The sequence below is a fragment of the Halichoerus grypus genome, chromosome 11 (assembly GCF_964656455.1).
Source record: "Halichoerus grypus chromosome 11, mHalGry1.hap1.1, whole genome shotgun sequence".
Taxonomy (NCBI): domain Eukaryota; kingdom Metazoa; phylum Chordata; class Mammalia; order Carnivora; family Phocidae; genus Halichoerus; species Halichoerus grypus.
The window spans coordinates 31054159-31198337 of record NC_135722.1 but is presented as its reverse complement, the minus strand read 5'-3'; the positions used below and the strand labels follow the sequence as shown (position 1 = coordinate 31198337).

At 41.6% G+C, this 144179-nt stretch overlaps 1 protein-coding gene across 7 annotated transcripts; it reads right to left on the bottom strand.

Moving 5' to 3' along the window:
• Positions 1-35775: 35775 nt before the first annotated feature.
• BDNF (brain derived neurotrophic factor) lies at positions 35776-94650 on the bottom strand. Of its 7 annotated transcripts, none has more exons than XM_036109493.2 (2): positions 94419-94650; positions 35776-36942 (listed from the first exon to the last, which is right to left on the bottom strand). In XM_036109493.2, exons 1-2 carry the CDS (start codon positions 94419-94421, stop codon positions 36178-36180), a joined length of 768 nt encoding a protein of 255 aa, XP_035965386.1. In that variant the 5' UTR covers positions 94422-94650; the 3' UTR covers positions 35776-36177. The 7 variants fall into 7 exon arrangements, with proteins under 7 accessions (XP_035965386.1, XP_035965390.1, XP_035965391.1 ...); XM_036109497.2 differs by lacking the exon at positions 94419-94650 and adding an exon at positions 93358-93744; XM_036109498.2 differs by lacking the exon at positions 94419-94650 and adding an exon at positions 93441-93744.
• Between the last annotated feature and the right edge of the window lie 49529 nt (positions 94651-144179).

Genomic DNA, 144179 nt, shown 5'->3' with positions numbered 1-144179 from the left:
GTTTCTGTTCATCCTAATTTGTAGAAGGTGGGAAGAAATCAAATAAAAGGTTTAAGGGTTCAGTTGTTTCAACACTCTCATTGTTCAAATTTTATATCGAGTACGCTGTAAATATTATTTGACCTTCAAATCAGTAATGAAGGAATATGATAATTTCGGTTATTTCTTATTACTTCTCTTATTGATTCATTTCTATCATGTACAGATACGGCCTAAGTTCTATTTTGTATTTACATCTAATATGTATCTCCTCACCTTGGCCCCTGCAGCACACAGTATATTAAAAATGATGATAGTAACTCTTATTACCAAGTGTTACCTTGTGCCAGGCATTGTACTAAGGACTGTGGAGGCAGCATTCCATTCAAACTGCAAAACACAGGGCGCCTGGGTGGCTCAGTCGTAAGCGTCTGCCTTCAGCTCGGGTCATGATCCCAGGGTTCTGGGATCGAGCCCCGCATCGGGCTCCCTGCTCTGCGGGGAGACTGCTTCTCCCTCTCCCCCTCCCCCTGCTTGTGTTCCCTCTCTCGCCGTCTCTCTCTGTCAAATAAATAAAATCTTAAAAAAAAAACAACAACTGCAAAACAGAAATGAGGTACCAGAGAGTGTTGGAGAGGCAAGGGGCAGAGGCAGGATCTGAGCATGCACTTTAGCATTAAATATTTTGTCTTTACCATCAGAGGATATGTTTTGTAAAAACACGTATGTGGGGGCGCCTGGGTGGCTCAGTCGTTGGGCGTCTGCCTTCGGCTCAGGTCATGATCCCAGGGTCCTGGGATCGAGCCCCGCATCGGGCTCCCTGCTCCGCGGGAAGCCTGCTTCTCCCTCTCCCACTCCCCCTGCTTGTGTTCCCTCCCTCGCTGTGTCTCTGTCAAATAAATAAAATCTTAAAAAAAAACAAAACAAAACACGTATGTGAAACTGCTAGTAAGATGATGACGTAAATCTTCATTCTCTGACATGGAAACATGTCTGTTACATATTGTCATGTGCAACACTCAGGTTATAATACAGTGCATGCAATAGGATCCCATTTTTGTGAAGATAAATTTGTGTATGTGCAAAATGACTGGAAATGTTAATAGCAGTGATTTTTAAAAATTCTTCTTTAAATTTTTGAATTTCACTTATTAGTCATGGTTCTTTGTTGCAACCAACAATTCTGGAAAAAAAATAAGCAGCAGTACATGGCTCTAAGTGGGATCTTTGGTTTTTATGCCGCGTGCTACTGTATCATTTATAGATTCTAATCTATCCTTTTGATTATAAAGCCAATTCTCATCAGATAGCTGAGATAAAATTAATCCCTCCTGGTGATAATTTCTCATCAGTTTTCTATTTCTAAAAATGAACTCATTTTTGTTTCCCTTATCATTTAGCCTCATTGTGGTGGTGTCGAGTTACAGAAATCCCTGCACAAACTGGCGCATACAAAAAAAGGGGGGGGTGATTATTGGCTCCTATAACTGGACTGTGGAGGTTCTCAGTGTCATCAGGTACTGACCCACTTCTCTGGGATTCATTTACCTCTGCTCTCCCGCCTGTGATGGGCTAATTCTCATCCTGGTTCCCTATCTTTGTATAAAGAGGCTCCATATCCTTTCCTTACTCTATTCAGGGAGAGGAAGACCATCACCTCTGATAGCTCTTAGAGAACTATGAAGAAGCTTCTTTCCCAGAGCAGCCCCAGCAAATATCTCCTTGTCTCTTATTGGCCCAAATAGGGTCACCTGTGTGACCTGAGCCAATTACTCAAATCAGGAGCTGGCCATTTCCTGAAGCTGAGGTGGAGGCAGTTCTCCAGAGGAAAATTTAGATGCTGTTGAAGAGAGAAGAGGGAAATGGGGGCTGGAAAACCCACCAAGAGCTCATCCTCCCATTCTCATTGGCTTTCAGATTTTGGCTCTTCATAGCCACATCCCCTCAACCACCCCCTCCCCCAACACACACACTCTTAAGCCTTCCTAACTTCATTGCTCCAACGGCTTTATTCCACTTCCTAAATAATTTTTCTCACTTAAGTTTTTATCCTCACATCAAGACTCTAACATAACTTGCTTGTGGCCACATCTAATTCAAACTCTAATATCCATCTAAATTTTTCTCTCCCCAACCATTCACTACCACTTGATCGATCATCCTAAAAAAAGTTCTCGTTTCATTCCTTCCCTAATGAAAATCTTCAATAGTTCTCTGCTGCATAACAGATAAAGTTCATTCACCTTATCCTGCCATTTAAAAATTTCAACAATCTGGCCTCATCTACAATTTAATTTTTTCTTTTGCCCTTCCCCTTAATTATTTCCAGAAAACACTGTACTCTTTCATACCTCCACAAATTTGAAAACACTGTTTCCTTCCATCTGGAAATCCTTTTCATAGGTCTGGGTAACTAAGTAACATTCCAAACGATGTGCTTCTGCATAATTATGCCTTTTGCTATGTATTATAACTGTTCATTAAAGTACAAACAATAGCAGTATTTATATAAATGCACATTTCATTGATTAGTTTATTTACTGATCATGGTGTATAAGGTCCTGCATGAGCCTTATAAGACCCAGCCTGGAGTTACACCGCCCTATTTCTTGCTTGCTGCACGCACCCTGCCACACAACAGATGCTCAATGCTGTTTCCAGTTTTAACGCACATATTCTCCTCCCAAAACATTCTTTCCCTACCTCTTGAACTCGATAAATCCTACTCATCCTTCAGGAAGACCATCACCTCTGATAGCTCTTAGAGAACTATGAAGAAGCTTCTTTCCCAGAGCAGCCCCAGCAAATATCTCCTTGTCTCTTATTGGCCCAAATAGGGTCACCTGTGTGACCTGAGCCAATTACTCAAATCAGGAGCTGGCCATTTCCTGAAGCTGAGGTGAATATCATGTTTTTAGGAAAATCTTCTCTGACTCCCAAAAGTAGATTTGGTCCTCCCGTTATGTGCTTTTATAGGACCCTTTACTCTTCCTTTATGATACCTATTTCAGTTATAATTAATTATTAACTTGGTTATCTCTTTAGTGCTGTTTCTCCTAAAATACTCTAAGCACCTAGACAGTGACTGGTACTAGTGGATGCTCCATGCCTTGTTGAATGAATACTTTTCCCCAACAGTGATGCGTTTTTTCACTAGTCTTCATTGGCTAGCAGACACTGCTTGATCTAATACTGGTTTTAGCTCTGTTTTCTTTTTAATTTTTTAAAAAGATTTTATTTATTTATTTGAAAGAGTGAGAGAGAGCGAGCACGAGACAGGGGGGTCAGAGGGAGAAGCACACTCCCTGCTGAGTGGGGAGCCTGATGCAGGTCTCAATCCTGGGACTCCGGGATCATGACCTGAGGCAAAAGCAGACACTTACCCGGCTGAGCCACCCAGATGCCCACAGTTTTAAGCTTTGGATCAAGCAGTGCATCCAAATCATTTCATTAGATTTAGAAGCCTTCCAGGAAATAGACATATACTACCAACTCTAGAGCTCTGAAAGTAACTTTATTTTCAGATCTTCTGGGTCCCTTTCCTTGTCCTTGGTCATCTTACTAACAAATAAGTCATTCTGTCACATCACATATAAGAAGAAACTCTCATTTGCTATTGGTGTCCTGTTCTATGTCTTTTTGTTCTCAAGGACAACACATAAGATAAAAGATTGTATTACGTAAGCCCATCTCCCTTATGTCAGGGTTTTTCCAATCAGTAGCAGATAGAGATACATATAGATATAGATATAGATATAGATATAGATAGATATAGCACCTGCTCCAGGTGGTCCTCATGTAGCCTGGCATCCATTTCAAGCAGTGCAATCTGGCCTGAGGCCAGCAGCAAGGCCAGGCCAGCTGGGGACCACCAGCTGCCTCTTCCACGTGGCTGAGGTCTGCCAGGGCTGTGTTGTCCACAAACTCAGCTGAGCAAGCACACACCAAGTCCCGCATGGGTATAGGGATAGGCATATAGATAGACTGGGCCATTCCCTTAGGATCAAATGAGATCTGACAAAATGCTGGGTTTTTTTTTTAATGAAATATCAAAAACCCAAGTAACTATTCTAGTAGACTCCAAAATTTTTCAGTTTGGTCATTCTTTTTGAATATTTCAGGACCTATTTAGTCAAAATCTTATACTATTTCAACTGAGTCTACAGAGTTTTAGAATGAATTTTGGAGAAACTAATTGCCAAGTATTTTTCTCACTGATCCTATGGTATCCTTCTATGAGGGCTACAGAGATAAATGCTGCTCTTTTTTTTTTTTTTTTTTAAAGATTTTATTTATTTATTTGACAGAGAGAGACACAGCGAGAGAGGGAACACAAGCAGGGGGAGTAGGAGAGGGAGAAGCAGGCTTCCCGCCGAGCAGCGAGCCCGATGCGGGGCTCGATCCCAGGATCCTGGAATCATGACCTGAGCCGAAGGCAGACGCTTAACGACTGAGCCACCCAGGCGCCCCAAATGCTGCTCTTCTAACTTGAAAAAATGGAAATGGGTATCATGTCAATGCCCCCCCCCCCCACTCTATTTGCAACAATAGAAATGTTCTAAATCTTGGCTGTTCAGTATGGTAGCACTAGACTTGGGTGGCTGTTGAGTACTTGAAATGTGGCTGGTACGACCAAGAAACTGAATTTTTAATTTTAATTAATTTAAATTTAAATAGTCACATGTGGCTAAGGGCTATAGTATTTCACAGCACGGGTGCACTTGCTCAACGTGATGGATGGGCAGAATTCTGGATTTGTAAAAACAGAGTGAAGAAGTGACTGTTAATTCTGGTCCTCTCTCCCTTTATTTCTCATTTAGGTGAGGGAACTATTCAAAAGCAGAAACTTGTTTCTGATAGGATGCCCAGGCTACGCGGCACGTGCCATACTACAAAAATTACGCATCACCTCATCTGAAACACTGAAGGACGGACTTCCACAAAAATAATTTGTTGAGCATGTTCAAACAGATACACTCAGGTTTTTTTTTTCTCTCATAAAGCTCAGATGCAGGAATGTTTAAAGAGTTCCGATTCATTCCGATCGTATGAACACCTATTGCAGCTGAGCGTTTGTGGAAATATTGCACATCCACCCAACTCATCACCTGTTAAGTCACATCTTTGTTTAATTTTCAAGAATGAAATGATTCATAGTCATTTCATTCATGGGAATTGGTGCCAGTTCATTTCTGGGAGTTCAGTCGCCAGCTTCTGGAATTGAGAAACAAATATCTTATTATAACCAGGCTATATGCTGAGCTTTCTGTCTTGTTTCCCTCTCGGAAAAGTATCAGTAATTTCATATTTGGTCTAAGAAATCAGTTTCCGGAAAAAAAAATTTTGATGTCATTTTTGTTATTCCCTGCAGACTTGATATGGGAAAATGGTCTAGGTCCTATTCAAAATGGGAGATTAGCCTGAGCAGTGTCCTTCTGCCTGCTGAAGCCCCTACTCCTCCAGAGTCACAATTAAGAGGTGTTTTTGCCATACCACACGAGAAACAACACGGTGGAAGACAGATCGGGAGGCGCACTGAGAAGAGAAGCTGGAAACTGATTTCCTTAAACAATGATTTCATCACGTCCACTTCCCAGTTGTGTCTGCTGTTTGCTATTTCAGAGAAGAGGTCGGAGTCCCAGCCCTGCATCCAAAGCTTTTTGTAATCAAGCAAGCAGGACTCCCAAGGTGAACACACACAGCAGAGGCCCACATTTAAAATTTTATCTGTGTGAATTTTGATTCAAATTAACATGAAGGTCAGCCCTGAAGGGAAAGACCCAAGGAGGACATTTCATTTCTGGAAGAGAAGAAAGAGAAGAGAGGTTTCTGGTTTGGAGCACATACTGCTGTGGTTGTATATTTAAGAATATTCTAGGGGGGGCGGGTGGGGGGATGGGTTAGCTTGGTGATGGGTATTAAAGAGGGCACGTATTGAATGGAGCACTGGGTGTTATATGCAAACAATGAGTCATGGAACACTACAGCAAAAACTAACGATGTACTGTATGGTGATTAACATAACATAATAATGATAAAAAAAAGAGTAGAAAGGCATTTTCCATTCATACTGTAGTTGTTTTCCATGCTCCAATTCCAATAACTTTCCATGTACTTCTTGAGCACCCACTATCGGCAAAAAGTTGGACCCACTGGTACAGGAGGATCCATTTTCAGCCTGACTGATGATTTAAGCCACACATTTTTTTTTTTAAGATTTAATTTTTTTACTTTATGTAATCTCTACACCCAACGTGGAGCTTGAACTCACAACCCTGATATCAAGAGTCGCCCCCTCTACCGACTGAGCCAGCCAGGTGTGCCTAAGCCATGCCATTTTTTTAAATGAATTTTTATATTAAAAAATTTCAAACACACAGAAAAATTGAGACTAATATAACGATCCCCTATGTATCAATCAACCAGCTACAAAAATTAGCAAATGTTAGCCATGCTCACATCATTTATCTTTTTCTGTTGCAGTTACTGTTGCTAAATATTTTTAAGCAAAACCCAGATCTCATATCATTTCCAAATTCACTTATACACATCTCAAAAAAATTAGGGTTTTCTTCCATAACCTCAGTGTGATGATCACACCCAAGAAAATTAAGAATATTTGCTTGGTATCCTACAGGGCACCTGGGTGGCTCAGTCCGTTGAGTGTCTGACTCTTGATCTCTGCTTAGGTTGTGATCTCAGGGTCTTGAGGTCAGCCCTGGTTGAGCCCAGGTGGAGCCCCACTTGGATCCCTGCTTTGAGCCAGAAATGGTGAGGAGACCCACGCTTAAGTCTGCTTCTCTCCCCCTCCCTCTGTCCCTCCCCTCGCTTGCACTCTCTCTCTCTCTATTTAAATAAATAAATAAATAAATAAATAAATCTTAAAAAAAAAAAGAATATTTGCTTGGTATCCTCCAATAACCAGTCCACATTCAAATATCCCCACTTATTCAAAAATGTCTTTTTTAAAATTGGTTTGCTCAAATCAGGAATCGAACAAGGCTTAAACATTAAATTAACTCAATCCAAACCAAGTTCTATTATCTCTCTCTCTCTCTATCTGCAGGGCAGTTGACCAACAGTCGTTACACTCTCAGATTCTAAATTTTTCTGTTTACTTCCTTATGGTGTCATTCATCTTGATTCTTTATCCTTCTGTTTTCAATAAACTGAAAGTTAGATCTAAAAAGCTAACTGGATTACATTCAACTTTTTTTTGGCAAACATACTTCATAAGTGGTGCCATGTGCTACATCAGGAGGCGCACAGTGTTGGTCATTTCATTCTCTGAGCATTGAAAAGTTAAGGGTGACCTTGCGTAAATCATTTAACCCTGCAGAGCTTTACTTTTCCAGTATAGAAGATGGGGATAATCATACCACATACTTTTAAAGTTTGTTGTAAGGATTAAATTATGTAATTTTTGCAAGAACTATAACATGGTTCATGGTAACTTGAAACACTTAGATGATGACTATTATTGTGGACAAGCATGTGATGTGTTTAGTACAGTATAGTGGTCCAGGAGGTACTTAATAATGTTAGCTAGTATTGTGGTCATTACAAATTATTTCAGCTGAACAGATTGGGGAGATTTCACTGGATAGCATTTGAAGGATGAAATGAAAGGGGCATAGACACCAATACAGTGAGGCTCTGAGAAATCTAAGCATCTTTTTAGGACTAGATTTTAAGATTCAAGATGGCAGGAATTTATTAATTCCTATGTCTACGGCATATAGCTCAGTGCATGACCCTCAATAATGAGTGAGTAAAAGACCCTGCACAAAACTCAACTTCAGATCCTTATTCTGGTCCCTTATTTCATAATACCCTGCTTCTACCTTTGTAACACCCATATAACAACAAAACGTCCCCCACTCATTGCCAGCTCTGGACATTTGCCCCTGCCACCCCCACTGTATAGGTAGCTCGGGCCCCTCACCTTAACAGTGTCAATTGGACCAGCCCCTCCTTGTCTATCTTATGCCCCTCTCCTCTGGAAGGACCTTTCTGAGACCATACCACCCTATGTCATTTCTTTCCTTTTCTCATTACCTGTGTCACTTACTGTTTGCCACACAACTCGATGCTCTCACTTTACGAATTTGTAGATTGCCTTGATTTTTAACAATTCCTAATATTGCCATCTTATTTCCCACAATTAAATTGTGAACTCTTTGATGGCTAAGGTGACGTTTTCTTCCTTCCCAACTTCTACCCATTCCCAAACCAAACACTTCGCACAGGAGTAGGAACATAGTAGAACTTTACATGAATACTCTATACTAATTTAGCACCTCCTCATTATACTTTTTCAATGCACTATATTTGGAAACCCAAGGATGTTATCATCAATACACTTCCAGGATGAGGCTGGCTATGGCTCTGTGCTCAAAAGCACCCTATGTCTACTCCTCTACCACTTACCACATAATAATTGTCTGGTTATGTGCTTGTGTCCCCATCAGAAGGACAGGGTGCCAGAAAGAGGGATTATGAATCTTAACCCTTGTTGCCCCAGCAGCTACTGTAGGGCTCGGCATAGAACAGACGCTCAACCAATCAATGATGAATTTAAGGAACAGCGGGTCACCGAATTTGATGAATTCACTTTTGTCCAGAAAAGAATTTCCAGCTGATTTAGTCAACAAATTAAGATGTTTGAATCAATTACATATGAAAGTCTAGTCTTCATGAAAATACAAAACATATTTTTAGGATGCAGAAAGAATTAGACCTGAAACTGAAATGGGAGGAAAAAAAAAGAAATTAAAGAAAGACATTGACTGCTAATAGCTTTGTTGTTCTATGCAGGAACATTATAGAGCTTCCAAGGTTTTAAACCTAAAGAAAAACTAGCAGTAGAATTCCAGGCAGGGGGGAGAGCTATTTTGAACTGTGAGGACTCTTGATACTGCTTAATTCATACTAAAGAGATAGCTCTCTCCTCCCTTCTAGAAGCTCCAGAAATGCTCCTACTTCCCACCTAGCAACCAAAACAAGGCAGCTTCAGGTGGTGGGAAGCACAGAAGAAGAATCCTCTCTGCTTATGTTGTAGATGTGTTTCTTCCACAATTGGAGGTGGCGCTTAACACCCAGGTTGAGGCATGTCCAGTTTCCATGTTCCACATACCTTCCTCTGAATCCTGAGCCCAGATATAAATCAGACACCCCCACATTAGCATTCAAGAGAAGAGTTGGCATTTCTGTGTTTTAAACACTGATATCTTCTGGTTCAGTGGTCCAGCTAAAAATAAGGGAAAAGTTTGTTATCCAATTATCTTTATCCTTCAAGCCAAAAAAGATGTCCTTCCTTGCATTTTACTGACCACTGCCTGGTTTGGGGGGAAAAAAAAAAAAAAAAAAAATATATATATATATATATATATATATAAACCTCTCTTCAAGAACCTGGCAAACTGGCATCTTAATGTTACATAATTTAGTTAAAAGTTAATTCTCCCCTGCTGTGAGCCACAGCTGATTTGTTTAGAGAATTATTACCACTCATTGTTCATTGAGTGTTATCTTTCTGAATTTCCATTGATGTAGCATGATATGTTACTAAGAAAAATATTATGATTTTAATTGCATTTTGGCATCTTAAAAGACTATTTCACACTGCTTAACATCTGCAGTCAACAGATGTTTAAACACAACTCCCTCAATGACTAAAATTTGGCAAAATGTGTAATAGTTGGAACAGCTTAAAATTCTAAATATACTTCTAGGAACATGATACAGGCAGAAGAAGTACTACTTGTATGTGTTTTATATTAAATATTAAAATATAATATTATATATATACCATCCCTCTAAGTATGTGTTTTATATTAAATATTAAAATATAATATTATATATATACCATCCCTCTAAGATATGACAGGTTTCAGGGAAAGGATAAGAACAGCCAGGAGACATTTAAATCTTATTCTATTCTAGATATTCTATAAATGGGGTTGTGTGTATGATCACTGTCAACTGCAGTTGACCCTTTTTGAAATGCTACTATTACTTGTGGTTAACTCTGGAAGGTAGCAGAAACAAGGCTATGAGGAAGAACAATTTGTCCCTCTGCTTCCCCTTTTGGTATCCTTTTCTCTGACTCAGTTCCCAGTAGTCTCCATAAAGATTGATTCTCAGACTTATCTTGTAATTAACTGGTCAACCTTCAGTTAATTCAGGCAAAAATTCAGTCAGAGGAGACAGAGAGAGAGAGAGAGAGAGTGTGTGTTTGTGTGTGTGTATTGAGAGGTGAAAGACGGGGAAGGGAGAATGACCCAATTAATGTTTGACCTACTGTTGACCAGTTCACCAGTTATCTCCGTCATGGCTAGCACAGCTTAAAGCAATCCAAAGATAACTATGAATTTCAATTGATAACTGAATGTCAATTCAATCACAACATTCAACAATCTACCCCCACTGACCCTTTATGACAGTTGCTAACTCCGGGTTTAGCTGACAGTTGTTTCCTTTCTTCATGTAGAGCTAAACTCCAGAGGAAACCCCATTTCCACAGCAAGCATCCAGAATTCTGTAGCAGAAAGAATGAGAACTCACATTTTCTATCCCTGAATGGTTGAGTTCACAGTCACAGGAAATGTATTTGAGATTCTGACATTCAGAATTAAGACTCTGAGATTCGGTATTTCCAATTCTGGTTACTATATGGGGCTTTCAGTAGACACATCTCTTCCTGAACCCATGATGTCGTTCTGTTCCCTGCTCTCCAATAGCTTAAAATCCTACAGAGGAGAGACAATTCAAATACATAAAATAATGGTAAAGGGTCAATTTGACCAGGCTATTGTGCCCAGTTGTTCGATCAAATAACAGTCTAGATTTTGCTGGGAAGATATGTTTTTAGATATGGATTTGGGACTAAAGACTGCAACCTCAAGTCGTATCTGAATTTACAACATGCAGGCTTGCCCTACAATATACATACACATATAAACTTATATATATGGTTGTGTTCCTCTGGAGGACCCTGACTAATAAAGGTGTGTTTATGAAACATCTGGGTTCAGAGAAGGTGACTATTGCCAGGAGGAAGTAGAGGGAGCTTCATAGTGGGATAGACAGGATTCAGCTGGTAGAAGTCTGATGGAGGTGGTTTGTCATGAAGGGCAACCAGTTTATACAAAGATGTGGAGATTGTCACTGTGCCCTTCTGGGGATCAGTGTAGAGTCCTGGCCTGAAAGTCGAGTGATTATATGTTGGAGAGCAGTGGGTTCTACGACTGGAGGGATTGATGGGACCCGAGGACTGATGAGTAGAAAACAGCCTCTCCTTTTTTCTTCCATGCAGGGGGCTTAGATGGCATTATTGCATTTTTCAAGGGGCAATTATCTTTTCAGTAGCACTCTGACAGCAGAGTCCCCTTCAGACTGGGCACAGATGTCTCCAGCCATCATCTTCTCTCCTACCTACTCACCCCTAGAGGCATTTTCTCTTCCTAAGAGGGAAGCCCTCCAAAGAAATTTTAAAACAATCTCATCAAGGAAATCTGGAGAATAAATGAGTGTGAAAGTAAGTTCACAATCTGACAAACATTTTGGGGAAAACTTGAGTCAGGAGATGGATGAAGAGGTGGTAGAATGAGGATTCATTTCTGAGAGAGCAGAGGAATTCAAAGTCTAAGGGAAGCCGAAATTCAGGACCCAGGAGAGTGAGCATTCCAATTTGTGCAAGTATCACAGACCATTTGAGCAGGTGGATATTTCAAGTGATATTTTTAAAAAAATATATTTATTTATTTCTTTTAGGGAGAAGGGGAGGGGCAGAAAGAGGGAGGAGAGGCAGAGAGGGGGGCAGGGAGAGAGAATCCTCAAGCAAAATCCCCACTGATCGTGGAGCCCGACAAGGGGCTCAATCCCAGGACCCTGAGACCATGACCTGAGCCAAAATCAAGAGTCTGATGCTTAACTGGTAAGCTATCCAGGCGCCCCTCAAGTGATGTTTAAATGAATAAAGAGGACCCATGTCTTAGGGTCAGAAATGATGGTTATGCAGTTGACTGTCCTTCTGGAGAGGTTACCACCTCACTGAGAGGGGGTGGGATAACTTAATAAACATTAGAAACAGGTGTATTAGAAAAACATGGAGGGTGGGGAGGGGCAGCAGAAAAAGAAAAATAAAAGCTATCCATAATCCTCCCACTTGAAAATTTCATAAGTGAAGTCCTCCCCTCTAACTCTTCTGTCTAATTACGTGTAGTGAACATGAATTTTATTTTATAAATTCAGGTGTGCAAGAAATAGCACTTTATTTATTTTACATAATTTAAATCCAATTCTGAGTCCACAGCCACTCTTCTCATCCTATCAGGTTATTAGAAATTCAATCTCAGTCATTATTGCCATCCTCAGTGTTGGGCAAAGGTCCCAGGGTTTTATGTAGCACCAAGTCCTCGGGACTCTTCAGCCATTGGATGTAGTCTATATTTACTGCTGAGACGTTCATGGTCTCAGACCACATGATCTCTTCCTGTTCTGGCTCCCCTTCTGCCTTTTTGTAAGCCAGGAATATCTTTGGTGAGACTTTAGAATTCCCAGCTTCCTAAGCCAGTTCATCTGAGGTCTTCCTCTTCCTGGGAGTACTCCAGGATCACAGACTTCTATCCATTTCCATTTCAAAGGTCTTCCCTTCTCTCTCTCCTGCTCCTCCAAGATACCAAATAGAATCTCCTCAATGGATTTAGGTTTTATAAAATTCCAGACTGGGATCAGAAGTGTCTTAAAGACAACTTTGGCTTCTGGCCCTGTGACAAAAATTTCCTTTGTGGCAAGAGGCCACAAAAAGCCCTGGCCATCTGTTTACAATGGAGGAAAGGAAGAAACACAGGGAGGATAAATGTGAGTTAATATGCCAAAAATTGAGCCACCACACACTGTTCCTGCTTGGAGAGTATCTTTTGAGAATTTTCTTTTGCTTACAAAGTCAAATATCTAGGTACCTATAAGCTGTGTTTTAAACCGAAGGGGGATTAGACTTTACATATGCAGTTGCAACTTACTTTTTGCACTTAGTATAGCTCGAATATCTTTCTAGATTAACTTTATTTTATTTGATGACATTGGGTATTGTGCCACTGATGGATACTCAAACTCTATTGTTTTGTTATTACAAGTAATGCTGTACTGTTTACATATATGCATGCATTTGTGTTATTTTTTATCATTGCTTCCTAGAAGTGAAGTGACTGGGTTGACCAAGTGATTAGTGGATATCAGACACTCAGGTTTATTTGCAAAGGGCAGCATAATTCTCTGCTTCCTGCGGCCTGGGCCCTGGCCAGCTCTGGTGAGTTGGTTTCCACAAGCTGGTTTAAAGAGAGGGACCCAAGAGCTATATTAAAGCCACATTGACCAGAGGTCTGAGGGTCAAGATGGAGAAGCCAAATAAGATGTCAGAACATCAGCAGATATCAGGATGTCAGATGTCAGAAACACAATGAGCAAACAGGGGACAAAGTTCAGGAAAGGAGTGAGAATAGCAAGAAAGGGGGAGGAATCCAGTGTGGAGGTGCAGACCCAGCTATGTGTTAGGTGGCAGCTCTGTGGTATGTGAGTGGCTTGACCTGGGACAGACACCCCAAAACCAAGATCCAGGGCAGAGGGGGCACCGACAGGAGACGGCTTGGCCCCGGGTGTCAGATCGTGAAACTGTTTGGGGTGATAGAAAAAAACATCGGCAATGAACCAAGGGCCTGGGGAGGGTTTAGTCGGGTGTTAAATGTTGCCCCTTCCAATTTTGGTTCAAGAGAAAAAAAAATAACTCTGGTTAGAAAAATTTAGGAAATTGACTTGGTAATGTCACTAAACCAGAAAAAGAACTTTGTAGAAAAAAAAAAAAAAGCAAAAAGCAAACCTATATTGGAATTTGGGTCTTTGACTTATTACCTGGAAGAATTTGGGCAAGCAATGTGGCCTAGTAACCTCTGTGCACTTCAGTTCTCATCAGGAAGTGTAGATAATATCCCTGGGCTGAGGGTGAGGAAGCAGGAAGACAATAAGATAAGGATAGTGACGATTTATTGAATACGTAATATGTACCAGGGGCTTTCATATACTTTGCTTTATTTTCTATAATAATCCTACAAGCCATGCACATTATCATTCTTATATTACAGATGCAAAATGAGTGTCCGTGTGGTTAAATACCTTGCTCCACGTCCCATAGCTAGAGAATATATATAACCATCATGCATGAAACACAGTGGGTGTTTAACACATGTGGATTCTCTCCTTTCATTCTGCCTGCAGTGCCCGCCATAGAGGAGTTTAAAATTATCTGATGATTGAAGATAAAGTCCTTGGAAGTGTTCCCTCTATGCTGGGCTGGGATTGGTTTAACTATCATGTTCTCCTGAATTTGATAGCTTCTTAATCCACCGAGGCCACGACCTTATTGTAATGTGTTGACTTCCTCTGACGCCAGTGTCTCCCAAGAGACCTCCATCTGCATTTGCTTGTGGCTGTCTCTCTCAGTGACATTTCTTCCTCTACCTGATTCCCAAGACGATTTGTTTCTCATTTGAGCTTGGGCAGCCTAAGAGATAATGTCAAAATCAATCAATCCCCCGACAAGCTTTATAAATACATCCCTCAGCTTTGCATAAAGGATGATCTCTACGGCCCGATTTTCTCAGGAGCGCTGAGGCCACCCAGAAGAGAACCAGGACAGGAGAACATTTCTTAGAATGTGGAATGTCATCATACGGGGACTGCGGTCTCATAGCACCTGAGTCCAAATATAGGAAGATGGGAGCTGAGAAAGAGTCATTCCCTGGGACTCCTGGGGGCTACAGGTGGGACACGGGAGCTCTAGATGCAATGTGGATAACCAAGAACCCCTCTAGAGAGCCACAGGAACAGCCCCTGAGTCTTATCTTCCCTTCTCACTCAGCATGGCCTGCTGTTTGGGGGAAACCAAAGATGCCTTGGGTGGTTTGAACTGGTTTCTGAAGAGAGGTTAAGGGTGGAATCTCATCATTACCTCTTCTCTCAGGATGGGCCAGCAGCCATGGGCTGAATGCAGCCTGTTGTGGATTTGCTTTATGTGGTTGTTTAAAAAAACTGAATTATTTGAGACATTTAAAATGAGAGACTACACATAAAAACTCTTCATTTTTGACTTCTCTTAAAAAATCATGTCTGATAATCCTGGGCTGGCATTTCCACAACAAGAGTAGGCCGGATCTAAAGAAGCCTCTTGGGATGGGGGAGGCCCTCTACTATATGTCCTGGTCCCTCACTCACCTAGGTTATCTGCCCAGTCCCCTGGGCATTAGACCTTTCTTTCTTTTCTTTTCTTTTTTTTTTTTTTTAAGATTTTATTTATTTATTTGAGAGAGACAGAGATAGTGACAGAGAGCACAAGCGGGAAGGAGAGGAAGAAGCAGGCTCCCCTCTGAGCAGGGAGCCCAACGATGTGGGGCTCGATCCCAGGACCCTGGGATCATGACCTGAGCCAAAGGCAGACACTTAACCAGCTGAGCTACCCAGGCGCCCCTGCATTAGAGTTTTCAAAGAGGAAGTCGGAAGGAAAATAACAATGGGTTAAAAGAGAGTCTTAGGGGGCGCCTGGGTGGCTCAGTCATTAAGCGTCTGCCTTCGGCTCAGGTCATGATCCCAGGGTCCTGGAATCGAGGCCCCCATCGGGGTCCCTGCTCGGCGGGAAGCCTGCTTCTCCCTCTCCCACTCCCCCTGCTTGTGTTCCCTCTCTCGCTGTGTCTCTCTCTGTCAAATAAATAAAATCTTAAAAAAAAAAAAAAAAGAGAGAGTCTTAGTTTATAACAGGAAAAATAAAAAGCATTTTATAACTATTGGCTTTATATATCGTTCTCCCAGTTTTGCAGAAAGAGAAACTGGAGACCAGAGAAGTGAATTAACATGTTCTACGTCACATGTTTGGTAAGTGGTAGAACCATAATTTAAGGTTGGGGCTCTCTGGCTCCAAGTTGTGTGACCACAAAATCCCACTCTGCCTTTCCCTCATGGTGGCCTCATCCGGAATCTGCTTTCCCCGTATGAGTAGGATGTCCGTGAATTCTTGAAACCCCAGGGCACCTGAGGATTAATATTGCCAGAGCCCTCAGAGTTAATATTAGTCCAGTCAGCATGCTGGATACCAGGAAAACCCAAGTAGAGTCTTGCTTTCCTCCTACCCTAGCTGGCATCCTCTTTGCTCTCTGAAGCCCTAATGAGAATGTATGCAGTGATATTCAAATAGGCGAGGAGCAACTGCTCTGTAGATCACTGAGGTTACCATTTGCATGAAGGTGAAGAGGTTGGATGATTCTCGGTCCCACAACTCAGCAGCCATCTGCATTTCACATCACTGGCCTGAATTTTCAGCCTCATTAAACTCTTTCAGGGCATCTGGTCCCCATCTTTGCAGTCGCCTGAGTGCATATTTATGTCCCAGGAGTTATTGCCATTTCTAACCTGTGCTTTACTGCTCCCAGCTCCCCACTGCCCTTAGTTCTCTTGCAGTACTTCCAGCGTTATTTTAGAAGACTTCCCTCTCTCAGTGATTCCTGAGAGCCCGCAGGGGCTGCATGAGGATCAGACATTTGTCTTCTGGGTTTCTGCATGGCGTCTGCCTTGTTCCGTCAAAGCTCCCTGTGAGCCACGTTTGCTGGGCACCACGATCTCTACCTTGACACCAGATGTCAAGGTCTTACAGGCTCCCGTACAGCAGCGGGTAGAATAAATGCTTCTCTCTCATGTTTTGTGTTTGGCATGGCTACCAAACTGCTGTTTGAGAGAGTCTTAGCCTGGTTTTTATCCCAGCACTGCCCTTACTCTGCCCCATAGGATCCAGAGGAGATGCCGCAGGGAACTGAGCTAGCGGCACAACACTGAGCTAAGGTTTGCCCTGATCCCTCTCCGACTAAGGCTTTGCTTTTGCACCCAGGATGTCTGCCTATTGCCTTCTTCCTCGAGACTGAGTTTTCTGTGAAAACCCCTACTATCTTGCCCACACTAGGCATGACTGGATCTCAGGGATGCAGGTGGCTCCGAGTCCAGTTGGGACTCCTGAAATCTTGGGTGTCAGGATTTTATATTATCTTGTGTTCTTAAGGCCTAAATCATTTGAAATAGGCTTGTCACACAGCCTCAATCCAGACACAGTTTGGCTTCAGTGTTCCTCTGAGTGCCTGGGTATGCAGCTTCCATGTCCTCTTTCCTAAAGAAGCAAGCCTCATGATCTAAGGAGATTTGGGGGTTTGGACTCTTGCACGGTGTGGGCTGAGTAACAGAGCTACAGGGCCCCAGTGGCTACTGCAGTATGTGGGACTCCTTGAGCCTGCTTGATGGAAGTGGAACCCGAGGACAGGCTCAGAGGGTCTTAGGGAGGAACTATGGCAGTAAACTCTTTCTTACGACTGCCGTCCTCTGCAGACTGGCTTCGTCCTGTCTCTCTCTGCAGACTGTACATCTTTGCCTCCCCAGTTCATAGGGCCACCCCATCCCTCTCAGGTTTCTATGCGATAGTCCCAGAAATAATGCACAACTTACCATGTCTTTCCCCAATCCGAGTTTCAAATTCCCGGAGGGAGAACCTGGTTGTTTCCACCTAGAGTGGTGTTGACTTCTGACCCAATCAGTTCTGCCCCTCAGCAGACCTATAGATCAAAGGTAGTCCACAGAGAAGGTCAATAGAGAGCTGGACAGCTATAATCATGTCCCTTCTAGCTGATCGTATTTTTTCCCCCATCTTCTTACATCCACTTGTATCTTTCTGGAAAGGCACTGAGGAGGTAAGGGATGGCACTCAAGAGACACAGCGAGGTCTGGCAAATAATCTCATAGCAAATAGTTCCTGAACACGTCCTCGGTGCCAGATACGTATTGAGTGTGTCACGAGAATCATCTCACCTAATACATACAAGGAGATCTTATCAGTGGTTATTATTAGGCTCATTTCACAATGAGAACACCAGGCTTAGGGAGCTGGCTGGCTCCAGATCTCTGTGGAGAGCAGAGCTCAAACCAAAACTCATGTTTCTCGTCATTATATTCAGAGTCAGGCACACCTGGTTTCAGATCTTGAGGTTGCCACCAGCTATGTGATTTTGGACTAATCCTTCTGAGTTTGAGTTTTCTCACCTATAAATGGAGATAAGAATCCCTTTCCAATTCAAAATGTTTAAGCCGGGCAACTAAAGACCGTCTTTCTTTTCTTCCCCGTACCTGGGCTTTTCTGCCTCATCCAAGCACTCACATCTGTTCTTACTCTCCCTGACTGTAACCAAAGCCTCCAGAATTCTCCAGCCACCCCCTGATCTCCATGAAACCTCAGATAAACAGTTTGGAAAGTGACAAGAAAGCAGGATTTGGAGTCAGAAGATTTGACTCTTGTGTCAGCATTGTACTAATTTCTTGACCTAGGGCAAATCTTTTTGTAGTTCTGAACTACAGTTTCCCCATCTGTAAACTCAGACTAATAGAGTACTGCAGACAGGGGGAGGTGGTGGTGGTGGTGGTGTGTGTGTCCGTCCCAAGGATTAAATTAAGAAATGCATGTGAAAGATTCTGGAAACGCTAAGGCACCACACACTTGGAAAGGATTATTATTATTAAGGCAGAAAAATCCTAGAATGAACTTCTGGCCTATTGCCTGGTTCCCAGGATGTTTTAGGCAGGCTATTCTTTGCACAGGACTTTTTCGCTCTTAATGTGTAGCTGCATGCATATACGTTTGTGTATCTTCCCTTTCAGGGGGCACAAGTCCTGAGTCTAGGGTGTGTCTTTTATGTTTCTTTACAGAACTTAGAAATGATGGATGCTTAATACTTGTTAGATATACAGATAGGATTCAGGCTTTCTATGCATCTGTCTTTCATATTTTTGTTGCAATGCTTTTTAATAGTTAGGAGACCTCTTAACAATGAGGGTGAAAGCCTTTGAAAATCTCAAAAAGCCCTGTGTAAATGCAAAGGCATTAAATTTAAAGAAGGTGCTGTTACTACTAACACCATGCAAATAACTCTATGAGAAAAAATGCGTTTATTTCTGTTTTATTTTTTGCATTTGGCAAATATATCCTATATAGGTCAAATTTCTACATTTCTGCATCCTGGCTGCCTTAAGGCACATATTGAGATATCAGAAGAAGAAAGGAATGTATAACAACATGGAGTCATGAAATGTTAGAGCTTAAAGGTCACTATGTTCAGCCCTGTCACTTTACTACATCTAAGAGACAAGAAATGACTTGCCTAAGGTCACACAGTGAAATAGTAATTCTTTTATGTCATTATTCTTCCTTGGAAACATTTTGATGTCTTCAGTATTACTGACATTTCCTTGGAAAGAGAGTGCCGTATATCCTAGGCTTCCTGATGGAGATGGTAGAAATGAAGCAGTGGAGGGAAACCAGAAAAGGAGTGTGGGCTCACCACGTGTGCGTGTGCATCAGCTCACTACAGATGTGCCGTTCAAGTAGCTAATCCCCAAAATGCACCTAATCAGGTCAGTTTTTTCAAATTAAATATTGAGCCACTGTCTTCAAATAATTATTTCTTGAGCATCTACTTCATGCCAACAGTATGCTAGGCTCTGTAAAGAAATAAAGTTTTTTTTTAAAAAAGATGTGTTTATTTATTTTACAGAGAGAGAGAGAGAGAAAAGGACAGGGGGAGGACAGAGGGGAGAGGAAGAGAGTCTTCAGCAGGCTCCACATGGAGCACAGAGTCCGACACGGGGCTCAATCTCACAACCCTGAGATCATGATCTGAGCTGAAACCAAGAGTTGGATACTTAATCAACTATACCACTCAGGCACCCCAGAGTTGGATGCTTAACCAAGTGCACCACCCAGGCACCCCAAGAAATAAATTTTATTCACAAAAAGAGGTAACATTTACAGAACAGAGGCCATTAAGTACAGTGGCCAAGTGCATGGATCATGGAGCCAGACTAGCTACTTAACTTGACTTTGAGCAAGAGATCTTAGGTTCTTTGTATAAAGTGGGGCTTAATAATAGTTGCTGTAAGGTTCCTGAGTTTAAAAAATATCAGGTGCTTACCATATCTGGCATACAGTAAGTGCATATTAAGTTTGATTTCACATATACTTCCTGAGTATCCCAGCAACCTTATGAAGTAGGTACCATCCACCTTTTACAAAGGAGCAAACTGAAGCTGAGGGGTCAAGTAGCCCCTCCAATGTCACCCAGAAACCAGTGGCAGAGCCAGGATTCAAACCCAGGTCTATCTAACAGCTGGACTTCATACCCCTGTGCCGTGTGCTACCCTCAGAAGCAAGTCTTGCTCTCGGGAAAGCACGATTATGTTCTAGGGGCACTATTGTAGGACTGGAAACACTAAGTGCCTTGAGGGAGGTCGAACCAAAGTGGGATGGAGACTGTTTCTAGCCTAGGAAATAGGAGAAGCTTCAAGGAGGAAGTGGCATTGGAGTTGAGTCTTAAAAGATTTATTTATGCAGACGCAGGAGTGGGAAAGGACAAGCAAAGGGTCAGGGGTGGGAAGGGCAAGGTAGAGATGGGAAACAGGCAGTGGGTGTTTCAGTAAAAGTAGATCCTGGGATATGTGCAAGAGAGCAGGGAGGGACGTGGCCTGAAGCCCTCAGTGAAGCCAGATCACCAGGGACCTCAAGGAAGAAGCTAAAGTGTATACGTCTAAAGTTGAAGGCCTAAAATGGCTCTTAAAAAGACCAAATGGAAAAAGAACAAAAAGTTAAAATAAGACCTAAGCCTTTGAGACATGGTGATTATTTATTAGTAAGAATTGGCAAAACATGGGCTTATTTATCTAGTTAGTTCTTTTCTGAAGAAGTTACATTAGTTAACCAGAATAGAAAGCTTTTTTCTTTTAACCACAAAGGGAGCTGATTTTGCAAACAACATATTTGTTCATTTGAAGAGCTTTCTTTCTGAAATGTGATATAATTTCCCTAAGTTAAAACGCAACTATAGGTATTTCCCCCCGATGGAATAAAATATATCTAGGCTTTAAATTTTATTTGTGAATTCTTTGGCTCCGTCCTCTCCCTTCCTTCCTTCTGCTTGCATTTGAGCTTGGTTCACAACTTGGTTCCTGGACAACTGGTGTCTTCTTGATCTTTAATTCTGATCTCGCCTTCATATTATGGATGTTGTCCTATAATCAAATATTACATTCATTGTGACATAAACTCTCAGCCACTAGGGCGCCCGATGTTCCTAAAGTGGCCAAGCTGAAAGGGATGGTAGAGAGAATGTACTCGAACATCAAATTACAGCTAAGAAGAATAGGACCCAGAGAGGGAGTACAACTTTCTCTAGAACATGGAGCCAGTTCAAGGTGGAACTGTGTCCCATCCAGTGCTCATTTGGGTGCACTGTCTGAGCACATGTGTAGGCAGGACTTGGGGGAAGAATTTTGTTTCTTAAGAGTGGTTCACAGAGTCTCAACAGACCTCTCGTGTACCGCGTCAAGACTTAGAATCCATGGAGCATTTAGAGCTGGAAGGAATCTTAAGATCATCGAATTCAGTGTCCTCCTTTTGTAGAGGACATGACCAAGGCTGAAAGAAGTAAGGGGGGAACCCAGATCACACAGCAGGAAGGGCAGAGCAAGGTCAGGGATTCCAATCTGCTGACTCCCAGACCCACGTTTTCTCTCTATTCATGTTCACCCTTACTTTTCCAAGTGTCCATTTCAAGAATCCATCTCTTTACAGTCACATACACTGAAAGGAATTCTGCTTCACAATGCCTGGAAGAGCTTCAAGTGGAATGTCGCCAAACCAGAAGGAAGCCATTTCCTTGGTTTTTCTCTGGTTAGTTCGGGTCGGTGTGTGGTGGAGATGGAGCTGTGGAAAGCTGGCCAATTCTGCTTTAGCGAAGTTTTTATCCATTTGAACCCAAAATGTATCACCGTTATTGACTTCTTGGTGCAACCAGAACCCAAAAAAGTTGCGAACCAGGAAGCAATGCCCAACCCAACCAAAACCAAGACTGCATGTCTGCATAGCATAGCACTTCTGTAGTCACCTTGTTCCTCATACTCACAGAGTGAACACCTAGCAAAGGCTCAATGGCCAGATTGTGCTGTGGGTGTGGCATGTGTCCATGCATGTGTGAAGCTCTGTGTAAACTATAAAACACGTACAAGGAAAAAAAATAAAAAGAAAGCCATAACTCTCCCTCATATTATCCTATGGTCTCTTCTGTGTCATGCATTAGACCCAGAGATGTGTATCAGTCCAATTCTCTAGCAACCACCCATAATTTTCAACCTTGCTGCCCAATAAAATCACCTGGGAGCTTTGAAAACAATATGGATGCCTGAATCCCGAAGATTCTAATTCACTTGACCTGGGATGGTGTCTAGACATGATGATTTTTAAAAGAAACTCCCCAGGTGTCTAACATGCAAATGGGAAAAAGAATCACTCAATTAGAAGGTCCAGTAGCTTTACCTGGCTGCTGGGATTGGTTCCTTATGCTCCTGCTAACTCTTTTGTAGCTACATAGCACTAAATGCATTTAAAATGTGGTGTCACACTGTGTCATTCAATTTAATTGATGCTTATTGAGTACTTTCCGGAATATAGCTAGGCACACTGTGGTGGGTGTATACGTGAACGAAATATCCATGGCCCTACTAAAGCATGGGGTATAGGCTTAGTCACTATACAAGTAACTACCATCTGGGAAAGGAGCAATTCCTTTTTCCTGGGAAACCCTGAAGGCCACGTAGAATTTGAAGATTCTATAAACATGTGAACGATTTTTATCTTCTTAATAGATGATTCCTTTGTATGGAGGGGCATGCTTAATTGAAAAGTTGCTTAGGTAAGTCAACCATCGTGTGCAAAAGAGCCTTGGACCACTGCTTAGGTTTGGAAAATGGAAGGTTCTCTGCATAATAAAGAATGGGAGCAGAGCTGAATGCTACATAAGAAAGAGATCAAAAGAATACTTGGTGACTTTTTGACCAAGAACAGAGGTTCTTGAGGCCATTTTTGGTAAGAATTTTTTTAGACAAAATGTGAGGTATTATGGAATGTAAACCCCATCTTCCATGTTTACTGAGAAACCCTCAGTAAAATACACATTGTTTACCAATGATTTGGTAAGAGTGAATTCTGTATGGAAAATACAAAGGAGCACTGAACCCCACTTTGAGATGGGCAGAGGAAAACCAAAGGATACATATATGGCAACATCTTATGAGTAGGGTTGCCAGATTTGTCAAATAAAATGATGAGATGCAGAGTTAAATTTGAATTGAAATAAACACAAATAATTTCTTAATTTAAGTATGTCTCATGCAGTATCTGAACATACCTATATTAAACAATTACTCATTATTTACCTGAAATTCAAATTTAACTGGGCATCCTGTACTCTATCTGGCAATCCTACTATGAGTTACAATTAGGTGGGCTTTCTACAATCAGAGAGGAAAACAGGAAGGGCACAAAGGCACAGAGGATCAAGAGTACAAGGTGTATTTGAAGAATAGGGAGAGATGGGTGGGAATGCAGTGTAGGGAGTGTTGGGAGTTGTCTGGACACTAAAATAAGAAAATAATGTAAAACTACATCCTAAAGGCCATGAGGGCCACTCTGACTGATTTACACTCTGTCAGCAATGGAGAGCCCTTCAACATGTTAAAGGGAGGGAAACATGCTCCATCCATTCATCCACCTGCCCATCCATGCATCCATCCATCAATGTATCTGTATCAGAATGGTGCACTGGAAAGCATGTGTCCTCTGAATATGGGTTTTGGGTCTGCTACGCACTTACGGAGTGATGTTTGGCAAGTCAGCTAGCCACTCTCGTCCTCAGTTCTTTGAGAAGTGGGCATGATTAGGTCTCCACCCTACACTTCTCATCAGGATTATCATAATGACATACAATTGCAGAGCACACAAGGGCACCTTGAATGCCTCTGGAGGACTTGTTTGAAGGTTCCAATACCATGTGCACAAATTCGTCGCCTTGTTACCCTAAAACATTCCTCTCAGTCTGTCTATTTCATCCTTTTGCAAAAGCCCTGCACTTTATCCCTGTGTCTTCACCACTGAGGAAGGACTGCATCCCTGTCTCCTGCCCAGTCAGCAAATTTGTATGTAGGTGGGTGTTGCTATTTGTATCATGTGTTGCAAAGCATTTTCACATTCATCATTCCCATTGAACCTTGCTATCATGGGAGGGTAGATTGCGGTGGGGGGCACAGTTGGAGGTAGGGAGCCCCCCAGAGGGTGCTGTGAGGATCCAGCCGAGATCTAATGAAGACCTGAACCGAGTGGTGGGAAGGTGAGCCGAAAATGAAAGGAACAGATGAAAAGAAATGACACAGAAATAAAAACACAGGAAAGTTGTGACACCCGCATTTTGGTCTCCTTGACATTGCTTCCATTTCCTCTAGGTACATGTCCCGGATAAGGGTGAAACCGGATGCTGCCTGGAAGTTTCAGATGACACCAGCCCTAACTTTCCATTGGATAAAGGAATGCCCAAAATAGCCTCTGGTCCCACAGCCTGGTGATTACTGGGACTCTGATCCCTGTTCTGAAAACATGGGGAAAAAGCCAGGCACTTGCCCACTCACCCTCTAACCAGCTGACCCGGGGTGTTAGCACCCTGGTGCCTGCTGACACAGAGCATTTGCCAGATTCGATGAGCCCCGTGGCCTGGCTAAGCCGGGCATGTCCTGCTCTGTTGCTAAAAGAAGCCCTCGAGGAAGGGGCCATGAGACGTAGAGATGCTTCTTCCTTATACTAAGTCTCAATCAGAACTGACTGCTTAGCAGCTTGAGGTGGGGACAGGGGAGAGGTAAAAAAAATATTAGAAGGAGCAGAAGACAAAGCCACATGTTAAGCTAATGGTCACTTCTGGAAACAGAGAAAACATGTTTTTCTTCTCTTTGCTTGCACCTTATAAAGTTCTTTGGAGTCTAGCCGAACAAGCCAAGCTTTGGTGAAATGGCTTGTGGGAGCTTGTCAATGGCTCAGAGCAGGCTACCTGGAGGGGGACAGGTAATGACCTGCCTGCCTTCTGGCCTGTGGAGCTCTGTCCACTACGCCACTGGGCCACTTGACCCTCATCTGTGGGCTTCACCCTCCTGCAGCGGTTAGCGCGTCCCCTGTTTTGGCAGGGGTTCTGTGGTTCTGCTCTGGTTAGTCAACAGAACTACTAGGAAGCTTTAAGAAATACCTATGCCTGGGCCCCACTCCCCGAGACTCTGATTTAACTTACCAGGGGTGGGGCCGGGGCATAGGTATTTTTAAATTCCCTAAGTGATTCAAATATGTATAGCTCAAGATCTAGAACCATTGGTCTGGTGGTTAAGATTGGGGCCTTGGCATTTGTGCCATGACCTTGAGGGTATCATGCTAAGTGAAATAAGTCAGATAGAGAAACACATATACTGTACACTCTCACTTATATGTGGAATCTAAAAAAATCTGAACTCCTAGAACTAGAGACTAGAATGGTGGCTACAAGGGGCCTGGGGGGTGAGGGGGAGAGAAGAAATGTTGGTTAAAGGGCACGAACTTCCAGCTGTAAGATGAATAAGTTCTGGGAAATCCAACATACAGCATGGCGACTGCCGTTAACAACCCTGTATTGTATACCTCAAAGTTGCTAAGAGAAGAGACCTTTAATGTTCTTACCACGAAGACGAGACAGTTAATTATGAAAGGGGATGCAAGTGTTTGCAATCACTATGGTGGAAATCATTTTGCAATATATGGGTATCAAATCATCGCATTGTACATCTTAAACTTTCACAATGTTATAGGTCAATCATATCTCAGTAAAGCTGGGGGGGGGAGAAAAATACCAGAAAATACAGGGTTACACTGAGAATGCCAACAGATTATTAATATAGAGGCAGCAGTAAATTTACTAAGATTTTTAGGTAGCATATGGACAATGAAAGAAAATAAAACAATGCTGATTTTTTAAAAACTGGGGACCTTGGAATCATATAGATGTGGCTTCAAATCTGAATTTAACATTTATTACTGTGTGACCTTGGGGCAAGTTATTTAGGCTTGTGTGTTGTTAGTTTCCTTATCTCTTTAATCACTCTTATGTCATGGTTAACATGCATTTTAGATAGCATGCGAAGCATCTACCATGGCATCTTGTACAAAATACTTCAGGGTTATAATATTATTGCCTATTGCCAAACTTTTTTCCTAGTGTTCAACCACTTCCTCATGTCATCACCCCTTTCCTGGGCTTCTCACATCTGGATCATCTGTCCAAAGCCCACGGGTACCACTCTCTACATACTTGTCTGGAGAACATTCTTGACCCTTTCACACCCCAATTCTGCTCCAGCCTGCTGGGCACATCAAGGCCTCAGCACTTGACTTTGTTGCCTGATCTATCCCACAACCTATGGGATCTGTTCTTGAGAAACTGGGGAAACCAGGACAGCAAACTGAGTTCATCTTTTGAGTCAGTTACATTCAGTTGGCCGTGACCACACAAAGCCCCATTTTGAGTATTCTGAGGCTGAAACGAAGCTCAGCAAGGACTTATTAGTGGCGTCTGCCATAGTTGGAAGGGGCGGGGTGAAGGGGAGGGGGCGTCTGTGTTACCCCTACAGCGCGTTGTCCAAGACCATTGCAGACTCAGCAGGGTCTGGGTCCCTGCCCTTTCTCTCCTCCACCCATCTCAAACACAGAATAATTTCATAAATGTTTCACCCAGGGAGGACTGGGCAATCCTGAGTTTAGCAAGCGGATCCAGAACACTCTGTCTACCCACTCCAGGCAACTCACAGGAAACCCTTCCGATGTGCTATGAGGTTGAAGGGGGCGACAGCTGCCCCATTTCTAGGCATTGGAAATAGCTGGCACAAAGCTCTAGAAACCCTGCCCTCAGATTGTTTAGCACAGAGCAGTGTCCTATCTACTCTTGGAAGGGCCTCCGTGCAACATGAGCCTCTGTGCACGTTAACCCTTCAAAGAGCCAGCCAGTGATCTCTTGAAAGCTAGAAACTAAAAGCGCCACTAGGGCTCTTCCCTTTCCATGGAAGCCCAGATCTTCTTAGACACAGAGCTACTTTCCATTGCTTTTGTTTCTATTTTCCCCCAATGTTCTTTACACTCTTTCAACGTTGCAGCAGTTAGGGGAGTGGCTCCAGACCCAGACTGCCTGGATTCCGGGCCCTGCTCCGCTGCGCACCAGCGCTGCGACTTTCGGCAGCTCCCTCGAACTCCCTGCGCCTTCCCTTCCTCACCTCTAAAATGTGAGTACGAATACTGCCACCTAGATCTGCCTACGGTGCCTGGGACAGCGCTTGCTTAGGGAGAGCACGAGTCCTTACCACTGTGTCATGGTCTGGATGACCAGCGGCTGATAGATCCTCCTGACGGGCCATGGCTATTTTTAGAACTGTGGCTCGTTTCTCTTTCCGGCTCGGTGAGTTCATCCACTTTGCCCTGGCTTCAGTCCGTCCCATTCAGCTGGAATGGACACTTAAGGATAATGGGCTTCGTTGGGATTGTATAGTCTAGAAAAATGCCTTTTATTGTAGCATATCTCCTCCATTTGCCTAAGTGTGTGTATTGGCCACAGCTTAACGGCCAAGGAGTACTGTTAGTGGATACACAAGAGCTGCCTCTCTGAGTCTTCCAGAGAAGACAAAGTGCCCTGGCGGCTAATGAAACACAGATGAAATGGGATCCCCTCTAAGAGTCGGGGAATATTAGAGAAGAATCTCTGATATCTGGGCTAGGTGAGCCCAGTTCATCACCAATCAATAGAATAAGAGTTTGTAAAAATTTCTTGAGACTTGTGCACGGGTCCATCATTTTTCTAAGTGCTTTATGTGCATTAACTTATTTGATGTTCACGAAAGTCCTGTGAGGTAGGTCGTATTTTTTACCTGTCCTTTAGAAGGAAATTGGGGCACAGAGAAGTTAAGTAACTTGCCCATAGACACACAGCCCTAGTAACAGAGCTGGGATTCAGACCCCAGCAGTCAGGCTCCAGAAGCTGTACTCTCAACTACCATACTATGCTCTGAGAGGTAAGAAGTTGGATTCCAGAAGAAATGACTCCTCGGGTCACCAGGAAGGGAGGAGGGGCATACACTGGGAGCAGAGGCAGATTGAACTATAAAGAAAATATAGGTTTCTCAGAGATTCAGGTCTAAAGGACTCTGGGCCAGGAATAAGCCAAAGTTAGGTGGTTGGCATGAGGACTTCCAGACTCTGTTGTGCCAGGGAGGTTTGTCTTCTAGACTCCACTTGGAACGACCTTCCCTAAAGGTCGGCTCTGAAGAAGTGTGCTATTGGGTGTAGTGTTGCCCTGATTTATCATGTGACACCCTTGTCTTCAAGTCTATTGTCTCGAGAAAGAGGATATATCCAGAGTGTCCGGGGCAGCCGTGAGGCAGGTTGATAACTGCAAGTTGGTAACTGCATGTCGTTGGTGAAGTTACAAGCCCAAAGGAACTGAGATGCAAGCCCTGTTTGTTTCAGAGTTCCATAAACAGCTCTTCTACAGGATGCCGATCCTGCAGCTGGCCCCAGAGTTCCTGCCGCCATCTCTCTTGGCATAAAACGGGCAACTATCACTGTCTGGCTTGGAAATGAAGTTTAGGAAAAGTTTGTCCCTTGAATAATATTTGGGCACCTTCCCCAAGGCATTTTCTGCCTGATTGTCTGACTGTTGGTAACATTTTCATAGTCACATAAGCGGTGAAAACCTTCCTCGGGGCATGTCACTGCTTCCTCAACTCCCGTGCAGACCCAAGCGCCTCTTGATTTCCATTTTGTGGCAAGTGGCCAGCAGTGAGGGCATCAGGGACAGACACAGGAGATGGGCGGTGAATTCTCAGATTGTTCCCCAGCCTTTAAGTGCTTCTGATACCTCTTTAATCTCTTTTTACCACAAGTAATGAAGTAGGAAGAACAGGATGACAGACTCTTGGAGCTGGAATTTACCTCCAAGACAGCCGAGTCTCTTCCTAGGACAGACGAGGGAGGACTTGAAGGTTCGGAGCCCAGGCATGGCTTGGCTGACTTGGTTAACTGAGCTACTGGGACTCCTGGCTCCTAAGGCAGACTTGTCAGGATTCAGGTTTCCACATTGCCCAGTAAATGGGTAACATATTTGGACACCTCCAGCCCAGCCCACAAACAGAAAACCTTCGAATGCTGTTTGCGGTGTCTAAAAATGTGCAGGAATGTGCACACACACAGACATACACATACACACAGAGATGTGGTGGGGGTGGGAATAGATTATTCTCCAGTCCTCGTTTCCAGAAAAACAGTTCCTTACAATCAGGAAAAGGCTGGCCACAAAGACTGGAGAAGCCCTTTGTGTTTACAATCTGGTCATTCTGGAGGGGTGAACCTCGGACTCCTCAGCTGGATGTTAATAGCTGATTAATTCAGGAAGCTTATTTAATTTGTGACCAATATAGCTCTGTTTCACAGAGAGAGGGCCGTGTTGGCAGGTGCAGGGCCCAGCTCCCCAGATGGAATAATCTTTTCCTTATTAATTTGCTGCGTGTTGCTTCTCATTTCTTGCAGTCGTTCCAAATGTGTTACAAATGACTACATGCTCTGGGTCCTGAATCCACGACTGCTGTAGCTTTGAAAGGAAAGAAAAAAAAATGTTGACTGTAAACTGTGGTGAGCTTTCCTCGCACACATTTATGTGCTTGCTTCTCAATCATTAGTGCCTTCTTCCAGCGCTGAGAAGTGCTCCGCCTGGGAGCATCCACTGTTCTTGTGGCTTTTAGGAAATGAAAAGCTCGATGGTTTGAATGATGTTTTGGGGGCCCTGATAAGAGGTAGTGGCATGCCTGGGATTCGAACTCACAGCTCCAATGTCTCGGGCTGTGCTATCTTCCTATGATTTAGAATACAGGGGTGGGGCTGATTGCTTATGTCCCTTAGTCCAGTGATTCCTAAATGTGTGTGGGCCTCAGAAGCACCCGGAGGGCCTGTTAAAAACACAGATTTGCTGTCTCCACCCCCAGGGCTTTTGATTCCAGCAAGTCTAGGGTAGGGCCTGAGATATGCATTTCTAGTAAGTTCCCGAAGAGGCTGCCGCTTGCTGATTGCAGAGCCTACCCTGAGAACCGTAGTCCAATTAGACCCAAGCATGGGGACCACTACCTCCAAGTAAACGCTGTGCGGTACCTGTTTGAGGTCTCCCGCTTAGAGAGTTTCGACTTTGTTTTGTGTCTTTTCCTCTTTCCCCACTTGATATGCGCCAAATTCCAGTTAGAAAAAAATTTTTTTAATGTTAGGGCTCAGTGGAGAATGTAGCTCGACTAAATTAATTTGAGTATGTACTGCAATACTTGATACGGATTTTTCCAAAATGTGAGCACTTAAGCTAGACAAAAATATTTCCCCTGGGTTCAGCCATTCTATGCAGACCAGCTCCTGGTTTCTAAGGAACCATCTGAACAGAATACAATCCCAAACTGCCGTGCTGCAGAAGCATCCTTATGATGATTTCTAAATGTAGAACATGCACTTCAAGCACAGTCTTCCCATCAACATTTTTTGGTTATTTACAGGCCTAAGACATGTCCCGTCATTAAACTGCAGTGTTTTGTGTGGGATATTTTAGCACAGAAGGAAGGGCTTATCTCTCCAAAGGGAAAATACGTTTGTTTTGCCAGGTAGAAGAAATTAGCGGCTCACACAAATATATAATGAATGCAAAGGTCCTGTGTGTGTGTGTGTGTGTGTGTGTGTGCATGTAGTGAGAATTAATTAGGAGACCGACATTTACAATTCCATGATACCGAGAATACTGAGGGTACACTATCCTTAATCAGACAAGCAAATGCCAGGTTGGGGGGCCCCTGATCCAGTGTTTGTGCCGAGCAAATAATTAGAGGGGTTGAGGTGAGGGCCTATGGAAAGCCTATAGACAGAGCTCTTTCTTAATGAGGAATATAATGATGTGTAAGATCACAATGTTTTTTCTGTTAATATTTAAACATTCTTCAGGCAATTTACTGCATTTAATCACTTATCAAAAGATGAGGAGGGGGTCTTTTTGCTTTTCTATACAGAATTAAAATGGTGGCTGGAATTGGGGAGTGGATGAAGACACTCAAGCCTGGGGACAGAGGTGCAGGGGGAGGGGGACACTTAGCTGCAACATACGTAAATGCTGGCTGGTTTGGAGTGGTTGCACCTACTCTAGTCACTCAGTTTGGCTCTTAGGTGAGGATTCACAGAACCAATCGCCAGTTAGCTTAATGTAACCAATGAGAGTCAGATTCCCAACCCTCGTTCCCCCCGCCAAATCACCAACCAACTAACCTTTAAAACAAGAGTTAAAACAACCCACAGCTAAAAAAACAAAAACAAAAACCAAAAAACCAAAAACTGAAAACCAAAAAATTTTTAAAAGGGCCCAATTCCATCACTAATTTTGCTCTCCAACATTTTGAGGATGGGTCAAATCCATGGATGAATTTTCTCCAGGCTAAATACTTTATCTACCTACATGTATGTACATATATCATTTCTTACTTAAGAGTAGCTTATCAAAATATGCAGCCGTTTCAACTTTGACTGACTTCTAGAACAGGCTTGATGAGAGAATGCAGAGAAGGTATGTATGTTTTGCATCAGGCTTATGCCCTAACGCTGCCTCAGTGCTGGCTGAACTGAGCCAGGCTGGAAACCCTTGGTTGCAATTAATAAGGTGTTTGACATCTTATCCAGAGTCTAGTAATCACTTAAATGAATAAGAGAAGATTTAGCATGGATCCACTCTAGTACTTCGTTCAGAATCTCACAACTGAGGGAGTATTCATGGAATTAGTACCGCTAACAATACCATAGACACCACCAATAATCAGAGAGGCCTCTTAATACTGTGAAAAACAATTGGTCCAAAAAAGCAATGATCTGGGTTATGTCTAGGCATCCCAATGACTGAACAGGTTTAATGGCTTGTACCCAATGAGCAGAGTACAAATTGACTACTCCTGTGAACTCCAAGTTGGTTAATTTGGTAGAGCCTCCATTTTTGTTTGTTTCTCTGACCTCATCTTCCGATGAAAACTCCCAGGACTGTTTACCACACCCTTTTAAGTAATTTGAATGCCATACTTAATTCTCTTTTTACACAATCCTTTCAAAAATATCTTAGTCTTCCTGGACTATGAAAATTGGTTAAGCCTGACGTTTACCAAAGATCTAATTCCACGGCTGGGCTCATGCCGGGACTGCCAGGCAGGGTCTTCTCTTAGAGTTTGGAGTACTTTGCAAGCTCCCTGGACAGATTAGGATTGAGTAATTCATCTCATTGGTTCTGTTCTTCCATATACACAACACAAGTCAATGTTTGTTATGACTTTCTTGATCCTTATTTATAAGACAATACAAGAGGAAACCATGTGTGTATGTTTGAAATAGAAATGATACATTGCACAGATATGGTTCACCACGTTCTGGGATGGGTTGTCAGTGTTCAAATGGGGAGTCTGAAGAGTAGGAACAGATGCTTTTTTTCCTTAATGGCTCTTTCCCTAATTTAAAATCCTTCCATTTATTTCCCTAAGATTTAGTGATAACTTTAAACACTTTAACTAAATTACCCAGCGGCTTGGCAGCCATCACAGTGGCAAATCTTTTTAGAAATCCTAGCAATCTGTTAGATCATGGGTACTATGATATAAAATCTGCATGCTTCACATACAAAAATTAAATCAGTGCAATGGATACAAATACATAATGCAAATGGCACCATTTCCAAACGGAGGGTACATGACCTGCTTCTAAATATTGAATTTCTATGTTTTCTTTCAGTCATTGACTTTCTAAATTTGGGCCAATTTATTCTCATTATTCCTAAGTAAACCTACTTTGATTTTTTTTTTGAACAGTTATTTTATAATCAAATAGAGCCAGCCAGCCCTGATTCATGGATCCTGATGTTGCTAGGATACATGGTTTGGTACTTGATGAAAGTCTATCACTTCAAAGGAGAAAACTTTCAAGTGTCCTAGAATCTGACACTCTCGTCTTCCACTGCAGAAGGCGGGCCCAATCTTAGAGCTTCTCAGAAGCTCACAGACTGCAGGATTGGCCTCCCCTGCTTTGAAATAAGCCTCCTCTCTGTTGGGGCTGTGCAATTGCTAACACTAGTCAGGTTGGTCTTAAAGCAAGGAACACACGTATTTATAATAAAACGCGTTTTCATGTTTGGTTTTACAGTGAAGAGAAAAAACCCAGAACCCCCAGATTTTATGTACTTTGAAAATATATTTAAAAACATTAAAAATTCTATATTTAAAACATATATTATATGTTAATTAGTACACTTAAATAGAACTTGTATTTACAATAGGCTTCTGATGCGGTTAAGTTTTAATGCCAATTTTTTTTCAATAACATAATTATATAAATATACTAAAATACAATAAATATTTTTTTTGTCTGTTTTACATGGTGAATAATATCTTTACCATAGAGAAAACAAGGCCACAGACATTTACTTACATTTTCAATGGGAATCACCATAAAAAAGCAACAGGCCTGCCGGCATGCATGAAACACTTCTGCCACAGAGACCACAGCAAGACTTTAAAAAGAAACAAAACGGAACTGAACAGAACAAAAATGAACAGCAACAGAGAAAGATTTTAACAAAATAAATCTTAGGTCAACATAAGCCACCAAGCGTGTGACTGTGATGTAACCTATGGGGTAAGAGAGAGCCAGTGACCACACAATTGCTCAGGGTCTCCTATTCAACCACGTAACGGATCTGGCCTTTGCAGGACTTTTGAGATTGTGACGGGACTTCCTGTTTTATAATTTTGTCCCTCAGAAGCAAGCTGCAAAAAGTTAACATACAGCAGATATTCGTTACATGTCAAAAATAATTACAAAGACAATATTTTCAAACAGCACAAAACAAACCTCTACTAAAATCTTCCCTCTTTTAAAGATAGGTGTTCAGATGGTATCGTAAAGGATAGGCTTGGCTCGTTCTAAATGAAAGACTGAACAAATAGAAATTATTTGCTGATGGTATCTTCATTCCCTGGGTCATGGTGGACGTCCTCTTTTGCTGACCCCTCACCCAACCTCCTAAGATGCAGCAACTTCTGGAGGCTTTCTGCTGTTCAAGGACCCTGGTCTAGGACATTCTCAGATCTGGATAGGGGGCTGAATGGGGGAGTGGGTTTAGCACTATTTCTCCCAGGACCACTCTTCCAGACTCCCAATTTTACTTCTCCAAACCCAAGATGGCAGAGGTGAGGCAGGGACCCTCTCCATGAACAGACAGGATGGGCAGGAGGTTGCTGAGGCCTTCACTGGGAGCAACACTTTGTCAGCTCTGTCCCGGCCTCTTCCATTGAGCAAGGCACCTTTTCAAGCCTTTGGTGTCCTGGATGTGCAGACACCTTCTCGAAGTCTTGTCTCTGGACAAGATTTTCTGTCAGTAGCCTTGGTCATCCAACCTGAGTTTTGGGGCCTTTTCCTGTCCCTTCCCCCTTACCAAAAGTTCTCAGAAGACAAAACCCTGGTTTCCTCAAGTCTAATTTCAAAGCAGTAAGTGTTCATGTTGCAAGCATCTTCTCTCTCATTGTATCAGTCTCAAGATCACAATGCCATATTTGGTTCTGAACCTGCTCCAGGCTTATCCAGCTTTAGGACAAATTACCCAGGGGTGGAGAGCATAAGTCAGCTTGAGTGGGTCCTCCAGCGAGAACCTCTTAGCACAGTTAGATAATGTAGGCACTTAAAGCGCGAGGTCCAAGCAACTTGACATAGTCATTCCAGAGCCACCTCTGAAAGGTCCTTCAGAGGCCTCCCTTCTGGAATGTCTCAAGTACCATTCCCCACCCCCACCTAGACCTCAGGATGGCCGCTCAGGAATTTCTCCTGCACCACCCGGAAATGACACGTCAGCTCCACACAGCCTCCATATGGCTGCTCTGCAGTCTCATTTCACTGGCGTGTGGACTCCTACTCTGATCTAGGCATTTCTGGGTCCGTACAGAACTCCACCTTTTGCTTGCAAGACAATTTTTAAGCCTTACCACGATTCTGTGAAGCCTTACAATGATTTACCCAACGTTTACCCCTCGTAAAAAAGAATCTTCATTTTTGTGTTTTGTTGTCTTTTTCTCTTCTTAAAAAAAAAAAAGAAAGAAAAAGAAAAAGAAAAGAAAGAAATCCCTGTTCTCCATGCTTATATGAGTGCCACAATGACAAAATTTGTTCACTCGTTCACAGCAGTGGTAAATTATTTCAGAGCGCGCAACTGATTTTTCTTCCTTTGAGAGAAAACAAAACAAAGAGGGGACCAAAGGGGAAGGGAGGGAAAGAATGTGCTCTAAGAAAATGTAGGTCTTTCAGACAAAAGGAGACTCCCCTGACCAAGGCCCAAAGGGCAAGTGGGAGCCTAGGAGGTGCATCATGGGAAGTGGAGTGAGCACTTTGTTCAGTTGCCTTAATTTTTATTCATTGTCCAGTCATCTGATTGATATTGCAAACATCTTTACAACATACAAATAAATCTCTTATCAACCAGAATATATATTGAAGGAATTCTTTCCCCATCCCTACTCCCTATGGGAACTAAAAAAAAAAAAAAAACAAAAAAAAAAAACAAAACAACAAAACAAACAAAAAAAACACAAAACAAACAAAAATATACCCCTCCCAGCCCCCATTCCCTAAGCCAGTAAAGCGATGACAACAGCACCTTGACATTGTTTTAATTCCAACGCTATCAGAAGTTAAAAGCAGTAAAACAGATAATAGTACTAACAAGAACGAAGATACTTACTGTCTAAAATGTAAACGGAATGTTTTGGTTCAAATTTTTGTTGTTTTTTTTTTTTTGTCTGTTTTCTGAAAGAGGACAGTTTATTATCAATTCACAATTAAAGCAGCATGCAATTTATTATTATTTTTTTTAAACTTTTTACGTTTTCAATTCTTGGCAACGGCAACAAACCACAACATTATCGAGGAATGTAATGCAGACTTTTTAAAGTTGTGCGCAAAATGACTGTTTCCCTTCTGGTCATGGATAGGTCCAATAAATAGATTGTAGAACCACTGTACTGTATAAACTTCATTTATACATGCAGTTCATAAAATTATTTTTCTTAACTGAATAATTTACCCTGTTATGTATATATACAAATAGATAATTTTTGTCTCAATATAATCTATACAACATAAATCCACTATCTTCCCCTTTTAATGGTCAATGTACATACACAGGAAGTGTCTATCCTTATGAACCGCCAGCCAATTCTCTTTTTGCTATCCATGGTCAGGGCCCGCACGTACGACTGGGTAGTTCGGCACTGGGAGTTCCAATGCCTTTTGTCTATGCCCCTGCAGCCCTCCTTTGTGTAACCCATGGGATTGCACTTGGTCTCATAGAAGTACTGTTTCAGTTGGCCTTTCGATACGGGGACTTTTTCAAGGACCGTGACCGTCCCGCCCGACATGTCCACTGCAGTCTTTTTATCCGCCGCTGTCACCCACTCGCTAATACTGTCACACACGCTCAGCTCCCCACGGCGGGCGGGGTCAGAGTGGCGCCGGACCCTCATAGACATGTTTGCAGCATCCAGGTAATTTTTGTATTCCTCAAGCAGAAAGAGAAGAGGAGGCTCCAAAGGCACTTGACTACTGAGCATCACCCTGGAAGTATACAAGTCCGCGTCCTTATTGTTCTCTTCATTGGGCCGAACTTTCTGGTCCTCATCCAACAGCTCTTCTATCACGTGTTCAAAAGTGTCAGCCAAGGAATTCAGGCCTCTCGAGCCTGCCTTGGGCCCATTCACGCTCTCCAGAGTCCCATGGGTCCGCACACCTGGGTAGGCCAAGCTGCCTTGTCCTCGGACGTTTGCTTCCTTCATGGGGGCAGCCTTCATGCAACCGAAGTATGAAATAACCATAGTAAGGAAAAGGATGGTCATCACTCTTCTCACCTGGTGGAACTGTAGGGAGAAAGCAGAAAGAGGACACAGAACTCGTTAGGGCTTTCTTCTGCAGAGATGCAGTGCGGCCATGTGATTGTTAATTCCAGGCCATTCTGCAGGGTCAAGGATTTTATGTACTGGTGATAAACTCCAGCTGCAACACAAGCTAATGTCAGGAGTGTGCTCTATGTGGTTTAATATAAACCAGAGACTGTGCTGTGTTTGCCCCAAGACTTGGCATTGAAACCCAAGGTTAGATGGCTTCTAAGCAAGTGAAAAAAACGGTGGCTTCAAGTTCTCCTCCTTCCTCCCACTTTGGCAGCTTTGTAAGTTTAATTTTTAATGATCTCTTCTCAGGCTGTCACAGAAACACAAAATCAGAAATGTTACTAAGCAACAACTGCAAGTGTAATAGTAATTTTTTTTTTTCAAGTTAGCAACATGGTCCTATTGCGGGAACATGTGACAGGAACAGTAGTGGCCTGAGGGGTCTGTGGGGGCCTTTCTAGCTGTGTGATATCTAGGCATGAAAAAGAAGTCAGGGAGGAGTAAAGAGCCTTTACATTGACTTTTTTTTTTTCCTCCCGTAGAGATAATCTATTACAACAAAGCAGAAAGATAATCCCATCAAGCCATCCTGCTTTACAGATAAGGAAACCAAAGGCCACTGAAGGAATTGCTTCCTGTCCCGAAGAAAGTTTATATTAGAACTTGGGGCTCCCAACTTCAGCTCCAGTGTTTCCCTATTACACCTGGGTGGTCATAACTGAAAATGTTTTGCTTATTTCCAAACACAAATCATTTTCTACGCGTTGATTTTAATGGCGTGTCTATGCCTGGGGCTGATACCATGAAAACAATGTGTCTACTTAAGAGAGAACTGGAAAAGTCAGCATTAAAAAGGCACTGAAGTCAATTTCAAATGCCTCCCAGATGCGGATCCACAGTTATCTCCACCAACTCTCCGAGCCCCTCACCCCTTGGCTTTCCTGGCTCACAGGCGGCCCCATCTAAGAAAGCTCAGTTTCTCCTTTTATTGGAGGTGTGGTCCGGTGTGTATGTGTATGAGAGAGCTCGGAGTTTATCACACCTTTAAAAAGCTGCGTGGCATTTTGCACATTTTGGAATAGGCTTCTTTCTGTGCTTTTGAAGTTTTCTGGGAAGTCCCTGAACAGCACACCACAAAATTAATCTTTTCCTGTTTGCCAGAGGGTTGCTATTCTCTAAATTTGGCTCTACGTCTACAAGCAGACTCTGGGAAGCCAATTAGAATAGGTGAACAAACAACATGAAAACATACCTACAGACCGACCCAAGGTTACCGTCTGATGGTGAAGGACTTCAGAATCACTTACCTGAAGCACTGGGTCCCTTAGCAAGAGAGAGAAGCATCCCTCAGCTCCGACACTCTAACTATTCCTACTTCTCAGTCCTGGAGCAAGGACTTACAAAGAGACACACACGTGGCCTAGTTGTTATGCTGTGCTAACCAGTAGGAAGAAGGACTGTTTTTCTGTCCATGAAGTGTCACTGAACAGGAAGGCAACAACCTACCTCCAGTCAATAGGTCATTCTGCAGAAATGGCTGAAAATGCTGGTACGGAGAAACAAATGTTTCTGTTCTCCGCTTTTATAAGAGATCACGGAGAGACTATTACTGTCCCCAAACACCCACAAATTTCCTTGTGGATTCACTCTCACTTTGTACAACTAGCAAGCATGCTCAGGACTGTCTGGAGTACACAAGGGTCTGAGGGTAGGAAGGGCACACTGGTTTGAATGAACCACAGATATCCATTCTGCTTACACCTGAACTTTTTGTGAATGTTCTGGATTCTGCACCACCAAAGAAATGTATCCTCCGAGGAGCTTTCTGTACCTGGCTGTACCACTGAATGAAAATCCTTTCTCCTAATGTTCCCAGTTCAAATTAAAACAACCCAAGGGGCACCTCCGATGGAGGCTGAGGAAAGAATGCAAATTTAGAATATTTCACTCCAGCCATCTATATCATCTGTATATTACTACATCCATCTATAGCACTAGAGATTTGCTGTGATCAGTTATCTTTTAATACTATTATTTCATTAAATCTAAGATACCTGCATTATAAAACACACCATTTTATGTACCACTAAGAAATTAAAAATGCAGCCAATTAAACTATTGCTTTCTTTATCACTCGGAACTGTTACTGTACACTTGCTGAAGAGCTCTCTTAGGCTTATTTGGACACATTTTATCATATATAATTTTTCCGCATACATAACCAAAGAAAACTAAGCAAAATAAATTGGCTAAGGTGGTGACAACTGTGCCGTGGCTCCTTCCTACCTGGCCAACAATAACAATAAAGTGACATCAACTGTAGGACACAACCTATTTCAGAGATGTTAAAAACATGAATCGGAAAATGCTCATTTTAGAATTAATCAAATAGAGTAAGTCTCGTAAATATTTACTAAGTGCCCACACAAACTGCTTAAAATGGCCTAAGGCACTCAGGCACCTTCAAATACAGAGTTGGGCAACTGTTTTATAACCACTACCACAGTAGTAAGTCTTTTAATGATAACCTTTTCCTACACTTGGCTTAAAGAAGTTCACCCTGCCTTTTACTGGTCTCATCTTTTTATTAATAACTTCTCGGTTACAGAAGTAGTCAGTCCTTTACATATCCTTCTTAGCAGTTCCATAAGATACAAATGGTATCTGAGTCAATATAACTTGGCTTCCATCCTGAAGCCCAAACCCGGGGCATCCCTGAAAGCTGAACATCTGCAGAGTCAGTAATGAACTTCCTGGTGCTGAAGTCCAGCCCCCATCTCCAGCCCTGCCCAGAGGGACACTTCCGGGATGCTCACTGCCTACTCACTCACAAGGCCTGGGAATGCATCCAACACCTACTTTTTGTGGGGACAATGTTCCTTCCTAACTTTTCTGTTTCTGACAGTGATTTCTTATTCCTCTGGACCGTCCAGGGTGAAGGCAAGAAATCTTGGAGTCAAGTTTGACCATACATTTTAGGTATGGTCTTCAAATCCAATCAGCAAAGAAGTCCTGCTCATTTTTCCTTTAAGACATTTTTTTCTTGTCCATCCCCTTTTTCCTCCATCCCACTGCCACCATCTTGGCTCAGCTGTCACCATTTCGTTTTGGGACTACAATGTCCCCCAGACGTACTTCACATCCTTTCTGCTCCATTCAACTATGATGACCACTGCCTGACTAACCACTCTGAGCTCATCATTCTCTTACAAAAACTTGCAATGGCATTTTTTTGTTCCACTAGATCCCATCTAACCTCTTTTATCTGGTATTCATACCCTTCAAAATCTGGTCTCACCTTACTCACCTCTACTCTATCAGGCCAGAGTCCCTGGAACCCCAGAAACATTATTGCCTGAAAGTGACTTGTTCCATTCCTGGCAAACTCTTTTCTCTCTCTCTAAGTCTTGTTTATCCTTCATGGCCCAGTTCAAGCATCAAATCACACATGGCACCTTCTCTAATTACTTCAGCACACACTGTCCTCCTTCTCTTCTAAAATTTGCATGTTACATTTCATTTAGTACTTCATTCCCTACTCACTCATTAATTGTTGACGGTGTTTGCTAACCATGGCCAGTCTTCAGTTAGATGATAAGCTCTCTGAGGGAATGAATCATGTCTGACCCAATTAATGCTTAACACAGAGTAATATAATAGTTCTCAGTAAAAACTTACTGATGAGTTTTTTAAACCATGAGAAAAGACAGTTTTGACCTAATCTTCATGGGAAGCCTTCCCATTTGGAAAGCACCAGTGAACTCACTGGAATTATTTGGTCAAGTACAGGCCATGCTAAACCCAAATTATAAGCTCGAAGGGATCTGATAGATGTCAATGATCAGTCATGAAGAATCTCTTCAGCTTCTCTAACAGGGCAAAGCTTTACTTGAATGATTTCTAAAAAGCAAATAACATGACATCGTATGAACAGCCCCTGTCATTTGTGTAGCTCTGTTTCTAATAGAAGACTTTGGAAAAGCAGCCAGTGATAATAATAATCATAGCAAAACTTGGACTTTTTAGTCTTGTAACTGCCTTTTTTGCTGTTAACCTCCTCAGTGAGTGATTTTATACACTGTATCAGGAAATCCTAAAAGTAAAAGCCTCCATGACAATTCCTAACATTTTAGCCCTTCAGATGAGTCTATTACGCCAAAGATGAGAGGCGGTGTAATACTGCTAAGTAGACGGTTAGTCTATATATCTGTTTATATGTAATAAATTCACTGGTGCTGTCTAATTCTGCTCCAAGGCTTACAACAATCAACTCAACCGCATCTATAAAATGCTAGAAAGGATTTCTTTTTTAGCCCCATTCTCAAAAAATTAAATATAGTACACTGGGCTAAAAAGAAAATCGACAAAATAGAAATAAAGTTTAGTTTTAAGCATGACTCACAAGTCTTAAACATTCAACCAGATGAATATCCATGACAGCATGCTGTAGTAATAACTTACATTTGTCTAAAAGACTACAGAACATTCACAAGTATGATCTAATTTGACTGTTACAAGGAGATAAGACAGGTATTATTATCCATATTATACAGATGAGACAATTATGGTTCAGAGAGGTTCACAGGTTACCTCTTCGTCCAGGTTTTCACCATCAGGACATGCTGCTGGGTTTAGAATATTTAACTGCCAGGAGAAGAGAGGCTCTGCCAAAGAGGGTGGTCAGAGAAGGAGCTTCTAAAATGTGGCCACAGTGCTCTGCAGGTGTGTGTATCCTGGAGCCCAACTTTCTAAAGGCAGCACCCCTGAGATGCTACTTTGTAGTATTGGATTAACTGTGACCTAGAAGACCCTTTGACTTTAATGCCATTCCAGTGGATGGAATTTCAGACAACCTGGTCTTCCTCTAAAGGAAAGCTTTGCAAAAATTTAGGCATGCTAGAACAACATTTCCATGGCCAAAGCTAAGAAGGGAAAGCAAACAGTAATATGGGTAACTCAGGCAAACGAGAGAGAAAACACAAAGCGTTCCTTGTTGCCAATCCCTTAGGGTTTTGTCTATGAGCATGTAATCAAAGAAAACAGTTTAAAGATAGGGCTGCTCATCTTAGTCCTATAAGCAACAAGGATAATGGTAACGTTGAAGAAATTATCAATTAATATTTAATTCCTAACATATATGATGCAAGCCTATTAACAGACCACCTTAATGCAATCTTGCAAATCAATGCAAATAATCTTTAATTTGTGTCCAGTTTCACTACATGCATATATTTTGTTTGTTCATTCATCATACAAAGAATCTACCTTCAAATCTTACAGTCTAGGAGGGAAGTAGGACATATATTTAAGTAATAAAAACAGAAAGGTAGAAACGACCCAGGAAAAGTAAAGAAAAAAATTCTATAAAGAGAAAGAGGTTACTTCCAGTTAGAGAATGAATGCTTTGTGAAGAGGAAGGCAAAGGATAGGGAGGATTTAGATGTGTCCAGAAAAGACACCAATGGATGGATGGAGGCTTGGTTGAAGTCATAGAATACATTTCTGGAGAGAAGAGCTCTGAAATGGAATAGTGAGAAATAACAGAGAATGACTGTCAGATTCTGGAAGGCTCTCAGGGGGATGTTAATGAGTTTGGACCCTGACGTCCCGGCATGGAAGAGCCAGTGAAGAGTTTCTTAGCAGGGAAATTCTTCCAGAAGCCCAGTTTATCACCAGGTATAGGAGGGCCTGAAAGAATGATAGACTGGGAAAGACCAGTTAATTCATTGATTTTCTTCTTAGTGGCTGTTGAGCTTTAAAAATAAATAGTGAGGGGCGCCTGGGTGGCTCAGTTGGTTAAGCAGCCGACTCTTGATTTCGGCTCAGGTCATGATCTCAGGGGTTGTGAGATCAAGCCCCGCGACCGGCTCCACACTAGGCATGGAGCCTGCTTAAGATTCTTGCTCTCTCCCTCTGCCCCTCCTCTTTCCCTAGCCCTGTGTGTGCACGTGCATGCCCTCAACTCTAAATAAATAAATAAATAAATAAATAAATAAATAAATAAATAGTAGTTACTTAAGTGTGAGATTGGAGTTAAGGACTTGGGTATATCTTTTGACTTAATTAATTTATTTCTATTTTCTATTTATTTATTTTTAGGCTGAAGTGAGTTGCAAAAGGAGAAGGGGTTAGAGAGAAGTGTGCAGAGATGAATGTTAACCACGGGTCATGTCTGGGTTGGCTGAAAGAACACTGTGGAGGGAGATGGAGGGAAGGCGGGAATGGAAGCTCTCATTCCAATTATAATTACACTGAACTTGGATTCCACTGCTCAGCACTTTTAATTCAAAGATCTCCAAACACTTTGCAAATATTAACTAATTAAGACTCATAGGACCCTAGAGGTGCAGGTAACTATAATTATCCCCCTTTCGTACAGGAGAAAGGAGGACCCGAGTTTTTAATCAACTCAGCCACTCGCTGTGGTTCCCCTGATAGAACAAGGTCAGAAGCTCAGATTCCAAAGGAAAACTAGGCCTTTCAACTACAGAGACCAGTTCCTTTCATCCTTCTGCATTATTTTCCCATTAGGTATATACTGCTTAGGCGAGAATAAAACAAACAAACAAACAAAACAAACAAAAAAACCTGAAAACAAATAACTTCACATTCCTCAAAGAAAATAATTGGCAGTTGGAATCCATAAGTAAAATGGCGGTGGAGGCCTAATGATCATGACAGATGCTCACCTATTTGCTTGAATGACCAATCAATTGAAACTAATAAATATTTTAGTAAATGAAATCTAATAAGGCAGATGTTCCAAAGCTTTGAAGGAAGTACCTTTAAAAATGTAGTTTTCAACCATAATGTATTTTATGTTCATGGGTATCCAATTATGCTTTCTACACAACACACTCCTTCATACCAGAGTACTCTCTGATCCCCTAGTAGACGCATGGTATTGTGACACTTGCAGACATTACTTAGCCTCACTGAGAGTGCCAGAGAAATTGCTGGTTCTTACAGACCCAGAATAATACATACATGTAATTAGCATGTAAAAAAGTATATTGCCCTGGGGCGCCTGGGTGGCTCAGTCGTTAAGCGTCTGCCTTCCGCTCAGGTCATGATCTCAGGGTCCTGGGATCGAGCCCCGCATCAGGCTCCCCGCTCAGCGGGAAGCCTGCTTCTCCCTCTCCCACTCCCCCTGCTTGTGTTCCCTCTCTCGCTGTGTCTCTCTCTGTCAAATAAATAAAATCTTAAAAAAAAAAAAAAAAAAGTATATTGCCCTGAATTATTAATTTGATAGATAAATTTACATACATCTTTGATAGAAAGCACAACAGCTCTGGTCCTTTATTAACACCTTCTATTCCATACTCCATCCTTGAAAAAAGCAAACATTTTTCTACTGGTCAGACACCCAACTTACCCAGGAGTAACACTAGACCATATTCTCCATTAGGATGGAGAATTACAATTTCTGCAGTACTTTGTACAAAGTAGGTTCCCACACATGCTAAATGACTCTCTTCCCTCTGCGCTGGTAATATTTGTATAGTATTTAGGGAGGTGAAATTAAAGTAAGAACAGGAAGTCTTAAAATGAGATGGAATGAATTTTGGAATAAGGGCTAGAACATGCCTGGCACAAGGACCAGGTCTGGGCAGAGAACATCCCACCTGCCATTTCCATCCCACGCACAGCTGCCACCATCCAAAGGTCTTTAAGTGCCTCCAAAAGTACTGCCCCAAGAAACCTACTGTTCTACAGTAACCAAGGAAGAATGCCTGAAAGCCAGAGCCACCCACAGCTGGAAGTCCTATCCATGCCCTGCCCACTTCCTCCAGCTCCTCTTCACAGAGTAATACTGCCCAAACAGTGCACAGATCTGTAATAAAGTCAAGTATACCCAAGCCAATTGCCTATCAAATGAATAGACAGCTTAAAAATTTTGCTTTTTAAAATACATTTTTACACGCTATTTTTATAAAAGATTTTATTTATGTATTTATTTATTTTGAGAGAGAGCAAGCGAGCGCTCACGTACACAGGGGAAGGGGCAGAGGGGAAGGGGGAAGGGAGAAGGGAGAGGATCCCAAGCAGACTCGTGCTGAGTGTGGAGCCCAATGCCAGGCTGGATCTCACCACCCTGAGATCATGACCGGAGCTAGACGCTTAACCGACTGAGCCACCCAGGTGCCCCCTTAAACTGCTATTTTTTAGATCATAGGAACAAAATGGCAGTTAACATTCAATTAAAAAGCTTAACCTCTTTAATTAGGATTCTGTTTTCTTTAGAATTTCAGGTGAGATTTGTTTATATAAACTAAAGTTCAGATTTAACAGTATTCTAACTATTACTATTGTTCTTGACTTTTTAAGTTTCTTATTTTAAGTACAGTTAATTAACACCCAGTGTTATGTTAGTTTCAAGTGTGCAACACAGTGATCCAACAATTCCATACATCACTCTATGCTCATCACAAGCGCACTCCTAAATCCCCATCACCTATTTAACCCATTCCCCCACTCACTGCCCCTTTGGTAACCATCAGTTTGTTCTCTGTAATTAAGAGTCTGTTTCTTGATTTATCTCTCTCTTTTTTCCCCTTTGCTCATTTGTTTTGTTTCTTAAATTCCACATGAATGAAATCATACGGTATTTGTCATTCTCTGGACAACGTTCTATTAAATTGCAAAAAAACAATGCATTATTAAATTCCCATAGGTGGCAGACAGTAATGTTAACTATGATCTGATCTACCAGGTTCCATTAAGTTTCAATGACCTACTTTGTAAGGACCTGAAAAAATTAAATGAAACCTTGCTTCTCAAAGTGAGATCCATGGGCCAGCAGCATTAGCATCACCTAGGAGCTTATAAGAAATGAAGACTCTTGGGGCAGCTGGGTGGCTCAGTTGGTTAAGCGTCTGCCTTCGGCTCAGGTCATGATTTCGGGGTCCCGGGATCGAGCCCCATGTCAGGCTCCCTGCTCACCGGGGAGTCTGCTTCTCCCTCTCTCTCCCTCTGTGTTTTCCTTCTCTCTCTCTCTCTCTTTCAAATAAATAAAATCTTAAAAAAAAAAGAAAAAGAATCTCAGCTTCCCTTCCTCCATCCCATCCACCCTATCCACTAAAACAGAATCTGCTCTTCGACAAGATTCTTATACTTCAAGGTGATTCATATACTTATTAAAGTTGAGAAACATTGGACTGTAAATGATAAAGAGAAAGGAAGCTACTTCAAATGAGGAAATGAAAGGGTTAAGGTCAACTTAAGTATTGTGGTACATTCTGAGCATATCATGGGCTTACCTGCCATCTTTCCTCATTGGTTCAACTTGTTTTATTGGGACATTTATTATGTAGGAAAATATTTTTGCTTTTGTAATGGTATTAAATAAATCTGGGCTCCCTTTATTGTCACCTGGCTTTTCCACTATTGTGTTTATAAAGTACAGGATACCTATAAACGTGATTGATTGAATGAGAATTTATATTGTACTACGGACCTAAATCTGGACTTCCACTCACTTCCACTCCACTAATTTTTATCTCAATGCTACAAAACATGTGCAAGCATAATTGGTCTCCCTGATCACTTACAAAGCCTAACATCATTCCCTCAATGGAAATGACACCAATAGCATTAGCAGGTGATAGATTTCCACACACATGAATATTCCTTTCAGCCAGATATCTCTGATGGTGAAACAGAGACAGAGGCAGGGAAAACGGACTCACTCAATAAAGATTTATTTCTAAGCCTGCCCTAAAACTAACAGATCTAGCTAACATCTACCACCTAACTCCTAAATAAAACCCATAAAACAACAGCAGTGGCAGCAACAACAAAACCCTAAAACGTATCAGTGTATCAAGCATCCAAATCCCTAGCCAACCCAAAATCATCTTTATCTCACTCAGTAAGGTACCCAGCAGGCAACCCAATTTCTCAGTTGGGTTCCAACAACTGGGATCATTTGCTTCAAGACTGAAGGAGGCAACGTGGTTTAAAAAAAAAAAAAATTAGCTTTCTAAAGAAAAGTCTAAACATTTTTGAGTTATAGGGACATCATCAGGGAGTTGATGGGGTAGTTTCATCAACAGAACTGGAGATTGCTTCACTGTTTAGGTTTTTTTACAAAGGATTGAAAGACAGCTAGTTCCCAAACACCAAGTCACCAAGTCATCAGTACGTACACAAATGACTCACACTGGGAAGCCTGATAGTGTTGTGTTAGATCACCTGCAAATGGGTGGGGCTGAGATGACACAGAACCCTCTTTTCCCAGGCAGAATCCTAAGTATTACTGGGTTCCATCTTAAGCCCCACACAGTACAGATGTGAACACAACTAAGGAGCTGCCTCCTCCAAATTACAAACACGGAGGACTTACTACCAGGGGATGTTGTGAAAGTGCAGCAGAGCACTGTCTTTCAAGTTCCGGGATCCAGGAATAAGCATGCTCTGTACTTTAAAAAAGTGCAAGGGTTATGTAACTGCGCCCTTTGTCCCCAAGGGGAGAAAACATGCAGTAACTCTCTCAAGCCAGAGGACAAAAGGAATCCCCCTTTAAGAAAAGTTTGCAATAATGTGGAAATTGAAAACAAGCCAGAACCATTACAGTTAAAAACCAAAACCAAAAACAAACAAGAGACTATATTTCAGTCTCTTTGCTCAGAATTGGAAACTTCAAATCAACAGGTTGCTTGTAAGGTGTTGCTGGACACTCTGGAGTTCCTGGGATGAGATGCTATGGGAATTTTGGCAGCTGTGAGCCGACGCCCACGAGACACCATCCCCACACAAACACACTCTTAATGGACCCCAGAGCTGTGGTAACGGCATGCCCTTCCCAGTTTTTCCACAGATGGTGCTTCTGAAATTTTCCACAGCCAATGTATTCCTGTGGTTAATTAGTTATCTGAGTGAATTCCATCACAGAATATCTGTTCAAAATTAGAGCCATCTTAGGTCCAAACTGGAAGCCTTCAATGTCATTACTTCAGAAGGGGTAAAATGAGAATGGGACAGATGATTCTCACCTGATGAAGAGACCGCTGTCTAGATTAGACCCTATCCTCTGAACTACGACAGAAAACATTAATTTTTACAAAGCAAGAAGTGAAAAACAGGTGGGGTAAGAAACTGGACAGATAAGGTGCCCCTAGAACAAAAGAACAGCATTCGTTTTAAAACCACTATCAGGAAATCCTAAGGGAAAGATGAAATTAGCAAGAGAACGCCATTAGCTCTCCGATGCTCACCTTTATGAGACTATTTTCAGGAATCAGTTTGTTAAAATTCCACATGCCACAGCCCTTCTTCTGGGATGCACAGTCATACCATACAGAAGCGTGTGGGCAGATGCCAAGACATGCGTGGACATGCAGCCCTCTCTGTAGAAACTCAATGTTCCAAGTGTTAACAAGGATTAACCTCCTGCACACATGGAGAAAACTGGTGGTTCCACACATCCAGTTGTCCTTCGGGTTATTTTTGCATCTGACTCTATAATTTCTTTTAATTACTTATTGTAAAGCACAGGGAAGTGCTCATTATTTGTAGCTTAATGTAGGAGCAAAAATAATGGAGTACGTGCCCCTGCTCACTGCCCTACCACAGTCCCCAACTCTTGTAAGTGTCCCTGTTCATGTGAGTAGCAGAAGCAAGCCAGTTTCTGGGCCCTGCGCATAATGAGCCATGTGGACCCTGTTCCAGAAATTGGCCATGTTGCAGAGCTACTATAAAATACAAGGAAAATATTAACATCTCAGATGACAAAAGATCCATATGGCTGGTCAGAAAATATCCACAGCACTTAAGCCAATAGAATGTACCTATATGGAAACATTCGATTCTGTTTCATGAGCATCAGGACTGTGAGAACATCTGTTTGTCTCCAACCCTTTTCGCTAGACATTGATTCCTACAGAATACATGCAAATTGAAACACCAACATATTTAATCTAAGCAGTGGGATGAGGGATGTGTTTCTATCTACGTGGTATTTATAAGTAAACACAGTACTGGAGGTAGTGGTGTGTATGGGGGGGTGGATTTTGGGAGAAGCCGTGGGCAGCTGGATAAATAAGTAGTATCAAGCTTCTCTTTGTATTAAAAAATGATTTAAAATAATAGCTAACATTTATGAGCAGCAAGGTAGATAACTAAGTTATCCGCAGCTTACAGCTAAGAAAACTGAGGCTCAGAGAGGTTCAATAAATTGCCTAAAACCACATGCCCAGCATGTGGTAGAAGTGGAATTTGAACCAGAGATGGCTTGCATGCTTCTTTCCACATGGGGTCAGATGTGGATGTGGGCTTATATTTTGAGGGAGGTCTACTTGGCAGAGACAGCCTGCAAACCCTATGTATCAATTTCTTATTTATTTAAGCAAAGCCCTCTATGATCATTCCTGATAAGCAGTTTATTTACACACTAATTTCACAAGGTTGACAATCACTCTAATGTTTCTGCTTTACTATCTCTTCCCCAGATTGAAGCATTCCCTGAAGGTATCAACCATACACGCATACTTAACAGGGCATAGTGTCAACACGATGCACGGAGGTAATTTGTTTGAAATGTCATAACATTTTCTCCTGAGAAGATCTCACTGGGCCTCGAACAGAACCACATGCTTTTTAGATCACTAACCACAACTGCCAAATACTCCTGTGTCAACTCCACTTGAGTAAGAATGATTTCAATCAGGACCCAAATACCAATGTGCCTTAAGGAAAAAAGAAAAAGAAAAAGAAGAAAAAACAACTTGTGACATAAAATCTTTCTTTTTAGTACCCCAACCTAATCCCATCAAAATCTAAAGGCCTGGTTCCCTAGGCCACCCCAATTTTGACTCATGCCATGGTCCTGTTACTCAAGAACAGAGCTGAGGGCCTGAGATGGCAGTGGCAAAAAAAAAAGGTATGGCAGGACAATCTCAAATTTATTCTCAGGGAGTGGTTCATACAACTAGTTAGGACCACAAAGACCGCAGAACAGGTGATCCAACATGGACGGAGCAGCAGACTCTCAGATTGTGCCCATAAGAGCAACCAAGTTGAAACAGCCAAAGGAAAAAAGGTCATGGGGTGGAGACCTCACATGGGTTCCCTGCCTCCAAATGGGTGCCCGGAGGCCCTTGGCATGAACCGCAAAGGCAAAGTGGACCCCACAGCCACACTGAGTGGATACAGAACATGTACCCAAGACGACATCCTGAACGTGTGCGGCAGGTTGGATGCACGATGGCACAAAACACAGAATACCTTGCTTCTGGCCAGTCAGCCCTCGGACGATAGCAGACTTCTAGAGAAGCAGCTGCAAAGAGCCTGAGAGCAGAACTGGAAATGCCTGCTGTGAAAGCCTTCAGAGGTACGAACAAGAGAAAACGTGTATTTGTCAGTGGTGTGTCAGCTAGCTTCTGGCAGTCCACCCTTATGCCCAGGAATTATTTTTTGTGTAGCCACATACACTCATCACTGCAACGCCCCACGTGCCATGAGGCCACAGAGAGGAAGAGGAGTGGCTTTCCCTTTTAAAGGGCCCCCTCAAAAATTCGATGAAAAAGAATGCCTGGGGCGCCTGGGTGGCTCAGTCGTTAAGCGTCTGCCTTCGGCTCAGGTCATGATCCCAGGGTCCTGGGATCGAGCCCCATGTCGGGCTCCCTGCTCCACCAGAAGCCTGCTTCTCCCTCTGCCCCTCCCCCTGCTTGTGTTCCCTCTCTCGCTGTGTCTCTCCGTCAAATAAATAAATAAAATCTTTAAAAAAGAAAAGAAAAAGAACGCCTGTTTGAATGGAATAACAATTCTGCCAGGCTCCTTTCACCACACTTTTCTATGAAGAACTAAAGGGATTTTTTTTGCCCCTAAATACAGCACACTGTCTGCAGAGAAAAATAAGACTAAGAATCAATCTTTCCAATGAGAATGATAGAGCCATGTGAACATGACCTGGAATATATGCTTTTTGAAATGTGGAGATGTTAGCTAGGCTATAAACCTTGTGTTTTTACAGGATCCCCTATTTGTACGATGCGGGAGACTGCCTGGCAACTCTAAAGGAATAGTGTAACAATACCGTGTCATCGTTCAATGTTTACGCTGTACTCCACCAGCTTTAATTTATCTTAGAAAGTACTAATTATTCAATTACACATCTTCAGGAAAGTGCAAAATCGTTCCTCAAAAGTGCATCCCCTTGGGTGTGAAAGTTCTAAGCTCAGCAAGACCTGGTCTGTGATTTGGGATATATCTTCTGAACGCAGTACCTAAAAATAAGGTTAACAGCTGCAAAAAGAGCATCGAAAGCCTGGTGCACAGCGCGTTGTGGTGGAACAATGTCCTTTTCTGTTCCAATAGACACTGTTGTGGTCTTTATTATATTATTTTTTAAGATTTTATTTATTTATTTATTTGGCAGAGAGAGACACAGCGAGAGAGGGAACATAAGCAGGGGGAGTGGGAGAGGGAGAAGCAGGCTTCCCGCCGAGCAGCGAGCCCGATGCGGGGCTCGATCCCAGGATCCTGGGATCATGACCAGAGCCGAAGGCAGACGCTTTAACGACCGAGCCATCCAGGCGCCCCTGTTGCGGTCTTTACATCTATTATTGCTAGTTAGGTGAATAGTGAGTGCATGCTCAAACGTCCATTGTGCAAGCTTCTGCAAGTGGCAACTGGGTCCATTCCGTGTGTGTCACCAGAGCTGGCATAAGCCCATGGCCATGGTGAAGCAGTATTTCTACTGGAATTGGTGTCTGCACCAAGTCTGGGACTGTGCAATATTCCCACTGAAAACTAGGGGCAAGGTGAGAGACAGAGACCTCACATAGAAGCTCACTCTCCATTTCTCATCTTTCAGATGGACACACAGTCTGTTGTTGAGGCTATAAAGAAACAGCCATTCTCATACACTGACGGTGGGAACACAAAGGGTTCGAGCCCTTTGTTTTCTTTTTTTTTTTTGTAAAGACTTTATTTATTCAGTTGAGAGAGAGAGAGAGCATGAGCAAGTGGAGAGGCAGAGGGAGAGAGAGAAGCAGTCTCCCCACTGAGCAGGGAGCCCAATGCAGGGCTGGAGCCCAGGGTCCCAGGATCATGACCTGAGCTGAAGGCAGACGCTTAACCGACTGAGCCACCCAGGCGCCCCAGTGTTCGAGCCCTTTGCACGGCCCTTGGGGCATATCTATCAAAATTATAAATGAATTTTCCTGTTGACCCAGCAATTCCACTTCTGAGAATGTACCTATATAGGTAGGTGCACATTTACAAAATGATGTATACCCAATGTTAGTAACTGCAACAGGCATATAATAGCAAAAATACTAGAGATTGCCCAATTTCTAGTTACAGGAAAACATAAACTATACTGCATACATATAATAGAATCCACGCAACTGTAAAGAACAATTAGCTGCCGACATACTGAAATACAAAGCTCTCTGAAATATATTGGCAAGTAATAAAAGCAAGGTGAAGAACAGTATATTACCTTTTGTTCAAAAAATGGGGGAAAATAGTGGCGCCTGGCTGACTTAGTCAGAAGAGCATGCGACTTGATCTCGGGGTCGTGAGTTTGCGTTCCACGTGGGGTGTAGAGATTACTTAAATAAAGACAATTTTTTTTTTAAAAGATGGGGCAAAATAAGGGTGCTTGGCTGGCTTAGTCAGTAGGGCATCTGACACTTGATCTCAGGGTCATGAGTTTGAGCTCCGCATTGCAAGTAGAGATTACTTAAAAATAATGGCTTAAGCAAATGGAGGGAACCTTAAAATAAATTTTTAAAAATGGGGGAAAATAATAACACATTCATATTTACTTATGTTTTCATAAAACACACTATGAAGGATTCACATGAGATTAGTACAAATGATCACCTACAGATGGTATGTGCTGGATGGGGAAACTGAGGCGGGCAACACACCTCAATGCAGACTTTTTAATACTTGTTTGATTTTGAATCATGTAAGTAAATTAACTATCAAAAAATTAAATTAAAACTAACCAATTTTTTAAAAAAAGTTTAACCCAGTGACTTCACTTTTGACACTTTTGACACCAATGCTCTGGTACAACAGACACTCAAGAAATTTATGCCAGTTCCTTTGTTATGTCCCAGTAGTGACTAAAATCAAGAAGTCTCCATTTCTGGGACATTTCCTGGAAGAAACCAGTACAAGATGGGGGCAGTTGGGTATAGAGGGCAGTCCCTGGGACTGGGGAATGAAGACCTGAGTTCTGGGCCTGCCTTTCCCACTGGTTTTTAAGTTGACCCTATGAAATGGCTCATAATCAGCCATTTTTTAACCAACAAATTTGGCAAATTCATAGGTGAATCTTCATGGATGAGCCAACTGAAGGACCCTGCTGCCTCAGCTCTGTGATGGGAGGATAAAAAATCTCACCTTGCCTGACTCATAGCATCATGCCAAGGGTCATCAACACATGGAAAGGGGCTTTATAAACTGGAAAGGGCAACTGTACAAACAAATGTTGTTAACCACACCACCAGCCTGAGGGGTGATCATAGCCAAACATAGGAGGGAAACAAGACCCATTCCCAAAAGTTTCTGAGACACTGAGATGGTGGGGGAGTGGAGAGGAAATCTCCAAAATAATCTTGAAATGTCAACAGAAAACAAGAGTGGGCTGACAAAAACAGACTTGAAGAGGAAGACATGTGGTTAAATGACTCCATATGTGGTCATCTACAAATGAATATACTGGAAATCCCAAAAGCCTAACAGGGAAATTAGGGAGACATGACATATATGGGAGCAAACTTTAAGGATACAGACTTTAATAACAAATGCAAGATCAATGTCAAATCCAAAATCCAAATCCAAATCCAAAATGATGGTGCTTGTGATCAGTAGAGCTGTCGGAGACAGGTGCCTGTCACACACAGGTAGGCCTCCAACTTTCCTCCAAAATCAGATGTAAACTTCAAACATTTCTGAAAATACTCTCTAGGGGACCTTTTACCCCAAATTTAGAGACTGAATGAAAAACCATGCTTTAAAAAGGCAAAAAAGACAAAAAACAAACAAACAAAAAACCAAAAAACCTTCTCAACTCCGTATGTACTGTCATCTGGAAAGCAGAGCTCCCATTAAACGGATGGTCAAGGCTGCACCACGATATTAACCTAATCAGAAAAATCCAGGGGTGGCTTTCCACACCCTCCTGAAGTGCAACATTCCCAGAGGCAGGAAATAACTACAGGAGGAAGTTCACTGGAGGTGCTCTACTTGGTACTGCTACCTAGCCGCCTGGGAAGAAGCCAGAAGGCTGTATGGATGGAACTCAGAAAAAGAAAGCAAAGAATGCCTTTCTATTTTGATTAAAGAAGGCCCTGTGCAAGGTGCCGGGTTCCAGCTGGGTCTTAAGTAGTCCAAATGGTGCAGCAAATTCTGGGATCACCTCTTAATGAAATGAATCTTGACTTTAGGCCATTCTGAGAAATTCCAATCCCTCTTTGGGTCAAATACAATGTCCTCACCTCCACCTCCAGAAACGTGGTCTCACAGCAGACCATGCTTCCTTACAGAAATTTCTCTAGGGGGCTTTCTAACCTATAGTATTTCAAGTCAGAGTCTCTTCTTGCTTATGAGTGGTAAACTATCGCTGATTAAGAAAGCATTACATACATTTTAATGATTCATTTATTTATGAAAAACTTAAGAGTTTAGGGGCACCTGGGTGGCTCAGTCATTGAGCGTCTGCCTTCAGCTCACTTCATGATCCCAAGGACCTGGGATCGAGCCCCGCATCGGGCTCCCTGCTTGGCAGGAAGCCTGCTTCTCCCTCTCCCACTCCCCCTGCTTGTGTTCCCTCTCTCGCTGTGTCTCTCTCTGTCAAATAAATAAATAAATAATCTTAAAAAAAAAACAAAAAAAACAAAACTTAGAGTTTAGATGTACTGGTTTAAGGAAAATAATTTTCAAGGCTGCTTCACGTAAAGTGGGAATAATCAACTTGGTAACTCTTATTTTTTTTTTTTTAAGTAAGCTCTATGCCCAACGTAGGGCTTGAACTCACATCCCCAAGATCAAGAGTCAAATGCTCTACTGACTGAGCCAGCCAGGTACCCCTTGACTGGGTAACTCTTAATGAAGTCTTCAAGTGACTGAATCCTGAGTTTAAATTGTCACTGACTTTTTTTTTTAAAGGCAGTGATATTTTTTCCATTTTTTAATTTAAATGCAATTAATTAACATATAATGTATTATTGGTTTCAGAGATAGAGGTCAGTGATTCATCAGTCTTATATAATACACAGTGTTCGTTACATTACATGCCCTCCTTAATGTCTATCATCCAGTTACCCCAGCCCCCCACCTCACTCCCCTCCAGCAACCCTCAGTTTGTTTCCTATGATTAAGAGTCTTATGGGGGCGCCTGGGTGGCTCAGTCAGTTAAGCAGCTGCCTTCGGCTCAGGTCATGATCCCGGGGTCCTGGGATCGAGCCCCGCATTGGGCTCCCTGCTCGGCGGAGACCCTGCTTCTCCCCCTCCCTCTGCTTGCCGCTCTGCCTACTTGTGCTCTTTCTCTGTCAAATAAATAAATAAAATCTTAAGAAAAAAAAAAAAGAGTCTGTTATGGTTTGTCTCCCTCTCTAGTTTTGTCTTGTTTTATTTTTTCCTCTCTTCCCCTATGATGCTCTGTTTTGTTTCTTAAATTCCACATATCAGTGAGATCATATAATTGTCTTTCTCTAATTGACTTATTTCACTTAGCATAATACCCTCTAGTTCCTTCCATGTCATTGCAAATGGCAAGATTTCATTTTTTTGATGGCTGCATAATATTCCATTGTATATATATACCACATCTTCTTTATCCATTCATCTATTGATGGACATCTTGGCTCTTTCCACAGTTTGGCTATTGTGGACATTGCTGCTATAAACATTGGGGTGCACGTACCCCTTCGGATCCCTACATTTGTATCTTTGGGGTAAATACCCAGTAGTGCAATTGCTGGGTCGTAGGGTAGCTCTATGTTCAACTTTTTGAGGAATCTCCATCTGTTTTCCAGAGTGGCTGCACCAGCTTGCATTCCCACCAACAGTGTAAAAGGGTCCCCCTTTCTCCACATCCTCACCAACATCTGTTGTTTCCTGAAATTGTCACTGACTTTTAAGTATAACAAGAAAATCTGAGACCTACAGAGGTGGGTGCACTCCCAGCTGCCGGCAGCTTTCAAGGAAGTGTTTCAGCGTTACCCCAAATGGTCAATTTTACACAGTTAATCAATTAGAGGTTCACAAATCAAAAACAGTTCTTAAAAAAATGTTCATGGGAACACAGGGACAATGAGGGGACACCTCCAAGGTATACATCAGAGTCAGGGATTCAAGCTCATGTTTTATCAGCAGAGCTCTGGTCGTATCATTGAAGTGGAAGGTCGTAACCAGCTGTGTTTCTGTCCTTCTCTCATGTGAAGAAACTCAGTGGTAGACCATGAGTATTCCATGAGGAAAAAAATCTCACAAATATTTTTAAAGCTCCATTTCTGCCTTTTCTCCTTTCAGAGACACAAAGGTCATCCATCCTTCTGTGTCTGGGTTATCTGTGAAAGCCTTTTATTGGGGTCAACACATCAAACCCACAGCTTAGGAGGACTAGGACTTAGCCTTCTCCTAACATTTGCTCTTTAACAATCTCTGAGCACAGATGCCAGGGACACCAAGATGAATGAGGCAGAATCCCTGCCTTTGGGAGCCTCACCGTTAGAGAGGGGGGATGGGGAACAGGTTTGACACAGATTAAATCAACAACTATCGCTCACTGTAAAACATGCTGTCATTTGCATGTGCCCGGGAGCAGTCCCAAAAGAGGGAATGAAAGGGAGGAGGGGTGACAGAGAAGAGAAGGCTGTTGACCTAGGTTTTTGTTCAGTATAAATCATATTCTGTAGAGCTAAAGATTACGTTATCTGATCTGTTTAACCTCTTAGCACCTACAAGCCATAAAGCAAGAAAAATGCCCATAAAGAGTTCAATGTTGGTGAGCTTCTGGGGCATGTAAGCTGGAAATCCAGACTCATTTATGGCCACGTACCTAGAAATGATTTGCCATTCACAGTGCTTTCCTAGCTGATCATGACAATGCCGAAGTCTTTCCCATGCGGGAGGGAAATGTTGACTTATTGAGCAAGTGCCCTGTCACCACCTACTATGCAGTGTACGACACCTAGGCTTTCAAAGGGTTTACAATTTTAACTGCAGAATTAAGACTAAAATACATGGCTGTTGAATTACTGTATTGTACACCTACAACCGTATATAACACTGTATGTTAACTAATTGGAATTAAAATAAAAACTTAAAAAAGACTAAAATACATGGGGGGGATAAAAGCTAACTTGTAAGACAGCTGTTTTGGGACAAGGACCCTAACTCATTCAACTTTGAAAAAAATTACCATTTCTTTACTTCCTACTTAGTAGTACATATTTGGGGTAGCCATACCTCCTCTCTTTGGGATCTGAATTGAGAACAGAATAGGAACACACTGCCAAGAAGAAATCAAAATACAGAGTCAGCCTCATGTCAGCAAAGCTGGATTAGAAAACATTGTGGGCATAGGTGTTGGCCTGAAGAAGCCAGCCCTGCATTTACTGCTTATTGCATCATGGCTAGAATGCCAAGAACCTACACATTTGGACGTGGTGGTCCCACAGAGCAAGAGAGCGGTGGGCTCAATCTCAGCACCAGCAGTCCGTTGCTTTGATTTACATAGTGTATACACTCCAGGAGAGGACAGGTTTGGTAAGGTCCCACCAATCAGCTTAATCACCACTTCTCACAGAGAGGAGCAAGTAATGGGGATGAGAGAAGACCCAGAATGCTCCTCTGACCTAACCCTTCTCTTGTGCATTTTAGGAAGCAGGTGCCCTTATGGAATCACAGGATGAGGGGAAAGTATTTCCCTCAACATTACTCAAGCCATGGAGAATTTAGGCAACTTGCCCAACATCATAGTCTAGTAAGTGGCGGACCTGGAATCCAACTCCATCACTCCAGCTGGGTCTTGAAGAATGACTAGGATTTAGATGGATGAAGGGGGAAGAAAGTAATTAATAAACAAATTAGACTCCAAAGATTACAGCAAAACAGAGCCTCCGTCTTGTCAACTTTGGTATAAAGTGGAGCAAATTTAGGCAGGAAGCGTGTTAATAAAGTTTTTAATTGTCTTGGTAATAAGTCACAAATGGTGCTATTTAGGGCTGGAAAGTGCCAACAGCAACAAGAGTGACTGAAATTCATTTAGCCCTTACTATGCCAAGCACTGTTCTAAGCACTTTGCTAGTATTAACACATTTAATCCCTACTACTACCCTGTCAAGAGGCTGAGGCACAGAGAGTTTAAGTGATATGCCCAAGGTCACACTTCTAGTACGTGGTGGACCTAGAATCCAACTTGATCATTGGGTTGGGGAATATTGTCCCAGGTCTTCTGCTCTCAAGGAAGTTTCTGAGGAAGTATCTTTGAAGTCAGAAAATATCTTCAATAGGCCTACTATCTCAAAGCCTCTGGACTTCTGATTATTTATAAGGCCGCAAATCCCTTCTAACCATGCACTAATCCACGTATTTGAACAATGAAGTAAATGACAAGTCTCTCTAAATCACAGGATATTCAATTTATTTGGCTTTTCATTCAGCAATTCTTAAACTTTCCTGCATATCTGAACCACCTGTGGAAGTTTCTAAACATAATATATGTCCAGGCTCTGTCCCAAACATACAAATCTCAAATCTCAAGGACTAGCACCTGCTATTTGCATTTTTTTACAGTTTCAAAGGTAATTCTGATGATCACCATGTTGGGGAACTCTGCTCTGTTATGGTCTCCAATGGTTCACTTACCAGGATCCTCAGCTTTAAGTAAAATTTTAACAAAGAAGCTCAAGGAACAAGACATCAAAAAATCATATATTCTGTTCCTCTCTCTTCAAGAGTTTTTTTTCCTTAAAAAAAAGGGGGGGGGGGATAAATTTAAAAGCCCTTTAAAATAAACATTTTTTAAATCTTCCCATCATCATTTTCCTCCTTGGCACAGAGAGGTTGCCAATCTCTGCTCTAGAGAGTGGACACTAGGCCAGGGTGACAATACTGGCCTACACCTATGCCAGATTCCCATTAATGTTCCAATGGTGAAATATGGTTTCTTACCTGAATACTGTAGGTTATGGTTGTGGACAGTCAGCGATGGCAAGAGGGCTAGGTTAGAAGTCACTGAGTTGTAATCCTTGCTCTGGTTCTATAGCAATGTGTCTTAGATCAAGTTATTTAGCTACTCTGAGCTTCAGTTTCCTCATCTGTTATGTGGGAATAATGTCCACTCCATCTTTTTCAAAGGGTTATTTGTAGGATCAAATGGAATGAGACATGAGAATGCATTTTCAAAATATGAAACAAGATTTTGGACAAGATTACTATTGAAATGTGCAGCCTTGTCTACATATGATGTTAGCCAAGAAAATCATGTAGGAATGTTAGTGATGACAAACCAACTGAATTTTGGTTCCAGTATCAATGCTTACTGCATTAGGGCAAGTTTTCACATCCTTTAATAGTGCTTAGAATAGCGATGGTGAGAGTTCCCCGAGATTTTTACATGAGACCGACTCTGAAGGACAATCAGAGGCTCTGGAATAATAAAGCCTTACAACTTTTAAGAAAGTCATTCTCAGGAATGTGAAAACCAGAGGAATATACTGATATTTTAGGAAAAGCAGTTTAAAATAAATTTTGTTAATGATGATACATTTTAATGGTTAATAAAATCTTTACGTTAAGGTCATCCCTCCTTGCTTCTCAACTGTTACACACCTACAATTATTTCTTTTTTTTTATTTTATTATGTGATGTTAATCACCATACATCATTTGTTTTTGATTAGTGTTCCATGATTCATTGTTTGTGTATAACACCCAGTGCTCCATTCAGTACGTGCCCTCTATAATACCCACCACCAGGCTAACCCATCCCCCCACCATCCTCCCCTCTAGAACCCTCAGTTTGTTTCTCAGAGTCCATAGTCTCTCATGGTTCATCTCCCCCTCCAATTCACCCCCCTTCGTTTTTCCCTTCCTGCTACCTTCTTCTTCTTTTTTTTTTTTTTACCAAATAATGTATTATTTGTTTCAGAGGTACAGGTCTGTGATTCAACAGTCTTACACAATTCACAGCGCTCACCATAGCACATATCCTCCCCAATGTCTATCACCCAGCCACCCCATCCCTCCCACCCCCCACCACTCCAGCAACCCTCAGTTTGTTTCCTGAGATTAAGAATTCCTCATATCAGTGAGATCATATGATACATGCCTTTCTCTGATTGACTTATTTTGCTCAGCATAATACCCTCCAGTTCCAACCACATCATTGCAAATGGCAAGATTTCATTCCTTTTGATGGCTACATAATATTCCATTGTAGATATATACCACATCTTCTTTATCCATTCATCTGTTGATGGACATCTTGGCTCTTTCCATAGTTTGGCTATTGTGGACATTGCTGCTATAAACATCGGGGTGCATGTACCCCTTCGGATCCCTACATTTGTATCTTTGGGGTAAATACCCAGTAGTGCAATTGCTGGATCGTATGGTAGCTCTATTTTCAACTTTTTGAGGAACCTCCATACTGTTTTCCAGGGTAGCTGCACCAGCTTGCATTCCCACCAACAGTGTAGGAGGGTTCCCCTTTCTCCGCATCCTCACCAACATCTGTTGTTTCCTGACTTGTTAATTTTAGCCATTCTGACTGGTGTGAGGTAGTATCTCATTGAGGTTTTGATTTGGATTTCCCTGATGCCGAGTGATGTTGAACACTTTTTCATGTGTCTGTTGGCCATTTGGATGTCTTCTTTGGAAAAATGTCTGTTCATATCTTCTGCCCATTTCTTGATTGGATCATTAGTTCTTTGGGTGTTGAGTTTGATAAGTTCTTTATAGATTTTGGATACTAGCCCTTTATCTGATATGTCATTTGCAAATATCTTCTCCCATTCTATCGGTTGTTTTTTGGTTTCATTGACTGGATCATTCCCTGCATATTTTCAGACTACAGTGCTTTGAAACTAGAACTCAATCACAAGAGGAAAGTCAGAAAGAACTCAAATACATGGAGGCTAAAGAGCATCCTACTAAAGAATGAATGGGTCAACCAGGAAATTAAAGAAGAATTTAAAAAATTCATGGAAACCAATGAAAATGAAAACACAACTGTTCAAAATCTTTGGGATGCAGCAAAGGCAGTCCTAAGAGGAAAGTATATAGCAATACAAGCCTTTCTCAAGAAACAAGAATGGTCTCAAATACACAACTTAACCCTATACCTAAAGGAGCTGGAGAAAGAACAGCAAATAAAGCCTAAACCCAGCAGGAGAAGAGAAATAATAAAGATCAGAGCAGAAATCAATGAAATAGAGACCAAAAGAACAGTAGAACAGATCAACAAAACTAGGAGCTGGTTCTTTGAAAGAATTAACAAGATTGATAAACCCCTGGCCAGACTTATCAAAAAGAAAAGAGAAAGGACCCAAATAAGTAAAATCATGAATGAAAGAGGAGAAATCACAACCAACACCAAAGAAATACAAACAATTATAAGCACATATTATGAGCAACTATATGCCAGCAAATTAGATAACCTGGAAGAAATGGATGCATTCCTAGAGATGTATCAACTACCAAAACTGAACCAGGAAGAAATAGAAAACCTGAACAGACCTATAACCACTAAGGAAATTGAAGCAGTCATCAAAAATCTCCCAACAAACAAGAGTCCAGGGCCAGATGGCTTCCCAGGGGAATTCTACCAAACATTTAAAGAATTAATACTATTCTTTTGAAACTGTTCCAAAAAATAGAAATAGAAGGAAAACTTCCAAACTCGTTTTATGAGGCCACCATTACTTGATCCCCAAACCAGACAAAGACCCCATCAAAAAGGAGAATTACAGACCAATAACCTTGATGAACATGGATGCAAAAATTCTCACCAAAATACTAGCCAATAGGATCCAACAGTACATGAAGAGGATTATTCACCACAACCAAGTGGGATTTATCCTTGGGCTGCAAGGTTGGTTCAACATCCACAAATCAATCAATGTGACACAATACATTAATAAAAGAAAGAACAAGAACCATATGATCCTCTCAATAGATGCAGAAAAAGCATTTGACAAAGTACAGCATCCTTTCTTGATCAAAACTCTTCAGAGTATAGGGATAGAGGGTACATACCTCAATATCATAAAAGCCATCTATGAAAAACCCACAGCGAGTATCATTCTCAATGGGGAAAAACTAAGAGCTTTCCCCCTAAGGTCAGGAACGCGGCAGGGATGTCCACTATCACCACTGCTATTCAACATAGTATTAGAAGTCCTAGCCACAGCAATCAGACAACAAAAAGAAATAAAAGGCATCCGAATCAGCAAAGAATAAGTCAAACTCTCACTCTTTGCAGATGATATGATACTTTATGTGGAAAACCCAAAAGACTCCACCCCAAAACTGCTAGAACTCATACAGGAATCCAGTAAAGTGGCAGGATATAAAATCAATGCACAGAAATCAGTGGCATTTCTATACACCAACAACAAGACAGAAGAAAGAGAAATTAAGGAGTCAATCCCATTTACAATTGCACCCAAAATGGTAAGATACCTAGGAATAAATCTAACCAAAGAGGCAAAGAATCTGTACTCAAAAAACTATAAAATACTCATGAAAGAAATTGAGGAAGACAGAAAGAAATGGAAAAACGTTCCATGCTCATGGATTGGAAGAACAAATATTGTGAAGATGTCAGTGCTACCTAGAGCAATCTACACATTCAGTGCAATCCTATCAAAATACCATTCACTTTTTTGAAAGAAATGGAACAAATAATCCTAAAATTTGTATGGAATCAGAAAAGACCCCGAATAGCCAGAGGAATGCTGAAAAAGAAAAGCAAAGCTGGCGGCATCACAACTCCGGACTTCCAGCTCTATTTAAAAGCTGTCATCATCAAGACAGTATGGTACTGGCACAAAAACAGACACATAGATCAATGGAACAGAATAGAGAGCCCAGAAATGGACCCTCAACTCTATGGTCAACTAATCTTCGACAAAGCAGGAAAGAATGTCCAATGGAAAAAAGACAGTCTCTTCAACAAATGGTGTTGGGAAAATTGGACAGCCACATGCAGAAGAATGAAACTGGACCATTTCCTTACACCACACACAAAAATAGACTCCAAATGGTTGAAAGACCTAAATGTGAGACAGGAGTCCATCAAAATCCTAAAGGAGAACACAGGCAGCAACCTCTTCAACCTCAGCCACAGCAACTTCTTCCTAGAAACATCGCCAAAGGCAAGGGAAGCAAGGGCAAAAATGAACTACTGGGACTTCATCATGATTATTTCTAAAAACTATGCAATGGGAAAAATTTCATGTAGAAGTATCTCCTTTATCAAGTTCCATTTGTGAATACTCTGAACAAGCAGATGAACACAACTCTCAGTGCAAGAGAACGGCCAAGGAATGGGCAGGAGGACAGTCATTTTCATGAAAAAGGAAGGAAGATTTAGGACTCTGGGATTTGTACTTGTTGACTTTTATCTAGAAAATAATTTTCCATCTGGGTTTTGCAGAGCAGGGTGTCAAGGGGCCTCTTGCAAGTGACAAAACTGATCAAGGCCAAAGGGGCAGGAAGGACACTGATGTTCCCACCTGTAGTTTGACTAGAACAGCACTGCTTATTCTTGTTTTACATACTCAGGTTCCGTATATGATTTTGTTAGAGGGAAAAAAAAAACAGCCCTACAATTTACTTATTTATTTATATTCATACCACTAGTTTTGAGGTTAGTGGACACGTGTCTATCTCTCTGAGTTTGTCTCAAAACGCAAAGCATGGAGTGTTCTCTGACACTATTTATTCGCTGCTTATTCTAGCTGCCCTGCTCAGGAGTGTAAACGAAGGCTGGGAGCATGGCGGCAAGTATGGTGTATGAGAAGGAAAGTGGGACCTATTACCCCTTCTTGATCAACTTCCTGATTTTTCTGAAATTCACAGAACTACATGAAAATTTGCTTCCTTGTTATATATCAAGAGGTTAAACATTCCTTTCTGAGTTGATGGTGCCAAACTGCTCGTAGTTATTATATTGGCATATTTACATGACCCATGAACATCACATATGGATTCTTACTTCTACCACACGTTTGAGCAAAAACACCTCCTGACTTCACCATAAAAGGAGATCCTATGGATTGAAAAGAGGTTTTTAGTAAACTCTAAAGACATACATTACTAAATTTAAACATGTTACTAATCTTTAAAGGCAAGATAGTATTCACTAAACTGATTTTTCCATCTTTTCCTTACTCAGCATAATCATGAAAGCAGCTTCCAGGAAATGGAAGCATCCTCACAATTTAAATTTATATACATACAGCATTTATAAACACTGTCAAATGAAAGACACATTCCTGAATACTAAGAGGCCCAAACATGTCCTCGTATGTAAGGAAAAAAAATCCATCATCAAGTCAGTGGATATGAACCAGCATCTCTGGTTCAGAAGTTCTACTATGGCTTCTACCAGCATCCAGTACAAAGAGCTCCTCGTGAAATATCTTCTAGCAGCAAAATGTTTAAGACAAAATTCTAACAAGCATTTTTGTCTTTATCTGAATACAAAATGACATCTGAAAATCAAGGGATAAGAAAGATCAACTCTTAAAAGAGAAATAAGTTATTTTAAAATGTTATAGACCATCGCTGAAAATACAGTATGGATAGGAAGTCAGAGAATTTGCTCAACAGATTTTTTTCTTTCTAAAGACCAAGCCTCTTTTGAAGTGAGTATATGAAAAGGTAATGGAAGCCTTATATGGAAAAATCAGTGGAGTTCCCTAACAGGTAGCACCTAAAGATGGATGGATCGATACAGGGAAAAGAAACCCCATGTAGCCCAGTGCCTGGCACCCCCTGGGCACTCAATTAATGCTTTGTGCATTAATGAGTAAAATAATCATCCCCGGTGTATAACGCTTTTACTTTTTTAAAAGAAAAGCTTTGAAACAGGAGAAAACATAAACCATAAAATATGTGATGTTCTAAAGGGGATGTAAATAGTAAACTGTTTGAGGGGCGCCTGGATGGCTCAGTCGTTGAGCGTCTGCCTTCGCCTCAGGTCGGCTCAGTCGTTAAGCCTCTGCCTTCGCTTCAGGTAATGATCCCAGGGTCCTGGGATTGAGCCCCGCATCGGGCTCCCGCTCAGCGGGACACCTGCTTCTCCCTCTCCCACTCCCCCTGCTTGTGTTCCCTCTCTTGCTGTCTCTGACAAATAAATAAATAAAATCTTAAAAAAAAAAAAGTAAACTGTTTGATACACTGACAATATGAATACTTGAAAGCAGTCTGAGAGATGGATCGTAAAGAATAAATATTCATGAGTACTGGAGTGGGTTGTGCACCCCATAGTCTAGACTTGCATTTTGATAACACATCCATGTTAATTTCCAACTATCCTACCCAAGAGCAAAATAAGTTATAAAAAAGAAATTTATGTTGAAACCTGATGGGTTGGGGAAGGGGTCCATTTCTTTGACATTTTATATTTAAAAAGAGAAACTCTGGAACAAACTGTCATATCTGAAGATCTCATGGTTCCCAGAAGGGGAAGGTGAATGTTGAGAAGGTTTTTTTAGTTCAGCCGCTGAACTCTCTAGAAAATCTAATGTCAAAAGTTAATTTCTTAAGCAATTTGGGCATCTGAATGTGATCAGGCCTCTTTTTAGAAACATTCTGCTTAGTCTGATCCAAAGGGAAAAAAAACTACTTTTGGGAATCCATATGAAAGCATGGAAAAAGTAAAGTTTTTTGCAAAAAAAAATGGGAAGCATTTCTGATACTCAATTCACAAAGCTGCAAAGGTAGAGGATTAGAAAACAAAGATATGTAATTGTCATTATTAGGATTGTATGTTAACTAAAAATAGGGAGTACACTTTATGATATGATCAATGTATATGAAAAACTTAGGAGTACAAAGGTACTTCAGATCCCATATACCTAACTCCAACCTCCCACATTAGCATGCATCCTTTCTAAACGGTTTGCAACCTCTGCTTAAACATCTATAACAGGAATGGACCATATCCTAAGAAGGCCTCTTTTTTTGTTAGATTATAAATCCACCCCCCCATGAAGTGCTTTGTATGCAGTAAGCATTCAATATTTGCTAAAATTAAATGGAACTTAAAATACTTCTAGACACTATGTACAGTTACCTACATTTATATCACTGGTCCTAGATCTGCTCTCTGGGGTGACACAAAACAAACCTACTCCCTCCTCCACATGCGAAGACTGTCCTGTAAATAAGGATGTCAAAAACATTATCACACATGCTGCCGCAAACCCCTCAGCCATGGTGGGCATTAGTAGTCAGAACATTCTTTCTCTTTTGAGCCTGGACAGCTTCAGAATTCTTCTTAAGCCAGCATTCCACGTAGACAGAATCATGTGATGGGAGTTGCTAGAGAGACAAAAAACCATTTGCCATTCGGGCCTAAGTTTTTCTGTCCCCAGCCACCCATTCCAAATTCCCTCAACCATTCCTCACATGCAATGATTTCAAATGCCCTGTGTATCTGTGTCACCATGATCTCAATAGATGAGAGCAATTTCAGTTCCTTGAAGATAATATCCTATATATAGTCTCTCTAAAAAGTGAAGGAGAATTATCAGCTTCCCCATTTGAGTGTTACGCTTCTCCTAGTGCAGACCAAAATTACAGTAGCTACGTTCACTGCCCGTAGTCACACCACTGGCTCACACTGGTCCTGTGATGATTTAAAACATCTAGGTTTCCTTTCTATAGTCTGGTAAGTCATCCCCCGAAACCTTTTCCCAATTCCCTACTCTCTCCTGCATTTATACAATTGATTTTAACTGAATCATACTATTTTACATCTAAGTAAATGTAAATGATCCAGATTCTATGATTCAACAGAATGTCTCCTGGCTTTAGGTTTCAATATGATAACCATATCATCTGTGCCTTTAGATATATTATCAGCCAACATGTTAATGCTGGATGTACTTTCCCAGTGTCACGTAGTAAGCCAGCACCTTTGACAGTTTGGTCTAGGAGTGAGGCCTGGGACTCGGCCCAGCATCCCTTCCAGCGGCCTGAAGCAAACTGCTTGACCTTCAGATTCTGTATGATGTAAAAGAAATTTATCTGTGTTTAAAAACACTCCCCATAATTCAAGAAATAAACAACCATGTGAGAAGACGGAGAAACTTCTTTCAATTTGGGCATAGTTTCAGTTTTCAAAAACACAGGAAGGCAGAAAGAACAGAAAATGCAGTCAAAGCTGATGCTAGCCACTCCAAACCCAAGACTGATTAGATTCAATCTCATGTGGCAAAAATTGTACTCAATGAGTTTCCTTTTTCCTCCTTTTCTCTGTCTCTTGTTTTTTAGTATTTTTTTCCTGAAACTTTTCCACACCTGATTGTTCCCATGCATGACACAAAATACAGACAATATAATGACTTTCTTTGGTGATCTGCTTACTGGAAAAAACTGGCACTAACTTAACATATACTGTTAAAAAATACACACACACAGTTTTCCATTCCCTGAAGCACAATAACTGACATCCACAACTTTGAAAACATTTTAAACGAAAATCCACCAGCAAGTTTACAGTTGCTACTGCGTACATCAACTCTAAACTTCCCATGTTCCAAACGTGATTAACTTTATAAAAGAATTGTGCATAAGAAATTTCAGAACTAAGCCAACTAAAGGACATCAACAACTGGTAGCACTACACTTTCTTCCAACTTCTGCTCCTCTGCCAGCAAAACAAGCATTTTTCTGCAATAATGAGATTTCTTCATTGTCTACATTGCTAGTCAGACTCTGAAGCAACTATTAATCAATCTACTTGTCCATTCAACAGTATTTGTCCAAGTGCCTCCTCTGCTACCAGCACTGTTTTGGATGCTATTGTGGGAGCATGCAAAAATGAGTTAAACACAGATTTTTGTCATCAAAGAATTTTAAGCTAATTTGCAATTATTGGTTCCTGGCTCCACTACTATCTTTTGGTGCCGGCTCAGATGTCTCTCTTTATCTATTCTAAGGCTGCGGCAGCTCTTATAATTTCCTTCTCCTTGTCTATTTATCCCCTTACTTTTTTTGGTGTTTAAAGTCTTGCTACATATATGACCCTATATTTTATTCTTAATTCTCCTCAAATCATTAAAGTTAAAATTGGATCTCAGATCAAAGACATTCTTCAGGTCTCTCTACTCAATTTATTTGGTGTTATTGTATCTCAGAAAGTGTAATGAATTGCCTGTAGCGAGTGAATAAAATCAGACCCTTTGTACCCAATGCTTCAATACATATTACTGAAAATAATAAATGTTAAAAAAAACAAAAAAAGAAAGAAAGCCAGCCTTTATTCCTGGCAGGCTAATCTACATTTGGCTACTATATTAAAATGCTAAAATGACTTAGTGTATGCAGTGAGTTGAGGATCTGCCAGTTTTAAAATCTCATCTACAATCCCAAAGGCATAAACAAACCTCTACGCCCTCCCGCCCCCACACTCACCAAATCTGAATAGGGTAGCAAGCAAATCCTAGTAACTGTAGCCTTAAAAGTATAGCCTGAAAAGAAAGGGCTCATATGGCAAATGAACCATTTGGCTTGGTAAAGCTGGTGATTTTGTTCTCTAGGTGGCACTATTACTTCAACTTTTGATGAGTTGCTTACATTTCTTGAAAATGCCGCTTTTTTTTTTTTTTTTGAATTTCCATTGTATAAATCTTAATTTTACACACACTGGTTGTAATTAAATGACAGGCTGTCTTCTAGTTTTATTTTAATAAGCCAGTTTGAAGTTAAGTGATTTCTTACCATATAATTTTACATTTCCTAATTATATTGTCTTAGAATTAAGGCATCTTCCTTTGCCCACCCACCTCCCTCTAAGTATGCAGAGGCATGTCAAAAACACAGAAGGTGGTCATAAAGCTTCAGTCAGACCAAAGGAATCAAGATGAAAGCACATTTAAGAGCTACTAGGTTCTGGGAGCTTTCAAAATCAGGACATTACTACCATGACAACCAGTGAAAAGTTCTTTCAAGTGAACTTTTGGGGAAAACTGCATAATGTTCTTTACTCTCTGGGATCTTCGGAAATAAACTTTTGCTATATTATGGCTGTCACTGAAGCTTGTAAATTTACTCTGCTTCCCCCTTGTCACTCTCCTGGTCCCGCCCCCGCCCCTCCCCCAATTCATTTAAAGGAACCCATCCTCAAGCTTCAGACCATGTACAAATGAGAATCAAGGCAACGAACCACTTCTTAGCATCCAGCATATCTGGTCAGATTTGTTTCACCAAGAACCTAAGTGTCCCAGAGTCTGAACTTGAATTTGAGTATCTGCAGTTAAATGAAAGCTTCCATACTTCTTATCTGACCACATTCTCTCGTTTTTCTACAGAAACAGAATACCTTTCTGTTCCACTTAGGGAACACACCCATTTACCACTCCCTTACCCCCCAAAAGTTTTTCAAAATCAATATATTAGTGAGCTTCATTGTTTCATGTCTGCCATCAAGAATGATTCCATATATTTAATAACTGGGTCTATGACTTATTCTAACGCTTTAGTCTAAGTGTTCTGGAAAGCCAGAGATGTGTTTAAGTATAAAATTATTTAGGACTAAACAATTCTATGCCTTCAGTGGAAGTTTAAGGGGACTTTGAGGACACACATGCCTGAGCTTAAAAATACCAAAGCTTTTTTCTGTGTCTAGGGTTAAATCCCATATACAAATGACATACGGATTTCATTTGCCAACATCATTTATTGCTTAACATTACTCCATGCTAAACAGAGTAAATGGATGCAGAGGGTAACCAATAAGTTTGCTCATTCACTTTTGAAGCCCATCTGGGTATGTTATTCATCCTAGTAAAGAAAATTTATCACAACGCAACTTAATGTGATTCTTGTTCAAATGATTTCTTCCTCCACTGAACATCCAGCATTTAAACCTAGAATTCCCCTGAATTCTCTGCTCCATTCCTTTTTAAAATGCAATTCACAGTTTGAGATTACAGAGCCTGCCAGTGGATGAATGGCTGCTCTAGATGGCTGAGAGTCCTTCAATTAAGCAGCAATTTTGCAATTAGTGGAAACTGAGTGCTCCATAACAATCGTTTGAAAACAAGTTGAGAAAAGTTAGCAATTACCCAATTAAAGGGACATATTCACTCGCATTTGGCTGAGCTTGCCCCCTCACACAAATTGCAATCTTCCATACAGGGAGTTGAAAATTATGTTTCAACCATTAAAATAAATTCGCTATTATAGACATCAAAATGGGAGTGCCTTTCATTTTAAAAGATCTTCAGACTTTAGCTATCATACAATTTCCATGCTCTCTGTTTTCATTCACGAAATCGAGAATTATTCTCTCTACTCTGGGACTAACTTCCTAGATCTTAAAATGTTAATGAACTGCGTGCATATGACCTTTCCATTGTGTATCTTCAATATTCTTGAAGTTTAGTAGAAGAGTAAGTCCATAATTGAGACCCAAAGCTGCTGGCTGTTACATTCCACAAGTTCACTAACTGGATATAGAATATAGAGCTCTGTGTGCTCCGTGCGTCTGAAGTGGGGGGGTGGGGGGAGATAGTTACAGAACGGTTTAAACACAAACGTAAAAACATGTAACAGAGCTCTTTGCTGTTATCAGGTGGACGTTGGACGTGCCCAGCTTGCTGTGTGTGCTCAACTACAAACCAGAGCTATTTATGTTTGAAAAAAATGAGATTATCAATCATCTGCATTTTGACTACTGAAAAGTTAAGATTCCAGGAAGAAGGGAATAGCTTATATTCTAATGGTGCCCCTATTAAACAGGAAACCAAAGGACTTTAAGCCAGGATTTTAGAAATTTGCATTTACAGGATTTCCCCCTCCTGGTAAATCACAATGAGCCAGCAATATTCCAGCACCTCCCCACCCCACTTTGGCCATTATGAGCTTTAGACAATTAATTCACTTAGTACAAATGAATCATTTGCTTTTTAGGCAAATGATCCTTTTCTCAGTTCCTCTTGTTCGAAAGTAAAAGTTACACTTACTGAGAAGACATCCTAAAACAGATTTCCTTAATGCTTTATTCTGTGGATACTTAAATGTTGACCTACTTTATACCTTAAATGACCTTAAATATCACCTTAAAATAAACATGATTTCCAGTTACTAATTCAGTTCTGAATGGGCTATGAATGGCTCCAAAGGTATGTGAAAAATTACTCTGCTATTTTGCTTTTAAAAAAATGTGATGTCTAAGTGTGTATGCAATGTTCTAATGCTTCAAAACATGTACGTACGTCTTGTTTATCTGGAAATCATTTCTTTCTGCTTATATCATTTATAAATAGAATATGTTCTGTAATAACTTAAAATAGCCCTCCCTACATAACAATTCTATCAAAATACTTATTACCAGTCTGTATTTACCAACATTTATCACATTTTGCAAAATAATGTAGAAAAAAAAAGACAACGAGTTTATGGCCCTGGAATTCCAGTAATGATGACCAACGTGTTTTAAATTCCAGTAAAAGTTATGGTTACATTTCAACAAGTGTCTCTTTCCTTTCTCTTACCTCTGCTGCTAGCCCAGAGGTAAACTCATAAAAGAAAAATCTTAAGCAAGGTGTTTGCAAAATCAGGGAACAGGAGTTAGTGTTTTAAAGGGGTGCTGGTCCCAGGGCCAAGAATTGGCAACCTCTATGTGCAATGTGTGATGTGATCTATTACATGCAACAACATGGAGCAGTACGTGCCATAATCTCAGAAACTTCAAGTTAAAAATGACGTTTTGCAGGAGGTAAACATTGAGGGTTCCCACACTTAGACGAAATAAATCTGTAATTATACCTCAATAAATAAAAATATTTTAAAAAAGTATAATTTTAAGACCAAAATAGCTTTTGACCTTATAATAAACACATACAGAAATAAACTTTTGGATAAGAATAGAGAAGGGGTATTTTCCAAGAAGTAGAGCCAGTTTGAAGATCTTATTTAATAGCATAACACGTTTTATATGCAGTTTAAAAACAACAACAACGTTCCCAATTAGACACTGGTTTGCTTTAAAAAGATAACTGTACTAGGAGAATTAATAAACATTCAGAAATATGATTTTCTTCGCTTCTGGCCAAGAACATTCCTGCATTCTTGTCAAAAAATGTTCACTGGCTACTACTGACATTGTGAGGGGTAACTATAAGATACCTGGAGAACCCAGAAATAAGATCCAGGGAGCCCTAACACCACCAACTGTAGTCCGTCATAACTCCCCCAGCACGAGGAAAACTTTTTGCTTTGGAGCCAAAGAGGAGCACGGGTCAAATACATCCGAGTCGGGAGTCAGCAGCATCATTCAACAAGTCCCTCCTACCAGCTCCCGAAGGGATCCCGGAAAGTCATCCCTTACCACTTCCCCACCCCCAGCCTCCCGGCCCCCAGCAGCTGCTCTGGGTAGCTTGGCCGGCAGAGGGCACCCTCTACCTTCCCTAGCACCAAGCTCCCTGCCCCCTCCTCCTCGCCCCCCAAGCCCAGTCCCTCCACCCCGCTCCACCCCGCTCCACCCCCAACACACAAACACAGCATCCTCCGACCGCGAATCCAATTCACTCCAGCGACCCCAAGACTTTTCTCTCCCGGGGGTGCCCCCAGTCTGCAATTTCCCTTCTCAGTCCGTCGGGCATAAAGCCCCCAAACCCTCAGCAATTTCTTTCCAGGCGCAGCTCACCCATTCCTTCTTCCCGGCTTTGCATCCCCAGAGACCCACCCGAGTCAACACCCCATCCTGCTCCCGAAAGTCAAAACTTGTAATTCCCTGGAAGGTGCTCCAAGGGAGGGCCGCGAGATGGGGAGAAGTGTGGGCGCAGCCAGCCCCGGAGTCCCGCAGCCCCTTTCAGGTCCGAGCTGCAGGAGTGTCTCAAGTTTTCCGAGATATACTGGCACTGGACCTGTGTAAGTCCGCTTTGGTCTCAAATCCCGAGGCGCAGGTGACCGTGTGCAGCCTGGCTGGAGCCCCGGGGGCGGTGGTGTGGGCTGAGGGAGCAAGGGACCCCCCAAAATCTGCGCGGGGACCGCCAGCCCATAGGAAAGATACATATACCAGCTCCGACACAGTCACCGCAGTCAGGGCCCCGACAGCTGGCGCCCTAAATCTCTCACGACCCCGGCTGTGCTAGGGGAGGGTTTCGGGGGATCCCCGGGGCGCCGTCTCCGCTCCTGCTGCGCAGCTCCGCGTCTCCTCTAGGCTTTCTCTCCCCCACTTCAGGGCTGCCCGGGGTCCCTCTCCCTCGGGGGGTCCTGGCTGCCCTCTGGGCCGGGGGATGCCGAGGAGAAAGCTCCGCCGGAGCAACTCCAAGTCCCCCTTTTCCTGGAGGGGAGGAAAGGAGTTCCAACCTCTTCCCACAACTTCGGGCCCCCCCCAGCCAACTTTCCCCCGCGGACGGGCGGCTCCCGCGCCAAGCCCCACGCCTGCTACTCGCCTACCTCGGAGTCCACACAAAGCTCACGGGTCCCCGGCGGAGCAGTCACATCGTTATCTCGCTCCTGGCCCCTGAGCCCAGCCCGTATCCCCGTCGCGGAGCCGCTGGCCGCCGGCCCCACAGCAGCGGTGGCAACTGCAGTTCAAGTGTCTCATCAAAGCTTCCCAAGGAGGAGGCGGGGGGCGCGCCGGGCCGGCTTCTCAGCCCCGCCCGCGAGCCCGCGGCGCGACGGGGGGCGCGGGACAGCGAGCGGGCGGGTGCGCCCGGGCGCGGCGGCGGCGGGGACCGGGAGCTCCAGCCTGCGCCTCGAGCTCCGGTCAGACATTATTTAGCTCTTCGGTTGAGCTTCGATTGGTCAAACGGCGCCGCCCCCCGCCCCCCTCCCCCGGCTCGCCCGCGCCACCGATACCCGTGCGGGGCGGCCGCTTAAAGGGAACGCCGCGCCTTTTCCTAGCTCTGGCTCAGCCCCTGGGGCTCCCGGGGCTCCCCGGGTCCGTGCACCCGCCTCCGCCTGTCCCTGAGACCCCGCGACGTGTCCCCGCAAGCCCCGCGTCCGCCCGGGGTGCCGGGGCAGGACGTACGCGCCGCGCCCGCTGCTTCGAGGAGCGACCTACCCCCGCCCGGGGAAACCCCGCATCCGCGCCCTTCGCGGAAACCCAGGCTGTGCGCGCTGGGCGGGAAGGAGCTGGTGCGAATCGAGCGTCCCCGGGGTCTTGCTCCCCTCCCTTGCAACTCCCTCCGCCCCATCCCAGCACCCAAGTTCTGCGGGAGAGGGCGTGCATTTCCCGGGCCAGGAGACACACCTTCCCGCACCTTCCCGCACGACGGAGCTGCAAACGCGAGCACACAATGAAATCGCACAGAGCATGGGGGCTATTGGTTTACTCCGCTGCCTTAAACACGTCGGCTTAAACAGAGTTCGTGCACTGACCTCTCCAGAGTTTGCCTAATAGGAATTCAATCAAGATAATAAAGGCATTTTTTATTAATGAATGCCCCCAGATAACGTTACATCAAGTTACTTGCTCCAGCCAGTAATGACAGACCTCACTAAAGCCAAACGCTTTCTAGCAGACCAGAGAAAAACGGAAAGAGAAAGAAAGAAAAGAAACCCACCTTTTCAGTCACTACTTGTCAAAGTAAACATCAAGGCAGCTGCTCTGGGGAAGACTTCGGCCCCAAAACTCCCAGACTCTATTATTTTTTTTTTTCACGTTCCCTTTGGTTAAAAAGAAGTGGGGGGTGCGAGTCTTTGGTGCCCGGTATGTACTCCTTCTGTTCTGCAGCAAAGAAGTTAAATTATTGATAGTGGAAATTGCATGGCGGAGGTAATACTCGCACCCCCTGAGCGAGGAGCTCCATTTGATCTCGGCAGGGGCAGGGAGATTTCATGCTAGCTCGCCAGGGGGAGCGGCAGCGCGAGCAGCCCTCTCCGCGGTGAATGGGAAAGTGGGTGGGAGTCCACGAGAGGGCTCCACGGTGCCTTGACGTGCGGTGTCATATGATACCTCCGCTGCCTCGAAATAGACACTCTAGTGCACGAATTACCAGAATCAAAATTCAGCGCATTTAAAATGATACATCTTTTATTAGAAGAGTTCCGTTCCAGGGCATTGCATGGTTTTGCAGATGTTTTCACTTCTCTCCCTAGCAAACTTACACACATAAACCAATCCTTTTAATAATGAACCTGGGCAGCAAAGATAAAGAGCCTTCTGTTCTTACCTGTGGGATGGGGGGTGGGGGGAAGAAGCAGTTGGCTCAGTTAATCCTACCCTCGCGCCCCTCCCCCACCCAACGAAGAGCAGTGTTTAGGGTGCAGGTAGCCAAGATCCTCGGAGAGAACTTAAGTGGCTAGGGTCCAGAGGACTATTTTCAATTTGCCATTGGACGAACACTGTCAACCGTCTACCCAGGTTCCTGTTTTGAAGTTGAATTTTCTTCCCATTAGTTCAACCGATTCGTAGGCTACTGGGAAAGACCTTAAAATATAGAATAAGGAACAAGACGGCAGTACTTAATTTGTAGTCCTTGGACCTCCCGCGAGCATACAAGTCATCTGGGTGCCTGCTAAAACGCAGATTTCTCCTCCTGAATTCGTGATTTAGTAGGGGTGGGGCCGGGTCTAGGAATTAACATTTTAACAAACATCCCAGGCAATTCGGATGCAGAAAATCTGAGGTCACGCTCTGAGAAACACTTTCTTAAGGAATGAATAAATGGGTGTCAGAGGAATCGCCCACCCCCCCCCAATTTGGTAGGCCAGTTTTATGTGTATGTGCATTTTTCTCTAATCTCAAAGGGGTTTGACCTAATAATTGCTAAGACTCATTGCTGTAAGAATTTCCCTAAACACTCCAACATTAATTTGGGGAAAGGGAAAGATTTATAAACAGTTTCCCTTCCTGGACCCTCTTGTGGTTATCAAGAATGTGCTGTTGAACTGAGTATACAATAATATTATATCTAAGGGTTTACAGTTAACAAAATGAGTTCACTTGTATTAGCTGTTTTAGAGCTTCTAAAGACTAGTGACAGAAACTGTTATTATTTTATAAATGAAGAACCTGAGGCTCAATGCCATGAAATAATTTGCCCAAATTCACACAGCTAAATGCCAGAGAGGAGACTTCAATGAACTCAGGAACTCCAGCTAGAAATATCCGTGCCTCCCCCCACCTCAAAATAAACAAAGCTATCTGTTCCTTGGAAGTGTTATCAGAAGGATTTCCCAAATTGGTGGACTGAGTAGTCAAATTGTTCAAAAACATGCATATTCTTAGCGTGTCAGACATTTAGCTTTGCACTTCTATCAGCGTGACAGGACACATGACCAATACAAACTACCTTACAGCACAGATGATGAGGTTTACTGTGGGATATTTAATGCATGTGAAATCTGCAGGCTAGCCAGAAGCAATAAAGGACAGTGGGCATGAAGCTGGGCTTGGCCACCTCAGAGAAACTCTGTATGGATTCCCAGGGGTGTAGGCTGAATGCAGACACAATTTCTTTTAATACTGCAAAACAATTTAAGAGACTAGATTTATAAATTAAACACACACACACATATACACACACAAACCTTGTACTATATAAAGTACTAGAGGAGCCCTGCCTAAACTTTTTAAAATAACTTTATGCTAACTTCAAACCCATGCTTACTTTCCAACTTTAAATTTGCTTGAAAATGAGTTATTTCCTCAAGTTTTTAAGCTCAATTGTAATTTACTTCCTTGGAAAAATACCTACCAAGTGAGAGGCAAGAATCTTAGCATTCTCGGTGCTGCTCAGTTAGAAGTTATGGCAGATCTTCTACCGGCTAAATCCACATTGCCACATCAGCATTTTTGTGGAAGGAAAAGTGTTCTCATTTCCGAGACTCTGATTGTGTCTACGGCCAATCTTCTTATTCCTACTCTCCCTTGACGTTATACAAATAAATGTTTGTATCTCTACTTTCCAGTGTGTGGTGAAGTTTTACTGAGGAAAAGACAGAGGAGTCAGAAATGGCAGGAATATTTAGAAATAAAAGAAGAACAAATGTCAATTCAGATAAACCCTTTGATGAATCAGACCTCTTGACATTTCTGAGCATTTTAAAGCTTTCTGATTTGTGATTACAGTGTTACCAAAACAGTAAAAGATCAGACTTAAAATACTTTATTTGCCTTAAAAGTACATCTTACATTCAAAAACAATGAAGCTAAGATAAACTAAAGTTGTACTGGCGTGTTGCACGGAACTCTGAATAATTTTTTTATTTGTTTAGTTCAGGTAGCATATGGAGATAGTGCTAGAAGTCTAAGATCAAACTTTTTACAAAATTATTTTCCCATTATGATCAAGGGTGATGCTGAGAATATAGAGCAAACATTTCTGATTTGCCTTAAAGATTAATCTCTCACATGACTGATAGGTTAAGAACAAAGTTCCCAAATTCATGATCTGAACATTTTCTCAATCACCCAAAGGAGGAAAAACTTGACTGCTTGAAAAGAAAATGCTCCATATTTCACTTTTGGGGGGCTTAAAAATTAATTTTGAATTAGTTAAAATCTTTATTTTTGGTTATGGGCTAATTCTATTCTAACCCAATGTTCTAGAAGGACAAAGGTCAGGAAGAAATGTGAATTCTCATCTATTCTTGTCAGGAAACATAAACTAAGCCTCATTACGCAAGTGGGAACAGAGGCAGTAGACTCAGATTTGACATTGACATATTTTTTTCTATTAATAATTTTAATTGGTGAGGTCAATTCTATCATTATAAGCATTTTATGTTTAATCATGTTTATTTGTTTCCTAGTTACTCCTGCCTTCAATCCCCCTTGCAAAAAAAAAAAAAAGTTGTCTAGAATCAAATGAATTGACCTCAAAAACTGCTGAAAATCTTTATAATTAGCATAGGGAAAATAATAAGTAAACTGAAAACTCTCCTGCTTCGCAGAGTGGCAAAGGTATTTTCAAAGTTATGCTGCATGATTTCAAAGGCCCAATCCAGCACTGAACTGTGTCACTTCTAATCCTACAAATTATTGAGTAAGGTCTGTCCTGAGAAAAATCTTAAAAGAGAAATAATATTCCTGTTTATTAGATGGTACTTTAATACGGGGTGTATTTCTTCTCTGTAAGCTTTTTATGAACCTTAAGAATAGCTTCTATGCCACAATCAAATGCCCAAATTGGCCAACACCTGTTACAGGAATTATGGAACCAAGTATGGCCATTAGTGGCAAACAAAAAAAAAGAAAGGAGCCACAGTAGGAAAATGTTAGAAGGGCCAAAATTAGGAGAATAGAACAAGAAGGTCAAAAACCGATCCCATCTGGGAATAATATTTAGTTGGATCAAGAGAAACAGCACCAAAACCGTTATAAAACAACTGAGACTAACCCCCAAACATATGAGAGTCATCAACTTGTAACCCTCTGAGTTACCAGATTTTCCCTGAGAACATTTAAAAATTAATAGTGAAGAATAAATTGGTTTACTCATTGTAATGTTTCTGTAAGCACGGTCAAAAGGGTTGCGATTGTAGACCGAGAACAAACGTTAGAACTGACGGAGATAGCTGCCTGTGGTATGTCGTTGGTTTTACTGAGAGAAGAGTCATGAGAAGGATTAGCAGGTTTAAACCAGAAGGTTTCAGGACATTGAATCAAATTGTAAAGAACAGATTACCTTATTTTTGAGACAACTAGGCTGTTTGATGATCGCGATGAGAGATTTTCTACTGTTAAATTTCATATTCTTCATGGAGAAAGTTAGAAACATATGCAAAAAGAGAATTTAGAAAAAAAACCATTGAGCTTCCTAAAAAACAAAATCACACTAGGAATTTGGCCTATTTTTATATGATTCTGAATCTATACAGTGCCTGTCTTGAATGGTCTCTCTGACGAAGGACCTGAGCAGGACGTGCAGCTGGCTCTCTTGTCTAAATCCTCCCGATAGCACAGGCATGGTAGGAATAAAATCCTCAGTGCTACACGTGTGGCGACAAGGGTTGAGACTTAGATTTGTCTAGCATGCAGAATCATTGGAAACATCTGAAACACTTGACTTTCTCAACTTCAGTTAATCTTCAGTTTACTATCTTCATGTCATGGTTACATTCATTCAGTTGATGAAAACTTGCTGAATACCTACTGCCAAACATTGCGCTATGTTTTGTTTTAAGATTTTATTTTTTAAGTAGCCTCTACACCTAACATAGGGCCCGAACTTGCAACCCTGAATTAAGGAGTAACATGCTCCGCCGACTAAGCCAACCAGGTACCCCAACCCTTTGGACTATGTTAAAGGCAGATGAATAAAACATATTTCAGCTCTTTAGATACTCAAATTCTAGAACATGAGATCTGTCTTTTAATCCATTGGGTCATTTGTGAACTAGTTAAAGGTAGGAAATTATGTTTGGTTTTGCTTTCCTTTGTCATGGATTTGGTGTATGGGAAGATGATCTTCAACATGCTGGCAGTGGCCAGGGATATAAGTGATGGACAAGAAACTTTTTCCCAAAGCTGGAAGGGCACCTAGCAGCTGGGGACGCCTGTCATGATTGATCAGGGCCCTAGTTACCCTTGGTTAGCAGCATTTTACAGAAGGTAGACAAAGGATAAGGGATCCTGATATAAGTAATGGTAGGAAGGAAATGAGGCATTGTTCAGGCAAATAATTTTTCTAAGTGGTTAGGTAGATTTATAAAAAGAGATCCAGAGGGGGATCTTAAGAGATTATCTCATCTTCTTCACCACTCATAGGCCTATCATTGCAGACCAGTAGATTCCACATTCTTCTTCTGAAGACCTTTCTAAGGATCCAGCAATTCTAGTGCTTGGAAGTTCCCACTTACAACACATTTTTGTTCTTGTTGCAATTTATATCTTATTTCATTTCTTCCAACCTTAGTGAAGATGGAGAACAGCTGCTTACTAACCTCCTGTGTTATTAAGTCACCACTTGGACTTTTCTCATAGCAAGAAATCAGATCTCACAACCTTTCTTCATAAACTCCAACTTCCAATCCATTAATCATTTCCCTCGGTCTACCCTGGACCTCCTCCAAGATCTCCATATTCTTCTGAAAATGTGAAGCCCCATACTAGACATGTGTGTGAAATTATCCAGGGCTCAGGAAACATGAGAGTCATGAATTATCTGAACACAGCTGTTGGGAAAAACTAAAGGGGAGATTCAATCAGATTGACAAATCCTTCCCTTGCAACTTACAGACAGAAGTAGTTTGTTTCATAAAAAGATGAGCCTTCATGTCAAAGCTGTGTCTTGTATCCTTAGTTTTTAGATGAAGCACTTTGTGAAAGAAACAGATCTTAAACAGGACATTTAGCTTTTACTTCTTTTCTTCTCAATAAAATCATTTTTTTAAGAACAAGTGATTTTTTTTGTACTCCACTTAATATCCCAAGTTGTGAACCTTTATTTGTTAAAAGTGGGATACTGCTTACATATTCTCAAGTGTTTATTTTGACATAATTTCTCTCAGAAGGTAAGGACTACAAAACACTACACTACTTTTAAAGTTTCTACTTTCTCCTAATTTGATAAATTTCTCCTATCTTTTCATTTTGTCTGTATATAAAGCCTAATTAGAATAGAGTAAAACTAAATTGAAGTCCATACAAAAGAATCATGTTAACCTACATGATACCTAGAAGCAAGTTTAACTGATTATTTCACTTGTCATTTATAGCTCTGTTATGATCTCACAACCCAATGTGACCAAATATTTTGGGCCTTCTCATTCTTTATAGCCCAGATGAAGAGCATGGGATCAGCAGAAATACCATTCCCACTACTCATGGTTGTCTCTTTAGGGCATGTTTAGGGCCTTCAGTGGTGACTACAAACTCAATCTAGTAGTCCCGAGAAGAAATTAGGCCAGTCATGGAATGAAGTCAACACTCTAAAAAGAAACTGAATAGGAGATGAGGACATTTATTTCCCCTTCATAATATGATTTTGAGAAGTTGTCAAGGGACTCTGTGACCAAAAGAAGACTACTAGGCTAGGAGTGTTTGCTGTAAGTAGTCACTTCTGAAACCTTGATCTATCAGTGCAGGGCACCAAGAGTAGTAAGTCTAGTTGGATCTAAGAAAGGGTGATGTTGATGCAGGTGGATAGGACAAATATAATGTTTCATAAAAGTTGAAGACAGAGACAAGGGATAGAATGGGGAATGGATGGGGGAAAGCAGAGCCACACATTTAAATTCCAAGACCCCTTCATTGATTTTTTTGGTCAGTCATTGCTATATATACACTCAACGAAACCCATTTTTCTCTGCCTGGACAGTGGTTATGACCTGGGAAAGGTGGGTGCTATGTGTGAAGTAGTGGGTTATACGGTTAGATATCCAATTTTGGAAGTCAGACGTTGATTCCATGGTACAAATTAAATATATTTCTGGGATGCATATTCAGACCACAGTCAGCTTTCCTCGAGACAGCCTCTGTGCTGAATTAGAAAAATGAAGACCCAACACATTAATACCAAATTTCATGCCTCCCCCAAATGCAGTACAATGTTTAGCATTGAGGATCTTTTATTTCATAGACATGTTTTCCTGGAGTACTTGGGAAGAATGAGCCAATACTATTATATATTCTGACCTTTTTAATTTAAAAAAAGAAAAAGTTCCCAGGATAAATAACTGAAGTTAGCTTGCATTGCTCATTGCTTTATGTCTATACTGAATGCTAATTTGAATTACCATTCTCACATAATAAACATATTCTTATGGCATTACAACCAGATTGTGGATGTAGATCATCTTAGAACTACTTTGCAAGCCAAATTTCCATTGCCTTCCATTTTATCTGCACACAAAAACTAATTAAAGTGAGTAAAAATAAGTTGAATTCCATAAAAGAGAATCATGCTAACCTACACGATGCCAATTTGTCTCAAAAAATATATAGAAGTTTGACATATTCTTGACTATTCGCTTGGCTAATTAACATTTTTAATATTACTTTTTGTTATTGTGTTTTTGATAACTCATATTGTTGTTATTTATTTATATAATTTCATTCTTCATTTTTAGGAAGAATTTATAAATATCTAATTTACCCATCAATTAATTGGTTTTTGTAAGAGCACAACTTCAGAACAGTACTTAATAATAGAAATTAATCACAAAAGTGGAATGATGTGTATGGATGTCATATGAAGAACAAAGAAACAGCTTTAAAGAGTATCTCTTGGGGGCTCCTGGCTGGCTTAGTCAGTGGAGCATGCAACTCTTGATCTTGGCATCATGAGTTCAAGCCCAATGTTGGGTATAGAGCTTACCAAAAAAAAAAAAAAAAAAAAAAGAGTATTTCTTTGGAAAATGATGTGGGTTAAAAAATATAAAGTTTAGGGGCACCTGGGTGGCTCAGATGGTTAAGCATCTGCCTGTCTTTGGCTCAGGTCATGATCCCAGGGTCCTGGGATTGAGCCCCACATCGGGCTCCTGGCTCAGCGGGGAGCCTGCTTCTCCCTCTCCTCTGCCTCTCACCCTGCTCATGCTCTCTCTCTCTCTGTATCCCTGTGTCTCAAATGAATAAATAAATCTTTAAAAAATATCTATGTATAAAGTTTAAATTAGCAAACATTCCCTAACATTTTTAAGACTAGGGATTCTAAGAAATACAATTAAGATTAGAATTCCCCTCTGATTTTTAATCATTTTAAGGGAAATAATCAATTTTTTGTTTTGTTTTGTTTTCCTAGGGGGAGTGGGAAGGAAGCTACAAAAATTGTCACTGAAAACCAAATAAAGCTGTTGTCAAATCTCAGATAAGAATCGAGAACTAAATGTAGTAACTGAAAACTCAGGGCATAATATAGGAATCAATGAAAACTTGAGGTCTCAATTCATCTTGCCTTAGCTAGTGTCTCAATAATCGTAAAGTAACTGTGGAGTGTTGGAGAAATTTAAAATATAATTAATTTTGTCCTGTCAATTTAAAATTAACAAAGTCTTATTGGCATGCTATCAATATCTTATGTGTCTATTTTAGTAATTAATCTAAGTTATTTTTTTAACGTAATTAATCTAAGTTATATATAAACTTAGGCCATTCATTGTTTTATGTTTTTATTATTGGAAAATAGAAAAACTATCATTGTCACATGATTAGATTTTAAGGCCCATATTGTAGTCAAGGGAGTTTATGTCCTAGGTTAAACTTCATCACTTTCTGGCCATGTGACCTGGGCAAGTCATTTCACTAGCCCACGTGGATACTATAAGTTTCATAGAAATGTTTGTTGACTAGGTGGAGAGATCTTCACTAGTGTGCACCTCAGTTGCCTGATCAATAAAATGAGGGGAGTGGGCTATAAGCAGGCAGCACATTCAGACCTTAGCTCAGAAAAAAACAAATGATTCAGGTGATCTCAATGCACCAGAGGTACCTGTGAACTAGATCATCTTTAAGATACTTTTCTCCTTCTACATTCAGACTCCTTTCAGGAACGGTGTATCATTTGGTAAACTAAACTTGAAATTCATGTAATTATTTCCCCTAAAGTTAGAGACCTGAGCCAAGGTAAGAATTCATACTCTTCTATCTTTTAGAGCATGCAGTTACCTCTGACAAGGCTTTCGGTGGACTTTTTCATACATTAAAATGTCCTTTAAGATCATCCTTTCCTGCCGGGATGGTTTCTGAGCTCCAGGACATAACAAATACATTATGAGTTCAGGCCATCGTTTCTTGCATAAATCAGAGTGGAGGCAGGATGAGGTCTCCCCATCTTTGATTCCTTACATAACTTTGGCAGCTATGCAAACACCATTGACTCATGCTATCTAAGACTTACCAGTATGCCTCCAGTCCCTCATTTAAAGCCACATCTTTCTAGGAGTTGCTTTTCAGGAGGACGATGAATGAGTTTTATCAGGAAGATGCCTAAGTACATGTATAACTCCCTTACCTGGACTATCTCCCAGCTTATTTCTAGAGCTGGTGTTCTGAAAAGATGCAAAAGACCCAGACACCAAGTTTTGCATTCTCCCAAATGAGATGTGATTTCCAGAGAAATTCCAAGTTTGGAGTGGAGCCTTTGGAGGAAGAACATTGAACTGCACAAGGAAAGCCAATAAACATTTTAGTCCCTAACAGGGGCTGTAAGCCCTGTAATTACATTCAGGATTGTGCTTGTCCATCCTTCTCTTCTCCATATCTGTAAACAACTTGTTAGCTTCGGAGGTTTTCCATCCACTGTGTTTTTGGAGAGGGTGTGCCTCATCACAGCATCTGCAGTGCTAGAGCCACTAACAGTTCGAAAAGGCAAATTTATGAAATGGCTTCTAAACACACTAAGTCCTAATCTAAACAATTTATAACGTTTTTTACTCAATAACTCTCAGAAGTCAGCTAACTTGGAGCTGCCCTGAATAAGTTAAGAAAGGAATTAGACATCATCTGTTGGGTTAATAAACTAAAGTAAGTGGAAGGAAAAACAGGCAGGTGAAGAGTTCCAGATACTCATCTTTCTCTTCAGTGGCGATACACTTATTTCTGGAAATTCTCTTTCTTGCTAGTGTTTTAAACATGACAACAATTGTATTAACAGCTAAGGGATTTACAGATTACAGTTTACTGAGTAAAAGAAAGGGCTTTGGAATGAGATTAACCTGGGTTTGAGTCAAGCTTTGTCACTTATTGTCTCTGCTAATTTAGAACAGTTAATTAACTGATGCCTCAGTTTCCTTATCTTTAAAATGGGAATAATAATAATCTCTGCCTAGAAAGATTGTTGTGGGGATTCAATTAACTGTGGAAATGTAGAATGCTCACCACAGTGAACTCAATAAAGTTCGATTTTATTATTAATTCATTCCCACAAAACTCTAAGTATTATCACTGTCTCCATTTGGTGATCGTGAATACAGGGCTCCAAAAAGGATAGGTGACAATGAGTGGTTTGAAAGTCTTTCATTAGTTAGCAGAGATTCAATATAATTCTGGACCAGCACTTGTGGCTACTAATTTTGAGATTCTCAAAGGGCGTGGTGAAGGTCTCTTAACAAAATATATGTGCAAACCTGAAAATGGGAGACGCAAATCGAATCTGGGTGGTAGCTATTAGATAGGGAGACATGATTGTATAATGGGCTTTAGAACCAGAGAACTTTAGGTTTGAATTTTAGCTTTTCCATTTAAGATTTGCTATATAATTTTGGGTAAATCACTTAAACTCTCTGAGCTCCACTTTCCTTATTTGTACCATTAGAATATAATCCATCTCAGAGAGTTGCTTTGAGGGTTAAACAGTATATTCAAATGCAAAGCAAAGAATTTAGCACTGAATAAATGCAAAATAAATGTTATCTTATCCCATCATAATTTGCATATAGTTTCCCATAGTATGGTAGTGACAAAAATGAAGTCTCTATAGTTTGTTGAGGTTAGTGAAGTCATACCAGGTGTCCAAGGCAATGCTCACTGAGTTAGTGACCAGAGTCTGAACTTTTTCTCTTTTTTAATACAGTAGTGGATTTCTAGGGCAGTGGGGTAGTGCTGGTGGTACTAAGGATAAACTTTAGAGTAATAGCAAGCTCAGTCAGTAGAAACATGTCACTATACCCTAACCACACCATCAGTTGGTTCTTTATCCACTTGGCAACTTGTCTAATGGTAAAAGTATATTTTAAAAGTTTTCCCCAAATGCCAGTTTCCTTCTGCCAGGGAGGAAAACTCAATGGCTAATACTGGAAGACAGAAAGAGACAAAATTAGCATTTCTGAATCTATACTATGTTCATAAGCACCCCCCAACAAGTGCTGTGTTGTCAAATATGTTTGTGAAATGCTACATAGTAGTATTTGTAGACCTTGTCACTAGTAGAAATTGCAGACACCTTCATATCACTTGTCAGTTGTTACAGACATCTCAAAATATGTTGATGCTTATCACTACTTCAAAATTTTAGTGTTTACATACTGTTAGACCTTATTTCATGCATTAAAAAAGCATGTTACCATATCATATAATATACTATTTTTTAATATTTTTATAACTGTATTAAATATAATTGGCTTCCTTTGTAACCTTATAATTTTTATTTTATTTATTTAGAAACATTATTTTGAGAAGAATTTACATCTTGACCAGACTGCCGAGAATGGAGTCCATGGCACAAAGGTGGTCACAAAGTTCATGCTAATGCCACATATTCCAAGGAGAAACAATAACAAGCCCATTTTAAAATATTGATTATGGAAGTTGCTGGGGAGAAAGTAGCCCTTAGTGGAGGCGGATGGTAAAAGCAAAAGAATAGTTTCCTACCAAAGTAACCAGAATAAGGAGCATGGATGGTACCGATCAGTCTCAATGGACAAATGGCCTTAAGGAAAACTCAGAGGGGATACTTCTAGAATCTCTGTTTAATACTGATCCTATTTGGGCTTTTTATTTTCTCTGCTCAATTTTCTTCATCGTCACATTTCTCTTTTCTATTCACTTACCCTACAATGTCCTATCCCAAAGGCTTTAGATATTTATGGAACCTTTCCATAATCACCCAATTTGGGTATTTCTTCCCACAGTCCTCTAGGGAAGTAGGTAGGGAAGTAGGTGGTTGATATTTTCCTTGAAGTTGGAGATAAAATAAATCAATTCCAATTCCTTCTAGTGCTGATAAGTATGGGACCTAGCATATTCTGAAGGAATTTCTAGATTCCATATATTATAACATACACCGTGAGCACAAAGATCTGAGAGTATTTTCTTTTGCTGTTTGGGCAATTGATTGGATTTCTCTTTCCCAGTGTGAGTTTTTTTAGTGCATTTAATGTTTACTCAGGGGTTAAAAATATCAGCAGAGCACTTTCAAACTCCTGTGGTGGTCCAGAAAATGCTTGCAACTGGTCAAAATGTCTCACATAGACCACATGTTTCTCCCAGCTTCTGACCAAACTGTTAAAGTCAGGTCACATGTTGCTAAACTGCTGGTTTTTAGAAACTAGATTTTAAAGTTTTTTTTTTTTTTTAATTTTTAAATTAATACTTTGGAATATATTTTGCCATTTGTCTAAAATAGAATTCAAGAATGATATCTGTCATCCCTAGTGCATCAGAAGTTATTTTAAATATGGCATCTTTATAAAAGTCAATAGCTGCCTCATCAAAGGGCAATCATGTCCAGTGTGGGTGGCTGTGCCAATTGTTTTTGAACTGCTGCAGCAAGCTAGCCAATCCCAGGGAATGGCTTGCAGCCTTCCTACACCCACATTTTTTCTTAATTATCTCCACCAGGCTGAGTTAGCTAAGGACAGATCTATAGCATTTCCTGGATGTCAAAATGCCCACACACCTTCTGCAATCCTTGAGCTACCAGCTCCCTTTCATGTGTTTCCTGGATGGTCCATCTAATTATCTATTATCATGTGTATATAATGCATTATTCATGAGGCCCAGACAATTTCAGGATGTAATATCTTTGATTTTAAAAGGAAATGACCTGAAAAATGAGAACTTATGCTTACACAAAGAAAATAAGCAATTAATTTGATAGTGAGTCAATCTCATCATCCCATACTTTTTAAAAAAATAATCTGTAGGAGTTCGGGATCATTGTTCAAATTAAAACTCTCCAAGTCATCATTTCTCAGAAAATGATGGGTTCAATATCTAGATTCCTTCTAGGCTGAGTTTAAATAAGTTGCCTTGACTTCTCATAATGTGCTTCTTAACAAACAAGTTAAAACCCTGACGGCACCCCAAATTGTAAATCATCAAAGGTTAGGGTGACTTAAGCCCTAGATAGGGCTCTTTCCACCAAGAAAGAGTTATCCATTATATCATTCAAACTTGGAGCTAAAGTGGAATTGAGAGTTTATCCTGAGACATCCTACTTGTCTTATGTGTGAAGAAATAGAGATCAAGAGGGACTAATTGATTTTTTTCAGCTACTGACTAGTTGGGAGTGAAGCTTGAACTCAGGCTTTTAATTTGGTTCACTGTGTTTTCTTGAAAAAGGTAAGATTCCAGCAGTTTGTCCCCTTCCAGGGATTAGAGCAAATTAAAGGACTAGTCATGTCTTTAAACTATAAGCTCCACCAAGATAAGAACCATTTAGTCTTCCTTATTGCTGAATCTCCAGGTTGTCAGTTAATGCTTACCGCATAAAATTATGAATTTCAGTGTCTCAGTAGAAAGTATACCTTTTGGGCTAAGTAGGAAATGGCCAGTCAAGCTCATGATCCCCATTAAGTATCAGAATATCTACCAAGACAAGCAAGATTCCAGGAATCCAAAACTGGGATGAAATTCCAGAGGCTTGGAAGAAAACAAGCCAGCATGAATTCATGCATCAGATATGGGTTGGGCCAAGTGACCTCTGAGAACCTTCCCAGCCCTCAGATTCTATGATTCACAAGTAAAAGCAAAATGATTCTTGGCTTTGGCTCTTCCTATTTTCTGTGTTGGTTTTTGGGGACTTAGTGATTGTACCTTAGATGGTATGTCAGCTACATGAAGATTCCTTTCTTTGAGCCTCCAATTGTGGGAGATTGAAATGGCTCAAGAAGGGAAGGTCAGAGCAGAATTCTGGGAACTACTTGTAGATAATTTTTTTTTTAATCAAAGAAATCAAAATAGGAGGAAATAACATGCACAGTCCCGTCAGATACCTAAGTGGGATTTGAGGCAGCATGGTCTGGGGAGAAACAAGCACAATCCTTGAAATTTGAAGACATAGACTGATTCAGTCTTCACCTCTTACCGGCAACGTGGTCTTGGACAACTCTGAATCTGAATTGCCTCATCTGTAAAAAGGTGATTGCTAATTCCTCCCCTACACAATTGCTGAAGAGAACAAATAAGGAAAACTGTAAAGAGCTATCAAAGTACTACATGCCTACAAAATACTATTATCAGGAAATACAAATAAAGTCTGCATTATAGCAGAATTGTTTGTAGGACTCCTTTAGAATGTTAGGAAAAAAGAAAAAATATTAAAAAGTCTGCCTAAATTTTAAAAAATTCAGAATGAACACTCCCAAAATTGCCAAATGAAAATGGAGGCAGGGATAAAGAATTTAACATTCTGATCTTTGCACCACGTTGTTTTGGGGTATTAGTTTTCATCAAACATGTCTATCTTTCTCAAGACACACTTGTTAAAGCAGTAGCTTTAACTTCCAAAGTAAAAAAAGAGAGATTTTATATTTTTGAAAGTATGATCACTCTTAAGGTGGGGAGGAAATTTTCTTTTTATTGGTTAAGAATTTCATCTTTCTCCCCTTAAAGGCATTCCCCCCCATTTCCATAGGATTCAATAATGGTAAGCTCTCACTAAGTGTTAATATGTATTTTTATTAAGTACCACACTCTGTTCTTTACATGGATTATGGCATGTAAATTTAAGAGATCTCTGCTTGTGAAATTCACCAGAAAACACACAGAGACAAACATGCCCATACACACACACACACACACACACACACAGCAGCAGCAGATCAGCAGAGAAAGGCACAAGCCAAAGAAAGATAATTTGAGTTACTTCTGAGGTAGCAGTTGTAAAATTAAAATAGGCAACTCATTAAATTATCCATAGAGTGAAAAGAAAGCTACAAAAATAGATATTTTTCTGGCAAGTCAGTGCTTTTCAGAAAAAATTTAGTTTTAAGCAGAATTTTAAAACCAGATATCAGTTCATATTCATTAGAATCATTTAAATGGTTAGCTTGTCCTAATTAAAACAAAGAATAGCTTTACTGGCCTTTGGTAAAAGTCTATTTAATAAAAAATATGTTCAGTTAGACATCATTTTAACTGACAGATTGTAAGCAATTTGATCCTGTGAATGTTATTTGAGCAAGTTGGAGCCTGGTCCCCAAATCATAGAATTAAAAACAAAAATCCTTTTTCAGTCATGCCTCAGTGCTGATTTTTCTTCATTTCTATTTGTTGGTTTTGTGGCTGATTATCTATTTTGTGGTCATTCAGGCCTTGCCTCTCACATTGCCTGATTTGGGGATGTTGTTTCTTACTAATGCTTCCCCTAGAGGACAGGCCAGGAAAAGAAAAGAAACTAAATTCACAAGCTTCTCCTCTTATTAAGAATTTAGATTAGAGACTTGTTAGGAAAAGAGTCTTGCAAATAAATGAAGTTTATGTAGGTTGATTTTAGATCTTTTAAAGGCCTTCTTTCCAACTTACACTGATAGGCAATTAACAAATAATACTTTGTAAGTCAGCAAAAAACTTGCTTTTAAAATCCCCACTTTTTTGCCTTAACCATACAAATTAAATGATTATCTAAAAATAATTAGTACCCTGGTTCCATTAAATGAAACTGTATGTAAAAATGCTGTATGTAAAAAGAACGCCATAGTGATACCTCCCATTTATGGAGAGTGTCTGCTTCCCAGTTTGCAAAACCCTTTCAGACATTTTTTTTCAATCCTCAAAAATTGCTGTGTTGTAGGTCTTACTATCAATGACACTGAAAAAGCTACAGGCAGGATGAATATATTTTCATCAGAATCAATACTGATATATTCCATTGGGGGAGCTAGACCAAGCTAAAATCTCACACACGGAAATATTAATATGCAAGACCAGGGGTATAAAAGTAGGCTAGAATACTGTTAATTTTTAGGGTTAAAAATACCCCCCTCGCTTTCTTCCCCTCTGCTTATCACCTCTAATCCTCCGTCTGATTTCAAACAGGACAACTGAAATTTCTTGCCTTCATGCTAAGAAGCTCTATGTAAATACACATCAACAGTGAATATCAGGTGCACCCTTCTTAAAGTGACATTCATTTCCACGGCACTTTAGGCGAAACCATTTTATCTCATAAGTCGAGGATGTGTGTGTGTATGTGAGAGAGGATGACGTGACACTTTGCAGGTTTAAGTGGTTAATGATCTCGAGGTTACAAGAATTAGACTGTTAGGCATCTTCCCTCCTTGTCTCCCAGAGACGCGAAATCTACAATTTTCTCGGTTCGACTGTCAGATAAATTGGCAAGTCGACTAAAAGGATAATATTCCCTTAACGATGCATTCATCTGAAGCCCTAGCAACTGTATTAGGCAGCAGTGAGTATTCGCTAGCAAGACATCTCACGGAGAGGGAACTCTGCAATTTAGAGTGACAGATGATTTTTTTCTCATCCATCAAGCCGCCTCAAAATGTCACAATATTTACACCTCTTCCTTGGTGAATTAGAATCCAGACAGGCAGACAGGAAAAAAAAAAAAAAAATCCGACCGGTTGCCGCTTGATTGGGGAAAAGCAAGCGTTGCACCTTTAAATTCTGCCCATCCATTCCCGGTTCCCCCCCCTCCCTTCCCGGGATTTTGCAATAAATCTCCCAGTTCTGCGTTCAGCCCTGCAGATCCGTATTTAAAACAGCACCATCTGGGAAGGGTGGGTGGCGATGGTGATGCGGACTCCTTGGAGTTCCTTTGCAGCACGCTTGGAATTGCATCAGACTGATCAGAAATCCCCCCGCCCCCAAGACCAGCCCCTCCCGCCTCGCTCCCCTCCCTGCCCCTCCCCTCTCCTCCTTTCGCGTAGATCTGACTGAGAAAACGACTGGATCTCGGAACAATCTGTGCCCCATTCGCTGCTGCAGACTTGCTCCGTAAACCCTGCCCTACGCTCCCTTTGTGTGCAGAGCAGCCTATCACCGTCATCTGATCCTAGTGCCTGTTTTTTTTTTTTTTCTTCTAAATCTCCACAATATTCTCGCGTTGCCTATGAATCCGTCCCTTCCACCGGAGCAAAGTTGGGATTCTTTCGTTCGCTAGAACAGTCGAGTCTTGAGTTTCGGAAATAGGTTTTCCCCTACGCTACCCCGCCCCCACCCCAAGCCCTCGACTCTTAATTAAGAAGGGCTGATCCGCGAAGGAGGAGTCCAGAACGCCCAAGCCCTGGGGCGAAAACTGCCATTGGGTTTGGCTCGGCGGCCGGAACAAAGGGTCCGGGAAGGGGGTGGGTTGAGGTTTGTAGGAGTGTGGAAAGGGTGGTGGCCCCCGTGCTAGGGCGCGCAACTCCCTGGGCTCCCAGAGGAGAGGCCGGAGGACAGTGCTGCCGCCGGCTCTGGCCGCTCTGGGTCCCCCCCGGGGCGGAGGCGGGGGAGGTGGAACGGAAGGCAGGGAGGCTCTGAGCAGCATCGATCTTCCCCGCCTCCCGGCCCACCCCGCCGGCTGCCGCGGCCCCGCGGCGAGCCGGCCGCCCTCCACCCGCGCCTCCGGGTGCAACCTCGCGGTAGCTAGGCAGTCTGAGCCCCAGCTGATTGGTGGCTCTGTCCAGCCGCCGAGCGGATCTGCGAGTGTTCTTCTCCACCGCCTCCAGCCGCCCAGACCCCCTCCCCCGGCCCGCTCCCTGGCTTTTCGGCCCGGAAAGGACCTTCTCCCAAGCAGAGGCCCCCCTTTTCTTAGTTACCCCGACTGACTCGGACCTGGGCTCAGTGAGGCATCCGGCCCGGCGGGGGAGCGGAGCGCGGTCTCGGCGGCTCCCCTTTCCTTGAGAAAGCGGGAGCCCTCTAAGCCAGCGCCCGAAACTCGTGGGGAGGGAGGGGGAAAAAAAAAACACACAGAAAGAAACATCCAGCGAGGCGCGAGGGCGACGGAGGGGAAGAGATAGAATGAGGGAGGGATGGAGGCAGGAGGAGGGGGCGGGGTAGAAGGAGGGGGGGCGGGAGGGAGGGGAAGAGAGAGGAAGGGAGGGGGGAGAGATACATAGAGAATGAATCCTTCTCACTAGAAGAGCTGAAATTACCTTGATTCATTTTGTGTTGGAGATTTAGCGTTACCTCCTACCCTCTCCCCAACCTCCACCTCCCCTTTCCTCACCGTACACCACCTCCACCGCCTGATTCTAAATGGTACAAAGTCAAAATTTAGGAAATCGAATGTTGTGGAAAAGCTTCATAATTAGTAATGAATCTACTGTACACACACACACACACACACACCGGCAAAGAGAACGGAAAAGAAGGAGGTGAAGGGGAGAAAAAGAGAAATCTTACATTTGAATCAGACATATGCAGGTCCAAGTTAACTAAACTCATTATATCCGCAGGAAGACTGAGCATTTTTTTTATTTCTTCCCCCCCCACCCCCCTTCTCGCTTTACCCCAAGGCTCTCACCTAGGGCAATCCAAACTGGGCAAATACCAGGAAACAACCCCCCTCTCATGCTCTCCTTCTACCTCCTCCCCTTCACCACAAGTCCTCTCGGGAAGATCGAGTATCAAAATAGCTCAAGAATTGGGGTTGCAGGGGGTCCCCGCCCCGATGCTTACCTTCTTTGCGGCTTACACCACCCCGGTGGCTAGATCCTGGAGATAAACACTTGCATTTCCCAAAGTTAACCCAGTATACCAACCCGGAGCTTGCCAAGTGTCTATTCCAGCCTACACCGCTAGGAAGCCAACTTCAGCGAGCTCAATGAGGGGACCAAACTGGGGCTCGCTTTCCAAACGCACCGCTCCAAAATCTGACTCTCTCCAGCCCGATCTCGGTGTGAGCCGAACCTCAGAAAAGACGCTTCTTAAGGGCGACACGGAGCTGGCTTTACTGCGGGGCTAAGACGGCTACCTAGGGTACCACCACCTCGGACAAATCCGTTGGCTCTGTCCAAGGTGCTGAATGGACTCCGTTCGCCCAATTACACACCCGGCGCAGCAGGAGGAAAAGGCTAAAAAATCTCTAATTCAGTGATACTTGATATTGCTCTAGACGGTTTCTTCCACTTCCTTACGTTTTGTCACGTGTGGATGGCTTTGCCAAAGCCATCCTGTTAATAGTTGATCACATGTTGATGAGACCCTTTTCTTCTATGAGAGGATTTCCCATTTCATTACCGGTGATATGCACTTCTGACTTATTTCTCCCCCACCAACCCCACCCCCATCCGCACCCAAACTCCCAGTCTCTACCCCATCCTTACCCCCCTCCACCCCCTAACCTCAACCTCTAATAGCATTATTGTTTTTAGATGGAAATTAACCCCCCTGTGAATGTCAATTACATGCCCATATATAAATCATAGAATATGCTCATACACCACACACATAGAGGAAAAGAATGGAATGCAAGAAGCCTGGGAGAGAAGCATCAGCCTTGAACAGCCAATATAACACACCCCCCCTCCAGCTCCAAGTTTGTTCCACGCAGTTCCACATTGCTGTGTTAAATCTCAAATGATTCCAATTAAAGTTGCACTATGTAAAAATCCGATTCTCCTGGCCTGAGTAGCTGCTGTTCTTTGGCGTGTGAAGTGCCAGGAAGAGATGTGATATGCCCGTTGTTAAGCAACATGTCAAGATTTTTCAATTATAATGCAGGGTTTATTGCTACTCACCATTGTGCCTTTGCTGTCCTGGAGACTCAAGTGTCTTAAAATCCCGTCTCCCCAACAGATGCTGGAAGGTAATGTGTCTTGTTTGAAGTCATCATGTGAGAAGTTCGGCTTTGCTCAGTGGATCGCCCACCACTTGGTGTGACTTATGAATCTAATAACCCTTTGCAATATCCGCAAGCTTAAACTCTCAACCACCTTGGCGACTACAGAAGACAAAGCAACTGGCATCGATGTTGAAAAACCTATAGATTTACGCAAACGCCCTCACTCCGAGAGACACGTTTTCTCTTGAGTTCTAACGTAATTCTAATGAATGAGCGAGGTTACCAATGACTGCCCAACTGCCCTGCTAAATAGCGGGTGGTTCCTGGGGCTTCCTCCCAACCGCCCGTCACTGGGTCCTGGCACAGAAAGTTCCCGGGGAAAGTGAGGAGTTTCAGGGTACCCTCATAAAAATAATCAAGCCTGCACACCGCTCCCTTGCCCACTGCTCCGGTCACACCTGGGGCTCTAGCAAAGCTGAGCTCAGCTCGAGAGATTTCCCTGTCGCCAGGTAAGAAAACCTTCGCCTTCTCAGGCTAGGGCGGGAAGACCGCTGGGGAACTTGTTGCTTATCAGCGCCAGCAAGCTACCGCTTTAATAATAATACCAGAAGAGCGCAGGGGGAGGGGGCGGTGGGGCGGCAACAACGACTCTCCGTGCTGTTTACGTGACCAACTCACTGTGACTCCCTTGGTAGAAAGGAAACTTCTTAGAAAAGTTCGTGCCCTTCCCCCTTCCCCATCATGACTAAGGGTCTCCTGCTGATGAGGTCGTGAGTGATGATCAAGTGGGGGGGTTGGGGGGCTAGGCGGCGGGGGCTATGGGTGAGTGACTTGTCCTTGGGAACAACTGCATGCGTCGAAGCGCGCATCAGCCCGACAACTTTTCCTTTCCCTCTTAGGGACTGATGACTAGGCGAGAGGCACCGGGGCGAGCCACTAGTTGCCCACAGGAACCTGTGTAAACCGAGCTCTCGAGCGGCTGAGTTGAATGAAGTTATAACTGCGTTTGCTCTAATAGGTTATGGCTTCTCAAATGTGAGTTAACAGCCCCGGTGCGCAGCTAGGTCGGCCTGGCGCGCCGCGGACCGTAGAGCCGCGGGCAAAGGCAGAGAGGGGTGCCACCGCAGCGTCTCGGCGCTCCGCGTCCGCTTGGTGCTTCCTCCCCAGAGTCGCTTCCGCATCGTCCGGGGGGCCCCTAGGCCCGCCGGGTGCTAGGGTGAGCGCAGCGGGGAAGCTGAGCCACGCGCCAGATGAGCCTGGGCTGGGATTGCAAGCAGTGGGAGGGGTCTCTCCCAGGAAGCCCCGCGGTTTAGACCCGCGCTTCCTCACCAGTGGCTGCGCAGGCTGGAAAGTGGAGAGGTCACGTGTCGGCGGAAAGTAACTTAGAAAGGAAAGGATGAACTTCAAGGAGAAGAAGGGAAAAAGGCACGATAAAACAGACTACCTCTCCACTTCCTCACCCCCCCACCCCCAACCGGGTATAAAATAAAGGTAAAGGCGGGAGAGGTGGTAGAGGGACCCCGCTCTCTGAAGACTGGGGGAGAACTAGGGAAATCTCAGGCAACAAGCTATAACTCGATCTTTGGCGACGTTCCCCCAGCCTAGGGAGGCGCTAACCCAAGGTATCTTTCCACTGAAGCTGCCCTTTGCCTTCCCCTAGCCCGTGCCTGCGAGCCGAGCAGAAGAACCGAGGAGGAATGTAAACCAGTTGTTATGGAGATGTCGCTCTGAGGAGCGCAAGTGCCCCGGGAAGTACCCAGAAGGATTTCGGGTTTCGTCGTTTTGGCACCAACACCATGATTTTACTTTCCACCTAGAGTTCCCACAAAGGGGAGCCCATCAACGTCGTCACAGGCCCTGGGCGCGGCGCTATTGACTGCAGGGATGAGGCAGAGAGATGCTGCAGAAGATAGTGGATAGCTCTTAAGTTTCCGACCACCCAGCCTTTTCCAATCTGCACTTTCTTTATGCCAGTCAAAAGTACTGTACTTGAATGTCATTCGTGCTCCCTTATGTGTAAAAACCTCAGTTACACGATAGGATTAGAGGCAACAGAACATTACCATTCTGTGGCTGCTTCAAGGTTCTACTCCCCTCCCCCTCCCACCCCAGAAATGCCTTCCTTCCTCTTGGAAAACAAGCTTTACTTCCTAATTCTGTATATGGACTTCTGTTCATTGGAATTCCCATTGGCACCGGGTTATTATTACTATATGTAAGTCCAGTGTTGAGTTGATATCACTCCAGAGATGCTTCCAGAGCCAACTCAGTTTATCATAGGCTCTAGCCAAGGTACAAATATACAGATGCTTCCTAGACCTCATTAGGGACAGTTCTAGATTTGCCAAGCTCCTGGACACCTGAGGTAGGTCATGATAAAAGGGTGCCAGACACCCTCACAATCATCAAAGCAACAGTTACCTCCAACTAAAAGGACTGCTCAGATTGTCCACAAACTGCCACTCTTTGTCGATCCATGAATTAGCCAGCAGATGCTGCCCTAAGACTGGGACAGCGGGCACATACCAACCTCAGAGGTCTTGGGGTACAGGTTTTGTGGACAAAACTGGTTTCCTGAGAATGCAATTCATAATGCTATAATTAAGTTTCCCTGCCTATTCAGTGACTCCATTACAGATCTGGAATCTTGAAATAACACAGGAAGATGATCACTATGTGAACATAATTATTCCCATTGTCATCCATGTTATATATTTATTTGACTTCTTTGTCAGCAGTCTGTAGTTTGTATAGAGACTATCAGATATTTCTCTGATGGATCTTTATTCTGAAAACTAGTGCCATATTTTATAGTAGGGTACCCTGAATTGTTAGCTTGGGTGCCTGGGGATTCAAAACATGAATGATCAATTAGTTTGAAATGATTTAGACAACACATAATTGTACTGAAAATATTTTCCAAGGAATATTTTTGACCATTGCCTTTCTTTCTTAGAGTCATTACTAAAACCTACAAGTCATGGATCAAGATGAGGGACAAGAGCTGCTATATAATGTGAGTTATTATAGAAAGTTGGAGAGAGGAATGAAGAGATGGTGTTTAACATACAGTAATTTTTATTTCTGCTCTTGGTTTCTCATGGAGAATTCTCTTCTCTTGGAGTACAATCTGCTCTCCACCTTTTTATCTCTTCTTTCCACTCACTTACATATTTTCTTTTTTTTTTTTTCCATCTGCAGAAATCCAGTGTCTAATATAAGCAAAGATTGCAGTCATTTCGTTTGTTAAGACATATGCCAAGCACTGTACCTGCCACACTTTTCATCTTGGGAGCACTTATTCCTGAGGTTATCTCATTTTCTCCACACAACCCGAGTCAGCTGTGGTATGAATATCACACTTCTCTAGGTTCATCTGACCCCATTCATTTTTAGTAATGGTAAGAACATTTCAAACTAAACAGTAAACAAATCTTGTTCCTTAAAGATCACTACTTAACAATGTAGCCAGATTTAAAGCAAGATGTATTAACATAACCTAGAAGAAAGGATTTTTGCTTTGAAACCATGAATATTGTGTTCCTGATAGGTGAATTCTCTAATGTTCACATGCAGTGTTCTGCCAAAGCCATAGTTGTAAAATTTGTTCTCTGACTGTAACTTTATGAAGACGAGTATAAAAATTAATAAGAAAGGACTTATCTAGACTAGGAGGCACAAGAATATCATTAAGAAGATGTGTGAAGAGTCTTAGGATTAGTAGGAGAGAGGTAACAAAACAGTAGTCTACGCAATCAGAAATGGAAGAGTGTTCTTTTTTCTTAAGGAATTAACAGATGCTTGGAATATCTCTTGAGACAAAGCCTACTCTCTTGACTTCTAAAAGGAAATTCAATATGTCATATTAAAAAGGATGGTTTGGGTACTCCTTCCCCCCATCAAGGCATAAGTGATGATACAGTACTTCCATTCTTTCTTTCCAACTTTTCTTTTCAAATCTATTTGATTGTAATTAATTGCCAAGTGTGCCATCTCACCTTGTGTTTGATGGGTTAGTTCCTTTCTTCTCTCTTATTCCTACTTCTTTTTCCCTTCAGTACTTATTCTATGCCTGCCACTTCCTAGGGGCTGGTGATCCATATATTAATAATTCCTATCCTAACGAATCTCAGAGTCAAATAAACCCAAGATCTAATCCATGAAGAGTTGGGGAGTTAGGTGAAGATGACACAGTGGAAGAGTGTTTGGCTAATCATTGCTCCGATGTCAGCAGTCATTGCCTAAGGATCACTTGTTATAACCAATGAAGAAGAATGTTCATAGAGAAGCTTCAGATGGTGACATAATTGCTGGGGGCTAAAAAAACCAAAAACTACCAAAAAAAAAAAACCACCAAAAAACCCAGCAAAAGAGTTCTGTTTATGATATAAGAAATGATTCTGACCAGGTAGGAAGAAAGATTGGCTCCCTTAGTCACTTCCTGATTTTTAATGGTTTTCCACAGGCAATAGAAGAAGAGGCAAAGAATCACGATGCACAATTTGGAAAGCTTTCTGAAAACAAGAATAGGCAATGATTGCCAAGAACCTGATGTTGAGCTCATATTTAAAAAGAACCCAAGGAATCTTCCAGTTATAAACCTAGTTTAGATAGAAAGGAAACAATCAGAGCATCAAAAAGAAGCAAGCAAGAGAAAGCCTTGGAAAAGTTATGGTTTAGTTGCAATAACCCTGGTGCATTCCTGAGCCTGACAAGTAAGCATGAGACAAAAGATCTGATCATGACCTAACTCAATTTCAGGAAAACCAGACAACCACATAATGAGGCTGAAGCAAGACCACATGGGATTTTGAGGAAGAACTGAATGACTCTTTCCAAACCATCTTACAGACAAGAGATGAATAAGAGGAAGTATGGGTGGCAAGTAGGGGAGAAGTGACGTTGTTCATGTGAAAAGCTGATCGAAGATTAAGATAGGTCAAGAACATGTCAGGTCAGGGCTTGGAAGAAAATATACTTAGCTAAATGTAAGAAAATATTAGAAATTGAATAAAATGAGAAAGCAAATCCCAAGGAGTCGCATAACTTAGGATCATGAAAAGGCAAATTAAAACTCATAAAAGTAAGAGTCTATGTTGTGATGGGGCCTAACAGGGTATATTTGAGATTTAATCTGACTAAAACATCTGGAGGGAAACTTTCTCAAGTGCTAATTTAATGGGCACATGGATTTCCTGGGTAGCTTTTTTTTTTATTAAAGTAAACTCTACCCCCATCGTGGGGCTTGAACTCACAACCCTGAGATTAAGAGTCACATGCGCTATTGACTGACCCAGCCAGGCACTCTACCTGGGTAGCTTTTTAAAAAGCAGATTCTGAGTCTAGCATGAGGACCAAGATTTGGCATTTTTAACAAATTCCCAGGTGATGGGGTTGGACCACACTTTGCATATGTTGCTCCAACCCATTGCATCATTTGGATTACAGTCTTTGTTGAAACCTAGCTAATCACTTTATTAACTGAAGTGAATGCCAAATAATGAAAAATAATTCAAGTAATAGACCTCTTTTTTTAACCCTAATATTACACCAACCACAAACTCTAACTTGCTCTTGAACCCATTAATTCTAGAAAGTTCCTGAACACAATGAACATCAACCTCTTATTATAAATAACATTGGCCATAGTTTAAATGTTTGTCTTTTTATGTACATTGAAATAAAAGGAAAGTGAATTGGCTTGGAATATACTGGGCACATTGCAAAACCGAAAAGAAGTCAGGAAAATTATTCTAGTCATGTAAAGAGGATTGGTTAGGTCATATTATAAGTCCTGAGCTCATTCTGGGTTTCTTTCTATAAATAGGATATTTTGGAACTAGAGAAGGCATAGCAGAAGGCAACCAGAATGACAGAGGGATTTGGGGAATTTGCTTCTGCTGAAAGGTTAAAGAAACTAGGTCTGTTTTCTTTTGTAAGGAGAGAAAAGATGGTACCTCACTGAGGTGATATCATTCTAAAAGTAGTGGAAGTAATAGGATGCGACAAGAGTGCCTTATGGAAACAAGAGTAGAAAGATTCTGGCACAGAATGAAGGCTAGAAGAATGGCTCTAGCTTTTCTAAAGGCCCTCAGTTAGCAGTATTCCTACTGGCAAAATTTCACTAGTCACAAAAGGAGAGATAAACAATGGATTTCAACCAGGAATTAAGTGAGAGATAGAAAATGAGGAGACAATGGGAACCTTATCTATTTCTTCATTGAGAGCATTTTAAAATAGGCATTTATTAATCCTGTAGAAGTCCTTACTCATAACACATGGTGAACTTTACCAACATTCCCCAGGCTCAAGGACTCTGCTTCTGTAACACATCACATTTCTGCTTGCTCTTCATCCCCAAAATGGTACTTTTTCCATCAGTTCAGCAAAGAAATGTAAATAATCAGTTACAACATGCAGGACTCTTCCCTTTTTCCTCTTCATCAATCCTAGAAAACATTCTTTTTTTTTTTTCTTTAGTTCATAGAAAAAGCATTGTCCATGACTTTGCATATGAGATCCTAACACTTTCATCTGATCCCTGAAGCTCAGAGAGGGAAGGACTTGCAGGTTACTCTGGTCAACCCCATCATTTTACAGCAGGAAAATATAGAGCTTTTAGAGTGGATAATCATGCAATTTTGTCCGTTTGGTATTAGAAAATATACACTTTCCAGAAACTTTGAAAATTCCCCAATGAACTATCTGGAAAATAAAAGTCATACCATGAGTTAACTCAGAATTCTAGTTTTCTGTCAAAATTCATTTTCAGCTCTGTATCTTTTCAATTAGACAGCCCTTGGCAGGAATTGTTCTAGGTCCACTGCTTTAAGTGGTCTCAGGCGGCTGTGAGTGGTCAATAATTCGGGGAAGCAGGTAAGAGAAGGAAGCATTTCTCTCCAGCTTCTCCTAGACCTGTATAATGCTCATATGCATGTGATTATCTCTAACTGACTCTCCCTCCATCAGGACAACAAAGGGTTGCCTATCCCCACTTTCATACTACCCTGCCCTCCTCTGCATCCCCAGTAAGGGTTAGCCTAAGGAACAGAGCAGGAATGAGTGTTGCAAGAAGAGAAAGTAACCTCTGTGAAGTTCCTGAGGGGATGTTTCAGCTAGTTACTGCTATGTAACAAATCACTCCAAAACTTAGTAGTTTAGCATGAAAATAAACATTTATTACACCCATATTTTCTGTGAGTCAGGAATACTTAGCTGGGAAGTTCTGGCTTGAGAGGCAGGGCAGGGCAGATCTCTTGTGATGCTGCAGTCAAGATTTCAGCTAAGGCTGTAATCATCTGAAGATTTGATAGAGAAGCTATTCACATACACAAAAAATTGTTGCTGTGTGTTGGTGGAATTCCTCCCCACGTGGCCCTCTCCACAAGCTGCTTGAGTGTCCTTACGATATGGCAGCTGGCTTCCCCTCGAGCAAACAATCCAAGAAATAGAGAGCCAGGCAGAAGCTATCCTTTATTATAACCTAGCCTCAGAAATCATAAAGCTTCACTTCTGCCACATTCTATGTGTTAGAAGTGAGTCACTAAGTCCAGTCTATGTGCGAGGAGAAGGAAATTAGAAGTCACCTATTAAATGGAGGATTGTCAAAGAAATTTATAACATATTTTAAAACCACCAGAGGTGGGAAAAATGTTAAACTGTATAACTTGGTACCAAAAAGGACAAGGGCATAGTGAAGGAGGAAGGGAAGAGTGCAAGATGAGATTGGAGAAGTGAGAAGGTGGGTTAGACCATGCAAGGCATGTGGAACATTTTGGATTTTTATCCTCAGGGCTTTGGGAAACCATCAAACGGAAGAAGTTACATGATTACGTTTATTTTTTAAAATGATTAATCTGGATGCCCTGTGAAGACTGGATTAGAAGGGTCTAGGTATAGAGCCCAGGTGAGAGTTTATTACAGATTGAGGCTTACAATTAGAAAGTGGATAGATATGAGATATAGTTGGAAGGTAAATCACAAAGGGTTCTGGCATGAGCAATGGCACATTTGAAGAAATCATTTACTGAGTGGAGAACATTGAAGGAAAGGCAGATTTACAGTGTAGGGGAGGGGTGGGGAAGATTGAGAGTCTAGGTCATTTAATTGTTACAGCCACACTGGGAGACAGGTTAAAATGATAGCTACCATCTATTGGGCACTAACTCTGTGCCAGACATGGTGTTCAGGACATTACCTACATTCTTCTGTTTAATCCTCTCAATGATGTGACTTTTATAACCAAGTTATGGAGAGGTGAACTAACTTTCCCAAAGTCAAACAGCTTGTAAGTGGTAGGGTAGGGATTAAAACTCAAGATTTTCAGATTCCAAAGCTAAAGCTTTTAAGGCTACATTTACTCCTCTTGCCTTCTCCCTCCCTTAATATATCTGTAATTGATTTTTTGCCATCTAATGTGTGTTAGAGTATTGCAACAAGCCAGTCTCAATTAACTATACTGCCCCCACCCCATCCCCCACATGGCTGGTAGATAATTGAAGCTTAATATAATTTTGTTACATGAGTTGGAATTAAACTTTCCCTTTTATCTCTGGGAACACTTGTTTTCTAACCTTATACAACACAGAAACATAGATTGGAATGCAAGGTAAGACTGGAAGAAGAGCATTGAATATCAATTGTCTTATGTTCCAGGAAGGCATAAACCACATCTGGAGTCTCCCCTTCCTTCACATCCATCCTAGAAGGTAGCAGATGCATCCTAGAAGAAGCCTAGACAGAACATAGGCCAACTCCTTTCTAAGATGCAGGTTATTCTTGAAATCCAAGAGCTACAAATCAAAGATGGGGTATACACTGCAAATTAGGGGGCACTAATGCGATGACTCAGAGTCCCAGAATGGGTCTGAGTTTGCAAATCGCTGAGGAGATGTTCCCAAAGTCTTGACAGATCTATGTTAAGGCAGAAACAAGGACATCATATTCTCTAATATTACTGTGATTCAGAATCTAAATAGTGACCTGAACATCAGAAATGTCAGCCAAGAAATGGGAAAAGAAATGAGCAGGCCAGAGATTTAGGTCTGCTGAGAGGTCCATGAACCCAATGACTTGGAATAGAGGCAACTGTGAAAAGCCTGAAATTTCAAGAGAAAAGGAGAAATCTCTGGCCCCCACACTGGGCCTTTCTTGGTTTCTCTGTCTCTGTTTCCTGCCTCCTGTAAGGCAAGATAGAAGTCTTGGAATCATCTGGTATGTTGGGAAAAGGACTGCACTGGAAAGAACTCTCATTCTGACTCTATTAATGATTGTATGATCTGATCTGGGCAGATTTTTCCACTTACATAATGGCATTAGATTTGACATTTGTTATGGGCTGAATTGTATTCCCCCCCCCCATTCATATATTGAAGTCCTAATCTTCAGTATCTCAGAATGTAACTATATTTAGAGATAGGGTCTTAAAGAGGTGATTAAGTTAAAATGAGGATGCACGGGTAGGGCTCTAATCCAATATGACTGGTGTCATGATAAGAAGAGAGAGACCCCAGGGATGTGTGTGCACAGAGGAAAGACCATGTGAAGACAAAGCAAGAGAGTGGCCATCTGCAGGCCAAAGAGAGAGGCCTCTGAAGAAACCAACCCTGTTGGCCCCTTGATCTTGGACATCTAGCCTTCAGCACTGTGAGAAAGTAAATTTCTGTTGTTAAAGCCACCCAGTCTGGTATTTTGTTATGGCAGTCCTAGCAAACTAATACATATTTCAAAAAGGCAAATTATCTGCCTTCCTATTTCTGTGAAATTTCCTTCAATAGGTTTAGTATTGGAATCAACTGAAGTTGACTGCAAATTCTTTGATGGTTCTCTCATCAAGAGGTGGGATCTAGGTGCTCCTCCCTCAAATCCTGGTGGGGCTCTCTGACTGCTTTGACTAGTAGAATATGAAAAAACAAAAAAACAAAAAAACAAAAACACTGACAGTTTCTGGGTCCAGGACTTAAGAGATTCTTAGCTTCCTCTTCCTGTCTCTTGAAACACTTGCTCTTGGAGCCCTGGCCCACCATGTCAGAGTCCAACTACCCTGCTGGAGAAACCATGTGAAATCCATGAAACTCCCTGGAGAGGGAAAGGGGACCTAGCTGAGTCCAGCCTTCCTGTTTGCCCTGCCAAGGTGCTGTGCATGTGAGTGAAACTGTCCTGGAACCTTCAGATCTGCCCGGGCCCAGCTGAAAGCCATCAAGTGTTCCCTGATTAATGCCACGTGGAATGAAAGAATTGCCTAGCCAATCTCTGCTTGAACTCCTATGTCACAAAATCATCAGATATAATACGGTTGCTGATGTGAGCAAGCCACTAAGGTCGGGGGTAGCTTGTTACAATAATAATAAATAATTATTATTTATTATAATAATGAAAATAATAATAAATATAATAAACATTTCTGAACTGACTTACTGGATGCTTATTGTTATATGAGCTCTGTACAAGCCCATTCTTACCAGGTCTCATTTTGTGGGAAGAAGTAGGGGCAATTTTAAGGGATTGGGTTTAAGACTGAGATTTGGATCTTGATAAACCCTGCCATTGACAGGCCACTTGTTTTGTTTCAGTCACTTGGCATCTCTGATCTCAGTTTCCTCATCTGTAAAATAAGGATAATCACCCCTGCTGTGTGGGCTTTTGAGAGAACTTAATGTGTTAGTTGGACATCATATTGCAATGCAGATAGGGAGCATATTATAAATGGTAAACACCATTCCTGCAATAGGAATGCTCTGCTGCTGCTGATTATAATGATAAAACCAGGTCATCCTACCTATAGCTGTCAGTGGAGTTGGGTGAGATGCCACAGGACCCAAATCCCACCATTGACTCCTTCCAGTTGTAGCATATCCGTTTAAGGACTCAATATCCTGTAAAGCTCTATTTCTACCTGGAGAGATTAATGTATGCAATCCTCAGTGGTGTTAAGGACTCTTCCTAGAAGATGGACACTGGCTTTGCTTATATCCCATTGGCCACAACTTAATCACATGGCCAAATCTATCTGATACAGATACAGGCTGGGGAAATGTGGACTTGAGTCAGGACATCCATGTGCCCAGCTAAACTCTAGGAATTCTATTAGCCATGGAAGAAGAGGGCATTACCAAGGAAAAGAAGTAGTCTTTCTAACAGCTACTACTTACTGAGCATTGTTTCTAGTCAGGAATAGTGCTAGGCAATTAGAATACTTACCTGTCCTTGTGCTTAATCTTCTCATTTCCACTTAAGAGAGGGGAAAGGTGAAACTGAGAACTGACTTGCGCAAAGGCACATAGCTCATTAGTGCCTGAGACAAGATTGGAACCAGGTCTGTGTGACTTCATAGTCTGTGTTCATTCCACTCAAACAACCTGGTTCTAGTCCTGGATTGGCCAGTTTCCTCACTGCGTGACCTTGAGGCAGTCATTTCCCTGGGCAAAGTCAGGCTTACTGTGAAGCTAATGAAGCACTTCACATGCACAGACTCCTGGAGAGAGACAGGAGTTTCCAGGAACTGTAGAGGGCTGGAGGTAGAATAGTGGCGGATGGAAGCCAGGTAGCAATTAGGAAGCATTCCTATGTAAGCATTTCTGGCAAATTGACAGAGACCTAAGAAGAAAAAGACGCAACCCCCAAGGCTGCAACGATTTGTTTGTGATATTTTTTCTTATTCTAAATAAACATTCCCTTTTGGACCTGAGGTTGTGTTTGTAACATTGTAGTCTTTCTTTTTTTTCTTTAAAGATTTTCTTTATTTATTTGAGATAGAGCCAGAGGGAGAGAGCATTGGGGGGCTGGGGCGGGCAGGGGGAGCAGCAGAGGCAGAGGGAAAAGCAGGGTCTCCTTTGAGCAGGGAACCCAATGAGGGCTCTATCCCAGGATCCTGAAATCATGACCTGAGCTGAAGGCAGTCAACTCAACCACTCAACCGACTGAGCCACCTAGGCGCCCCATGTTGTAGTCTTTCTTAAAGAGTCCCCCAAGTTGTATATACTTTAGGTCCCACAAAACCTGAATCCATCCCTGTCCCCACAGCAAAATTTAAGAAAGCCCAAGAGAATGAATTCCAGACAAGCTTTATAGAAAAGTTAGGTCTAAAAAATGGCAGAGCAGGAACTCCGATTAGGAGGGCAAACCCAAGGGGAAGTTAGGGTGGGGTTTTGGAAGCCCAGGAAGGCAGGCTTCCTCCAGGAACTTCTCCTGGATTCTTCCCTGGAAGGAACTCCCCACTGGCATACTCCCATGGCCCAGTTTGTCCTTGAGTCTAGCCCATGGCACATCTGCCTTCTGATAGAATTACTTGTGTCCCTCTACCCACAGTGGCAGCTTTTAGAAAGCAGAAACCAGGTATCCTTCATCTCTAAATTCCCAGGACTTCAGTGAAAGATCTGAGACAGAGCAGGAGATAATAAATAGTTGTTGAGTTAAATTGAATTGGGGAAACTGGGGACTTAGTGGCACAGAAAAGCAAAGTTACTAACTCGTTTCTTTATCGTGTGATGTTCTCCAGGCCTCAGTTTCCCTCTGTGGATGAAGGCATTAGACATATTTGTCTCTAGGAGGGCAATTCTGAACCTGATAGCAGTGAACTAACTAACATCTCTGCACTCTATATTCTCAGAGTGCAGGTTTTATCCCTTGAATTGAGGTGAAATCCAATCTGGAGGCTTCGTGTTCATTAAAAAGACCTATGGCATTGCTTGGAAGTGTCAGATGCTGGGCTCCCCAAATTCCAGCGGGGATAATTGCATTCTGACAATTTCGAGTTCCCCTGCACTCTTCAATTGGGTAAAGTAGGCTTTGCTTCCCATCCCAAATTATTTTGCACTGCTGTCCTTGGCTATTAAACAGAGATGTCACCTCATTTGTAAGCCATTTTGTGCTTCCTTTTGAAGGACTATATAGTTTTGCCGAGGTTTAATAATTGTGACCAGTTAAGACATTGTATGATTTCAAGTAATTCCCGTGGATGAAAGGCTGTTCCCACATACTCTATCAGAACTATTTTAGAACCTTATTATTTGTCCTCTGGAGCTAAAGAATGACACTGAGACATGAAAACTCCATCACAGCGATTGATCTGTGTGTGTATGGGAGCAGAATGAAATGCGAAGAGTATGTGAATTCCCCTTCCTATAGAGGCACAGACTTGACTAAAAATTGCCAAGGGCCACAGGTGTTACCTTGTTAATAAGACAACCATAGATTCCAATTGGTTATACATTTAAGTCTTAGAACACCCTGAACCTGACCTGATATACCTTTCAATCTAATAAAGGAATGAGAACATGTGAAAGATATTAGAAAGTGAGATGGCTCTATAAATGTTGCTATGATCATGATTACATTTATCTGTTTATTTTCTGTTTTCGTCATGGAACGCAGAAACAGGGGAACCAATGTGCCATGACCTGCCCTCATATTCAGTTCCAGCAAGACACTTCTGTAAAATCATTTGTTTAATATTAAGGAGGTAATTTAACCCATTTTATGAAGATTTATTTTATTAGCAGCTACTTTAATAGGTTTGCATCTGATCATCTTTCTTTGGTTATAATAACATCCTTATCCTCTTAATGATGAAATTTTCTCCACTTCTTTGATGTCTGTGCTAATTGCTATCTATTGTAATATTTAAATTCAGAATTAAAATGAGTTCCTTCCTTTATCTGAAGCTCTTAAAAAAGTCAAGTTGTGAACACAATGACATCAAATCAAACCCTAACTAGAGGCCTATAATAATCTTACTTAACAGCTCAATGATTCTGCTGTTATAAATAGATAGTTCATTCCTTCCATTACTAAATGTTTACTGAGCACTTCCTTTGGCTTTGTATGGGTGATGAAGAGATTGTTATACCCCGACATGTTCCTGTTACTCTTTTCTTCCTTGACATGGATAGTATATATCTTGGAAAAAACTAACAATTTCACAAACTGAAACTGGAATTAAGATGAATGAAGATGGGCCATGGAAGAGAGGAAAGGGGGTGGTCAGGGATTACAAAGTAAAGGCCCTGTAGGAGATCTTTTTAACTATTTTTGGACTTTTTCTGGAATCTCTTAGAAAAATGTACCCACTCTCCAAACTTTGCTTGGAATTTTAGAGCATTTACAGACTTACAGAAGCCCCTCCATGCAACCAGACCGTGTAACAGTATATTTGGGTAAAACTAGGAAAACATTTAAGTTGCTACACAAAACATGCCATGTGCTACTTGTAAGACTTCCCACATGATTATTGACCTTGCCCCAGAGTTTTAGGCAATGTTGGGCCATGTCACCCAAGACAGGAAGCTTTCTGCTAAAAGGCCAGAGTGTCTTTATAACCTTAAATTTATTGTCATTATTAGAGTTTGTCAAAATTCTCCTAATTTTGGTGACCAATTTATTGATGTCAGAAAGTCTTTAGATTATATACTTTTTTAGTGATTATGATCTGGTTTAGTTAAGGGATGGCCAACATTTACCCTTTTATTTAGGAGACTGAAGGCAGACATGTGACATAGTATTTATACAACTTCTAGGCCAAACCTACCTGTTCACTTGTGTTTTATTTGCCTACTGTCATGATTTTACCAGGTAACAATGCTCAAGGATGATCATGAACTTGGGATAGGTAACTGTAGGCAGAGTCCTAGACATACATAGGTCCTACAGGCAGACAAAGCAAACCCCAAAACTCTGTTATCATGGGTTTATGATTAAGGGGTATGTGTGTGTGTGTGTGCACGTGTGCGTGATCACTTTGATCTCCTCAAGAGGGGATATAGAGGAACTTCTTCCAACTGATAAATGCTTAATAAATATGTTGGGTGGGTCACAAAAGTACCAGCCAGACATGTATAAGGAAGTTACTTGGCTTATTGCAAATAGTCTTGAGGGCCACTATCCTTCCATTTAATTGAATTCAGCAAATATATATTGCATCTACACATGCTATAAGCTGTGCTATGCTCTATGAGTAATTCAAAGATGCATACTATCTTTCCCTGAAGATATTTACTGCTAGTGCAGGCTGGTAAGCACATATGCAGCCAAAATATGTGTGGTACCAGGTAGATTGTATCATCAACAAAAATAGATATTCCTTAAGTATTTAGTATATGCTGAATCAAGTTCTCAACAATAGATTGTAGTAGCAATGCCCTGCAAATGAAAACTATTTTAGGAAATCCTATTGGGACCTTCTTTTGAAAAGCAAAGAATCACTTTGGAAGCAAATCATCATCCTCTGATTGATCTGTTTGATGAGATCAACTATGTATTGAATTTTTTTTATGTACCACACACCTAGAAGAAAAATAGGGCTCAATTTCAATTGCCTTCACTGGAGTATGAGATGAAGCAAAACAAGGACAAAGGAGTGGTTTTTTTAAGGAAAAACAATTCAGACTAAAGAAACAAAATTAAAGAACTCAATAGGAGTGAATGGACAAAATATGGAAACTGAAATTACTACATGAATTTCTTTTCCCCTCCACTTGATAGAGAAAAAGTATGCATTTCCTTTTCTTCCCTGATTGAAAAAAAAAATCTACTTCTTGTTAGATTAGTTTCCTTAGGAAAGTCTAATCTTTAATATGTTAACAAAACATAGGATATTTTTTTGAGGTGAGGCATTTCAATTTAACAAGTTACTGTAGACTAAATGCTGTGTCCTCCCCAAATTCCTTTGTTGAAACCTAATCCCCAATGTGCTGGTATTTGGAGGTAAGGCCTCTAGGAGATCATTGAGTCCTGAGGGTGGAGCTCTCAAGAATGGGATTAGTGCCCTTATAAAAGAGGACCCAGAAAGCTCCCTCAACCTTTTCTCCTTGTGAGGATATAGCAAGACCCCAGACACCAACTATAGCAGAGCCTTGATCTTGAACTTCTCAGCCTCTAGAACCATGAAAAATGAATTTCTGTGTTTATAAGCCACCCAGACTACAGTATGCTATCCTTTTCTAGCAGCTCAAATAAACTAAGACACAAGGACTTTCCTTAGCACCCATATGAGATTAAAAAAAAAAAGGTGAATATATGTACACAATGCAAAGAGAAATATTGCATTAGCAAAGGGGCCCTAGATATGGCACTTGTTAAAAAATAAAATAGACAGGCATATCACTAAGCAGAAAATTGGGGGGCCCATTGAAATGCCCTACAATCACTTTATTTTCTAGTTCATTTCTCTTTTGAGGGAATTCTTGGCCTAAAACAAACTTGGATCAGTCCTTGATCATCTATCATGTGCCAGATAGTAGTAATAGCTGCTTGGGTATGTCCTGAGTGCCAGGGACTGTTCAGGGAGTTTATATGTCTTGATATTTAATCTTATCCACAGTCCTATGAGATAGACACTTTTATGATCCTCATTTTACAGATGATGAAACTGAGGCAGAGGAAGGCTAAGTAACTTGGTCAAAGTCATGTAGCTAATAAGTAATAGAGCTGGGATGAGAACTCATAGTCTGGCCCCAGTGTCTGGATTCTTAAGTGAAATGCTTTACAGCCTTAGATGGGAAATTAGAAGGAGCCCAACTGGTATTCTGGATTTCCTGGGAAGTTCCACTTCAAAATAATAATATTAGGATTTTTTGCCTTCAAACTGTACTTGCTCTTTTAAGACCATATGTAAGTAGGAATGCAAGGATGACCAAGACTTGGTATTTACCTCAGAAGTAATGATCCCATTCACTTATTCATTCATTTTCAATAAAAATGAATTATTGGCGTCCTCTCTATTGGTTTTCTTATCTCACTGGCCACTCCTTCTTGGTCTCATTTGGCTGATTGTTTCTCAACCCCCAGACTTCTAAATCATGGGGCTCAGTCCCTCATTTTAGTTCTTGTTTTTTTTCTCTATTTACAATCAGTTTTCAATTAATTTATTAAGTCTCATGACTTTAAATACCTTTTATATAATTTGACTCTAAAATTTATAGTTACATCTCAGACCACTCCATTTAGCACTAGATTTGTATTACCTACTTGATAGACATTTAGATATCTAATAAGCAACTCAAATCTAACATGCCCCAATCCAAACTACAGATTCCTGCTCCTGCTTCCAAAATATGCTTTTCCCATGGTCTTTCCACATTGTAAATGGCAATTTTATTTTTCTAGTTGCTTGGGATAAAAATCTTGATGTCATTTCTAACTCCTTTCCTTCCATTTTCAATCCATCAACAAATCCTGTCAGTCCTTTATCCTTGAAATGTAACCAGAATCATTACCTCTCACCTGGGTAATTTTATCAGCCTCTTAATTGGCCTACCTACTCCCACCCTGGCCAATTTCAGTGGTGTGTCTCTAGTATCCCTCAACATAACCCTCAGAAAGATCATTTTAGAATAGAAGTAAGGTCAAGTTACCCCACTGCTCAAAACTCTCCAGGGGCTTCCAGCCTCATTTGGCACAAAAGCCCATATTCTTAAAGAAATTATATGATTTGGTCTTTAAAGGACCTGTGAGACTCTACATTATCTTCTTCCTCTTCAGGGTTTCCAGTACTTTTCTGACTATATCTCCTTCCACTCTCCCCCTCACTCATTTTGTTCGAACTACACTGGCCTCCTTATAGTTCCTTAAATATGTCAAGCATAGTCTTTCTTCAGTACTTTTGGACTTGCTGTATTTTTGCCTGGGCACTCTTGCTTTAGACAACTACAGGGCTCACTCCCTGACTCTTTCAGTTCTTTGGTTCAATGTCATTTTGTCACAGAGGTCTTTGATGCCATCAAACAGTATACACCCTATCCTCACTGCCTACATTCACCAGACAATTCCTGTCACATTATTCTATTTTATTCTCCACTAAAGTATTTATAAATGATTGACATTTTATATCTTTATTGGTTATTGTTTGAATTGCTCCATCAGAATGTAAGCTTAATGAGGGCAGGGACTTCATCTATTCTGTTCCCTGTTGTATAATACGCTTTTGGAATAGTATCTTGTAGGTAGTTGGTGCTCAAGAAATACTTGTGAAATGTCTGACTGACTGACTGACTGACTGAATGAATAGGAATCTACCATGAATCAGACACTGGGCTCAGCACAGGGGGTTAACAGTGAATAAGACAAACATGGCTCCTGCTTTTATGACTCATGCCTTATACTGGTTATTGGCATTCTCATTTTCTCAAAAATGTAGCTCAAATTTCTTTTATGGTCAGTTGAAAGTGAAGAGTGAAGAAAAAGTGGGGGCAAATACAGTGGTATAGTAAGATGATGGCTAAGGAAAGGGAGAGATAGAGATCTTAATGTATAATGTGTTACAAGGGTTTTAACATTCCTTGTACTCCATTAGTGTCATCAATACTGGAGTTCTGTTAGGAAGGCTTCAGATACAGCTTGTTCTGAAATTGGCCCTCTGGAATATCTTTAAAATGCCCCATTAGGGGATGGAAGATAGAAGTCAAGCCAAACTACCATGATAGTTGCTTATCACAGAGGCACTACTCACAAATGCTCTCTTTACCCAATATTATTCTTAGGACACATTTTGCATGGAAAATTTACACCTGCTCTTTCTGATTTGTTCACATATCCAGAGTTTCATGTATTGCAAACTTGAGGAGTATCACATGCTGCTTGAATTCTCAGGGGTAAGTTGGACATTTTGAAAATTATCTTCCATGTCCCCATAGAAAATTCTTAGGCCAATTCTTGCCCCTCTCTTACCTAATTTTTAAAAGTGGATTTAGTTTTAAATAGTTCTCCTTTCTTATTCTACAAGTAAGCCACTTCTAGGTGAGAAGATCCCATTGTAGGAGCCTTGCCATGTAGAGGAGCAGAGAACCTATTGGGTTCCTTTAAGGTTCATTTTAGGCATAGCTTAGAACAGTCATTTGTTACTTTGCTGCTTTGGAAGTGGGCCTTTGTCTACCTAACAGTATGATTCAAAGGGTCAGAAGATAGAACCACAGTTTGTTTTTTAAGGTAGTGGAAGTTCCCTGCAATCGCAGAATACTATGATTTACTTTGCTTCTTGAGATTAAATTAAGCATGAAGGATGGTCAGAATTTGTTTGGGGATTTTATGGGCACAGATTAAATAAGAACAGATATCGTCACAGGGAAGTACAGGTAAGTCACACTGTCCTGGTTCAGTGGGAGATTTCCCCCTGGTTCTACCAAGTAACATCTTTCTAGATATGGAAGACTTGTCTTTTTGAACCACCACCACCTTTTTAACTTGGCTGGGCTAATGATTATCCTGGTCATTGAAGGGGCGTCACAAGTTGGATTAGATAGGGATGAACAAAGTCTTAAGGAGTAAATGGGCATTGCGTTCAGACCATCATTGCATGAACATTGGATGACATGCTGGCTGCTATCATTGGGTGATCCTTCTCAGATGAGAAGAGAGCCAAAATAGCTGCTCAGGTTAGGGGATGCACATGGGTCACAGGAATGGAGAGTGAACCATATGAGTGCACTGACCCAGTTTGTGGTGTTGGCCTCTCTGTTCAGCGGGGAGCCTGCTTCTCCCTCTCCTTCTGCCCGTCCCCCCAGCTCCTGCTCTCTCTGTCTCTCTCTCTAAAACAAAACAAAACAAAAACTGAGGGCGCATAAAAATCGATGTGGGGTAACCATCCGTCCTGGCTTAGACTTAGATTGTGTGATAAGGGTGCATGCATTGCTGGAATGTTAAGAGGCCCAGCTCCTTATTGCCATCTGAGCCAGGGCAGAGGCATCAGTTTCTCCTTTATCTACTAAGGGTGTCTCCTACAAAAGCCCCAGGGACCCTCAGGTGCCCAGCCGGCCTCCGGTGCTGTCTTTCCTTCAGAGGCTGTGGAAAACGGCCAGCAATTGTTTTCTTCCCTTTCACTCGCAATCTTTGCTTTCACCTGGGCCTCCATCAAGTAAACCCTGTTCTTCCGTTTTCCTCTGGATGGCTACCCAAGCCTGGTGCCCCCTCCCCAGGAAAACAAGGAGCCCTCCTTTCTGGGAGAAGCACTTTCTCATTCCCCACTGCAGCTCTCTCAGTAGATAAGGATTTTGGGCATGTTTTCAAGGATGTTGCAGCTGAATTATCCACCTCTGTGCATTCTTCCACTTGCTTTTATGATAGTTCTTCCATTCTTCATTGTTCCTTGTAACTTTTGTTGATGACAAAAGATACCCTCCATTTACATTTGAAAAAGGGTAGCGACTCGGTTGGAAAGCCAGAACAATACCTGCTGCAGCTCAGCTTCAGTCCCACTTACTCAACTGAATAGTCAGTTAATATTTTAAAAAAATAAAGACCTCTTTTAGTATCTGCTGCTGGGTCTGTGAAGTTTATGATGCATCCTTTATATTCATTTCCACGTTTAAATTCTAATATTTTCCCTCTTACCCAGAGCAGCTTAATACACTGCAGGGAACACTTTCCCTTGATGATAAAAACAATATTTTGTAAGGTAAGTGGGGCTTTTAGTTTAAATATAACCAGGGGACTCATTAAGGAATCTGTTCAATGTCCCAGTACCTGGATTCTCACTTCTAAACCACTAACATGTATGCTTGAGTTTACAATATTGTTATTTGATCATTGGCGGGGGCGGGGGGGGGTGCTGATAAACCATTTGCATAAAGTTAATAAAAAATCACGAACACCCGGGCTCCCTGCTCGGCAGGGAGTCTGCTTCTCCCTCTGACCCTCCCCCCTCTCATGTGCTCTCTCTCATTCTCTCTCTCTCAAATAAATAAATAAAATCTTTAAAAAAAAAAAAATCATGAACACCTGTGAACTGATCCCTACAAACCCTCAAATAATGACATTATCTTGGTGTAGTTAGATGGTCTTCAAGGCTTAAAGCTTCTGAAAACTGATTTGTCATTATCCAGAAGGAAGTATCATTCTCTCAAAGACAATCTTATATTAACTAGGTATACTAAGATTTTTGTATAAATTGCCAGTGTCAGTTTATCAATTTACAAAAAAATGTCATGATCATTTGAATTGCAATACTTCTGTGGCAAGAATCAATACATTCTTTCTCTGTACAAAAACCTGTAAATGAAACCATATTATAACTAGAAGATTGTAGGGTGAACGTGGAATCAGTATAAAGGAGATTAAATTGATTCCAATGTCAGGTTTAAGATTACCTGACACAATGGTGGTTCTCTGGCTATGACCCTGGCTATGTCTCTGGAACCAGTGGAGTTTACAGAAGCTTGGGATCCACCTCAGACCTAAGATTAGGTCCAAGCATTTGCATTTTTTTTTCTCAACAACTCTACAGGTGATTCTCTTGGTCAATCAGGGTTGACACCATTGATCTGACACACAATTGTCTCCATAACAGGAATGGTTTTGCAATGGTGTCAAATTACCCAAGTCCATTGGGCAAGATTCTCTCTCCCTCTTGGATGGTGGTTGGAATTACGACACCAGGATTTGCCTTCATTATTTGACTTTGTCTGAGGTTACAAGGATGATCAATTCTTTTTTTAGATAGGTTTTTGCATTTAGACAAATGCTTGCTCTGACTAGTGTCCTCTTAATTTGGGATAATTTTATTTATCTATGCTCTGCTCTAGCATGCACTGGTCAGACAATTCAATCTTCCAAGTACATGCAATCTTGTTTCCTTCTTTGTAAGTTTCGAGGGACCCCTGTTATTTTAATCCCATGTTCCATTTTTTCAACCAAGAAATGAGTGGACAAAGGAAGATTTCTTTTCCAGTGATATAAGTTTATGCAGAGATAAGACAGCCCACAGGAATATATATTTGTTCCCATGAGGACTACAACCAGAAGCTGTCATTCCTTCCCCCAAGGTACAGACAGAATAATCTTTTTTAAACATAAATTTGATCATGGCAGTCCCATTCAATGAATTTTCAAAGCTCCTGTGCTTAAATCTAACCTCTGAAAGCTGCTTCCAAAGCCTTTCATGCTCTACACACGGACTACTTCTCTAGATACATCACCCTCCCACACCTCCACAGTCATGCTTCAGCCAATTCTGGATTTTGTCCAGTTCCTTAAATGTGTGGATCTCTTACATTTTCTTTGCCTAGAACACTCACCATCCCCTTCTTCCCTGGTTAGCTCTTCTCCTTGGTTCTCAACTTCAGTATCACTTCTCGGATTTCCTGGCCTAGTTTAGAAATGTAGCCATGAGCTTTCATAGTACCCTTGATGTGCATGATCATAACTCATATCACGTTTTTAAAAATAGCTCAGTGACTTGCCATTGCTTTTAGGATGAAGTCCAAATTTGCCTTAGTACTTAACCAATCAGCCCACTGCTTGGGATCTTATTCCTCTATCTCCTGGCCTACCCTTTCTCAAGGATCTTTTATTTCAGCCATTCTTGGTTATGTCCTGGCCATCTAAAACTGCCTTAAACACCAGGTCAAAACACCAAAAAATATCTTGCCTGTTTATATTAGATTCATATTATGATTAAAATTAAACATGTTCTTTGCAAATCACTGTAGATAAAGTAGAGAGGTGTGATATTTCCAAGGTAGTTTTAGTTAAAATTTTTTAAAACATCCTTTCTTTACTAGTCCTGAGTTTAATTTCTAGAGACAGCCACTCTCACTGTTAATCAAAGAGTGCTATCCCTGGCTGTGTCTTTACTGAAATGAATAAGGAGGAAAGGACTCTTATAAGCATGAGATCCCAGTCAATCACATTTCCTGGGCTTAATTGGGAGGAAGCTAGTATATTGATGTGTCTGCTCTAGATAGATCCCAAATTTTCCAGTAGAGTTAGGATTTCATGTAATTTTATATCTTTCAATATTAGTATTGTGTTATGTATTTCCTTAAATGGGAATTCATTTTTAAAACTTCTAAGTTATAAACAAAACAAACTTAAAAAAAAATCTTTTGTAAAGTTATATAACTATATACAACTGGGTCTTTCTGGTTTGGCAAAGTACTGTTGCTGTATATATATAGATGCTTCATAGATCTATTTGCTAGGAGACAGAAGGGTCTCTTTCCTGTGTGTAGTTTACATTGCCACACACTCTAACATTCCTTGGGTTTTCATTTACCATAAACTTTCGCCTCATTTTTGGATTATAGGAGGAGGGGGAATAGAGGTTTTTTTTTTTTTTTGGTCTAAAACACAAAAAGCTTACTATTGGCTAATCACTGTAATATTCAACTTCTCAAAGCAATATTATCTTCCTATGAAATGAAACACAATATCAAGGCTCTTTCATTTGAAAGCGACATAGACCCAACAAAAAATAAACTCAACAAAAAAATGGAATTTATTGGTTTGCTTAACTCAGTGGTTCACACATATTTTGGCTTCAGAATCCTCTTACACTTAAAAATTGCTGATGACCCTCAAAGAGCTTTTGTTTGTATAGGTCATATCTATCAATATTTACCATATTAGAAATTAATGCTGAGACTTATTTTAAAATATTTATTTATGACCTATGAAATCTGTCCTTATGGAAACACTGATATGAATTCCAAACCACTGGGATTATTGGCTATGATTTCAGGTCAGCAGGACAAATGAAATTTTGGTTAAAGAGCAAATAGTTCTTTTATCTTTCTAGTCCATCAAGACAAGTTTTTGAAGAGCTTAAACTCTCACAATTGCCTTCTTCTAATGGGGTTTGTTACATGGTTTTTGGTTTTCATCAAAATTGCATTCAGTTTCAAACTTCATGAGCCAAGAAGCTGCTTTGAGAGTGTCTGAAGATTCAACTGGGTACTGATTTTGGTACAGACTGATAGTCTGTAGACGGGCCAATTTTGGGAAAAGAACTATAACAAACACTGTATTTTTTTTCTTTTGAATTGCAGATATTCAAGGATGCATGGACTTGTTTATTGAAGAACAATTTAAGCAGAATGTCATAATGAGAATAACTATGGGGACAGAGAAGGCCTCTCTAAGGAGGTGACATTTGAACTGATCTTTGTTGTGGGAAGATGATGTATAAGAAAGTTACTGTTAGAGCACACAGCAGCTGCAGGAATCTCTAAAGTGCAAAAAAGCTGATAAATTTGCAGATTAGAAAAGAGGCCAGTGTGAGGCTAGAGTAGAGTGAGTGAACTCCAGGAGAGAGCAGGCAGGAGAGAGATCATGTAAGCCAGTGTTCAACAGAAAGTCATTGCAGGATTTCAAACAAAGGGGGAGGGGAGACAAAATGTATAGGAATGTAGAAAGTAAGGATGTTCTTTCCTTGGCTTAGTGCTCTAGGGAAGCCAGACCACTGATAGTTCCTATGTGCATTCCTAGCTATTCTGGCTACTTTATTTTCTCCTGCTGTTCTTGATATCCAGAGGCTGTTCCTCATCTCCACCTGTTGAAATCCTACACAACCTTCCAAGAACCCCTCAGATACCATAGTTCCTCAGTGAAGCTATTAAGTTGGGCTGTTTGGTGCTACAGAAAGCACGTGGACGTTGATGTCCAGGAAATCTGGTTTTGAGTTCTGGCTCAGTCACCTTTAAAGTCACTGTGGGTCTTGCAAAGGATTCTTAACCTTTCTGAGGCTCTTGCTTCCTTTTAGCTGACAATAATGCCTATCCTGAAGAATTGCTGTGAGCATCAATTATAGGTGCTCCATAAATACTGGTTCTCTTCTGCCTTGAAAAGCAATATGGCGATGGTTAAGAGCATGGGTTGTGAATCATAAAGGTTGGGTTTGCATCCCACCCTGCTGTAAGCTTCCTGGTTGATCCTGGGCATTATTTCACCTCTTCACAGGTTTCTCATTTGTATATGGGTATAATAAAATCATGGTCCTAAAATCATAGGATTGCTGTGAGAATTAAGGAAGATAATCTGGTGAAAGCACTTGGCATAGTGCCTGACAAATAATAAGCACTCGGCAAATACTGGCTATTATGAACAAGAACACTACTCAGTGTGGGTGCTTTGTAAACCACATGTAGCATGATCTATGAATACTTTCTGAATGAATAACTGTTGATGGGTATTGGTAAATTCAAGTCTGAAGCATGGGCAGCTGAGTAAGTCGAGGGAGGAGAGGAATGGGAAACAGATGTAGATATCCATGAGGATCTTGAGTATCCAGGAGTAAATGCCAAAAACAAGTATAGAGGGTAGGCTACAGAAGCTGATGGTGGCAAACTTTGCCTTCTTCACAGTCTTGATGCATGAACAACACAAGCTGAATCTCCTAAGCTATAAACAACGAGAACAAACTTCTTCAAAAATACAACTGAATTTCAATGAGTCATCTTTCTTCCTTGATGATATTTGGAGAGATCCAGAGTCCAGACGTGATAGCTCCCACAGAATGCATGCGTTTCTGTCTCTGCTGGTGTTGCAGCACGCTTGCCAGCCTTGCTCAGGGAGGGGGTGGGCATCCAGCCTGACTGTCCTTGACTAGGTTACATATTATAAGCAGTTTAAGGCGCCCCCATAATCAAGGGGGGAGCAAATGACCCAAAGTCCTTGAGCAAGGAATCTTAGGGAAATGTTAGGAAAGAAGGCTCCAACATTAATATTGATCACTAATGACATGATGACTCTTATATCGGTACTGGTTCATACTCTTAAGGTAAGCCTTGAGTTCTAGAATATTCCCAAATGGGTGACACATGCTGAGCCCCTGGCACAGTGGCTTTCACACTGGACATTCAATTCAGGTTATTGGGATTATATTTGATTTCAGAAAGATGGAATAATTGAAGGAACAGCACTGACAAAGAACCGGAGGGCTGAATGTCAGAGCTATCCCAGAGCAACTACTTTGCACAACTTTATTTGTATCACTGTCTATATTATTATAGATATGGCAGGCTGCATGCTCTGTTTGGTAGCATTAGAATTTCCAAACTGAAAATATCCTAACTCCAAATACATAGATGAGTTTTGAACCCTTATTTTGTGCCAGATACTTTCTCACAGATGGTTTTTTTTTTTTTTTTTTTAACCAAATCAGGCCCAAACTCTCAGAGGTCATTCTTTTTTTTAAAAAGATTTTATTTATTTATTTTGACACAGAGAGAGAGAGAGGCAGCAAGAGAGGGAACACAAGCAAGGGGAGAGGGAGAAGCAGACTTCCCGCCAAGCAGGGAGCCCGATGCGGGGTTCGATCCCAGGACTCGGGATCATGACCTGAGCCGAAGGCAGATGCTTAACGACTGAGCCACCCAGGCACCCCCAGAGGTCATTCTTAATTCCCCTCTTTCTCTCACCTTACCCCCAACTCAATAGCAAGTCTTGTCAGCTTGACTTACAAAGTATAGTGTGAATCTGATTACTGCTCAGCACCTCCTCTGCTACCACGCTAGGCCAATCCCTCCCCCCTCCACTCCATCCCTCTCCTGGAGGATCTCAGCAGCTGCCTAACTGCACCTGCTTCCACTCCTGTCCTGCTCAGCAGCCAGAGTGCTCTTTGAAAAATATAAGTCAGATCATGTCACTCACCTACTGAAAACCCTCCAGGCACTTTCCATCACATTTCAAATAAGATGCAACCTGCTTAAGACAGTCTAGAATGCTCTACATGATGTTGCTGCACTGTCTATGTCTTTGATTTCATATTCCCATTCTCCCTTCTTTGCTCACTGTGCTCACTGGTCATGCTAGCCATTTGGCTGTCCCTGCAAGTCTTCAAATCTATTTCTTCTTTGGGATCTTGGATCTTTGTATTTCTGGTCTCTCATATTTGAATGTTCTCCTAGATCAAATATCTTCTTCCCTTCTTATTATTTTTGATCAAGTATCACCTCTTCATAGATACCTTCCCTGACTGGTGTATCTGAAAAAACGTTCCCGATGAAATCCAGTCACTCATTATCCCCTTAACCTGCTTCCCTTTTCTTTAAAGTATGGTATGTTACTTTTTATTTCTAGGGTTGTCTATGTCTCCTTCTAGAATGTAAGCTTCACGAAGATAGGGGCTTTGTCTCCTTCCCTGCTTTTCCTTCAATACCTAGAACAGTTCCTGGCACACAATAGGTACTCAGTAAATATTTGTTGAATAGATGCTCAATAAACTTAATCTATAGAGCAGGGGTTCTCAAAGTGGTGACCCTGGACCATTAACATCAGTATTAATTGGGAAATTGTTAGAATTGCAAATTGTCATTTTCTAACCTGGACCCACTAAATCAAAAACAGTGGCAATGGAGCCCAGCAATCAATGTTTTAAGAAGCTTACCAGGGGATTCTGATGTATACTCAAGTTTGAGAACCACTGACTTAAAGCAAATGTGTAAAATATTATTAGGCTTGTTATATGGGTAAGAAAGGTAAATTTTAGAGAAATGATATAGTTCAGACAACTTAAGAAAAAATACCAATTATTACCAGATGTCACATTGTAAACACTCAATAAATAATATGAATAATAGTATTCATAATAGTATTGTTACCTACCATGAATCAGGTGCTATATTTAATCTTCACAAAAATTTTTTTCAGTGGGTATTAATGCTTCCATTGTTAACTTTACTGATGTTTAGACAGTTAAGTCATCCAAGACCACCCACCAAGCAAGAGGCAGAAAGATCTGCTCACTTCTTTGCATCTTTCCTTTTCTAAAAGAGATCTAACTAAGGACAGATCACTCATGTGGCCCCAGATATGCAAAGAAAACACATGTGGCATTTTCTGAAACAAATGCCAAGTTTCCATAATTGGAAACGATGAATGGTAGGTCCTGACACTGGGGGAACCCTCAGAAAGGGAAGTAGATGCCCTTTCTGCTTGGTGGCTTCAACGCAGAGATGCTGGCCCAAGCTGACCTTGGCGAGCCCCATCTTCTTCCACCTCAGAAACAGGCTGCATGGTACTTTGGACGTGGGCTGGCAAAAGCTTGGCTTGGGTACCAGCAAGTATGAATAATTGTGGGCTCAGCAAATCACGTGGGCCCCACTGCCTTCGTGGAAGAGAACTGACATTTGATGGTGATAGAGAAGATGATGATGGAAATATATAAATATATATACTTCTGAAGTCAAGTCACAGTTGTTCTTGGAACGGCACACCCTGAACACATACAGACGAAACCCCAAACGGCAAATTCCTAAAATTATGCTACAGCAATCTGGTCAATTTAACCATGAATATTGATGGAGAAATTACGTCAACTGGCCTTTCCATTTCCTCCTCATTCCTTCCTCTGTTTTGGCTTCTCATAGCAACATCAATCCATTTTCCAATTTTTAGTTATTTTTTTTAAGTAATATGGGGGCAAGAATTCGTGGGATGGATATGCTTTTAAATTTCTAATGTACATGAGACCAGTGGTGCATTAATCTCCACTTAAAGTTGATATCTTTACAGATGTGCATTTGTGCATAAAAGATTTTCCAAGAATCCAAGATACTGCTGTTAAAACTTTGCATGTAGGCTGCTATTGGCCTAGAATCTAAGAGTGAAATGGCATGGGACAAGGGGACGTACCAAAAGCAAAGGTACTGTGTTGGGAATTACCACAGAAAAGGGACACTGTCTGAATCATGTGCATCCCCAGTCCCTTACTCAACATTTAGCACATAGTAGACATGTAATAAGTCTGTATAGAATGAGTATTTAGATGGTGTATACACAATAGGAACTCAACATATATTCTTTGATTGGATAAAAGAAGGAAGGACCCTCACTGTATTTCTCATATAATAGGCATTCAGTGAACACTTCTTGATTAGGAAAGTACTACCGAGAATCTCAGTGAATGTTCGGTGAAGGTTTGAGCAAATGCTTGGCACATGGTAGGCAGTCAAAGAAAGACACCAGAATGAATAAGCGTTTATTTTTCCAGCCACACAAAAGACATATGCGAAGTGTAATGGAAAGATACTAGGGCTAACTCCTGAGATCAGGATCCTTATGCTTTGAATATGCCTTTTTGTTTGTTTGTTTGTTTTTTGTTTTAGTAAGTCTCTGCGTATTCCATAGCATTACCAGAAACTTGGACTGTTCATTTGTGTGACAATGGCTTTGTTTCTCTTCTCAGCACTTCTCAGAGGCATAGACACTCAATTGTGCAAGCTCACACATTAAGGCAGGGGTACAGTCCAAGCTTCTGACACGTCCACACTCATTAGAGCCAGAAAAGTCATTTCCCTCTAAAATGCCTAAAGAGCGGCTTTGTTTATACACATAGATTTACTGTGTCAGCCCACATGGCGAAGGTCTGACACATTTGGTGCTGTCGAAGTCTGTGACATCATGAATTTTTCCAGACTTCTCCCTCCACTACCCAGATACCAAGCCCTTATAACCAACTCTGCTCAGCTCTCGAAAGCTTTGGAAAATAATATTTCATCTGTGATGGGTGTTTCTTTTAAAACCAGGGTTCTAGCTAAGCTTGACTTTAGTTTTCTTTGGGCAGGAGACTAGATGTCACTGGGGACCTGAAACCTCTTCCCATTATGGAAGGAGGCATTCTCTGTTAGGAGTCTTAATTCTTGGACAATTTAATTAGACTCTTTGTGCCTCAGTTTTTTCATGTGTAAAAAGGGGTTAATAATAATACCTATTCTATAGGATTGTTGTGAGAGTAAAGAGTTAAGGTATGGAAAGCACTTGGAAAATTCATTAAAAGTACTCAGGAGGTCTATCTTTCCTTAGCACAGAAGTCAAGTTAGGGAGACCCCACAGACATTGTAGGGGCCCATATATTGCAAAATGGCCTTGGCAGGAGGGAAGGAAGGATGATGAGGGAATGGCTCTGCATCTCAGTGCTGTTTCAATCCGCCCAGCATACTTAATAGTTTGGGGTTCCATGTCAGATTTCAGGTAGCAAAAGCTTTCAGCTGTTTTAAAAAGAAAAAAAAAAGTTGAAAACCATGGATCTAGCATAATCTTCCATTTCACAAATGAGAAGACTGAGGATTCAAGATCTCTTTGTCCCCACATCAGTGTTTGCTCCACTCTCCAGCTCTGCCCCTTCCCCTTGCTTATCAGAGTTGATTGTTCTCATCCTATGATTATAGTCGAGACTCCTTGGATAGACATAAGAAAGATTTAACTCATTTTCTTTTTTTTTTTAAGATTTTATTTATTTAATTTTTTTTTTTGAGAGAGAGAGAGGGAGCATGAGCGGGGAGGGACAGAGGGAGAAGGAGAGAGAGAGAATCTCAAGCAGACTCTATGCGGATCAGGGAGCCTGATGTGGGGTTCGATCTCATGACCCTGAGATCATGACCTGAGCCAAAATCAAGAGTTGGTTGCTTAACTGACTCAGCCACCCAGGCCCCCTTAACTCTTATTTTCTGATTAAAAACGAGACCTGATTCGATTGTTTGTCCAAAGCTACATAGTTAGAAAGTTGGTTGGACTATAATGTATTTCTTATATTCATTATTCAACACAATTATGGAACAACCACCACACTTCAGTCACTTATAGTGCTATTTCTATTGACCCTCTAGGACCCTCTGTTCAGGATATGAACCACAAGGTATGAACATTCTCATAATGCTGCAAGATTACTGCTAGAGAGTTTGCTTCTCTCATTCCTCTTAAGGAGCCAAAAGGATTTAGGAAAACTTTAAGCCTTCTGGAAAAAAAAAAATCCTTATAACTTGAGCTGAGAGGAGGCCAGAATCTATGCTTAACTGGTACCTTCTATTTCTTGGTGTGGCTTTTTTTTTTCTTTTTTTTCATTTATAAAACAAAGATGAAAATGCCCATTTCACAAAGCCGTCAGGAGGGTTGAATGAGACAATGTGTGCAAAAACCCAGGTCTGTGGTCAGTCCTCATAGAAGCAATTCTGCTAACTGGACCTATCCCCTTCTCCCCTAGTGAATATATGCCTTTCTGTTTTCCCAGATTCCTTTCGGGATCCACCCGACAGTTTGGGTATACTAAATTCCTGTTTCTGAACTTTTTTCCTCTGTCCCAAATGAAAATTTCTGTTTAAGGCCTACCCCTCAAGGTCCAATCCTTTGGTTGGTACAGTGGCTGTGTTTGTGTTTGATTGTCTTTTTTGGGACCCTATCATCAGCTCCAGTGAGGTAAGCAGGGCAGATAACATTACTTCCATTCTTTAAATAATAAAACCAAGTTTCAGGGAGGTTAAGTGACTTACCCAAGGTCATGTAGCTCATGGTCTCCAAGCTGGAATGCAAATCCAGGTTTTTCTGACTCGCTGTCGAGGACCTATGGATCTACCCAGCAGCCTTTGCCAGCCCCTGCCAGCCTCTGGCTGAAGCCTTCCTCGAACCTCTCCCAGCATGGCGAGTTGTATTTTTATATCAAACAATTTTCGCTGCCTCTCAATGGGTGGTAAAAATACCAGTGAGGGAGGTCACTCTACCTCGGAGGCTGCATGAAGGCCTGGAACGGTGTGGGTGGCAGAGGGAGGGGACTGGAATGACACCGGGCCCCCCACACTGAGAGAGTCGAGGAGGTGGGAGACATTGGGGCAACTCAAGCGTAAAGGAAGAGCGAGACTTTCCAAGCACTGCCCTATATAAACACAGGCGTGACAGAGGGAAGGTTGCCTACAAGGACACACTTGACGTTTCCTTGAATTTTCGAGGGGAAGGGCTGAGTCACAACGGAAACACCATTACTTTCCCTCCCCCAGGGCGAAGACAATGAGGTGTGACTCTAAAACAAGGGCACTGATGTTTTGCAGTCCTGAGCTGCTCACACATCCGGGGGAGGATTGCCCCTTCTGCCCTCCGCTTTACTTTCCAAGGCATTTGAGGTTCCAAATGACTGTTCCCCTCCCTGCCCCCAACCCCAGTGTTCTCCTAAATCATACACGTGGATCTTTAACTTACAACTTTATCTCTTACCTACTCAGAGACCTGTATGTAACATTTCATTTGCAATAAATAGAAGACCCAGCTTAAAGTGGCTTAAACTAAAAAAAAAAAAAATTAGAAAAGAGTATTATCTTAAATAAGAGATAGGGAGGGAAGTGGGTGCAGGATTAGCTTAATTCAACGGTTTAAAGTCAGCAGCTTCCCTCCATCTTTCTCTACTGTCATCTTTAGAGGGTTAGCTTTATCTTAGAGTCCAATGATTACAGTCCCATGAAGGCTACCACAGCCCCCAGACTTTGCAGTCTGAAATCCATGCACCCAAAGACAGAAAGAAGAGTCTTTTCCCTTGTAGGGTTTTTCTTTTCTTTTAATCAGGGCACAAAGTCTTTCCACAAGTCCTCTATTCCCTGTTGGTCAAACAGCATTCTTGCCCTTAGCTCCAACAAGCTGTGCCTACAGGAATGCAATTCCTATCACTGGCTGGGACTAATGAAGACTCATCCCCTGGAGCTACGGAGCGGCTCTTCCAGCAACCCAAGTCTGTCCAGAAAGAATACTCCAAAACTGAATCAGGGTTTTGTGGCAAGGAAGGAGGGGGGAAAATGCTGTTGCATAGGTGACCAGAAGTGTCCTTTACAGAATTACCTAATATTACCCAAGAGAGCTGTGAAGATTAAATGGGGTCTATGAAAAATATCGTTAGTGGTTCCTGGCTGATAGTAAATTTCAAATAAATGTTCAGCGTTACGTTCTCTGCCCCTATTTTTATCCCACCCTCTACTTTTTCTTCCTCAGATTGGCTGCCAGCCTTCATCTGTATTCTCTCTGTTTGGAATGTCCCTTCCTGTTGTAATGCCACCATCATACTCTGCTCTGACTGCTATCATAGAATACCAGGGACTGGGAAGCTTCTAAACAACAGAAATTTATTTCTCACAGATCTGGAGGCTGGGAAGTCCAAGATTCAGGTGCCAGGAGATTCGGTGTCTGATGAGAGCCCATTTCCTCGTTCACAGCTGTATTCTTGCTGTGTCCTCACCCGGTGAAAGGGAGGAGGGAATTCTCTGGGGCTTCTTTGACAAGGGCACTAATCCCATCCCTGAGGGCTCCACCCTCATGACTTAATCACCTCAGAAACTCCCCACCTCGAAATGCTATCACTTTGGAGATTAGATTTCAATACATGAACTTTTTGGGAGACACAAATAAATATTCAGTCTAGAACAGCTGCCAGTACCCCATGGCCCATCTTATGTCAAATACACAATGAATTCTTCCCTCAATTCTCAATCCTCCATGGTATATTTGTTCCTTATTTGTAGTTTTATCACACCTTGCCTTGCATTTGTGTACTTTCTGAGATCTCTCTACAGTGTGAGCTGCTCGAGGCTTAGACCAGGTCTCATCAATCCCTAAATCCTCCAAATAACCCCCTAGCAGGCTTGACACACAACAGTCACTCAGAAAATATCTGGGCAATTAAATGCATTTTGTTCAAAACTGCTTCCCTGACCCCACAGTTCTAGAACTCCAATGGGCTAGAGCTTGTGGCACATTCTTTTTTTTTTTTTTTTTTCCCCTTTTCTTTTTATGGTGATAAAATATACACCACATAAATTTACCATCTGAACCATTTTCAGGTGTACGGTCCAGGAGCATCAAGTACATCCACATTATTGTGCAGCCATTACCACTAACCACCTGCAGAACTTTTTTTTTTCTTCCTAAATGGACACTTTGTACCCACCAAACCATAATTCCCATTCCTCCCTACCCTCTTCTATTTTCTGGCCACCAACATTATTTTCTGCCTATATGAATTTGCCCTAGATGTGTCACTCGAGTGGAAACATGCAATATCTGTTCTTCCGTGTCTGGTTTGTTTCACTTAGCATAATGTCTTCAAGGTTCATCCACGTTGTAGCATGGGTCAGGGCAGCATTTCTTTTTGAGGCTAATATTCCACTGTATGTCTATATCACATTTTGTTTATCCATTCATCTGTTGATGGACATTTGGGTTGTCTCCACATTTTGGCTGTTGTGAATAATGTTGCTATGAACATTGGTGTTCAAATCCCTGTCTCAATTCTTTTGGGTCTAGACCCAGAAGTAGAATTGCTGGATCATATGATCATTTTATGTTCGATTTTTTGAGGAACCACCAAACTGTTTACCACAGCGGCTGTACAAATCTCAGACCTTGGAGGATGGATGTGATTTTCAACATCAGCCAGACATTAGGTCAGTCGTTGTCTATTAAATCAATCAAGCTTATGATGACAGGTTTCAGTCAAAAAGATGTGAGGCAGATCAGCCTAGTGATTCAGAGTTCATGCTTTCAGCCACAGAGAACCCGTTTCTGAATGCTGTTGTCATTACCTACTCACTGTGTGGCGTTTGGCAAGTTGCTCTACATCACTGAGTCTCAGTTTTTTCATCTGTAAAATGGGAATAATATCAGAAGCTACCTCCTTGGTTGTTATTTTAATTAATAGAATAGTGCTGATAAAGCTCTCACTGCAGGGCCTGACAGAGTAAACATCCAATAAACGTAGTGATTAAATCATGTGATAACAATAATGAGTAATGGGATGAGCTCATTTTGAAAGCCCTTCTCAGAAGGAAGTTTCAAACTGGTTTGATCAACAGTAATATTGAATAAGTGTTTAGCCTCTGAAGGTATCTACCTTGATGCACAGAATTCATTTGAATATCACAGTTTTGTCACATGTTGCCTTAGCGAAGATTCTTTTGGTATTCAGTAACCGAAACCCATTCGAACTGGCATAAACAAAATGGGGAATTTATTTGAGGGATGCGGAAGGGTCTTAGTGAACCTAAGTGCAAGGATATAGTTAGTCAGTGTCTGTGTCTGTGGCTGGTTTTGCTGCTTTTCTCTGGGCATCTTCTCTGCTCTTATTTTTTTCTGAAGGCTGATTTCCTCTGCTGGTATATATGATCACAATGTACCACAGCTTCTGGATTCTGTGCTTGTCTGCTCTAGCCTCAAAGACGAAATTGATGAATCTGATTTCTAATCACAAATCCCCAGCAAAGTCTCATTGGCCCTTGTGACTCAGGTGCTCATCCTGGATTGAACTAGAATTGGGAGGCTGTGGGAAGGTCATGTGGACCAGACATGGCTGTTCAGATTTATTGTGGTCCTTGGAGAAAGGGGGTCCATGGGGTTCTACAGAGCCATCAAGTGTTCCCAACAAAAGAATTTAACACTTCATTTGGCCACTTTCAGTCACATTTTAAACCTATGATCTCTTCTTGGCTGTCTAGGATGGGGAGGGTCTCCCATTCTCTAATCAGAAGTCCTGCCAAGAAATTGGGTTAAGGGAAACCCCAGACCAAGTATCCCCACTCATGTTTCTTCTCAGTCAAAATATTTCATGTTCCAGATGTCATTCTCTTTTGAGAAGGGACCGGACTCTACATTGGACAGGAGGACTGGTCCTTGGCAATGTTACAGACTGATGATGGATGACCTGTCATTACAACAACTCTGTAAATGTGTTTTGCCAACACAAAAGGGGAAAAAAACCCACAAAAGGAGAAGAAGAAGGAAAGGTCTTTAACATCTTGGCCACTGAAGTCTTGTCATCCATCAGGACCTGGAACTCTGCCACCCACCCACTTGGCCACTGCTGGACCAGAAATGATGAACATAAGTCACTGTGGTTTTTTTGGTTTTTCAAAAATAGAAGAAAAGAGATTTGGCTAGAGTGTGGCATGCCTGAGTTTCCAGATACAGCTGCTTATACAGGGAAATGAAGGCCCCAGGGCGTGCTATTGTAGATATAATTACAGGGGTCCCCCAAATCTCAAGGTTATCAGTCTCTATAGAGCAGAGAAAAAATTTTGCTCGGCTTTATCACTTCTTCTGATTAAAAGTGTAGTAGATTCCCACTCTTATAAAAGAGCTGTACAGGGCTCCTGGGTGGCTCAGTTGGTTAAGCGACTGCCTTCGGCTCAGGTCATGATCCTGGAGTCCCTGGATCGAGTCCCGCATCGGGCTCCCTGCTCGGCAGGGAGCCTGCTTCTCCCTCTGACCCTCCCCCCTCTCATGTGCTCTGTCTCTCTCATTCTCTCTGTCTCAAATAAATAAATAAAATATTAAAAAAAAAAAAAAAAGAGCTGTACAGAAATGGATGACTTAGAAAATAAGAATTCCTCATAATCTTACTCCACAGATACAACCACTGGGATTCTTTTGGTTTATATTCTTCCAAAATTTTTTCCTACACGTGTATTATAATATAACTAAAGACATACTTTTTCTACATATAATTATTTTTACGTAAATGGATTAATACAATAATGTAGCTCTGCAATTCTTTTTACATAACAACTGAGACATCTTTCCTTGTCAGTACTTTGAACTCTCTCTCATTCTTTATAGGCTACACAAGTTTCCATTGTATGGCTGTGCTTTATTTATTCAGTCCCTATTTAAGCTATTCAGGGAGTGAGGAAAATATTTAATACTCATATCTTTCCTCATTCTCTCTCTCTCTTGCCTCCCACACCTATAAGATATTATTGGGCAAAGGTGACTTTGGGATCAAAAGTCATAAGTGGCTTCTGTCTGCTCCAGTGGTTGCATGATTGCTTTACAATTAGCATCTCTCTTGGTTATTCATTGTGATGCTCAATTATTTGGTTATTTATTCTCAGCTTAGGGAAATCACCCTCCATCCGTAAATTAAATGGTAATAGAATACTCACAGTCCTACAGAAATCTCAGAGGGGTCTCAGAGCTGTAGGTATGGGGAGAATCAGGCAACAGGGTCAGAGAACTCTTCTGTGGTTTCTGTACTGCCTTTTGATTATTCCCCCTAGTTTGGTTTCCATGCGAATTGGTGATGTGCATGGTGTGTGTGTGTGTGTGTGTGGGTGGGTGGGTGGGTGGGTGCATCCATGTACACATACATGTGTGTATGTGGTATGCCTGAGTGTGTGGCTGGGTGAAAAGGCTTGCATAAGAGTGAACTCCTCAGAGCAAATGCTGATCTGTGAAAAGCCCCAGGAGGCAGCTGGGTGGAATTTTGGGGCTACTGGGCAGTAAGTGAAGTGACCCTAGTAAATTGGGACAAAGCTAGAGAAAAGGATTGGATGCTTTTTCTGTTTCTTTCATGAATTTGGAAATTTGATGCCTATGCTATTGTGATGATGCCTTGGGCAGCTCTGATTAATTAAATGCTTCTGGGCCCCTTTGTGATGAATGCTGTGACTTCTGAGTAACACACTATCAAATAAACCAGGAGATCCCAGAAAAATCTCTGATCGTCTTTATTATTCAAACCTTGCTTGGGTCACAAATGTTGGGAAAGAACTTTGATTTAAGATGGATGCTGGTTGCCAGGGGGTGCGAGGTTGAGAGGTGTAATTGGAGAGGGATGGATAAGGATTTAGGGTGAATTGAAGGCATCTTGCTATTGCTTTCAAAATACTGTTGTCTGTAGTTATAGAAATGTTAGTCTGTGTTACTTAAGAAGGGCAGCTTTAGAAAAGCTTTTATTCTTCAAGTGCTAATTTAAGCACAGCGTGGTTTCCCGAGTATAAATACAGATTTAGTGTGTACTCTACCCTACTCAATATACAATCGTGTAGCTGCAAAAGCCACCTTGTCCTCAGGCTCACATTGCTGGGTGTAGGCAAGAGCGGTCAGCCGTATAGCTTTGGTTTTCTTTGGGGACCGGATGTTTTCTGGGACCACGGAGACCATTGTACTCTTTGTGATAATAACTATAATTCCTCACATTAAATTGTCCTTTTAGTATAGAAAGCCTCTGCAATCTATGATTTTATATGTTCCTCTCTAGAAATTCCTGGAGGATAGGGATGAATTATTATCGCTTTGTTTTGCATATGAGGAAAACAGGGACAGAAACAGTAAGCAGGAGCCAGATCCCATGGTGATTAGAAACACGGACTCTTGGTCCAGACAGATCTGGGTTCAAATCCAACCTTCACCCTTTATGCCGATGGGACCTTGGGCAAGTTATTGAATTCCTCTGCCCTTCAATTCCTTTTTCTATAACATGAGGATACTAATTTCTACTGTATAGGGGTTATTACGAGATGAAGGAAAATAAGGCATATTACGCATTCAGTATAGCACTTGGCACAGAGGGAGCCCTTGGCAAATGTAGAAACTCTTAATAATGTTACACAAAGATGGTAAGTCACAAAACAGGACTAGAGTTTGAGTTTGACTCTGAGCTGAGTGTGTTTTTTACTACACCATACAGGACGTACCAAGACTTTTATGGGGAAGTGAATTCTTTCCTGTTGGAACAGTCTAGAATCGCCCTGTTATAGACACTGCACATTTAATGGACTAATTCTGTGGGGTCTATTTTAGGAGAGAAAGAATGCAAAACAAACAAACACTTTCCGAGTCCCTACTCTGTGGCAGGCAGGTTTACAGGGCTATCTCATTTTATCAGCACACTCTTGCTCGTTACAAAGATGAGGAACAGGAGGCTCAGAAAGTAGACAACTTGCCCAAAGTCACACAGCTGGTGTGAGGCAGAGGACACCAAGACTCAGATCTGTTCAACACCAAAGCCATCGTCTTCCCACTCCTCCAACCAACTGCCACAAAAAGGGCACCTTCACTTTTGAGGGGACATGGATTTCGTTCTGAGAAGGTGTGGGCTGTATTTGGTTTGCCTGCCTGCTCAAAAGGCTCCTTCCTCAGTCTGATTCCCTGGACTATTTCGGGGCTGCCATGTCATTTCTGTCCCCCTCGGAGAGCCCTGAAGAATGTGCAAAGGAAAAAAGAAACCCAAGAAATCTATTATTGGCACTCGCCCTCGATTTGCTATTATGACGTCCATCCTGCAGAGAAGTGTTTATACCCTTATAAGGTTCCGAGCATCAATTTAACTATGTTATCTCCCAGCAGATGATACAAAATGCAATCTCAGTAGCATACGGCAGAGAGAGGTGGGAGAGTTTCTTGGCTGGGGAATGAGAGAGAAATGAAAAAGGGCCTACTATGCTGAGTCACTAAGGCAAAGCAACTTACTATGGACCACATTCAGCCCTGTGCCAAGACACAGCAGCGAGTCAGATACTGGTTGGTGCGGCTGAGATGTTCCTCTTTGGGAACGTGTCTTCTGAGAAGCTGCAGCCAGAAAAAAGGAGGAAAAACGCCAACATCCTGAACATTTTAAGTTCATCAGTTATATTTTTACACAGTTAAATCAAGCACAAAAACAGAAAAAAAGAAAGTCATGTTTCCACCAGCTTTCCTCGAGCCTCCCCCAACACAGCCGGATGCCTTAGCTCTCCTCCCTTTGCCATCATAATAATCCAGCTAGCATTGCTGAGTGTTGTTCACGGGCCAGGCACTGGGCTCTGAGCGTCAAATGCCTTAACTCGCTTAATCTTTGCAGAAATCCCATGGGGTGGGTTACATTCATCAGTACCATTTTTTGAAATGAGGAAACGATGCTTAGAGACATTGAGTAATTTGATGAAGTTTCAGAATTAGAGAGATACAGAGAGTTACAGAGCCAGAATCAGAATCTGGCTCTTTCTGATACCAGAGTTAGGATCCTTGACTACTACCCACTACTACCTCACCACTCCCTAAAAGTAAAAGGGACAAGAAATCTATTAGGCCAGGGGTTCCACACCTGGCTTACTAGCAGAATAACTTGGTGAGCTTAAAGCAAAATGAAATAAAATGAAGAAAATGAACAAAACAAAAACCCCTATTCTGGACTCACTATGGAAGATCTTTATTTAGAAGATTTGTATTGGATCTCAGAAATTCATATTTGAGTTTCCCCCAGGTGATGATTCTAATGAAGACACAAGTTGGAAACCACAGATTTCATCTATTTCATTCATTTACAAAGCAGCAGCTTAGAATAGAAGTGACTTGCTCATGGTAGACTAGAACTTGATTCCTGGTCCTCTCTCCGTATTACCATGCCTATCAATTGATTAATGAACGGGTAATATATGTGGTCAAGTCATTAAATTCTGTGAGCTAGACTAGATATATTTTTGAGGGAGGGGGACACAGTGGGACTTGGGATATTAGGGAGAATGATTTTCATCAGGGAAGGTTCTTTAAATATAATAGAATTATATTCATCAGTGTTCAATAAACACGCCAGGCCAAAGTCAACAAGTAGACTTTGGAGAATTGAGGAATCACAGATCAAATCTGAGGTATTTTCAGAAAGAAAGAAGAATTGATGAGAGCATGGGCATGAGAATGGGAATGCTCTATCAGGACATGAAAATATCTCAATCTGAGAAGCCCATCAGTTACAGATGAGGAAGTGCTAGGAGATGGACTCCATAGGAAAATGGAAATCAGAGTGAGAAGAACATAATGGAGTTAGATCACCTGCAGTGAACATTTGAAATTTTGTTTACTGTGCAGAATCTGAAGCGCCTTTCCATATTGGGGGTTTGCCTCTACTAAGTCTGTAGAGGTGAAGAGGCTAGATAGATACTTGCTTTTCTCACCTCTGGAAGCTGGTGCATAGACATGGTAGGCAACAAGATACCTAATCAATGGACTTATTTAAAATTCACTTGAGGGACTGAAGTAGGATGTCCAGGGCCCAGTGGTGGCAGAGGTGGTGGAGTAGAAGCTGTGTCTAGTGTCAAAGCAGACCATTTCTGAGATGTGCCCTTGGCTGTGAATGTGGCCACTCAGCTTCCCTTATCTCCTACCCCTTGCCAGACCCAGTCTCCTCAGATTTCCTGCTGAGGCGGGAGCCACCGCATACCCACGCAACAAAATCTCTTTGCTGCTTCAGCTAGCTCCAGTCAGTTTATATCCTTTGCAGTCAAGAATTTTGACCCACGTGCCTCCCCACACTGAAGCCTACTGCCTCCCTGTTAGAATTTTCAACAGTATTCTGTTTGACCTGTTCCAGCATTTTCTTGAACAACAATCCACCAAATAGGCTGCTTCATCTTATTAAATCTACGTTTGTGAGGTAGCTATCACCATCACTCCCATTTTAAAGACATGGAAACCCAGGGTAATAGAAATAAGTAAGAACACCTGGGTTCAAATCCTCATTCTGATACTTAGATCTGTGATTTTGGGAGAATTTTTTTTACCTCTCTGAATCTTTGCTTGTCTTTGAAAGGGAGGCAGTGACCACCTATCTCCTAGGGCTGTTGGGAGGATGAAATATATGGTAAAATAATCTAAATGTTATAAAATGTATCTTAAAGTTATTGTCATCACGGTGACTTTATCCCTCAGACAATCCCATGCATTTATTTTTATTTATTTATTTATTTTTAAATTTTTTATTGTTATGTTAATCCCCATACATTACATCATTAGTTTTAGATATAGTGTTCCATGATTCATTGTTTGTGCATAACACCCAGTGCTCCATGCAGAACGTGCCCTCCTCAATACCCATCACCAGGCTAACCCATCCTCCCACCCCCTTCCCCTCTAGAACCCTCAGTTTGTTTTTCAGAGTCCATTGTCTCTCATGGTTCTTCTCCCCCTCCGATTTCCCCCCCTTCATTCTTCCCCTCCTGCTACATTCTTCTTCTTCTTTTTTTCTTTCTTAACATATATTGCATTATTTGTTTCAGAGGTACAGATCTGAGATTCAACAGTCTTGCACAATTCACAGCGCTTACCAGAACACATACCCTCCCCAGTGTCCATCACCCAGTCACCCCATCCCTCCCACCCCACCCCCCACTCCAGCAACCCTCAGTTTGTTTCCTGAGATTAAGAATTCCTCATATCAGTGAGGTCATATGATACATGTCTTTCTCTGATTGACTTATTTCGCTCAGCATAATACCCTCCAGTTCCATCCACATCGTTGCAAATGGCAAGATCTCATTCCTTTTGATGGCTGCATAATATTCCATTGTATATATATACCACATCTTCTTTATCCATTCATCTGTTGATGGACATCTTGGCTCTTTCCACAGTTTGGCTATTGTGGACATTGCTGCTATAAACATCGGGGTGCACGTAGCCTTTCGGGTCCCTACTTTTGTATCTTTGGGGTAAATACCCAGTAGTGCAATTGCTGGATCATATGGTAGCTCTATTTTCAACTTTTTGAGGAACCTCCATACTGTTTTCCAGAGTGACAATCCCATGCATTTAATACAGCTGTATTTCAAAGGAATAAAAATTATAGCCTAATACCTCCCACCAATTCTAAATGACATCCAGGCCAAAATATAAAAATTGGATAATTTTGAACAAAATTGGTTTTCAATGGCGTTATGATTCCAGTCTGTCAATGGTTTGTTTTGAGGGCCCTGATGTAGTATTTTGTCTCCCTTAAGGCTGTGTTATAGGAACACTGGACTGAAGGCATCTCTGCTGAGGAAGATGAGCAGGTACCATTTCCAATGGATAGGGCCTTTTCCCTAAAATGTGACTGGTGTGGAGAGAAAAACTATCCCCTAATTGAAGACTCATGATGCTTGGCCTACCAGAAAAAATAAAGCTGTCACTTAGGACACTTGCTGATGGTGAGGGCTACAAAAGCTCTCCCTAGCTGAAATGCCAAGGGCTTGATGGGCACAGCAGGAGTGTTGGGTCCTGCCCATGATGCTGGATGGGAAGAAATAATTTTTGGGCCATGGAGGCCTTTTCTGGACAAACAATTTGGCAATATGTCTGGCTGGTCCTACGGTGCCCATTTTCATTGAGAACCTGAGGGACTGATATTAAACTCTCCTGAAAAAGATAGGTAAGGATGGTCTTTTTTCTTCCTCTCTCTCCGTGTCCAGAAAACTGGATTTTCTGAGGCTGTTTATGGAAAACTCTTTTCAGCTATACCCCCTCCCCACTTCCTTTCCCATGCAGTTGGCGTTGCAGGCCCTTCTGAGTACCTTCTGGGCCTGAAACACACATTTCGCCTTTATCTATACCTGCCCTTGCTTCCTTCTCCTTTCTCCAATTTCCCAACCCCTCCCCACCATGACGTCTCAGAGGAAAAGATGCCTTTCTTATGTAGGGTTGACCTCTACACAAGGCCTTAACTCCATCCTCTCCTACCTGTTCTAACTTCATCCTCTTTCTTGCTTCCTTTCTTAATGTTTTAATATAGTCCTTTAGTTTGGCTCTATCTCCCTTGAATAGATGCATTGCAAGTCTCCTTTCTTAAAAAAGCCTCACTTGACCCTGTGTTTTCCTGTAGCCATTATCCCATTTATCTTTCCCTTTATAGTTAAACAATTAGGAAGAGTTATCTTCCATTCCCTGTTGTATTCCTTCACTTTATTCAGCTTCTTGTAACCTTTCCCCCCAGCTTCTGCTCCCACTACCTCATTGAAATAGTCTCGCTCAATTTATATGTTGCCAAGTCACTGGACCCTCTCAGTTTCTATTGATCTAAATACTGAAGCATTTGACTATGATAACTTCTCTTTCTTCCCTGAAACTTTCTTTTTTTTCATTTCCTTGACACTTCCTCTCATTTTCCTTCAACGTCTATGGTATTTCCTTCTCGATGCCTTTCACTGTCTTCTTTTCTTCTCCTAACCGACTGAGCCACCCAAGTGCCCCTCCTAACCCTTTAAATATTGGTGTTACCCAAATGTGACAGGTGATAGCTGCTCAGGAGTCATAGCCCTTAAATTTTATTTAGCTCTTAGGCAGAGATCTATTGAGTTTAGGGAAAGTAGGCTCTTACCTCAGATCTGGGGTATATATCATAGAATATTAATCTCATTTTCCGTCATGAGTGATTCGCTTTTAAGCCAGGTATAGCCAATGAGACATAAGGACAAACCTGCTGAAGGACTTCTGAGAAGAATTATGTTTCCATACGGAGGACAGAATCTCAAAAAGTGAAAACCTTTTGTCCCTACTTCATGTTCTTGCCTTGAACATGGTTGAGTGAGGTCATTGGGTTTAGGCTTTGGTGACCATCTAAGACCATCTTAAGACCATCTTGAGTGGCAACAAATATGAAAACAAAAAGTCAACATGAAGACATTGGCAGAATAGAAAACGGAAAAAGCCTGGGTCCTTAATGACATCACTGAACTCTGGACTAACCTCAGACCCACTTACCTCTGTGATTCTTATTGTCCAAGGTTATTAAATGGCTTTATTAGTAAGTTAAGCCACTGTTAGTTGGATTTTTGTCTATTTGCAGCTGAATATTGCAATCCTAATACTTCAATCCTAGCATTTTAGGGCTTCAGTTTGTTTTGGTTCTCTTCTTTTCTCCCTGGATATTCTCTAGTAGAACAATCTTATTAATATCCATGGCTTCAAGTATGTCCTGTACCCTGGTGTCTCCTTGTCTTAGTAGGTTTCGGCTGCTATAACAAAAATGTCAAAGTCTGGGAGGCTTAAACAACGGACATTTATTTCTCAAAGTTCTAGAGACTGGGAAGTCCAAGATCAAAGCACCTGCAGATTCAGTGTCTGGTGAAGGCCTGTTTTCTGGTTCATAGATTGGCATCTTTTCACTGTCTTTACAGAAAAGAGAGACAGGAAGCAATTTTGCTCATGACTCTTACAAGGCACTAGTCCTATTCATAAAGCCTCCATTCTCAGAATCTCATCTAATCCTAATTATCTCCTACCTCCTCATACCATCACAGGGAGGGGTAGAGTTTCAACATATGAATTCTGGAGGGGTACACAAATCTATAACACTCCCATATGTAGTTTCTAGGCAACTTCTGCATGAAATAATGTATTGAGTATTTACTATGTTTCAGGCGCTGTTCTAGGTGCTTTATATGTTTTTGTTCTTCTTCACAACAATCTTATGTGGAATGTCGTACTATCACCATTTTGTAGGTGAGGAAACTGAGCCAGAGATGGTTAACTAACTTGCCCAAAGTTATTATAGGTCAAAGCCATGATTTCAACCTCATGAGTCTGACTCCAGAATCTGAGTTTTTAACCATTATATTCTGCTTTCCACTGCTGGAGAACTCAAATGTTAAAAAGTGTTTCTTTTTATAGAGGTTTAATCAGCCCCTTGTTTATTCCACCTTGGTTGGCCATAGTCTGCTTATTCAGAATGTTTCCTGTCACCCTCCTGCCAGCCTCTCAGATAGTATAAGAATCTCTCTTGTCCTCTCTTCTCCTCTCCAGGCTAAAGAGTCCTAATTACTAGAACAGTTTCTCATATTATTTTAAAGATTTATTTTTTTATTTTAGAAGGAGGGAGAGAGCGAGGGGAGGAGTGGAGGGAGAGGGAGAGAATCCTCAAGCAGACTCCTCGTTGAGCACTGAGCATGGAGCCAGACGTGGGGCTCGATCCCAGGACCGTGAGATCATGACCTGAGCCAAAAATCAAGAGTTGGACACTTAACTGACTGAACCACCCAAGTTCCCCGAACAGTTTCTCATATTAAATTGTTTCCAGATCTCTCACCAACCTGACCATCACCCTTTAATCTAGACACATTCTAGATTGATGTGTCCCTCTTAAAAAGGGATGCTCCTCACTGTACCTCGTACTACCCACATGTGGTCTGATTAATGCAAGGGCCAAGGGGATGATCACATTCCAGAAATCCCAAATAATGACATTTACTAATGTCTGACCACCTACTATGTGCCAGACACCATGCTAGGTATTTTGCGTGCACCAAGGCTTCTCAAATTTTCTGCTGAAGTGTCCTGAAGACAGAGAAAGTGAATGTGTATCCCTAAGGAACTAGGAGCACGGACCATGCAGTGGCTGTCTGTATCTTGAAAGCTCTTTACCATTTTGAGCTTTAAGATGTCAGCAGGTTTTTTTTCCCTACTCAATAATAGATCCTTGTTTGGCTTAACATAAAAAAAAAAAAATAGGTTGTAAGGGAGTTGCCATTGAGTAAAATAGAAACATTGGGAACATGCCTTGTATTTATGCCATGGCCTCCCATACTTCCAAGTGCACTGCCAAATACTCCTAGGAATTTGCCAGCCTAATCTGAGAAGTGTAACCATACATTATCTTTATTACTTATGACAACCAGTCAAGGGAAGCATATTTGGGGACAGATCAAGAGAGTGGCTCACATGTAACTTGCCCAAGTTCTCAAAGATAGTAAGCTGAATCTGGCTTTGGATTTAGATCTGCCTAAGTCCTTTCTGCTCCACTCTAGAGCAGATGAGGATTCCACTCCTGAACACTTTTGAGACAGACTAATTCACGAATACAAACATTCTTCTATTAGCCCAGCCCAAGCTGATGTGTGGTCCTCCTGGCTAGTGTACACCTTGGATCCTGTTTCCCAGTACCTGATGCGAGGATGCTGGGTAGTGAGAAATTTAGTGTTTGGACCCAAATACTGGATCTGATGTTTATCTCTGCTATCCTTCTTTCTTTCCATGTGTTCTAGCTTGTCTAGGCAGTTTTGAGGTCTAATTTGGTGATCAAAACTGCTTCCTTATCCTCACAATAAGAACTGTGATGCCAGTTTCTCTAGGGAGTTTTCTAGGGGCCCTCTTGGACTATAGAACTATTAGATATCACTCTTATTGAGGCACCATAAAAAATGACAAATGGGTGTGTGTACATGCACATAGGTGTATGCTCGTGTGTGTTTCAAAATTCAAAACTACCTATTTCTAGCTAAGCAGGCTTTGAAACTCACTGCTCATCCTTCTCAACATCAATGATGAAGTGTTCCTCTTGAGAGTTCTGAGAATAATGGGTCACAGGAAAGGAAGTGAAATGTAAGAGGCCAGAGGATGGATGGAGTGTAAAACCCAGGTCCACAAGGCCTATCTGTGCCTTCCCTAAAGCTCAGCAAAGAGAGGAGCTCTTCTGACAGAGATGTGAGGAGACTGCCCTTCTGTGCTCTCCATGGCTCTCTGCAACCCTTCTCCTGTTCAGCATCTTTCATGAGGGCTGTCCTGCCTGTTGTCTTCACCCTCCCTCCACTGCTCCTTTCCTTACCACCAGCAGGGCACCTGGGTCCCTGCCTCTGTTTTGTGATTACTGCTCCTACCCTGCCATCAAAACCCAGAGGATGTAGACATGGCAGCTGGACATGTTTATCTTAGATGCGGCTTCTCTGGAGTTCACACTTACCTTTAAGCAACTGGGCAAGGTGAGGCCCAGAGAGAAAAAGGGATAGGACAGAATGAGGAGGGAATGACAGGACTGAAATCAGATTACAGGCTCCCATCAGTGACCAAACCAACGAAACCAGCAAATCTGCTCTGTGTTCTCAAGGCCAAACCAGACTCCTCTCTGCATTTATCCAGAAGCATTCCTTTCTTTTCTGAAAGCAGGGGAAATGGATTTGGAGCAAGAATGGGGTCTGTTGGCAGAGTGGAGAGAGGGTGGGTGGGATAAATGTTTCTCTCCTCAGAGAGAATATATAGAAATAAAGAAAATGGATGCTTCAGCATCTGGAGTAATGCAGTTTTTGTGACCCTGGAACGGCCACAGCAGCCACCCTTGACAACCAAGAAAGCCCTGGAACCCACTGGGCCCTGCTGGTAATCAGACAACATAGATCAGACAATAGACCAGGTGCAGGGCAATCCTATAGGTCTGGTGTTCCCACAGCTCCCATTGTCTGCAGGGCTGAGCCTTGGTGGGCCCCTCACCTCTTTGTATCCTTGGCAATACATCAACCTCGCTTGGTCACTGGCCTGGCCATCCACCACTGTGCATTTTCCACTCTACCATTTTGGTTGCTGCTAGATGTCTGAGGGTCCTGAAGGGTACACTGCTAGTGGAGGTCTCCTGGTAAGGACACAAGATGAAGTAGTGGTTTGGCAGGAGACTTCCAAAGTCAAACTTCCTGGTCTCAAAGTCTACTTCACTTTTAGAGCTGCAGAATGCTGGACAAATTCGCTACCCTTTCTGGTCTTCTGTTCTCTCATGTATAAAATGGAGATAGTAACCAGGCCAGCTGGGGTTCTGGTAAGGACCAAATAAAACAATGCGCGTTAAGTCAGCTGGTACATAGCAAGCACTCAGGACACGTTAGCCGTTGGGGACGTGTTATTAACAAATCATTTGCTTTTCCTGAGGTAGTGTAATGTGGAAATGGGAAATATATTTAGGCCCATGTGGTTTGGCGTATGGTGGAACAGAAAAACACTGGAAATGCCAGAAAGCTGTTGTGTCATTGTCCTACTCTTTCACCTCGGGAAAAAATCTTTCTCTTCTCAGGTCTTGGTTTTCCCATCTGTAAAAGGAGAGCTCCCCCAATGTCAGCGCTTCTCTGACTTACACTTTACTGCCTCAGTTTTCAGTAACCCAGCAAGCCACTGGGAATGAGGTTGGAGGATTAGGTAGCTATGCTTGCTGCTCAGTGTTAAGAGCTCTGAACCCTTCTTGGTTTTTCTCCTGATCCAACATGGATGGTGGGGGAGGAGACTAGGGAGAGCCTATGTTTGAGACAAGGGAGACAGAAGAACATTCAATTCAAGAACAAACATTTTGGGGCAAAAAAAATGTGTGTGTATGTGCATGTATATTAAATTAGAAGTCCAACAGAGAGACAGGAGGTGGAAATGGCTTTATGCTCATGATCAGAAAGTTAAGTGTCACAGAGTTATGACTAATTCACAGGTACTGTAAGCACCCGAGGTGAGCTTCAGGAAATGGATTGACATATGTGCTATTTTTACTCTCCCCTCTCTCTCCTTGCTGGCCAGAGTGTCACGTGAGCCCTGCTCATGGGCAGGTGGGGAGTCTCCTTGTGGTACTGAATGTGCTGATGTCAGTTATTGGTCTGTTCACTCCATGAAAAGAGAGGTGGAGGAGGCAAGACAAGAGGGGGACTGATGGGATGGAAAATGCACTCAGAAAAACATCATGCTTTATCATTAAATCCAGGCTCCAAAAGCCTAGGCTCTCAATTGTCATCTCAGTTTTGTTGGGCATCCTTTCTGTCAGGGGATCTGGCCAGCTTGTTTCCTTTCTCTGCCATCTGAGGTATCCCAGATGTCTCCACATTCAGTAAGAGGGCCATCAAAGATGGCCCTTCTAGCCACCGAGAAGGGGAGGAACCCAAGATACATTGGGGGCCACTACGGCACCATACACTAGGCTCATTGATTTACATATTTTCTCTCAGTAACCTTCACCACATCCTATGAGATGGGGGTTGTAGTCCCCATCATACAGTTCAGGAAACTGAGGTTCAGAGAGATTAAGGAGATTGCTAAAGTTTAGGCTGCTAACGAGTGGCAAACCTGGTATTCGGACTGAGATTCATCTGATTCTAGAGTCTTTGCTCTTTCTAGAAAACCACACTCCCAGGTCAGCATTGTATTCTCAGCCACGAATCAGGAGACAGACGGCCTTTCAGTCAGTTCCCACATCTCTTCATTCATTACTTGTTTTCCAGCTCCCTTGTTACCTTTGGTCTATACTGGAGGTCATTACCGAAAAGACTATATTCAGGGAGACTATACTGAGCCTGTGTCATGTGACACTAAGCCAAGCCCTAACAGGCTAAGCTTAAGTTTCAAAGGTAATTCAAAGGCAAAGGAAGAATATGAGTTAGTAAATATTACATAAAGTGTGAAAGAAACATGCCCAAGGTGAAGTATTCTGTTTTACAATGCAAATTGTTAGAGCAGGAATATATATAGATATAGATATTAATATATATATTGATATATATGTATCACAACTGCTATTCCTAAGCCCAAGACAGACTTCCCTCTCTGGTAGCCTGAATACAACCTCAAAATTCTTCTCAAGTCTTCCTCCGGGAAAGGTCAGCAATCAATCTGGAATCTCTTTGTCATCTCTGTGTTACAGGGAAGCTATTTATTTTGGCTTGAAGAAGCAAAAAGTTTCCCTGGAATTGGTGATATTTGAGAAGGAGAATGGGAAATGAACAGTATTTTAGTGGGTAAGGAATGCTCATCCTAAAGCAAGAACATGGGCGAAGTTATGGAGGCCAGAAGGATAGAAGAGATTTAGGAATGATGAATAATCTGGCACGTGTGTGTGTGTGCGTGTGTGTGTGTGTGTGTGTGTTGGTGGGAATGGAAATGAGTCCTTGGAAAGAAAGACTAGGAAGTTATGTTGGACTAGATTATAGAGGGCCTTGAAAAATCATATGAAGACCCAGGCATACCTGGT

Coding starts and splice junctions, on each gene's coding strand:
- BDNF (XM_078058282.1), bottom strand. CDS start 48,398: ATGTGTGGAACCACCAGTTTTCTCCATGTGTGCAGGAGGTTAATCCTT. Junction 36,943..48,188: donor CTGAAAATAGTCTCATAAAG/GTGAGCATCGGA, acceptor TTCTCCCTACAG/TTCCACCAGGTGAGAAGAGT.